The sequence below is a fragment of the Phocoena phocoena genome, chromosome 1 (genome assembly GCF_963924675.1).
Source record: "Phocoena phocoena chromosome 1, mPhoPho1.1, whole genome shotgun sequence".
NCBI lineage: Eukaryota > Metazoa > Chordata > Mammalia > Artiodactyla > Phocoenidae > Phocoena > Phocoena phocoena.
In genome coordinates this window covers 9032647-9172258 of record NC_089219.1, presented here as the reverse complement: position 1 = coordinate 9172258, position 139612 = coordinate 9032647, and the positions used below count along the sequence as shown (strand labels likewise).

Sequence of the window (139612 nt, the reverse complement as noted above, 5' to 3'; positions counted from 1 at the left end):
ATGCTTTGGCCGGGCCTGTAGCGGGTGCCGCATTTCAGCACCGTGGACAGGAGCCGCCCTCGGATCCAGACAGGAGCCGCCCTCGGATCCAGACAGGAGCCACCCTCGGATCCAGACAGGAGCCGCCCTCGGATCCAGACAGGTCCTCATTTTCCACCGCCCCGCGGCCAAGACAGGTGTGCTGTTTCGAGTCAGGGCAGGGGAGGACCCGCTCTCTCCGACACGCTTGGCCCAGCCCAGACAGAAACGAAGGGTCTCCACTGCCTGATGGGGAGGGAGGCAAGGAAGGAAGAACGGAGGGAAGAGGAGGGCGTCAGGGACACCCTAAGGGGAAGCCGAGCCCAGAGCAGGTGAGAGGCTGGAGTCCTTGAGCCTCCAACCTCCCTGGTCCTTCCCAGAGGTGTCCCCCTTTTCAAGCGCAGCCTCGACGAGTTTCCACGCTCTCCCCGGCTTCCACAGGGCTCTGAGCCAGAATATGGACCAGGACAGCCAAGATCCCCCCAGTCAGCCCTCCCGTAGACTTGCTGGCTGCAGATAATTAGATGAAGCCCTCACCCCAGGTGGCCCCTGAATCTGCAGAGTTCAAGTCTCCGGACTGAACCTTGCGCTGCTGGGTGTGAGGGAAGGGGTGGGGGGGCCCTCCTTCCGTAGCTGCCCCTGCGCTTCTCCCAGTCGGGCTTAGACCCTGGGCATCCAGGAGAAGGCGGCTTCCTCCTGCTTCATTGCTTTCTCACTCCCGGCACCCACCCAAGCTCCCGCCTACTAACGCAGCTAACTTCCCATCATCCACAGCGATAGAGTTCCCAAAAACTTCAGGGAACTTACATCATTTTGCCTTGGCTTGGGAGTGCATGCTGTGACTCTGTAGTAGATTTACTTTCCTACTGATATTTGGTTTAGTCATAGATAAAAGAATTCCTCTGCATTTTTCAGAAGATGGCTTGAGAAAGGGAAGGGCTAGTATTAGAAATTTGTTGCTGGTAATCACCCTCAGATCGAGAGAGAATGAGAGCTGATACTGGGATGACCATATGAGTGTTAATTATCTTTAGTTATTTTCACTCTTATAATCCTTAAATCAACCCTATGTGTTTGTCACTATTCTTACCATCCTTACTTTACATCTGAGAAACCGGGGGACTTCCCTGGTGGTGCAGTGGTAAAGAATCTGCCTTTCAATGCAGAGGACATGGGTTCGATCCCTGGTCGGGGAACTAATATCCCACATGCCGCGGGGCAACTAAGGCTGCGTGCCACAACTACTGAGCTTAGGCGCCACAACTAGAGAGAAGCCCATGTGCCGCAACAAAGAGCCCACACGCTGCAATGAAAGATCCTGCATGTTGCGACTAAGACCCAATGTAGCCAAATAAGTAAATATTAACTAACAAACAAACAAACAAACAAATGAGGAAACAGGCACAGAGGGGTGAAAGCCCACAGGTAGTAAGTAGCAGAGCCTGGATTTGAACCCAGGAGACTCTCTCCAGAGTCCATGCCTCTAACCATGACACTACCCTCCCTCAGTCATAATCTAAAGATTCCCATTTATTGAGCTCCTCCCATGGGCTCTACCCACATCCTTTCATTTAATTCTCACGGCTTAATGGGATAACTGTTGTCATCATTAGGGATTTACAGGTGAGGAAATATAACTTGGTCAGGGCCATCACCTTGGATATAGTTCTGGGTCCATGACCCCTGCTGACTCTCATGCGGGACCTTGACTTTCCCATGAATCATTGTCCTCCCTGGAAACTCCTGTAAAATTGTTAGCTCCCCCTCCTTCCACTCCTGGACCCCTGGCCTCATTGAGGTGTCCAGCAGCACATCCCTGGGCATCTCAGTGGGGCTTTCCAACCCCAGTGCCTCCTCTTCATCTCTGGAGCCAGCCAGATGTGGAGGATTCTGGCCACCTGTGCAGTTTCTCCGGTGGCCTTGATGGGGGCTGTCATATTAGACCTGCGTTGGCCAATGGCAGCCATGGACCAGGCCACTGGGGGCTCTGTCCTGCAGGCACGTCCTACGAGCCTTGCTGATCTGCTTCCTCCAAGCAGAGCAGGCCCTCTGCTGCTGGGACGCCCTGGGTGATGCTGAGCCCTGGTCCTGGACAGGTTGATGCTCAGAGGATGGAGGCCCTCTGTCAGGGGGAACTGGACAGGATATGTGCCCACCATGCCTAGTGTGAGGGGAAATCAGGCTTAAGTCTGCAAGCAACACGTGGAGACGGCAGCAGGCACCCCAGCTTGCCCTTGGAGTCAGGTCCCTGAGCCCAGCTTGCTCTTCTCAGGTGCCATCTCTGAGCTGCTTCGGCTCCTGAAAAACTAGAAGGAATTGCTCGCAGCTCTGAAGACCGGCCCTGACTTGGCTGCCGTGGTGGCCCTGACATTCCTCCTCCAGGCCTGGCAGTGACAGCTGCCCCCAAGTCGTGTGGCGCCCTGGTACCACGCTGCCACCCACTTTGTCTATGCTTTGGTAGTTTCTGAGCAACTTCAGGCTTCCTGGAGGGTGGATGTCAACCTATCCCTCCCCTGGTGGATTGCAGGTGGATTCTTAACCACTGCGTCACCAGAGAAGCCCTTGAATACGTTTTTTATCAGGTAGATCACAATATTCTGTGGCTTTACGTCTGCTTTCTGGAGAATTGTCATTTTCTTTTCGTGACATAGAGTTACTGTGCTTATTCATGGTACTTGATGAGTTGTCCCTCTGCTGACACATTTGAAGTAATGAATACCTTTCTTTTTTAAGTAAAGCTTTTTAAAAAAATTCATTCTAACAATTCAATGGATTAGAAATTAGAGGCTTTTCTTTAGTTTTCCAGTAGGTGGCGCTACAGCACACTTTTTTGGGTTCTGTTAGCGGCGCTACCTCTGGTTATATTTGAGGGTCAGCACTTTCCACCCTCCACTGCCTCTGTCGTAGGTGTCACCTAGTGCCATCATTAGTGCTGCTTGTGCCTCTAAGGGTTGTCGGCGCCTTGCTGCTGCTGGTGTCACTGGCATCACCGTCTGGGGCACCAGAATGGTAGGTGCTTAGTCCAGGACCTCCTGAGTTGCAGGCTACACCGCAGTTGAAAGGGGAAGGAGCGGGGAGTCAGGGTTGCATATACCTTGTCCGTCGGGTTCAGGCTTCACCGCGGTGGGTGGGGACAGGGGGTCAGAGACATGGATGCCTCTACAGCCAGAGAGATGGGTTCACAGCCCTCACTGCTGCCCAGTTATCTGTGGCCATGGGAGCTGCTATAGCCAGGAGGCTGGAGTTGTGTGCACCACCTCCCTTCTTGCCACTGGGTTCTCTGGGGCTGCAGAGTCAGCTGCCACAGCTGGGAGTCTGGGACTGCAGGTGTCATTTCCACTGTTCCCCCAGTTCCACCTCCTCTGTGTGTTCCAGTCCACCCGCCGTTAGATGTACAAATGTGTGGAGTTCTCGGGTAGCCTGGTGAGTTGGGCAGAGACACCTGTGTTGAATTGTGGATGTTGTACTGGTTGTAGATTGAACGGGAGAGAAAAAGAGAGCATCTCACACCACCATGATGCTCACGCCACTTCTATCTTGGTCTTACTTTATACACACGAATGAATTACATGAATCATAGCAAGTCCTTCCTATTTCCCCACCTTTGGTCCACTGGTAGGTTTGTCCATTTTTTAGCATGAGCATGGAGTCAAATTTTTTTCCCAAGGGTTAGCTCACTTGGCCCTTGAGAGTAATTGTAGAACCCTTTGGAGAGCCCTGGGTTATTGACAGAATGGTTGCTGAGAATGGCTTTTGTTGCTTTAATTGAGTGGTTAAAGGACTCAATGAACATCTGCTGAATTGAAATGGAACTCTTCTCAGCAGTGGCAGGCACAGCCTTTCTGAAGATCAGAGTACTGAAACTACAGGAAAAGGACCTCAGAAATAAATGGTCCCAACTCTTTAGACAAGAGACGGGGTGAGCTTGGACCAGGAATTACAAACCCACATAGACTGAGAGGCAATGACTACCAACTGGGGTGAGTGGGACCCCTCTGAGGGAAGCATCCGTACTTTCGCTCCAGCTGATCAAGGCTATGCAGAAAGAGAGACCGAGTGTTGTCACTTCTCATTTTCCCAGAGAAGCCATAAATTTAGAATTTTATATAAAATTTCCAGTACTTAAAAAAGCATTGAGAGGGACTTCCCTGGTGGTCCAGTGGTAAAGAATCCGCCTTCCAATGCAGGGGACGCAGGTTGGATCCCTGACCAGGGAACTAAGATCCCACGTGCCGCGGGGCAGGTAAGCCCGAGTGCTACAACTACTGAGCTCGCACGCCACAACTAGAGAGCCTGTGTGCCACAAACAACAGAGCCCATGAGCTCCAGAACCCACGTGCCACAAGTACAGAGCCCATGATCCCTGGAGCCTGCGTGCCACAACTAGGGAAGAGAAAACCTGCACACCACAGCTAGAGAGAAGCCCAGGTGCTGCGACGAAATATCCTGCATGCCTCAATGAAGATCCCGCATGCTGCAACTAAGACCTGACGCAGCCAAAAATAAATAAATAATAATCAAATCTTTAAAAAAACATTGGCGATTAATTCAAAACTAAAAAATAAGACCAGATACATCTGTAGTCTGGATTTAACCAGTGGGCTGTCAGTAGCATAAGCAGTGGCATAACTGACTGAATGATAATAATGTCACTAGCTAACATTTAAGTTCACTTGCTCTAAGGTAGGTGCTGAGAAACGCTTTATGATCCTTTAATCCCCCTGCCAACCCTGTGAGGGAGACGGAGAGATTTTGTTCAATATAATTAATGTCAGACAATATAAAATACTAAAATGACACACCTGAATCTAATCAGGCTCCCAGATCTGATGTCCAGTTTACAAGAAGCTTAGGGGATATAGGAACAAATTAAATTTGGAGGAAGAAGTACCTACCATGAGGGGAGAATCCAGACACATTCACTGTGAGGACATTCCTTAGGACAATTGATCCAGTCCTTCAAAAATCACACACACACACACTCACACACAATCATACACACGGTGTCAGGAAACAAAAGCCGTTGATTAAAAGGGACTAAAAAAATCCATAATTACAAAATGCAATATGAGGGTCCTTTTCGGATCTTGATTTGAACTAACAATGATAAAAAGTCATTTTGGAGATAACTGGGAGGAATTTGACTATAGACTGATGGCTGGCTTCTCATCAGAAACAACAGAAGCTAGAAGACAATGGAATGCCCACATTAAAGTGCTGAAAGAAAAAAAAAAAAAACCTGTGAATGTAAAATTCTGTGTCCAGCTAAGATATTCTTCAAACACAGGAGTGAAATAAAGACTATTTCAGACACACAGGAAAAGAGTTGAGACAATCGGTCTCCAGCAGAACTACATGACAAGATATTCTAAAGCAAGTGCTTCAGGCTGAAAGGAACGATACAGGGTGGAAACTGACATTCATGGAATGGAGAGCACCAGAAACGGTAAACACATGGCTAAATATAAAACTATCTTTAATTTCCTTAATCTCTTTAAAAGACTACTGTTTAAAACAAAAATAGTGATTTTGTATTTGGGAGTTTATAACATAGGTAGAATATAACATTGATAGTGCAAAGGAGGAGGTTAAATGGAATTACACTGTTTTGAAGTCTTTACTTTTCACCTGAAGTGGTAAAATATTTATTCTAGGTACACTCTGGAAAATCAATAATGCATATTATAATCCCTAAAGCAATATAAAAAGGTATAGCTAAAAAACTAGTAAAAGAAATAAGATGGAATGTAAAATTATTCAATTAGCCTAAAAGAAGTCAGGAAAAGAGTAACAAAGAAGAAGTAGAATAAATAGAAAACAAATAGCAAGATGCTAGACTTAAACTCAACCATATCAGTAATCACATTAAATCTAAACGAATGAAATCTTCCAAGTAAAGGCCAGAGGTTATCCAACAGGATAAAAACAGCAAGACTCAGCTTTGTGCTGAGGTAAGTAATACACTTCAAATATGAGGACACAAATAGTTGAAACGAAAAGGATGGAAAATTATGCCTTAGCAAGCATTATAAAGCTTGTGTGGTTGTCGTAATATGAAACAATGTATATTTTAAGACGTGGAATATTACCAGAGATAAGTAGGATACTTTGTAACGATAAAAGGGTCAATTTATTTGGAAGACGTAATCCTAAATGATTATTCACCTAATAACAGAGTTTCAAAGGGCAGTGAAGCAAAAACTGACAGAACTAAAGGAAGAGGACTAAAATCTTACAGAATATGTTGTCTGACCACAAGAGAATTAAATTAGAAATCAAAACAAATAACTTACCTAGAAAAGCCCTAAATATTGGATAATTAAACATTATCTTTCTAAATAACCCATGGTCCAAAGGAGAAATCAAAAGGGAAACTAAGAGCTATTTTGCAATGTCAGTGATAATAAAAACTAACACATCAAAACTTGTGGGATGAAGCTAAAGTGGTCCTTAGAAGGAATTTTGTAGCTTTAAATGAAACATTTTAAAATAAAAATTCTATTTTTCCATCTTAAGAAGCTAGAAAAAGAAGAGCAAATTAACCCTGAAGTGGGGATTAATATAGATCATAAACTTAACTATAAAAAGTATAACCATAACATTTCCAGAAGAAAACATAGAATATCTTCATGACCTTGGCATAGGCAAAACTACTTGTAGAGATAAGCAAAAGCATTAAATAGAAAAGAAAATAGATAGTTCGCATTCCACCAACAGTGAAACTTCTGCTCATTAGGTCAATGAAAATGAAAAGAAAATGAAAAAGCAAGCCGCAGACAGGGTGATAATATTCACAATACATACATCTAGAAAAGGACTTGTATGCAGACTATATAAGGAAATCCCAGAAATCCTTGTATAAAAACAGAACCCAAGAAAAAATGGGCAAAAGACTTGGATGGACACTTCCCCAAAGAGGATATATGAATGCCCAGTAAGCATGTAAAAGGTGCTCAACCTCATCTCTCATCAGGACAGTGAAAATTAAACCACAATGAAATACCACCCTTTAGAATAGCTAAAATTAAAAATATTTACTTCTCCAAATGTTGGTGAGGACTATGGTATTGGCTAAAATAAAGCTGTTTATGTTAAAGTTATTATCACCAACAGATATTAAAATAGTGTGGTATTGGTGCAAAGATGGTAAACTGGAACAAAATAGTAAGTCCAGAAATAGAGCCACCTATATACAGTCATCTGACGTACAGGAGTCACATATATTAGTCAGCTAATGTTATTTTTATTTATTTATTTATTTTGCGGTACGCGGGCCTCTCACTGTTGGGGCCTCTCCCGTTGCGGAGCACAGGCTCTGGACGCACAGACCCAGCGGCCATGGCTCACGGGCCCAGCTGCTCCGCAGCATGTGGGATCTTCCAGGACCGGGGCAAGAACCCACGTCCCCGGAATCGGCAGGCGGACTCTCAACCACTGCGCCACCAGGGAAGCCCTAATGTTATTTTTTAATAGATGGTGCTGTATCAACTGGACATCCAAATGGAGAAAAAGAACCTTGACACCTGTCTTACACTATACACAGAGACCAATTCCAAGTGGACCATACACTTACAAGTCAAGGTAAAACAATAAATCTTCGAAAAGAAAAACTAGGAGAGTATTTCATGACCTTGAAAGATTTCTCAAACAAGAGTCTAAAAACACTTTTGCATAAAGGAAAAGAGCAATAAACTGGACTACATTAAAGTTAAGATCTGCTTAGACATCATTAAGAGAGTTAAAAGGTAAACCAGCACTGGCTTCCCTCATGACGCAGTGGTTAAGAATCTGCCTGCCAATGCAGGGGATGCGGGTTTGAGCCCTGGTCCGGGAAGATCCCACATGTCGCGGAGCAACTTAAGCCCATGCGCCACAGCTACTGAGCCTACGCTCTAGAGCCCGCGAGCCACAACTACTGAAGCCCGTGTGCCACAACTACTGAGCCTGCGCTCTAGAGCCCGCGAGCCACAACTGCTGAGCCCGCGAGCCACAACTACTGAAGCCGGTGTGCCACAACTACTGAGCCTGCGCTCTAGAGCCTACGAGCCACAACTGCTGAGCCCACGTGCCACAACTGCTGAAGCCCGTGCACCTGGAGCCCGTGCTCCACAACAGGAGAAGCCACCAAAATGAGAGGCCCACACACCACAACAAAGAGTAGGCCTAGTTCACCGCGGCTAGAGAAAGCCCGTGCACAGCACTGAAGACCCAACGCAGCCAAAAATAAATAAATAAAATAAATTTATATAAAAGAAAAACTACATGGAAGCATCTAATGAGGCTGGACATGTACATGTTCTATGATCCAGTATTTCTACTCCTAGGTGCATAACCAAAAAAAAGTGTGTGTATACATATGTACCAAAAGGCATGGACAAGAACATCTACCGCAGAATTATAACATAAAACATCCCAAATGGGGGCTTCCCTGGTGGCACAGCGGTTGAGAATCTGCCTGCCAATGAAGGGGACACGGGTTCCAGCCCTGGTCTGGGAAGATCCCACATGCCGCGGAGCAACTAGGCCTGTGAGCCACAACTACTGAGCCTGCGCGTCTGGAGCTTGTGCTCTGCAACAAGAGAGGCCACGACAGTGAGAGGCCCACGCACCTCGATGAAGAGTGGCCCCCGCTCGCTGCAACTAGAGAAAGCCCTCGCACAGAAACGAAGACCCAACACAGCCAAAAATAAATAAATAAATAAAATAAAATTAAAAAATTGGATCATATATTCACCTTTCTCTTTAAAAAAAAAAATCCCAAATGTCCGCGAACATTAGAATGGATAAATTGTGATACATTCATAAATGTAAACACAGTGAGACAGAACCACAGAACACAGGACTACGTGCATGAATCTTTCCAACTTGATGCCGAAAATAAGAAGACAGGCACAAAAGAGTATACACTGGGTGATTCCATTTTTATAAATTCCCCCAATAGGCAACACTAATCAATGATGACAGAAGTCAGAATGGTGATTACCCATGTCTGGGAAGGGCCGTGAGAGGGACTTCAGGGTGGAGGTGGGGTGGCTGGATATGGTCTATATTTTGATCTGATTCACTGAAAAATCCACCAAGATCGCTACTTTATGTATGTTTCCTTCAGTAAGAACGTTTTCTACGTGTAAAATGCTTTAACAATAACAGAAGGATCAGGTGATATATGGCAGAATGATGATGATGGATTTGTGGGCATTCTTATATAGTATGTTCTCCACTTTTATGATGTTTGACCTTTTTATAATAGAAAAATAATGTAACAACCATATGACACAGTCACCAGGCAGAATTGACTCTTGGCTGTGCCAGCTGGGGGATCAGGAGCCCTGGGTACGTGCCGTCACAACCTCTGTATCAGAGACAGGGAAAGTGGGGCTCAGAGAGGTTAAGTAAATTTCTCAGGATCACACTGCTGATTGGTGATGACCAGGACGGGCTGTCTGGCTCTGGTGGCTGCCTGCTTAACACTCCAACCATGCCTCTCCTTTTGTGGCCTGAACAGCGGAAGGTGGTCAGGAGGACTGGGTCCTGGAGACCTCCATCCTAGGCAGAGGGCTGTGGACGTTGATGGTCACGACTCTGGCTACGAGTGTTCCTCCCTCACTGGTCACAGCCATGGTCCATGTGACCCTGTGTGTTGTGTGTGGGCACAGGATTTGACACAGAGGACATGCTTGATAGATGTTAGCTGTGGGGAACAGCCTGGATCTCTTCCTTTCCCTCCCTAGGGCTGAGCTGCCTGCTTCTCCTGGGCTCCTGAGGCCAGTCACCCCAGACATCCCTCAGCGGAAGCTCTGTGGACACTTAGGCTGGGAGAGGGAAGATAGGGGAGGTTTATAGTGGCAGTGGCCACAGGCTCATTAATAGTCATGATTGTTGTGAAAATTTCAGGCTGATCAGAAATAGAGATGACATGAGGCTCCAGCTGGCCTGTCCAATCTTCTCTCTGGACTCAAACAGCCAGGGCATTGTTCAGAAAATTGCCTTGTTTCCTTGATACAACGATTAGCCAACCTTCCTCCTAGCCTGGCCCTCAACAGCTGACACGCCTCCATCTATCATCCATCCATCCATCCATCCACTTATCCTTGCAAGGTCAGGCACCTACCTTGAGCTCCAGGTGCAGCTTTCTGAGGTTCTGGCAGGAGGAATATCCACACCTGTTTATAGGGTCAAGTATAGGACTAATCTCCTGAGAGGCAGCCTGGCCCTGCTCCCTGCCTTCCTTCATATCTCACCCTCAATTCCCTCAAGTGGCCAGGGATGATGACATGCCCTGGGGATGCAGGGTCCGCTGGAGATGCTGCTACAGTATCTCCAGCAGGTGGCGCTGAAAGGCCTCTCTTCACCTGGGTGACACTGCCCGTTCCGCCCTTGCTTCGGGAAGCAGCAGGCGGGCCAGATGTGGGAACCCAGGGCAGTGGCTCAGCCCCAGGCCAGCAGACCAGGCAGGGAAACTCTCATATGAAATTTTTGTCCTTGCGTGGGCATTCCTAGAAAGTGCAGGAGGGCTTGTCTCCCTTCTGGTCTGGGATCAGCTGCGTAGCGCTCAGAGCCAAACTCACCCTGCCTCCCCTGAGAGTCATGCCCGGTGCCCTGAAAAGGCATAGAGATTGCAGTTACACAGACCTCAGTTCAAATCCCAGCTCTGATGGTAAGGGCTGTGTGACTGTGGGCAACTTGCTTCAGCTCTCTGGGCCTCAGTTTAGTCACCAGTCAAATGGGGTAATAATGCTCAGGTTAGCATCAGGATTAAATGCGTCAGCATGTAAAAGCACCAAATCGTTACAGGTGGTCGGCAAGTACTGGTTCTCTCTCCATCTGCAGGCCTCGTGTGGGTGACCCTGCCAGCAGTCAGAGCCCAGCATGGGCCTGCATTTCTTACTACTCTATGCCGTCCCCTGAGCCAGTATAGAACTGAGCTCCTGCTAAGAGAGAATTGAGGGGCCAGACAAGGAAAGTCCCAGAAACTGCTTCCTCAAGCCCACTAATGGCCACACTAGCGTCTGCCTCCACTTTGGGAGACCTGGGTGCATCACCTTGATTTTCCAGTAACTCTTGTTTCTTTCACAACAGGCTGGAGGGAAAATGCTACTTCAAAAATCATTGCTTTCTAGAAAAAGCCTGGCAAGGCAAACATCATAATGTTAACATGTGAAGTTAAAATATAATAAAAGATCAGGGATTTCTTTAAAAAACAACAAAACCCAGTCCTAGAGGTGGGGATTCAGTTTAGTTCCCTTGGAAAAGCTGGGTCGGCCTCACTGGTAAACCCGTGGTTCTTGGGGCATGTTTCCCAGCAGGGAGAGCAGAATGTCAGGGGCCGACTGGAGCCCCCAACGAGGAGAGCAGGAGAGTGACAGGACCCGTGACAGACCCTCGCCCGGGGGACCGGCAGTGAATGATTACCCTGGGGAGGAGTGGGCAGAGAGCCACGAGTCCAGAGCCAGGGAAACAGGTGTTTCTGAAGTGTTTGTGTCTTGGGCGTTCAGAGGCTGGAGCCTCTCGTATTGGTGAGTTGAGCTGGTGGGGTCCCAAGTAGCTTCTCTGGGGTCTCCTTCAGGGCACCAGAAATGCCATCTGGTCTCAAAGACAGGATTCGCAGCAAACGTGTTTGCTCCTGTCTTATGGAATGGATGAGTCCAATGGAAGGCACCTGGGATCTCAGGGCTGTGGGATCCCAAGAGGCAGGCAATACCCAGTGATGTAGGACCCTCTGGAGGGCGAGGAACCAGGGCTGGTCAGACCCAGGAAACCCACGGATGGGGAGGTGGCCCTGGAAGTGAGGCAGATCTCAGCATGGAGCCCCTGGGATTGACACTGGAATCTGCCCATCATGGACGCCCTGTCCATCACCTGACCTTCTCTTCTGCATTCCTCCAGCCAGATGGGGAGGGTGAGGGCCATCTTTGAAGCTGCAGAGATCTTCGTGTCACATGCCCCATCAGCACCTCGACAACCTTATCTCCGCCTTTAGCTCTTCTCGGGGTGCTGAGAGCAGGGAACTGGGGGCTCAGGTAACAGGGTGGGTTCAGCTGTGCAAAAGTGCAGTCACCCCCATTCCCACAGGCAGCTGCACCCCTTCCCTCCCCACACAGCCTGCACCCCTTGGGAACCATAGAGACCTGAGTTTGAGTCCTTCTTCTGCCACTGCCGTGTGACACTTGCCAAGTGCTTCACTCGTGTGGGCCTCAGTTTCCCTAATCTGTCAGATGGACACGGCAGACCTGCCCAGTGACAATCACACAAGACAATGTACTTTGTAAACAAGAAAAGCGTAATCTCACAGCAAATGCTGCCTCCTCAGCCCTCTCCACAGTTGGATATGGCCTGCAGACCTGTTTTGTTAGAAGCTCTCAGCAGTAAAAATAATAATAATAATTTTGGGCCAAGATTAAAAAATCAGGTTTTTACAGAAGATTTTGAATTTACTTCGGCATCTGACAACAGAGGCGCCCCTCTCAAGACAGCGCTCAGGCAGGTTGAGCTGCTCTTTCAGACAAGTTTCTCTGGGTCCCCACAGCCCTGTGACATCCTCAACACCTAGGTCAAAGGTCAGGTCCTATTTGTCGCCTGGCTTGTTTCCCTCCTTACACTACCCAGCTGGCTCCTATAGGTGCTTGATCATTAGTCCCTCTGATCATTTCAAAGCTTGGCCCCGGAGTCTGGGACCCCTGGCCTGGTGGGCGCTAAGCTGCCCTGCTTGAGAAGAGCCCTCTGGGGCAGGCCACCGGGAACAGGCCACCGGGACATGAGTCCCTCCACCGAGACCCATACAAGGCTGTGGGCCTGCACTCACCAGCCCGGATCACGGGGACGCAGGGGGTTCACCTTCTCCAAGGAAGGTGCAGGGACAGGAGGGAAAACAGGGAGCTATTTTGGGAAGGTGTCGAAGGCTGGGACGCTAAAATTAGACCCTTGGTTCCTAAAAAGACATTGGCGCCAACCAAGGCCTTGGAGAGGGGCTCTTCAGCGCGGAATGTGACCCCAGGAAGGGCTCCGCGGGCCTGGGCAGTGAGGTCAGCCCGTGGGACCAATGGCACCGCCCGATGGCCAGTGGTCAGGACACCTCTCCCCCAGCTGCACTGCCTGCAGAATGGAGCTGGTTCCAACCGCTTCCTGTCCGCGCCCGGTGCGCGGGAAGGGAGGGGGCAGAGCCCCCCAGTCCCGGCGCCGTCTGGCCCTCCAGGCTGCATTTTTCCTTTTGTGACTGTCCCTTTGCCTTCTGTGCGTTCTTTCTGCTCCATTCTGGGGGTGTGTGTGTGGGAGGGGGATTGGGGGTTGCTCAGAAGAAGCGACCGTCTTGCAGCTGGGGCTCCCAGGCCTGGGCTGAGAGTGTGAGCCAGTGCGAGGCCTGGGCCTCCAGGTCAGGGAAGCCCACTGCACTGGGCTTTCTTTCCTTGTCTCCTTTGGTTCCTGGGCTTCCTCTCAATCTTCATGGAGGTGGCTGCCAAGGAAGCTGGGGGTGAAGCTTCGTGGGCCTCGGGCTCTGAGACGCCTTTTCTCGCTCCCTCCCCAGCGCCCTGGCCTGGGGTCCAGGACTTCGTCATTTGCCTTTGCTCTTGTCCCAATGCTCTTGTCCCAAGCTGTTTTCTCGGGCAGGGAAGGTGGCAAATTGGATCCTGTCACCATACCTGTCTGGATTCCTTTAACGATTGCTCGCGGCCCTTGGGTCTAAAAGGCCCACGAGGTCCAGCCCTGCCTACCTCTCACCCCACTCCTAGCCACATGGCCTCTGTCCCATTCCCTAGCTTGCCAGGTTCCTTTGATGAGGCCTGCCCACCTCTTCTTGCCCTGCTGAGCTTCGTACTCTCAATTTCAATGTCACTTCCTCAGAAAGGCTTGCCCAGACCTGACCCCAGGTCAAAGCTCCTTTCTCTCTGTGACCCTGGTCCCTGTGCTAATACTCATCAGGCCCATTGCTTGTGGCCCCACTGGGATGGGAGCCCCGTGGAAACTGAGCTACAGAGCTGCTTACTTCTGTGACCCCAGCGCCTGGTACAGAGTAGCTGCTCGAAAACACCTGTAGTCAAGCTGCCATGGAACCCGAGAGGGCAGTGCCCTGGTCTCTCTTGGGCAACAAGGCTCTAGAAGTCAGGGAAGTGGCTGTGTCCTTCTGCAGGCCAGCTGCTTGGGTGAAGGAGGATGGGTGCCCCGAGGGAGGCCTGAAGGGGACGTCGGGGGAGGGCGCAGCTGGAACAGGGGCTGCCGCAGTGTCCACAGGGCTCACCCACGGTGGAGACTTGTCACTTACCGGCCAGCCCAGTTCCCCTCTGAACCCGCACCGTCTCCCCCGGGCGTCTCTCAGATGTGAGGACTGGTGGCTCAGAGACTGGGGGGACCCAGAGCCTGGCTTGAGGTGTGTCCCACCCCCAGGCCTCCTGTCGCCTACTTGGAAATACATGAAGCACTCAGAAATGATGTGTTCATTCACAGATCTCTGTTCAACTTGGTTTTAGCTGGACCTTGCTCACGGCTCCTTCTAAAAGACAGTTGTCCAGGCTGTCCGGTTGACGTCCATCACCTGGTTTAATTCCACCTGTTTCATGTGCAAAAGCATCCTGGTTTGGACCTTAGGTTACATGATTATGCCATTAGGTCTATATATGATCATATAGAATCATCTCTAAGATAATTTGATAATTAGTAATTGTGTAGCTTAATCATTTAAGTAAAAAAGCAGAAAAATGCAAAATGCTAGAGCACAATTAGACACAGACATGTGCGCTCATGTGTGGATGAGATATCCGTGGAAGGCGATGGAAGAAATTGATGAGGGTGTGTCTGGGAGGGGAGTAGAAGTGAGGCATGAAATCGGGAGAGATGCACCCTTTTCAAAGGTTTGATTTCCTTTTTAAAAAAATATTTATTTGAAAAAAATATATTTATTTGTTTACTTATTTATTTTGGCTGCGCTGGGTCTTAGTTGTGGCACTTGTAATCTTTAGTTGCAGCATGTGGGCTTCTTAGTTGCGGCATGCGTGTGGGATCTAGTTCCCAAACCAGGAATCGAACCCAGGCTGTCTGCATTGGGAGCGCGGAGTCTTACCCACTGGACCACCAGGGAAGTCCCTGATTTCCTTTTTATTACTGTGAACATGTGTTACTTTTTCTCAAACAGTAAAATTAAAGAAAACAAAAGGCTGGTCATCTGCTATGACCTCCTCATCCCCACTCTGTCCCCTACCCCAGCTGTGTTCCCAGTTTTTATTCTATGGTGTGGGGACTTCTGCTTGTTTTTTTTCTATCACTTATTTCTGGGTTTTGGCCAGAAACTTCGTTAGATCTGGCCTTTGCATTTAATAACGTAGCAAAGTAAAATAAACAAAAAATGTATTGGTCTTTCTTGACTACAAATTCCTTGAAACTGGGGACATTTTGGGGGTTCCTCTTGCTCAGCAGAGTGTCAGGATCATGGTCAGTGTTAATAGATGTTTGTTGAGTCCCGGGGGTGGGAGAGGACCCAGCCTGTCTCCCAGAAGCAGGAGGCCCCGGAGGATCTCTTAAGGGCACCGGGCATTGACTGTCCTCCCTACCAGGACGGCAAATACAGTCCCTCTGGTAACAGGTTCTGGTGGGAGCAGCCTGGGCCTGGTTGGGACTCTTACTGAGATGTGGGATGGGAGAACGATGTACCATATGGGGACAGGTTATTCTGTGCGGGGGCAAAGCCATCCTGTGTGATGGCAGCCCAGGCTCGCATCAGACTACACACTGCCCTGGGTCCCACGCGGGCTAAAGAATTCCTGGAACGTGGCAGAGCTGCTGACAGCACTTCACGCTCTGTGTGTGATCACCATGTGACTTCCTCTGGGAACCGTGTGAAGAAAAGTGTGCTGGGCGGGCCCCAGCACCTCGATCCTGAATCTCCAAGGTCTTCTTAGGCCCAGCTCTGAGAAACATGGCAGAGCACTGGGAAACAGGGCAGGGGGACCCAGAGATGAAATTCAGTCATGGTCAATAGCCACGTCTCTCGGTCTTCCCGGGACCATACGATAGAGTCGTACTAATAGTAATAATCACGATAACAGCTAGTTACTCAGGGAGTACAATGTCAAGAATTGTGCTGAGCGGTTCACAAGCACGATGTCACTCAATCATCGTGAAAACTCCATAGGGCAGACACTATTTTTACACCCATTTTACAGACTGGGAAAACCGAGGCTGGAAGATCCTGAGAGATTTGCCTAAGAGCATACTGTTGGTGGGTGGTAGAACTGGGATTTGGACCTGCGTGTGTCATTCAGACCTCCAGAGTCCAAGTTCTACTCCCAATGACTCACCTACTAGTGTTCCTACTAATCACATGGTCCTGACGAATTATTCATTACAGTAAAAACCATCCTGCCGCGAGTAGCCTGGGGTGGTGCTTACTTACAGTGATTGTATGTTATTTAGCAGTGCTATGTTAAAAATGTTAATGAGGGAGTTCCCTGGTGGCTGAGCCTGCACTCTAGAGCCCGCGAGCCACAACTACTGAAGCCCGTGTGCCTAGAGCCCATGCTCCGCAGCAAGAGAAGCCACCGCGATGAAAAGCCCGCGCACCTCAACGAAGAGTAGCCCCCATTCGCCGCAACTAGAGAAAGCCTGCGCACAGCAACAAAGACCCAATAAAGCAGAAAAATAAAAAGAAATTAATTTAAAAAAACACAAGAACTTGTTTTTAAAAAAAGGTTAATGAGCAGCAACCCAATGAAACTTCTAGAAACTGAAGCCTTACTTCAAGGGACCTGCTGAATGCTAGGGCACCTGCCCCGGAAGAAATAATGGAAACATGGTCAGAGGCTGCCTGCAGCTGGACAGGTCTGAGCTCCACGGTGGACCCACCCCTAGGAGCTGTGTGACTGTATTAGTCTGCTAAGGGCTGTTGTACAAAGCACCACAAACTGGGTGGCTGAAACAACAGAAGTTTCTTGTCGCACAGTTCTGGAGGCTAGAAGTCCAAGATCACGGTGTCAGCAGGGTTAATGCCTTCTGAGGGCTGCGAGGGAGGGTCTGTCGTGTCTCCCCTGGCTTTTGGTGGTTTCCTGGCAATCTCTGGCATTCCTCGCTTGTAGATGCATCACCCCATCTCTGCCTTTAGGTTTGAATGTGTGCATGTCTCCCCACAAATTTTTCCTTTTTTTGAGGACGGCAATCCTATTGGATTAGGACCCACCCTAAAGACCTCATTTACATTTGATTACCTCTGTAAAGACTTCCAAATAAGGTGATTCTGAGGTCCTGGGGTTTGGGACTTCAACATGACCATGACAGTGACCTTGGGTGAATCAGATATCAGCTCTGAACCTCAGTTTCCTTATGTGTAATATGGGGTTGGTAATAATCCCTCCATCGCAGAGTTGCTGTTTAGAAACGCAGCCCCCAGATCATAGTCGGTGCTCAGGAAAACAGCCACTTATTTCTTGTGTCCTTCCTAGGATGAGATCAGCCAAGGGGCTGCTAGTCAGGCTGTACCTGAATTTGATGCCTGAGGGAAGGGCGGGGCCTGGCGGGCCCTGGGGAGCCAGCCCTGGGGAGATGTTGCAGTAGTTTGTCGGCCTTTCCCTGAGCCATTTGGTACCTGAGGGTAGGATCCCTGCCCTGCTCTGGTCCGGGCTCCCAGGCAGTGCGTCGACTTGGCTTTTGCATCTCTGGGTGAGGCATTTGGAGGTCCAACTTCCAGGCTTGCCCCTGTGTTGTCCAGCTCAGGGCTTCTCAGTCTCGACACTGTTGGGATTTGTGGCCAGACAATTCTTTCTTGTGGGGTGCTTGGCAGCATCCCTGGCCTTCACCCACTAGAAGCAGGTGGTACCCCCTCCCTAGTCATGACAACCAGTAACGTCTTGGACATTGCCAAGTCTTTCTGGGGTCAAGACCACAGCCCTGGTCTAGCTGGCTGCCTTAGGAAGGGCCGGGATGCTTCTGCACCTCCCTGTACAATCAGGATCCCACACAGACCAGTCTGCAAGTAGGGATCTGAACAGCGCTGGGGACAGAATACCTCCAGCACGGAGGACCCACTCCATGTCCTGAGCAAACTGTCCTTCCTGATCCTGCGGCTGCAAGCCTGGCTCCCTGGGGTCATCTCAAGGTGACTGGGGCCTGGCCTAGGCACGGTGGCCAGGGCTTGGCTGTAAACAGGCAGCAGGAAGCCCAGAGCAGGGGTGGACTCGCAGAGGCCGGGCCAGGAGTAGGTGTGGACACAGTGCTGACAGGCCCAACTTATCAGGACTATAAGCCCAGGCTGTGGGCGAGCGGGTCGTGGGGCTTTATCAGCCGTTAGAGTGACAGAGTTTGCAACAGTCCTGCTGGTCGCAGGTGCTGACAGCCAGGAGCCCGGCCCAGCGGGGCGCAGCTCGGCCTCGGGTTCCCACTACAGGGCAGAAGGTGCACATTGCAGGGACAGGACAGGAGAGGAGAGGATGGCAAGGATAAAGAGAGATGAGCAGAGGACTTGTTGTTTCCTGCTTTTCTTGTCTTCAAAGACTTCAACTTGTGTGTACAGTTTCAAAGCTGATGCCTGCTTACTAAAACAAGTTAAATTATTTTAAAAGGGGTGGGACGTGTCGGGGCGCATTAGAGAGAGGCGGGAGGAGGTGAGCGAGAGAAGGGTGGGGAAGATGCCCCAGGACAAAATCCGAACCTCTTCCCCTACCCCGCCGCCTCCCTGATCTGTCCTGCAAAGCTGGGCTCTGCCCACTTCCTCCTCCCATAAGTGAGATGCTTCCCTTTGGCGTGTAGAACTGGTCAGAGCCTGCGGGACGTGCTCAGTGAATGTTAACTAGTTCTTGTTAGTTAAGAAGCGGAAGCGGCAGCTTGCAGTAGCTGGAAGCGAGACCGTAGTTCCCTGACCAGGAGTCCTAACCACTAGACCACAGAGGCCAGCAGCTAGGGCCTAAATCCCCCGTTCTTGCCTGCCTTGTCAAGGAAGAATTCAGGCAAGGAGGCAGAAGGTAAAGAGAAAGGTAAAAATTTATTGGGAAAGCAAAGGACATGCGGAAAGACGCACGGGCAAACTCAGAGAGAGAGTTTGCGCCTTTGGGAAGTTTAAATCCTTTATAAGGGGGCTGTTTTCTGGGCTAAGCCAGGGCATTTCTCTCTCCTCATGTGGCCTCAGGGCTTTTCCAGGTGGGCTTGAGACAGGCTGGGACCTGGGACCTGGGACTGTTCGTTGCAGGGCTTGCACCTGGACAAACATCTCCTTGAGCAACAAAATACAAAGAAACTGTAAGGGACTAAAAATAACCGCGTGCATGCATAGTTGGGGCAAACTATGGACAACAAGATACAAAAAGACCAAAAAATAAATAAATAAATAACCCAACTGCCACTTCTGAAGAGCTGGGAGCAAAAATCGGGTGTCAGGAGCAAAAGCGGGGTACTGCGCGTGCTCCCTGCACACACCACCACCACCACCACCACCAAAGGGGCGGGCAAAACACCTAAGCCACCTCTCCAGCCCCACCCCTGGACACACCCCTACCCTCATGCCATATAAGGAAGCAGCTGGCCCCCACCTCAGGGAGTGAGCAAGGGAAATTGTTACTCGTTTTTTCTCCTCCCTGCTGCAGCAGGGGTCTCAATAAAGCCTTGCCTGAATTTCTTGTCTGGCCTCTTATCAATTTCTATTGATTGGGGAAGGCCAAGAACTCTGGTATCAGGCTAGTCTGAGCTTCCTCACAGCATGGCAGACAGTCGCGGGGTTGTCGGACTCCTTACACAGCCGCTCAGGACTCCAGTGCAAGTGTTCTGCTGGGCAAGCAAAGCAGCAACTCCGTCACCTTTTATGACCCAGCCTGAGAAGTCACAGAGCTTTACTTCTGCCATAGTCACAAGCCTGTCCAGGTTCAGGAAGAGGGAACATGAACCCACTTTTCAATGGGAGGAGAGTCAAAGTCCCATTGTAGGAAGAGCATGGAGGGTGGAGGATCATGTGGTCCTCTTTTGAGATTCAATCTAGTAAGAGGGGGCACTGAAATCTGAATGCTGGCAGGCTGCCTCCTGGACCCTAAACTCTGCCTTGCTGTACTGTGTTGTCCCATTAAAGGCTAAGTCCCCCAGAGACCTAAGGCATAAACCTAAGGACACGGGAGCCCAGACCAAAGACGCTTTGCAAATACAAGATGCCCGTGCCCTTTCTTGGGGCTGCTGCAACAAAGTATCACAAACTGGGTGGCTTAAAACAACAGAAATTCATGCTATCACAGTTCTAGAAACTGGAAGGCAGAGATCAAGGTGTCGGCAGGGCCACGCTCTCTCCAAAGGCTCGAGGCTCTTCCAGCTTCTGGTGTTTGCAGGAAATCGTTGGTGTTCCTTGGTTTGTAGACACATAGCTCCAATCTCTGCCTCTGATTTTACATGGCTTTCTTCCTGCATGTCTGTCTGTATCTGTGTCTCTCCTCTTCTTATGTGGACACCAGTCACATTGGATTTAGGGCCCATTCTAGTCCAGAACGATCTCATCTTAACTAATTACATCTGCAAAGATCCTATTTCCAAATAAGGTCACATTCTGAGGTTCTGGATGGACATGAATTTTAGGGGACACTGTTCAGCCCAGTGCAATGACCCTTTCTGATTTTCCTGTCGTACCCTGGCTGTCTTCCTGGTCTCTCTCATTGCTCTACGCAGCCTTTTAAATGGGGGAGCATGGCTCCAGATCCCGGCCATGTCCAGGAGGATGCAGCTAGCCCGCATGGGGATGGCCACCTTCCCTGGGGAGTAGCATCGGGAGAAGAGCCAGCCAGGGCGACATCAGTGCCCTGCCAGCGCCTCCCTTACTTCCCACAGTGGGGCTGTCACAGGGCCTGCTTCCCGCACACCCAGCCCTGCTCCTGCGTCTGACCCTGCCCAGCACAGGGTGTCCTCTCCCGGAATGGCTCTATTAATATCCCTCATGTGGACGTTCCGGGACGGCCATTCATGAGTTCGTCCTCACGTGTGGGCCCCCCTCCACGCCATTCATGAGTGTGACCCTCCAGGCTGGGCTGGCTCCCTTCTCCTCTCCCGTGCGCTCTCTCGGTTCTCTGCTCCTTCCCTCCCTCCCCTGATCTGTTTCCAGAGCGATCTAAGCCACCGTGTACTTATTCTTGACAATGAGGCCACCGAGTTAGAGGCACTGTGTTTACATCTTATGCTGAATGAACAATGTCTGCCTGTATACGTGCCCTGCGCAGCCCTTCCCAGGGGCTTCAGTGTGAAAGGCGCCCCCTGCAGGTGTGCGAGCCGCAGTGGGAAGCCACTCTTGGCCCTGTGTGCAAGGTCTGCTCTTTCGCAGGTGTCCGTGAGGATCCCCGATCCCATTCTCCTGACCCTCGCGAAGAGGCTGTGAACTGCTGGAGGGCCGGCCACTGGCTGGCATCGAGATCCATGAACAGGCTCTTAGCATCTAACTCAGTGAATCTCATTCTTGGGCGTTTATCTTGAGTAAAATACCTAAGACCGTGGCTCTCGGTAAGGTGCAATTTTGCCCCCAGAGGACATCTGGCAACGGCTGGAGATATTTTTGGTTGTCACAATTTGGGTAAGGGGGTAGAGACCGGGGATGCCGCTAAGTACTCTACAACACATGGACAGCCCCCCCGACCCCAACAAAGGATTATCTGGCTCCAAATATCTATAGAACTGAGGTTGAGGAACCCTAATCTAAAAGGACAAAAAGCCTACATAGTTAAAGACTTTTATAGCAGCATTATTAAAACTAACAAAAAAAAATCTACACGCTATCAAATTAGAAAATAGTTAATTATATTCAGAATATCAAACTCAGAGAACTATAAAACAGCCATTTAAAAAGATAAATAGGACAGCTCTTTGGAAACATAGAGAAGTAACTTAAAATTAGACCTGAATATTATATGTAATTGTATATATGGATTCCTCAAACAGCTAAAGGAGCATTACTGTGTGGCTCACCAGCTCCGCTCCTAGGTATGTAACTGGAGAGGCGGAAACGTATGTCCACATAAAAACTTGTACGTGGAGGTTCATGGCCGTGCTATTCATAGTAGCCTAAGGGGGAGGCAACCCAAATGTTCATCCGTGGACGAGTGAATGAACAAAATAAACAAAACGTGATATGTCCACACGACGGGATATTATTTGACTATAAAAAGGAGTGAAGTACTGATATGTAATGCTGCAACATGGACGAACTTTGAAAACATTACGCTAAGTGAAGGAAACCTACCACAAGGGGTCACATAGCTTATGATTCCATTCGTATGAAATATTCAGAATAGGCAAATCTACGGAGACAGAAGGATTAGTGGTTGCTTAGGGCTAGAGGTGATGACGGGGGGTAGGGGATAATGGCTAAAGGGCATGGGGTTTCTCTGAGGTGATGAAAAAGTTCTAAAATTGTCTGTGATGGTGGTTGCATATGTCTGCGAATATACTTAAAGCTATTGAATGATACACTTTAAATGGATGAATTGTATGGCATGTGAATTACATTCAAATAAAGTTGTTTAAAAAATACAGACACACATGGATTAAAAGATGTAAATGCAAAAAGAAAAGTAAACATATATATGCATCATTCAGTCGTCACGTGTCTGGCGAGGCCCCTTCCATGTGTCCAGCCCTGCACCAGCCATTCGTTATGCATCTGACTCATATCTCGTGCAGCTCCCACCCCAGCGGGGGAATCAGACAAGCCATGGGTAATGAATTATGCTCCAGTGTGAGGAGCCTGTCCATAGAGGTCCATACCGGTCTCTGGGAGGAACAGGGAGGGAGGAAGCAAAGCTAAAGAAAGGTGAGGGGTGGGGTGTGAATGGCCGGGTCAAAGCCAGGGTCATGGTGAACATGACACCAAGCTGAGCAGAGCTCTCCAAGTCGTTGTGAAGGGCCTGGGGACTCAGGGCCTGTCTGTCAGTCAGTTCAACGGAGCAGCTTGTGCTGCAGAGGAGAAAAGTGGAAAGTGAGATGCGCCAAACTGTGGAGGGACTCAGGAGACTGGGGAGGAAGTCCGGGTGAAGGTGAGCAGAGAGCTGGGGGCAATAAGACCAATAGTGGGCAGCGGGGCATGGAGGGTTGTAAAGGGTTGAATGGTGGCCTCCAGAAAGGTATGTCTGTATCCCAGCCCCTGGAACCTGCAAATGTGACCTTACTTGGGAAAAGGGTCTTGAGATGAGATCATTCTGGATATGGGGTAGGCTCTCAAGCCAATGACAGGTGTCCCTATAAAAGAAAAAGAGAAGGTGATTTGAGACTCAGAGACCCAGAGGGGAGAAGGTGATGTGAAGCCAGAGGCAGAGATTGGAGGGATGCTGCCATAAGCCAAGGAATGAACACCTGGAGCCACCAGAAGCTGGAAGAGGCCAGGAAGGATCCTCCCCTAGAAACTTCAGAGGGAGCGAGACCCAGCCAACACCTTGAGTTTGGACTTCTGGTTTCTAAGAATGGTGAGAGAATCGATTTCTGTTGTTTCAAGCTGAGGAATTGGTGGTAATTTATTTTGGCAGCCCTGGGGAACTCATGCTGCAGTGAACACGAGGGAAGGCGTTTTCTCTCTCATCACCTTCAAGTCATCCTCAAAGCTAGAGATCGGGTCTTGTTCGCAGTGGAAGGTCCACCATCGAGGGTACAGCCAGGGGCCAGCTGAAACAGTTGCCACTCCAGTTATTTTAACAGAGAGAATTTAACATATAAAAATGTTAATTAGGCATGAAAACCTGAAAAATTAAGAGAACACTGGGTGTCAAGGAGGGAGACAGTGCAAGAAGAAGCTGTGCCCCCGGACCGGAGTAATGAAGGGTTGAAATGATTAAAACTAGAAGTTTGGAGGAGGGGCCTCATGGGGCTGGGACCCAGACCTCTGAGGAGGATGGAAAAGAAGCAGAAGAGGTCCTTGGGGCCAGCTCTTCGGAACAGGCAGGGCCACACTGAGTGTGAAGTCATGAGTCAGACAGCATCCCTCTTTGGCCTTAAACACCCCATTGGCCCCATCTTACTCGGAATAATTTTAGCCTAAGTCCTAACCAGAAGGCTCTGCTCTGTCCAGCCCTCACCACCTCTCTGAGCTCATTTCCTCTCTCTCTTTTCTCACCCACTCCCCTCCCTAATGCTGGCCTCTTCGTCATTCGTGGACATTCCAACACACTGTAAGGCTGCCCGACCCACTCTTCCTGTAAATATCATTGGGGCACCCTCTTCACCTCCTTCAAGTCTTTGCTCCAATGTCACCTCCCTGATGAGTTCTTCCTGAGCTTCCTGCTAACAACTCAACAACCCCTAACACAGCCGTCCCTCTTCTCTGCTTTATTTTCCTCCTTAGAATTATCACCTTCTAATATACTAAATATTTCAGTTATTTAGTTTTTTTAAATTTTATTTATTTTTATTTTTGGCTGCATGCAGGCTTTCTCTAGTTGTGGCCAGTGGGGGCTACTCTTCCTTGCGGTGCGTGGGCTTCTCATTGCAGTGGCTTCTCTTGTTGTGGAGCACAGGCTCTAAGCGCATGGGCTCAGTAGTTGTGGCTCGCGGGCCCTAGAGCGCAGGCTCATAGTTGTGGCGCCCGGGCTTAGTTGCTCTGCAGCATGTGGGATCTTCCCGGACAAGGGCTCAAACCTGTGCCCCCTGCATTGGCAGGAGGATTTTTAACCACTGTGCCACCAGGGAGGCCCATAGTTATTTGGTTGTTTTGGTCTATCTCCTTCTATTAGAACATAAGCTTCCAGGACTTCTCTGGTGGTCCAGTTGTTAAGACTCTGCGCTTCCAGCGCAGGGGACATGGGTTCAATCCCTGGTCGGGGAAAGATCCTACATGCTGCTTGGAGTGGCCAAGACAAAACAAAACAAACAGACAAAAACTCCCCCAAACCCCATCATCTTCCCAAAGACAAGGCTTTTGTCTCTAGGCTTTTGTCTCTTTTGTTCACTGCTGTATCCTCAGCACCCAGAAGAAAGCAGGCATTCCATGAATGTTTGTTGAGTGAACGAGTGAGTGAGAACTGTGCCCAGTTTAAATGCAGCTGCTATAAAAAGAGAGCGAGTGGCTCCTCACCTCTGAATGGCCCGGCTGCCCGGCCTGCCCTTCCCGCCCCTGTCAGGGAGCCGTCTGCTGGGCTTGCTCTGTCCTGGACAGAACTTGAGACTGGCCTGTCACTCCTGACCTGCGGCCATCTAGTGCCTCCAAGCCCCCACCAGCCCCGTCCAGCAGGAAGAGAGTGGGGTTTCCTGGGAGGTGTCGGCCAGAGCCTGCCAGCCCAGGGAGGAAAGCTTTGTACAGAGTATGTGTGTCACCCATCACCCTCCGAGCCTTCAGGTCCTAGAAACCTTGTGGGAGATGGTGGCTGAGAGTAGGTGACAGGCCAAAGGGCTGCCTTAAAATAAGTTCCTCGCAGGGCCTTGTGACTGTCCTGGCTTCTTCTGTCCCATTTTCGGGCCCGGGGTGTCTTCCTCCCCGTCACATAGAGGACTCAGCTGAACCAGCCCTGACCTGGACAGGCTGTGAGACTTGTCTGAAGAGCAGGTACAGCAGCTGTAACCAGGAGGAACAAGCACCCAAGGTCAAGTGTGTTGATGATGGCGATGAAGATAAAGGGTATCCGTGAGGGTGGTAGCAGAAAGCAGCAGACTTAGAATAATTCCAGGAGGTTTAATAAAGGGGGCTCTTGGGACTTCCCTGGCAGTCCAGTGGTTAAGACTCCACGCTTCCAATGCAGAGGGCGTGGGTTCCATCCCTGGTCAGGAAACTAAGATCTCACATGCCACGTGCCGTGGCCAAAAAAAAAAAAAGGAGGGGCAGCGTATGAAGGTGTGGACACAGAGTATAAAGGCCTGCACACAAGCACTATTTACAATAGCCAAGACATGGAAGCAAACTAAGTGTCCATCCACAGAGGAATGGATAAAGAAGATGTGGTACATATATACAGTGGAATATTAGCCATACAAAAGAATGAAATAATGCCATGCGCAGCAAGATGGATGGGCCCAGAGATGATCATACTAAGTGAAGTAAGTCAGAAACAGAAAGACAAATGCCATATGATATCCCTTATATGTGGAATCTAAAATATGACCCAAATGAATTTATTTACAACACAGAAACAGACTCACAGACACAGAAAACAAACATGGTTACCAAAGGGGAGAGGGAGAGGGATAAATTAGGAGTTGGGGATGAACATATACACACTACTATATATAAAATGGATAACCAACAAGGACCTACTGTATAGCACAGGGAACTCTACTCAATATCTTGTAATAAACTATAATGGAAAAGAATCTATCTATATAAAACTGAATCACTTTGCTATACACCTGAAACTAACACAACATTGTAAATCAACTCTATTTCAATAAAAAAACTTTTAAAAATAATAAATTAAAAAAAAAAAAAAAGGCCTGCACACAGAAAAACCACAGAGAATAGCGTCCAGGGGAAGCAGCAGTGTCTGGACCACCCCACCTAAGCTGGAAGCAGCCTGAGACCAAGAGGGCGGAGGGGGAGGGGGGGTGCCAACCCTAAGAGATGGGGCAGCTGGAGCTGGCAGACAACATACCATGACCTCCCTCTCTAATCTTACTCCCTGGGATATTCTGCTGCCTCCACCACCAGGTAGATCCAACACGAAGCCAGAGGGCACATAAGCCAGTCCATATAAGCCATAAAAGTCGGCCTCCTGGGGCACTGAGCAGAGTGAAGGATGCTGGGAAGCTCCACAGGGGCACAGTGAAGATTTCCAGCACAAAAGACAGCTATTGTTTATCAGGAAAACGTAGCCATCGAATAGATTAACTCAGTTAATACCTCTAAAGTATACTGGCAAGCTTAACAGTGAGCACCTGCCTTCACATCCCTACACACATCCTCTCCTACGTACATAAGGTCTACAAAGAACGCAGATACAACCACACATGACCCACTTCTTCAACATTATTAGGAGACAGAGAACTCAACAAACTGAAACTTACCTGTAAGCCCCAAACACCAAATTCCAGCAGAGCTACTTTGCCCTTGTAAATCTGTGGTTGGGGACAGCAGAGGAGGGAGGCTTAAAAGATACAGTAAAAAGAGGAGGACAGGAAGGGGGAGGACAGCAGAGCTCATAGACAAAATGTAGACAGAGTTGTTCCTAGAAGGAGTAAGTCCAGCTGTGTGTCCAAATACTGATCCTGGGTCTGGGACCTTGTGGTTCACGGCATCAACTACAGGGAAGGGGCTTGAAAGTGAGTAGGTCAAAGGTGGCAGCTTTGGGCTTTCCTGGTGGCACAGTGGTTGAGAGTCCGCCTGCCGATGCAGGGGACACGGGTTCATGCCCCGGTCCGGGAAGATCCCACATGCCGCGGAGCTGCTGGGCCCGTGAGCCATGGCCGCTGAGCCTGCGCGTCCGGAGCCTGTGCTCCGCAACGGGAGAGGCCCCAACAGTGAGAGGCCCCCGTACAGGAAAAAAAAAAAAAAGGTGGCAGCTTTGATAAAGCAGTGCTTTTGGGAGAGAATCCCATTAACAGACGTGGTGGCTTATCTCCAAGATGCTTGCCATCAATTCCTGCCCTTCCTATAGATGCATGCCTCTCTCCCGTTGTATTAGTTTGCTGGGGCTGCTGTAACAAAGTATCACGGATCAGGGGGCTTAAGCAACAGAAGTTCATTGTTTCACAGTTCTGGAGGCTGGAAGTCCAGAATCAAAGTGTTGGCAGGGTGGGTTACCTCTGAGGTCTGTGAGGAAAGGGTCTGCTCCAGGACTCTTCTTGGCTTGTATATAGATGGCTGCAACTCTTCTTGCTGCGACTCTTCACATCCTCTTCCCTCTACACATGTCTCTGTGTCCAAATTTCCCCTTTTTATAAGGACACCTGTCATATTGGATTAGGGCCCCCGCGAATAACTTCATTTTAACTTGATTTTTTTCCTGTAAAGACCCTATTCCCAAATAGGATCACATTCTGAAGTACTGGAGGTTAAATTTTGAGGCGACACAGTTCAATTCATAACCCCCACTGGAAGGTGGAATCCATTTCTCCTTACATCTGAGGGGGTCTGTGACTGTTTTAACCAATAGAAAATGATGGAGGACACACCATCCAGGCCTAGCTTATCAGAAGACTGGCAGCTTCCACCTTGGGGCCACTTGCTGTGGGGAAAACCACTACTGCTGGGAAAGCTCAAGGTGGCCACACGGGGAGGGAGATGGACTCGGCTGGCCTCCTTATTCCAGCCACTCCAGCTCAGGTAACAGCAGTGAATGAAGTCTTCAGACCACTCATCTCAGCCATCATCTTTTTTTTTTTTTTTTTTTGGCCCCGCTGCATGGCTGGCGGAATTTTAGTTACCTGACTAGGGACTGGGGATCGAACCCGCGCCCCCTGCCGTGGAAGCACAGAGTCTTAACCACTGGACCGCCGGGGAATTCCTGTCGCCTCAGCCATCATCTGAGGATAACCCTTTGAGGCACCTCAAGTGAGAGCAAGGAAGCTGAGCCTCACCAACCCCTAGGACCAGGAGACACAATAAAATGATGGTTATTTTAAGCCCCTATATTCTGTGGGGGGGTTGTTATGCAGCAAAAGGTAACAAAACAATAGAGAAACAGCCCTTGGAGACGCCGGCAGTGACTAGAGGGAAGTAAGGGGGTGTTAGGGTTGAACTGTGTCCCCTCAAAGTTCGTATTTTGAAGCCCTAACCCCAAGTACCTCAGAATGTGACTGCATTTGGAGATAGGGTCTTTAAAGGGGTGATTAAACTAAAATGAGGTCATTCAGGTGGGACTAATCGAATAGGACTGGTATCCTTATAAGAAGAGGAAATTAGGACACAGACATGCACAGGCAAAGACCACGTGAAGATGCAGGGAGAAGACGGCCACCTACAAGCCGAAGAGAGAGGACCTCAAAAGTAACCCACCCTGAATGTAACTTGATACAGCCACTATGGAGAACAGTATGGGGGTTCCTTAAAAAACTAAAAATAGAACTACCATATGACCCAGCAATCCCACTACTGGACATATACCCTGAGAAAACCATAATTCAAAAAGAGTCACGTGGGCTTCCCTGGTGGCACAGTGGTTGAGAGTCTGCCTGCCGATGCAGGGGACACGAGTTCGTGCCCCGGTCTGGGAAGATCCCACATGCCGCGGAGCTGCTGGGCCCGTGGGCCATGGCCGCTGAACCTGCGCGTCCGGAGCCTGTGCTCCGCAACGGGAGAGGCCACAACAGTGAGAGGCCCGCATACCAGACAAAAAAAAAAAAAAAAAAAAAAAGAGTCATGTACCACAATGTTCATTGCAGCACTATTTACAATAGCCAGGACGTGGAAGCAACCTAAGTGTCCATCGACAAATGAATAGATAAAGAAGATGTGGCAAGAACCTTCTGTCTAGTCAAGTTGTCCTTCAAGTATAAAGGGTATTGAAGAACAGGTTTGAAATCAACGAATATAGTTAACAGGTGCCCTTTTGGAGAAATCTGCTAGACAGTTAACTTGATCCAACCAAGAGGTAATTGGGAAAACCTAGGTTAAAAAGCTGATGGTGAGCATTTAATATATTTATATGCAGAGCAAAAACTAGAAGAAAGTTTGGGATATGGGTGGAAGAATAGTACCAATCAATAGAGAGGAAGTTTAATATATCAAAAGACACTATTTGTACCTTTCAATGCACATTAATATGAAAACCTAGATGAATAGATCAATTATTAGGGAAATGTGGTTTTCCAAGATTAACTGTGACTGAGATAAAATGAAATTTTAAATAGACCTATTTCTATAGAAGAGGCAGAAAAACTTTTCTACAAACTACCCCTGCAAAAACCCCAAAACACCAAAAAAACAAAACAGAAAACAAACAAAAAACCAGTCCCATGTTGTTTCATGGGAGAAATTCTACCACAACTTTAGAGTCAAGATAGTCCCAAGGCTCCATTCATTGTCTCAGAACACAGAAAATTAAAGGAAATTTTCCATTGTTTTTACTGATATAATTCATATCCAAAAATTTAACCATACATTTAGAATATTCATAAGGATGTGCAACCATCACGACTAGTTCCAGAACATTCGCATCACCCTGGAAAGAAACTCTGCTCCCATTAACAACTATTCCCTGCTCACCCTCTTCTTCCAGTCTCTGGCAACCACTAATCTCCTTCTGTCTCCATGGATTTGCCTATTCGGAACATTTCATATAAATAGAATCACATAATATGCGGTCTCTTGTGTCTGCCTCTTTCATTTAGCATGATATTTTCAAGGTTCATTTATGTTGTAGCAAGTATCAGTACTTTATTCTTTTATGAGTAGATAATATTCCTGTATGGCTCTGCTATGTTTTGTTTATCCATTCGTCTGTTGATGGACATGTGAATTGTTTCCACTTTTTAGCTATGATAAAACTGCCAGCCGCCTAACACAGGGAGATCAGCTCGGTGCTTTGTGACCGCCTTGAAGGGCGGGATAGGGAGGGTGGGAGGGAGATGCAAGCGGGAGGAGATATGGGGATATATGTATATGTATAGCTGATTCACTTTGTTATAAAGCAGAAACTAACACACCATTGTAAAGCAATTATACTCCAATAAAGATGTTAAAATTTTTTTTTCTTTTGTTGATGTTACCTAAAAAAAAAAAAAAAAGCTGCTATAAGCATTTGTATACAAGTTTTTGTATGGACATATTTTCATTTTTCCAGGGTATATGATTAGGAGTAGAATTACTGGGTCATGTGGTAACTCTATGTTAAACCTTTTGGGGAGCCACCATAGTGTTTTCCAAAGGAGCTACATCATTTTCCATTCCCATTAGCCACGTAAGAGGGCTCTGATTTCTGCACAGCGTTGTCAACCCTTGTTATTTTTCTTTTTAAAAAATTATAGGGCTTCCCTAGTAGTGCAGTGGTTAAGAATCCGCCTGCCAATGCAGGGGACACGGGTTTGAGCCCTGGTCCGGGAAGATCCCACATACTGCGGAGCAGCTAAGCCCGTGTGCCACAACTACTGAGCCTGCACTCTATAGAGTCCACGAGCCACAACTACTGAGCCCGCATGCCACAACTACTGAAGCCTGTGTGCCTAGAGCCCGTGCTCCGCAACAAGAGAAGCCACCGCAATGAGAAGCCTTTGCACCACAACGAAGAGTAGTCTCTGCTTGGCCCAACTAGAGAAAAGCCCGCACACAGCAACAAAGACCCAATGCAACCCAAAATAAATAAATAAATAATTTAATTTAAAAAAATTATAGCCATCTTAGTGCATAAAATCTCACTGTGGTTTTGATTTGCATAATATATATATTGTCTTTGGGGAAAAGCTATTCAAAATCCTTTGCCCATTAAAAGAAAATTGGGTTATTTGTGTTTTTATTGTTTTTTTAATTTTTTCTTTTTTAAAAAATGTATTTATTTTATTTATTTATTTTTGGCTGCATTGGGTCTTTGTTGCTGCACATGGCTTTCTCTAGTTGCGGTGAGCAGGAGCTACTCTTCATTGCAGTGCACGGGCTTCTCATTGCAGTGGCTTCTCTTGTTGCCGAGCATGGGCTCTAGGCGCCCTGGCTTCAGTAGTTGTAGCATGCGGGCTCAGTAGTTGTGGCACACAGGCTTAGTTACTCTGCGGCATGTGGGATCTTCCCAGACCAGGGATTGAACCCGTGTCCCCTGCATTGGCAGATGGATTCTTAACCAGTGCACCACCAGGGAAGCCCTGTGTTTTTATTGTTGAATTGTAAGAGTTCTTTATATATTCTGGACATTTAAATATATGATTCACAAATATTTTCACATTTTCTTGATAGTGTCCTTTGATGCATGAAATTTAAAAATTTTGATGAAGTCTAACTTATCTACTTTTTCTTCAGTTGCCTGTGTGTTAGGTGTTATATTTTACCTAATCTGGGAGAGAGAAAATAAATGTGGCAAAATATTAAATACTGGTTTTATCTGAGTAAGGGGTATGTGGGACTTCTCTGAATTATTCTTGGAACTTTTCTTTTAATATATTTTTTTATACAGCAGGCTCTTATTAGTTATCCATTTTTAACATATTACTGTATATATGTCAATCCCAATCTTTCTTATAAGTTGGAAATTAGCTCAAAATAAAAAGCAGCTGGCCTTAGAAAGCCTTCAGTACACTGGGAGTGTGGATGTCACGTGGTGTGATGTGTTTGTGGTATAGACAGGTCCATGCATTCCTATAGCCCCCCTGAATGACAGATACAGGCCTTATGCCCATCTCACAGTTGAATCACTGCCTTCCCGTGTGACCCTGGGTAGGGACCTTTATCTTTCCGGGCCTCTGTTTTCCCATCTGTAAAATGAGGAGAGGAGCCAGAGGCTACGTTTTCCAGGGCAAGCATGGAGATCCACTGGGGAGAGGAAGAAGAAGAGAGCTGGGGAGCAGTGATGGCCAGAGATTCCTTTCAGCAGCAGCAGCTCCTGTTTTTGGGGGGCTGACCTGACCCAGGGTGGGTTTTTTTTTTTTTTACTAAGTTTATTTATTTATTTTTGGCTGTGTTGGGTCTTCGTTGCTGCGCGCCGGCTTTCTCTAGTTGGGGCGAGTGGGGGCTACTCTTTGTTGCAGCGCGGGCATCTCATTGCCGTGGCTTCTCTTGTCGCGTCACAGGCTTTAGGTGCATGGGTTTGAGTAGTTGTGGTGCGCGGGCTCAGTAGTTGTGGCTCGAGGACTCTAGAGCACAGGCTCGGTAGTTGTTGCGCATGGGCTTAGTTGCTCCGCGGCATGTGGGATCTTCCCGGACCAGGGCTGGAACCCGTGTCCCCTGCATTGGCAGGCAGATTCTTAACCACTGCACCACCAGGGAAGTCCCTCTGGGGTGGGTTTAAGGGAGGGATGAACTTAAACTGCATCCTATTCTTTATTCCGCTCCTACCCAAACATTTCCTTTGCCCAGTGGGAGTGGAACCCTGTCCCAGGCAAGAAGGTGATGGTGAACTAAGTGTGCAGGAAAAGCAAACTCCACCCTGAGCTGGTGCTGAGCAGAAAGTTCTGAGAAGACATTAAGCTGTTTGACTACAGAAGTTTTAGAGAATGCTCGCTTGCAAAAGGAGCCCCACAGGACCAAGGGCCAAACATATGCCATATGCAGTTGTTTAATAAATGTTTGATGGTGAAGATGTCAAGTCCTAATGTGAAAGATCTCTAGGGAGAGATTCCCCAGTCTTTCTGGCAAGGACAGGATGGAGGCTCCAAGTGCCCTTATCTAAGATTGAGCCGCGGGAAGCACAGGGCGCAGAGATTAGAAAACAACCAGCAGGACTTCCCTCGTGGCACAGTGTTTAAGAATCCATCTACCAATGCAGGGGTCACTGGTTCGATCCCTGGTCTGGGAAGACCTCACACGCTGCGGAGCAACTAAGCCCGTGCGCCACAACTACTGAGCCTGCGCACTACAGCCCGCGAGCCACAACTACCGAAGCCCGTGTGCCTAGAACCCATGCTCTGCGACAAGAGAAGCCACCGTAATGAGAAGCCTGAGCACCGCAACGAAGAATAGCCCCCCCCCCCTCCACAACTAGAGAAAGGCCGCGTGCAGTAACAAAGACCCAACACAGCCAAAAATAAATAAATTTATGTAAAAAAAAGAGAAAAAAACAACCAGCAGAGCAGACAAAATTTCTTAGAGCTGGTACCTGCGTGGCACTCTCCCAAGCGCTGTATGCGGGTTAATCCCTTTGATCCTCACACAGGACCATATTGTTCCCATTTTACAGAAGGGGAAACAGCGGCACAGAGAGGTTAGTGACTTGCTCGAGGTGGCACAGAGGTATCTCTTAGAGCCGAGGGTGGGTTGGTGCTAAAATCTCACCCATCCCTCAGCCCCACCTCCGCAGGCTGGGTGCGGAGAATGAGGCCCCCGTGGGATGCGGCTTCCACAGAGCCGGAAGCTCAGTGACCAGACAGGACTCGCATCAGGGGTTGGGGTCGTGAGCCTGTGCTCTTTCCTCTGATACAGGGGGAGGGATGGGGTGGGGGGAGCCTGCGGAACGATGATGACCACGAGTAGGGGAGGTGCGTTGCAGCTGCCGCGGCCCCGTAATTAGCCGCTGGGGCTGGGGTTCGGCGCCACTGGGCACGACCCTCTTGACCCTCTGAGCCAAGGGCCGCGCTGTCCCCTCCCCAGGGGGCCGCGAGGTGGTCAAACGTGGGATGTCAGCGCCTTTGAGGGCGAGCTGCGGGGGAACCTCGCAGTGAAGGCAGGCACCGGGTACCCAAGGGCCGCGAGGTGGAACGGGGTGCGGGCGCTAATGAAATTTGGGGAATGCCCCGCTCACTCTGATTCCCACCTCCAGTACCTGCGGACAGAAGAACCCCGTGCAAGGGAGAAGCGCGCAAGCCCCACCCTCCACTCCCCGTCTAGTGCTGCCAGGCTGAGCACGTAAAACTATAGGACGCCCAGTTAAACCTGAATTTCAGACAACTAGGGACTAACCTTTTAGTGTATGTAAGCCCCAGTCTACTGGGCTGAGCTGTGCCAGCAGGGATCCGCTTGTGGGAGAGTCCCAGAGTTGGCACCTGGCCTCAGGTGGATACTCATTAATGCTCTCTCTCCCGGCCAGTCTAGATAGGAGACGTTTAATTAGGGAGTCCCAGGCGTGGGGACAGACTCTCCCAGCTGGGGACAGGGCACAAGCCTGTCCATGGTCAGCTCCTCCCTCTGAGGTCAGCTGCTTTCCCCCAGTCAGCCAGGGTGGGCCATGGAGCATCCCTCCAGGGGCTCCCCGACATGGCTGTTCCCCCTGGAGCCCAAACTAGCCCTTTATTTGGTGACCCTGAGCCACTCAAACCAGACAGGCTGAGTGAAGCCAATGTCCCCATCCCCGCCCTTTGAGGTTAAGAGCGGCATCTCTGGAGGACACTGAATGCAGACCCTGTGTCTCTACTGGATTAGCAGGGTCAGAGAGCAATCTCACACCCATTTCCAGGCTCCTGGCTCTGAGCTGAGGTAGTCCTTTTTCTCTTCTCCTGCAGGAAGGAGGCGAGATTCCTGGATCAGGAGGACCTTGGGAGGGAACCGCCTCAGGAGGCAGAGGGACCACTTTCCCATGGTGTCTCTGGCTCAGCATCATAGGCTGCACAAATGTCTGCTGGTGGGGAGAGGTCAACATACGTGTCCTTAGCCCTGCTTCTTAAGGAGCCCTCTTCAGCCTGCTGAAGGGGGAGGTCTGTCTGCCCATTTAGACTGTAAGCAACTTGAAGCCAGGCTTTGGACCTTCTAATTCCTCCATCTATCCCCACTGTGCCAGGACAGAGCTCCCGTAGGATGTGTATTCTGAGGTGTACCTCTCATCCTTCCTCCTGCATCTCTCCCACCACCTGATCCAGCTCTGACTTTCTAGCCTTTTGGAAAGTTATTGAACATGTTTTCTGTTTTCTGTCTGACTGTGGGGATAAACTCACATGACAAGAGGAGAGATTTACATTAGACGGCGCTCAGCACTTTTGTCTGCAAAGGCTCTAGACCTTGGACTGTTACCAAGGGCTGAGATACTTTGTTCTCAAGATACATTTCTAAAAGAAAGGCATGCCGTTTCTTTTGGGGACTGTGTTGGTTAGGAATCTTTGAGACAGAAGTGACAGAAATCTAACTTAAATTGGTCTAGGCAAAAAAGGGAGGAATATTTATAAGTTCACATAACCAAAGAGGCCAAAGTAGACTGACTTCAAGCATTGCTGAGTCCGGGGGCCCCAATGATGTCACTAGGATGTCAGCTATGGGGACAAATAATGAGTACAATACTTTTTAGAGGTGGTGGGAGGGATAAGGTGACCCTTTCAGAATTCTTTTTTCCTTATGAGGTTGTAGCAATGCGAAGGAGAGAGGAAAGAAAAGAAAGAGAGAGAGAGAGAGAGAGAGAGACTATTACCCTGCAACACATAAGCAACCCCTCCACTCTAGTCAGATGCTTTGAATATTGCTGGCGGGGCTGCACACGAGATGGGAAGAGTTAATAGCTCTTCTGTTTCAGGCTGCCAAACTCAGACCTTCCTCTGTTAAGCGTCAGTCTAGAGATTCACTTCAAGAGCAGAGAAGATCTACACACTCAGACTGGTTTCTAAAGAACCCCGAGCACACACACACCACACACACACACACACACACACACACACACACACGCCTATCATAAGGATCTGATGTCCCTCTGCAGGGTGGTTTCTGGCTTTTGGAGAAAGTCTAAGGGTCACAGAAGACGGAGGTATTACTGGGCGCTGGGAGCTGGCAAGCAGACCTAACCATGAACTAGGGGCAGTTGACTATAAGAACACTTTTGTGGCTGGGAGAATTCCTTGTCTAATTTCTTCTTTCTACACAGGGGAAACAGAGTGCCAGGGCAGAGAAAGGACTTGCATAAAGCCACTCAGTGAGACAGCGGTGGGCAGAGGTTCGCCACCAGCTGACTCCTGGGGCAGTGCTCCTTGCTCCCTCTTTACCCTTTTCCTAGATGCCCAGTGCTCTTATGCTGCCCCATAGCTGCCCAGGGCTGGGCTAGAGATGGGGTGAGAAGGGGAGCTGCAGAGAAGTATCTCAGTACAATTGCAGCTGGGCCATGCTACCTGACAGGCCCAATTGCCCCAAACATTTCCTTCCCTGCATCTCTCTTCTGCCAAGAGCCTAGGTGCTATAGACTGAATGTCTATGTCCTCCACAAAATTCACATGTTGAAACCTAACCCCCAGTGTAATGGTGGACCCCTCATGAATAGGATTAGTGCCCTTATAAATGAGACCCCAGGGAGCTCTCTCACCCCTTCTACCATGTGAGGTTACAGTGAAAAGAAAGCTTATGAACGAGGAAGGGGGCTCTCACCAGACACTGAATCTGCCAGCACCCTAGTCTTACATTTCCCAGTTTCCAGAACTAAAAGAAATAAATTTGTGTTGTTTCATCCAACCAATCTATGCTAGTTATTCTATTACAGCAACCTGAATGGACTAAGACACTGGGGGTGGTAGTTGAGCAGTTAACCAGTCCCCCAGCTCTGCCCAGAACACTCCTCATCTTCCCTCTCATGGCTGATTCATTCTTATCCCTTAAAGCATTAGCCCAGAACCACCTTCTCCAGGAAGCTCTCTCCTCAACTGAGTGTCCGTGCCATGTTCCCAGAGCACCCAGGTCTCCGTGCTGGATCAGTCGCCACGTCACCCTAGGGACCTGTGACTGTGTCTGTTTCTCTCCCTACACCGTATGCTCCTCAAAGGTGGGATTTGTCTTGTCCACTCTGCTTCGCCACCGCCCAGCAGAAAGCTTAGTTTTACCTGCACAGTCCCATTTCATCTTCACAGCAACCCTATGAAGTGGACATGAAAAACCATGAGAGATGAAGGAACTTGCCTGAGTAGCAAAAGACTGAGGTGGGATTGAATCCAGGCAATCTGATCCCAGGGACTGGACTCCAGACCACTGCAAACCCAGACCTTCAATGAAGACTTGCTGAGCGAAGTAAGGGTCTTCCTTCTTCCTTTGTAGCCAGCACGGCCAGCACGGCCAGCACCCCCTACCTAGGGTCTGATGCTGGAGAGAACCAACACTGCCGCCACAGCCACCTTTACGGGGGAGGGTCACTAAGTGCCAAGCGCTGTGCTCAGGGTTTTACATATGTTGTAGTAGTTTCCTATTTGCTGCTGAAGCAAATTACCCCGAACCGAGGGGCTTCAAATAACACAAATTTATTTTCTTACGGTTCTGGAGATCTAAAGTCTAATATGTATTTCATTGGGTTAAAATCAAGGTGCTGGGGCTTCCCTGATGGCGCAGTGGTTGAGAGTCCGCCTGCCGATGCAGGGGACGCGGGTTCGTGCCCCAGTCTGGGAAGATCCCACATGCCGCGGAGCGGCTGGGCCCGTGAGCCATGGCCGCTGAGCCTGCGCGTCCGGAACCTGTGCTCCGCAACGGGAGAGGCCACGACAGTGAGACGCCCGCGTACCGCAAAAAAAAAAAAAAAGTTAAAAATCAATTTAGGTGTAAAAAAGAAAAGAAAGCAGATTAATTTCTCTGAGCTCAGTTTTCTTATCTGAAAAGTGAAGAACTGCAGTCACAATTTTCTCACTCAATACCTGGAAGACGCTATTTTTCAGGCCAGGTTTGCTTAGAGGTCTCAGCTTCTGCTCTTTGCTGCCCCTTTCTCCACTTCCGTCATGACACATTTCCTTTCCTAAACCATGCTGCCCCCTCATCCTGCTGCTTCTCAGCACAAGTTATCTGGTAGGGGTGGTGACATCAGTCATGCACACTTTAGGGGGGATTTAATCTGCTGTGTCTCTTCCCAGGGCCATTTTTCTACGGAGCCCCTTTTGTAATCGCAGACAGGAGGCGCGGACCATCTGCGAATGGGAATGAGATCATGGCCGACCAGGTGAAGGAGGCCTTGTGGAAGGCACTCCTTCACACCCTTAGTGTCCCACCAAATAGATAACCGTCTTCCAGTCATCCTTGCTTTTTCCGTTATGTTGGCTTGGTGGGAGAGAGGAGGTGTTGGCACCTGCGGGAGCTGTGATAGAAGCATTCCTGAATGACTTCATCTCTGGGCCTTGCCTCTCAAAATTCCTGTCAAATCAGCTCTACACTTTAAGGGATGGAAGAAGGGTCAGCATTCCAGAAGTTCCTTGTCATACCCAGACTTTTAATCAGGTGACACTGGAGAATTAGCACCCTAGTGCAGGAGGTTGTGAGAGGGCGGAGAGGGGTCTCAGACGTCTCTTGCCCCTGCCCCACGCTTGTCTTTCTGGCAAGACCCACGTTGAGGAGAGCGAGTCCTCTTGCGTTGTTGGCTCAGAGATATCAGGACCACGGACAGCGGTCAGAGCGCCCGGAAGACCCGCCGCCGAGCAAGGTGCGGAGAGTTACAGGCGGGGAGGGAAGACGCGCTGCGGCACGGGGGTGGCGGCTGGGCCTGTGGTTTCTCTGAGTCACCCCGTGCGCCCGGCAGTTGCGTCGGGCCTCTGATCGCTGGGGTTCCCTCTGCCCTCTCCAGGAATGCGGGGGGGAGGAAAGAGAAAAGAGCCACTCTAAGGCCCCGGGGTTTTTGCAGGAAAGGGGGAAGCGAGAGACAAAGGACCTATAGCGGTGCCTACCCAACCCCGCCAACTCGCCCCCGCCGCGCGCTCCCGTTGTCGGCCAGGCCCATTTCTATACAAGGCCTGCTCTCCCCGGCCTCCACCCCTCCGCGCGGAGAGGTGCATTCCCCCGCCCTGAGCTCAGCGGGCCGGGCCGGAACGCGCCGATAAATCAGAGATAACCCAGAGGGGCAGGGCCGGCCCGGCTCTCAGGACGGGGGATAAAAGGCCGCCGTTGCCCGAGGACCCAGCGGGTGAGACGTGAACCGGGACCCAGCGCAGCGGCAGCGGCGGCAACCTCTCTCCGCCCCTCCAACGACATGGACCCCCAGACGACGCTGCCCCGGGCGCTCATGCTCCTTCTGTTTTTGCACCTGTCGCTGCCACGCTGTCGTTCCTACCCGCTAGGTGGCCCCGGCCCAGCCTCGGAACTGCGCGGGATACAGGTGAGCGCTGCCGAACTGCGTAAACCCGGCTCGCCGGGAGGGCACCGACAGCAGCAATTAACGGGTCCCCACCTACCGCCACCCACAGTCCCAAGAGATCCCCACCCTCCCCTGGGAATTAGTGATAAGAGAGTGAGAAAGCGGCGAGGCTGGGGGCGGGGACCCCCGTCCCCAAGGCGGTCGGTTTGCCTTGGCGCCATCGAGAGCGGCTGGGCCCAGGTGCGGGTTCCTAAGGCTCCGCCTCCCCCACCCATCGCAGGAACTGCTGGGCCGTCTACGAGGCAGGGTGTTGGAGCTGCAGGCCGAGAAGATGGACCTGGACCCCCTTCAGCAGGGCCACATCCTCGCAGAAGCCTGGGAGACCCGGGCGGCCGCCCCCGCGGGGCTCCTCGGGCCCGGCAACAGCGTCCTCCAGGCCCTGTGGGGAATACGCAGCCCCAGGATGAAGCGCGACTCCGGCTGCTTTGGGCGGAGGCTGGACCGGATCGGCTCCCTCAGCGGCCTTGGGCTGCAACGGTGAGCACCCACCCCCCATTCCCACCGCGTGCCGCCTTTCTGGGTTTGAAGTCTCGGGACCAAACTTTGAGCAAAGGACACCTGGATATCACTCTTTCTTGCCGTCAGTCCTCAGGGTCAAGGAGCGCCTTTCTGGAAACATTAAATTTTGACAACATTCATTACCATGCCCGTGAGCTCCCACCCACCTTCTAACCCCCCCTCCTGCCTCTCTTACCAAAAGGGGCAGAATCACCTTAGGATGTAACTCGGTCATCCCATGAATTACATCCGTGTAATTCGGTCAATTGCCTTGGCAGCCCCTTCTTGGCGCAGAAAGAGTATTAAACATTTTCCTCCTGGTTTCCCCTGAACTGTCTAGAGCTGCAAGGGCAGAGGGCAGGATCACCAGGGGGACGGCAATCCCCAGTTTACAACGAGGAAAGCATGGTCCAGGGAGGTAGATTATTCCAAAGCCTCAGACACCCAGATGGACTGAAGAGGGGGGAGGCACAGGTGGCACCTGGTGAGGGGAAGCTCAGGTCCTGCCTGCCTCCCACCCAAATGTAATCCTCACTCTCTCTCTTCCCCCCACAGTGCTGAGGAGGTATTAAGAGAAGGTCCTGGCTGCATCTGGTTCTCCCTCAACCCCCTGCTCCCCTTTGAAGCAACTCCTATTTATTTTTACTTATTTATTTATTTGTTTGTTTTATATGACATGGTTCTTATCTTTGAGCACAAATTTTCCATGATGAAATAAAGTCAATATTATAGCTCTTTTCTTTTGAAATTGATTTGTCTCAGTGTTCTAAAAAGTAATCCGTCATTGAAGAACAGTCAAACCCTGTGTTTTCTTGAAGATCCCAAAGATGTCTTAATGGTGGGGCGGGGGACCCGGCTTCAGGGGCTGGTCAAACAGTTGGGGGGGTGGGGTGGGGGGGTGGCTGCTTTGCTTTAAGGGCTTTTCATGCTCTGAAAGGTCTCTAAGTATCTCAAGCACTTGAGACGCTTCCCAGAAACTACTTTTCCGAGGCCGGCAGTTTCTCCCTGGGAGCTGAATGGGCCCTGATGTATTCCTGTGACATGAGGTGTGTGTCAAGGTATCTGCCCCTTGACAGTAGCCTTCCTTTGCCTGGAATTCTGCCATTAGAGGCCCTCTCCCTGTATTTGTCGTTTCCAGAAGCTCTCAGAGATTGGGGGCGCTTTGTGTGTGTGTGTGTGTGTGTGTGTGTGTGTGTGTGTGTGTGTGTGTGAGAGAGAGAGAGAGAGAGAGAGAGAAAGAGATATGCCAGCTTATTTGCATTCCTGATAGGGGTGAGCCTTCCATCTGCCCCAAACCTCAGGTTCAAGTCTTCAATTCCTGATGTCATCCTGGAAAGGAGGTTTCTAAACCCTGAGTTTAATAGCATTTTCATTTCCTGAGCCCATAAGTTTAGAAGTGCCTGAAAGAGGCCCAGCATTTCAGGGTGCCTTCCTTCGGGGCCCCACGTCTTCACTTCCTCTCTGCCTTAGAGAGAGAAGACCGTTATTCCAAGACAGAAAAGGAGACAAGCACTGGAATCCTGCTGTGTTGCCTTAATCAGCAGGGAGTCCTGGTAGAGGTCACTGCCCTCTCCTCCCAGGGTCCTCCTTCCCCTGCATCTTGGGTTCCAGGCACCCCAGGTCATGCTGCGAGCTCTCTCCTGCTTTCAGGCTCCCAGGCTTCAGCTCATGCAGTTTCCTCTGCCTAGAATGCCTTTTACGATCCCAGCTCTGCAGGAGGACAGGACTATTATTATCCCCTCTTTATGGATGAGAAAACTGAGACCCAGAAAAGGGAAGCATCTTACCTGAAAGCATTCAGCTGCTAAGTGCCAACACTGAGGTTTGAGCAGAGATCCACGTGACTCTCTTATGGCTTTTCTGCTGTTCTCATCTGATGTTTCTCTGAGTGAGAGGGAAAGAGAAGTGGTGGGTCTTCGTGTTATTTCTCATTTTAACCCAGTGTGCATTAGACATATCTAATGAGATTCAGATTTTGAAGGTAAGGTTTTAGGACCAACTTATTTTCCAATAAAACTGTGAGCCATCTTTGCCTAATGTTTTTTTTGTTTTGTTTTGTTTTGTTTTGTTTTGTTTTTGTTTTTTTTGCACTACGCGGGCCTGTCACTGCTGTGGGCTCTCCCGCTGTGGAGCACAGGCTCCGGACGCGCAGGCTCAGCGGCCATGGCTCACGGGCCCAGCCGCTCCGCGGCACGTGGGATCTTCCCGGATCGGGGCACGAACCCGTGTCCCCTGCATCGGCAGGCGGACTCTCAACCACTGCGCCACCAGGGAAGCCCTGCCTAATGTTTTTGACCCAGGACGGTAATGAGTAATTAGCACAGTTAACATTTATAAAGGCCTCACTATGTACCAGGCCCAGTTCCATGAACTCATATTAGTCCTTGCAACAACTATGCAGGAAGAACTCTTATTATCCTTCATTTTACAGATGGGGAAATCGAGGCACAGAGAGGTAATGTGACTTTCTCAGGGTCCCGCAGTTAGTAAGTGGCAGAGCCAGGATTCAAGCCCATGCATACTGGTCCAGCAGCCAGGCTCCTAACCACTGCACAACCCAACCTTTCCCAAGCCAGTGAATTAGGCTTGCTGGTGGGTTGGAAGGTCCCCATCTTAATGGCATCACTCAGTTCCCCATTTGGGGCTGCTGCGTATTGGCAACTTTCTCCCCCTGCTCAGGTGATGAAGACAGACCTCCTCCCCGAATGCCCACTCTACAAACCCAGCCAGCACTTCAGAATTCTTCCAGGTAAGTCCAGCTCTTCCATAAGTAGGGCTCAGGCAGTGGAGTCTGTATGTATGATACAGATATATCCTGTTACTTGAACCTTTTCCCCAAGCAAAAGTCCAGGAGAGAGGACCCCAAAACAAACTGTGAAGGAAGCAAATATGTCTTCTGGAGGATGGGGAGTGGGTGGCCTGACGTACCCAATGAAGTGACATCTCATTGAGCTCCCCCTGTGTTTGGTGTTTGCGGGCAGTGCTGTGGCACGTGCGTCATCTATGGGTGCCCTTTAGAACCAGTCCCCCCTCACCTGTGACCCTGGCCCCTTCAAACACATCCCCATGTAACTATAGCCATGGCCTTAACCTCCCTGACTTTCCTATTATCAACCTCGTCCTCCAAAGAAGCTGCCAGATTATGTATCTCCATGGATGCTTGTCACTGGAATCTACCCAGAAAGACATGTTGGTGGACACAGGCCCAAGGATGCCTAACCCACGGCTTCACAGCTGGAAGGAGCTTCAGTAGAGGGTAGACTGGCTTTGCTGGGTCTCCAGTTTTGAGGTTACTGAAGTCAGGACAGTGTTGGGCCTGAATGCTACATCTCATGTCACTGATGCTGCGTTCCCCTCTCCATCCCTCTCGTGGCAGCTTTGACTTTTTTTTTTTTTTTTTTGCCACACCGCGCGCCTTGTGGGACCTGGGACCTTAGTTCCCCAACCAAAATCGAACCCAGGCCCTCGGCAGTGAGAGCACGGAGTCCTAACCCCTGGACTGCCAAGGGATTCCCAGCTTTGACCCTTCTGAGAATGATTTGTGGCAAGAAAGAAAAGTGCATTCTTTCCTCATGCAGAAGCAGGTGTAAACAAAGTCATGAACTTGGCCATTTGTCTTTGTTCGTGTTGCAGTCCTCAACCTTCTATCCCTGTCTCTGTAGGATTTTTCATGCAATCAGTGCTTTTCTACTAAATGGCCCGTTTCTCCCGTGGGGTCAGGAGCCAGGCTCCATACAGCTGCCTGGGCATCCTGGAACATTTCAGCCATGGGACCTTGGCTCCCACCCTTGTGCCCCCAGTGTCTTGTCTCTGGCACTGCCAAGTATAGCCCCTGCCCTTGCTGCTTCAGTGCACACCAGCCCTAATTTCATCCAGCAGCACTGCACTTTCCTGCCCGAGGACTTTCTCTGGCAGCCAGAGTCCACTTCCTGCGGGCAGGCAGGAAGTGCTGGGGAATTGACACGGACCAGGAACAACCCTCAGCCAACACCTAGGAGAGCCCTCTGTTCACAGGTGGTGTGTATCTTTCACTGGTTACTGGATTTCTCTGCGGCGGGGTTGGGATTAAGCTGCAACTGCCCACAGTGATCCATGCAGCTAAACTCCTCTCCCTGGTCACTTCCCCACTCTCCTGCCAGTATTTCCTGGGATTATCTCCAAAATAAACTACTTTGCTTGAATACTTGTCTCAGATTCAGGAGAACCCAAACTATGACACTCCCGAATGAGTAAACCGTCTCCCAGGGCTCCACCCTCGATGACTTCAGCCCTTGGAATCTTCCTTGACTCCATTCTTTGGCTGGACCACCCAGGCAGGTACCACGTCCACTCCTCCTTCCTTCCCTCACCACTCATATTGGCACACCAGCTTCCTAACTGGCCTCCCTGCCCTGGACTCCTCGACCTGGTTCTTCCTGCATCGGGGGAGAGAGCAGAACCTTCATGCCTTAGCCAGCGGGTGAGGCATGAAGGTTCTGTGAGGCCCCTAGGGAGGGCAAGGTGCAGGGGTGGACCCTCATGTATGTCCTTGGGTGGTATGCTGGAGGGGGTGTTTGTGAATCACGGTCATTGTGGATGTAATTAGTTGAGATGAGGTCATACTTGAGTAGGGTGGGCTCCTATTCCAATATGATTAGTGTCTTTATAAGAAGAAAAGAGAGAAACACAGAGAGGGAAGACGGTCATATGATGACAGAGACAGAGACTAGAGGGATGCATCTACAAGCCAAGGAATGCCAAAGATTGCCGGCAGCTACCAGAAGCTGCAAGAGACGAGGAAGGATCCTTCCTTACAGGTTGTGGAGGGAGCCTGGCCCTGCTGACACCTTGATTTCAGACTCTAGCTTTCAGAACTGTGAGACAATACACTTCTGTTGTTTTAAGATACCCAGTTTATGGTACTTTGTTACAGCAGCCCTAGGGATCTAATGCAGTGCCCTCTCCCTTTTCTCTCCTCATAGACTGTTCGAAGGTGCTGGGTTCCACAAAGCTCTCTGGAGACGTGCAGCATGACCAACAGCCGACCGACCAACCACTAAGCTGTTCTCGCAAAGCTGTGGCCAGCTTGGTAACATATCACTTTATATTTGCTCTTTCTCTTTCCTTACCTGTGGTGGGCAGCCTCTGAGATGGCCCCCATTGATGCTCATCTCCTGGTATTCATCCCTTGGTAATCCCCTCCCTCTGAGTATGGGCTGGACCTTATGGCTCACTTCTAATGAACACAGTACAACAGAAATGATGGGGTACCACATCTAAGATTAGGTTACAAAGAGATGATGGCTTACATGATGTTTCCCTCTCTACCTAAAGGAAGTCAGCGGCATCTCTGTGGAGAAGCCCACGCAGTAAGGAACTGACATCTCCAGCCAACAGTCAGCGTGGACCCGAAGACCTGCCGACAGACACACGAGTGAGCTTGAAAGCAGATCCCCAGCCAAGTCTTGAGATGACCGCAGCCCCGGCCAACATCTTAATTGTAGCCTGTGTGAGCTCTGAACAAGGGGCCCCCAGCTAAAGCAGAACCAGATTCCTGGTCCACAGGAGCTATTAGATAATAGATGTATAGTTGCTAAGGTTTGGGGTAATTTGTCACGCAGCAGTTGTTGACTAATACACTATCTCACTTCCCTTTGCTCCTCACTCTTACTTCCCGTGAACTTCCCGTGAACATAAAGCTTTAGCAAATCACCTTGTCTTGGGCCTTTTTTCCTGGGGAAGCTGCCCCCAAATTCCAGTCTCAGTGACCTCCATGTTGCACCAGAGAAACAGAACATAGTTTTCAAAGTCCAAAGCAATCATTCCTAAATACGCACCAATGTCCTACCAATTTCTCCCAACTGGGGCTTCTGCTTTAGGCTATTTAGGTCTAACAGACTTGTCCCATGAATGTGCTGGGGTTTTCACACCAGTTCTGCCCACATGTGACATTGCTGGGCCCTCATGGCTCCCCGAGGCAGCCCACAGCATCCCCACGGAGAGTCATGAAACCAAACTAGACACTGGAGTTAGCCCATTCTGGATCCTCCCACGCATCTGCAACCTTTGTTCCATCATAGGACTAAGACGACTTCTTTCCAGTGATAAGGAAATAAAGCCTTTTCATTTTTCAGCGAGTGGGAGAGGTGGAGGTGGAGGGTGGGCCTGGTCTTCTGTACCTTTTGCTTTCCTTCTCTCTCACTCCCACAGGCTGGCTTCTAAACATCCCATTAAATATTAACTCCTCCACACATACCCCCGAAGTGGAACAGGGGCACGAAAATGAAGAGAAACTCTACATCAAGGCATTTTCCATTTCAAGGACAAGTCAAAGGCTTTAAGAGGGTTGGGCGGTAAGTGTATTTGGGGATTATCTCTTTGCCCTGGGCCCTGTTAGTGCAGGGGGTGGTGCTGGTCCTATACAAAGTCAGGGCAATAAACCTAAGTATTCTTTTTTTTGCCACCCACCTTCCACAAAAACCCCAAAACAATAGAAGAAACTCAACAAATGACACTCGTGCCCCACTCCAGTTTCACTCTAGAAGACGAAACGTAACTTTAACAAAAGGAGCTGGGAAAATTCTGAAATTCTCCTTCTGGAACCTTGGACGGGATTTCCGCTTTTCCTTGGGCCGCCAACAGACTTCAGAAGTGGCTCAGGACGCAGGAACCGCATCAGCCCCCAGAGGCCAAGCCGTGGCAGAGGCCACCTGCCAAGATGCCCTTCCGGAAGTCTTGCCTGCACCAAAGGTCTGTCTCAAAGGGTATCTCCAGGAGACAGGCTGTGTGACGCACGCAGCACGGAGCATCAGTTCTCCCAGGGTGGCTGCTCACTGAATCCTCTTTGCTAATAATAACACTGCCACCCCAGCTATTAAACTGTGAGCACATTCCAGAGACTCTTCAGGATACAGCGGTTCTTTGTCCCCAGCGCTCCTACTCAGAATTGCGCTCATTTCGGATTTCAAGTTGAGTTTGGCCGACCCAAATCTTTTCTCCTTTAGAATAACCACCGCCCCCCGCAACACCTCTCATGACCCCTGGCCACGTAGTGCCCGGATTTCCTGCCCTTTCACTGCGTAACAGCCTCTCTTTCTGATAAGCCAAGGAGTGAGCACAGTTGGGGGAGGGTCCGGCCAGGACAGAGCTGTCATTCCAACCACATTTCCTGAGCTTCTACGGGGTAGATTGAAACACGTTAGGTGTGTAAATAGGTCATGGGGCTTGGATGTGGTGCTTTCCTGAGATAGTCCGCAGACTTGCCAAGCACGCAAAGCTACAGTCCCAGGGCAGGGGGAAGGCGAGGAGGTGCTCAGAGGCAACCTGAGAGTCTGGGATTAGGGTGGTGTTTAATCAGGAACTGAGACTAAAGGGCTTGTTAAGAAACCTTCGTGCAAAGAAGCAGCGGGATCTGGGAAGTGGGTGGAAAGTACAGGCGTTGGCGTCAGACCTGGGGTCCGAGTCCTGGGTCTGCCGAGTGACATTGGGCAAGTGACAGATGCTCTCAGTCTCAGTTCTGTTCCTCTATGAACGGGGACAATACTACCCACCTTCTGGGGCTGGTGATGAAAAGGAAAGAATCCGTATAAACTCTCAGCGCGGTGCCCGGCACATTCCAACCACCCAGTAAGGACAACCATTGTGAGCATCGTGCAATTATATAGCAATACGTTCACATATTAATAGCTCTTATGAGCCTCACAGATGAGGAGAATAAGGCCCCAAAGATGTGTGCAGTTTGGCTTGTTTGGGGCTGCAATGCAGGGCTCTCATCCCTTCAAGTGTAGTATTTCCCCCGGATACGTTACATTGAAGAGTGTAGAGCGTTAAGTCCAGTGCTTGGTAAGTGGAGGCCACTCACTACATGTGGACAGGCTCCTGCCTGGTACTTCTCTTTTGGGGACCAGGAAAATGGCGGCTTCAGTGGCTCATCCCTTGCCTGGCCTTGGAGAAGGACATGGGAGGCATTAAGGGAAATTCCATGGGCCACAGCTGCATCCCACCTCGCTCCATCAGCCAACTTCGCCACGGGAGCTTTCCCGGCGAGGTGTGAGGCGTTACAAGCTTCAAACCCAGAGTCTGAGAAGCAGCGAGCTTCTATAAATGTAAATGCATGTATCCTTTTAGCGCCAATCTCCCCCAGCGCCTTGGGGGGAGCCGTGCGGTGAAGGGGGGGGAGGTTTGCAGAGGAATGATTGTGCTCCCAAAACTTTTCTTGTGTTTCTATTTGGGAGTGGAGTTCTTGGGACATTTGTCACATTTGGTTCTGACGTAGTATGTAAAAACTAACTCCCTTTTCACCTGACCACTGAGAGTGGCAGCCAGGTGTCAGGACAGCCCTGTGGAGGGAGAGGTCTGCCCTCGCCGCCGATGAGTCAGGTATGAGGCCAGCTCGAGCATTTGGACTAATTTGTCCTGAGCTGAGCTGCCGGCTGCCTGCCATTTCCTCCCCTCCCGCCCTTATTTGGAGTCCCTGACAGCTGAGCCGCAAACCAACGGGGGAGCTGGGCACCGGCCAACCGTCACCCTCTGCTTCCCCGCGTGGGTCCAGCTGCTGATGAGAAAGAAGCCTGAGGCATCGCTGTGAGATAACCAAGGACTCTTTTTTGCTCTTCTCACACCTTTGAAGTGGGAAGCTCTTGAGGCAAATCAACAAGAATGTGGCTCCTGCAGCTGGGGGTCCCGGCTCGTTGGAGCTGCTCAAGGCGGAGGGGCTGTGACGAGCTGGCTGGACTCTGATAACTTTAAAAGGGCATCTTCTGCTGGCTCCTCGCTCAGCTGCTTTATCGCTGCAAGTGACAGAATGGGGAGGGTTCCGTCCCTCTTGTGCTCTCAGAGAGCCAAGGGGCTATAAAAAGAGGAGGCGCAGGGCAGCTGGGAGACGGAGACGGAGGAAGGCCACGGGTGGGAAAGCAGAGAGGAGAGAGAAGAGGCAGCAAGTACCAGACCACCCCTTGACCGACGCCAGCATGGGCTCTGCCACCATCGCCGCGAGCTTCCTCCTCTTTCTGGCGTTTCAGCTCCCAGGGCAAACCGGAGCGAACCCCGTGTATGGCTCTGTGTCCAACGCAGACCTGATGGAATTCAAGGTAGGGCCAGGAAAGGGGCACGGTCTGGGATGAGGGGGCTTTGTGACGCTGCGCCAGGCAGTGAGACTTCTCCCTTTCCCTGTTTTCCTTTCGTAAAGAACTTGCTGGACCATTTGGAGGACAAGATGCCTTTAGAAGATGAGGCTGTGCCCCAACAAGTACTAAGCGATCAGAATGAAGAAGCTGGGGTCCCTCTCAGCCCCCTTTCTGAGGTGCCTCCCTGGACCGGGGAGGTCCACCCAGCCCAGAGAGATGGGGGTGCCCTTGGGCGGGGCCCCTGGGAACCCTCCGATAGATCTGCCCTCCTGAACAGCAAGCTGAGGGCGCTGCTCGCTGCCCCTCGGAGCCTGCGGAGGTCCAGCTGCTTCGGGGGCAGGATGGACAGGATTGGAGCCCAGAGTGGACTGGGCTGCAACAGCTTCCGGGTAAGAGGAACTGCGGATGGAAATGGGGTGGGCGGGAAGGAAATTGTGGTTTTGTTGAGGTTCAAACCTTGTGAAAGAATACCACCAGGGGACACCTTCAGCAGGAAAGGGAACAGCACAGAAGCTTACTCCCTTTGAAATTTCTGTCCCAACTGGGTAGGTGCCCCATGAGTCTCAGAACCATGATACCATCCTCAGCTACAGTCTGCTGAGAAAATGCTAAGAGGAAAAGAAGTTACTGCTAGGAGCACCGGGAACTTAATATGTTCACGGGGCCAAGTCACCTGCGCACTGCTGATTGGCAGTTCATGGCCCTCGAGGAACTGTCAGATCCCGAAGGATCGGAATTTACCAGGATGGGTTTTACTAGCTTCTAATGGGCAATTTGTTTACCAGTTCGTGGAACTCAGAGGGTCGTCAAGCTGGAAGGGGGGTGCTGGTGGGAAGGGAGCACGGTCCTATGAAGCTGACTTTTCCCAGTGGAGGCAGGTCACCAAGCCAAACATGTCTCTGCTCTCTTTGTAGTACCGAAGATAACGGCCAGGGAGGAAAAGGCTGGCCAGGCCCCGGGCAGACTTCAAGAGACCCTCACCCCCTGGGATCTCTCACTCAACTTTGTCCCATCTGGTTGCCATCAGGTTGAGTTGTGACGAGCGTCCTATTCAAGCATCAGCCTCCTGTCAACATTTCTCACATTTTATGCTAAATGTAGATAAAGTGGTTTAGTTGTGGCTTCTCCACTTCTCCCGCCCATGCGTTAAATTTTAATCACCTGTTACTGACATCGGTTTGAAAATGAATAAACTTCAGCACCACGGACAGAAGCTGGAGGCTTGGTGTGATTTCTTTCATTTCCTGGGGAAGGGAGTTCAGCCTGATAGTCCTTGTCATTTTACCTTTTGTCAAAGAGAATAATGCTCAGTTCTTTTCTTCCTCCTTTTTTAAAAAAATAACAAACTTATTTTGGGGAGCAGTTAGAGGTTCACAGCAAAATTGAACAGGAAGTAGAGATTTCCCACATATCCCTGTCCGCCCCACATGTACATCCTCCTCCATTATCAACATCCCTGCCAGAGTGGGACATTTGTTACCATGGACGAACCTGCAATGACACATCATGATCACTTAACGTCCATAGTTCACGTCGAGTTCACTCTTGGTAGTGTACATTCTATGGGTTTGGACAACTTCGGCTTCCTTTCATTTCTCCCTCCGTGAGCACGGTGTATGCGTGTGTGTGTGTGTGTGTGTGTGTGTGTGTGTGTGTGTGTGTGTGTGTGTGTGTAGGGGGTCGGGTCTCAAACCACAGCTTTCAACTTGCTCTCACTCATACTGCAGCCTCGCCATGGATCCTGAAAAAGCCCCTGGAGACCAAAAGGGCATTTATCTTTATATTCAGATTTGCTCACATTCAGGGCACTTATTTATTGAAAAGAAAACTTACAAACATCTGGGCTTTTCTTCTGGTTACATCGAACGTAGCTTGTACTCAATATGACACTTTTTGTACACTTAGTGCTTTTTCGTTACTGTTATTATTTTTTTTTAGAGGCACATATGTAAAATGAGGGCACTAACTCTTCTCTGACACCTTTTGAGAGGTAGTGCGCCAGCTGAGTGAATTGTACTTTTAATCTGAAGAAGAGTAGGCAGGATATTTGGGTTTAAAAGCTGAGCAAAGTGAAGAAAGAAAATGTTTGCTGTGCTGACAAACTTCAAGTTTCTGTGACTTTTGGGCACTAAATTTAAAAATTAGCCATTGGCTTTCCCCAATTCAGGTCCAACGTGTTTGGACTTGTAGGTTTTACTAAGGTGGGAGCCACTGGAGAAGTTTTTTTGTATCTGCTTCTGAAAAGGGTGCTGCCCAAAGCAGAAAGTACCAGGCCCTGAGTTCACCTGCAACATGAAGCAGTGCTCTGACCAATTTTCCCAGCCGTTACCCCCTGACAGCACACTCTCCGAATCAGATTCTACGACACTCCTCCGACAACCCTCCACCTTCGCTTCCCCACACCCTTATTCATGCTGCTCCTTCCACCTAGAATGCCCTCTATCCAGAGCCCTTGAGACCGTTTTGCTCATTTCTCAAGGCTCATTGAGAATGCCACTTCTTCCCTGAAGCCTTCCCTGACACCACATGCCCAGGACAAATCGAGCTCTTCACTGGCAGCGTTTTTATAACTATCGTATAGCTATTATCATAGACCACAATTTGTCTTGGTATGCAACTGAACTGCAAGCTCCTGGAGGGTCAATGCCCCTTCAGCAGCCCGGGCAGCACGTGGCACGTTGGGTGCTCTATAAATGTTGGTCAAATTCTCCTGGTCTGGTACAGAAATTGAGAAAAGAGGAAATAAATTAGCAACGTGCTCCTTGTAGAGGGAAGGGGAGGCCAGGAGTGAATTGATGGTTAGAGAGGGAGGTGGGGAAAGAACAGTAAGGTAACCACTTCTCATAGAGATGTTCCTTACGTGGACTCTGAACGCAGAGGGTGGAAAGCCAAGAACAGAGGACTAACAAGGACCAGGAGGGTGGAGAGCAAGGAAGAAGGGTCTGTCCAAAGCCGGCTCCTGAGGTCCGGCACTGGGGGAGTGGGAGCTGCTGAGAGGAGAGGAGTGGGGACCTGGGCTCACTGCCAAGGTGTCGCAGTGACACAGCGGGTGCTCGCCAATGGAATTCACTGAACGTGCCAAATACCCAAACGCACAAGAGACGCCCCTGAAACTCAGAGGACCCTCAGGGATGGGTGGATGGCGGGGGGGGGGGGGGGCGGGGGGGTAAATGGGCGGAAGGGGGGATGGGCGGAGGGACCTGAGCCGACTGAGACGGTTTGCCACTGTGGAGTGGCAACTCGAGGCAGAACTGGAGACCAAGAAAATCACGTTTCCGGCGAAACAAAATGTGAGCAAAGAGCCATGGCAGGTGGCAGGGACGGAAGCTGGCTGCAACGGCTAAACACCCTCACTCCCAGCACCAGGTCCATTTGTTCTGGTTGGACATCGGGGAGATCTGCCTGTGGGGCAGCCTCCTAAACGCAACACCAACGGGAACCGAATGGCTTCTCCACCGACTGCTGCGGGAAGGAACGGCTGGAAGGACAGGTGGCTTTATAGGAGGAAAGGACCTGTAAACTAGGCCCAACAGCATCGATGTGAAGGGGGAACAGGAGACGGGGAACACCGGTGGTTTTTGCTAAGATCCCCAGGACTAAACTGGTTCTTATACTAAGGTGGTAAGTGGCCCCCTGCGGATGAAGAGTCCTGCTGGGAGAGCTACAGAAAAAGACCTGAGACTATAAACCCCCTCCCCAGCTGTGCAATTTTTACATATTAGAAAGAGAGGGGGTGAAGTGAAAACCAAGTGTGTACCACTCTAAAGAACGTGCACGGCGGAGACAAGAGGAGGCTGGAGATGAAGACATTTTATTCTGACATGTTACAGTTAGTGAGAACTTCCAAGAGTTCAAATAATAAGAGTTTTACAAATTAAAAAAAATACAACTTATATACACAGTAGAACTAGCTAACATTACCATACAAACAAACAGTGCAAACAGAAAGGAAGCTGCTACTGTTGAAATGACCAAGGTCCACGAGCCGTGGGGCAACACTGCACATCAATACTGCAGGCCTGGGAGGGCACTGCTGGCCTTTCCGGAGGCTTTCTCGTCCCCCCAGGGCCGTGTTAGTGCGTGATTTTGCATCAGAAATGTCATATGGTCAGCTGGGTCAAGTATACGAGTGTCCATTCCTGTCCGGAACTGTTAGTTAAACAAGGTCACAAGCAAATCGTCCCCCAGAGCACAAAGGTCCCCCAGTCGGGTGGGGACTCTTGGGCCCCTCCCCCATCACCTCCGCCAGGGAAACAGAAAACCATCTCTAGCCAACCCCAGCCCCAGCCCCCGAGGGTTTCTGTTTATCCAGGTGCCAGGTTCACTGGGAGGTGATCAGGCTGGCAACAGGCAGGACGTTGAGATGCAGATTTCTAACAGAAATCAAAGGAGGGAGGCTTACAGTTATTTTGTTACAAGTGGAGCCCCGCTCGTCTCTGGGCTTGTCTGGAAAGGGCAAGATGCCAGGAGAGGACAGGAAATAACGTGCCTTCCCAGAGGGGCTGGGTTTGGGTCCTCCTTGGTGGCCGTCCAGTCCGTTCTGGGGGATGGAGGCGTTTGCTCTCTGCCGTCTATCCCTGGGCTACACTGAAGGGAACAAAATATCTGGTGACTTAAACACGACGACGTGATGTGCAGGAGGCATAAATCCCGACACCACTCACCCAGGGTGTCCAGGAGGCCAGCAGCCTGCGACCCCGCCCTCTGGAGGTGGGAGATCCTCAAGCAGGACCTCAGTGCTACCAATTTCAGGAGAGGAAAGGAGAGGGAGGAGGAAAGCAGGTTCCTGGTATGGGCGGTCATGCCACTCGCCTGACTTGGGCATCGGTTTGCTTCTCAATGAAAAATAATGTGGTCAAGTTCCGAATGCTGCCTTAAAATACTGGCAGCTGGTTGAACACAATCACATTTAGAAGGGCTTGCCCTTTTGGTCCTTGTGATTTCCCGAACTACTTACTGGGAGTTTCATCTGTGTTTCATAAGTCAAGTGCACTCAAGGAAGTTGAAAATTTTGTAGGTTCAAGTGATCTTGGTCAAAGAGATTAAGAAAATGGAGGAACGGAGGGGCCAGAGTCATTGGCAATGATGCTGACGCAGCCCCCCAGCGTAGGTGGTTGTTCCCTAGAGTGTGTGGAGCGCAAGACCTGAGCCAGCAAAGCCGGGCAGACACCCACTCCCCAGGCTTAAAGGCGGCAACAGAAGTCCGGAGGCTGAGGGGAGAGAACTGCGTTGCTGAGGCCTGGCACTGACGTCCTCAGGCAAATTCCATGATTAAAAAACAAACAAACAAACAAACAACGTAATGCAAATGAATGCCACATTGACCCTCAGAGCACACCTGCCACATGGTTGCACGATGGGCCTAAGATGTTGCTAAACGTGTAGAGAGAGCACAAGAGGAAAGTAAGCGCAAATGCCTTTGGGTGCCTGTTCAGAGAGGACCAACCAGCCCAAAGGGAAACTAAGTCACTGAAAGAGAGAGGGAGGCTTCCTCTGCTTGATGTTAAAACCCCGGGGTACGTGCTGGCAGGAGCCGCCTCCCTCTCCCCGGCTGTTAACCCCTCCTGAAGTTTCCACTACTGAGCCGCTCGGTAGGCTGGGGATGGCCAGCAGGAGGCCAGTGAGAGGTGCTCGCTAAGGGCAGACACCCTCTTCCTCGAGTAAACACCTGCTGTACTGTCACACTCGCTTTTTAAGCCACATCGTATACCTGTGAGTGGACCGGCTCAGGATTCACTCCTTTCCATCTTCTGAACAACTGCACCATTGCCCAGAGTCAAGCAAAGCAGTTTTATCTAGGGGTGCCCTGCTTTTAGGGGTGATGCCAAGATCCTCTGGGCTGGGGTTGCTTCACCAGGAAGATGCAGGTAAAACTTAAGGAAGTTTAGTAATTCCATGGAGAAGAAAAGGACCAGGGTAAAAACGTGGCACTCGGAGACCACGGGTAATTTGGAAAATGGAGAGGAAGCCGAAATGCTCAAACCTAGGGCAGATCAGGAACTATTAGCGGGATTTGAATGCTTTGTGCTTCTAGGGCTCTAGATTCACAGCACAGCAGCGAGACCAGAGCACCAGCTCACACGCAGTAGCAGAACCTCCCTCAAAATGAACTGCTGAAGATGTCAACTTAAGAGTCCCAGTGAAGGCGGGCCTCCCTGAAACAGGCGTAGTTTCCTCAGGGCCCAATTCCTCAATTTAGTAATTGACTGAATTCTGCAACTGGCATTCCACCCAGTGTTTGCCTCCGTCAAGGTACCTCCCATGATGGTTTAAGGCAACAGCTGGGTTCCCTAGGAAAGGAGCAAAGAGGTGGTGGGGAACCTGCTCCGAGCGCCCCCGCCAGTGGGTGAGGCCTGACTTCCCTTCTGGTCCTGGTGCTAGCGGGGAGGAGGGGCTGGGGCCTGTGCCAGCACTGGATCGGGGGGCGCAGGGGGCAGGAAACGGGAAGACACTGGCTGAGGTCACGCAAGTCCAGACCCTGATGGCTCGACACCACCCCCAGGAGCTCTGACGGCAAAGTGTTCGATGACTGTAGGCTTTCCAAGCCAGCGGGCGACTGGGGATCTTCCTAGCCAGCCACGGCGGCGGAGCCCGAGCTGCAGCTCCCGGAGAGGACGGGCTGGCACGCGGTGGCGAGGCCGAGCCGGGCCGTCATAGGCTCTGGTAGTGCTGCCGCAGCCGTGCCTGCAGAAACTCACGTGTCAGGTTGTGCCGTGTGATGACCCCAACGATCTAGGACGAAGCAGAAACAGACCCAAGTCACCTGCAGAGTGAACCCCACTGGGACGAGAACATGAGGGACAGGAGTGGACAGAGCTTGCCCGGCCCGTCTCAATAAACGGCAGGGCCAGAATCAGGTCCTGGAAGGACGGGGACAGGCCTGACAACGTGATCAAGACACTCATTTCAAAGGCCACCTAGGGCTTCCCTGGTGGTGCGGTGGTTGAGAGTCCGCCTGCCAATGCAGGGGACACGGGTTCGAGCCCTGGTCTGGGAAGATCCCACATGCCACGGAGCAGCTAGGCCCGTGAGTCACAACTACTGAGTCTGCGCGTCTGGAGCTTGTGCTCCGCAACGAGAGGCCGCGACAGTGAGAGGCCCCGCGCACCACGATGAAGAGTGGCCCCGGCTTGCTGCAACTACAGAAAGCCCTCTCACAGAAATGAAGACCCAACACACCCAAAAATAAATAAATAAATAAATAAATTTATTTTTTAAAAAAAGGCCACCTAATTTCTAGATGGGAACGAGATCAAGACACAACTCGCGATCGCAAGCTGGAGGCCAGTGGGATGAATTCGGCTCCAAATGGTTTTAGTCGGGCCGGCTAGAATCTGAACGTGAATGTCTTTTTAAACAGGGCCCACGCTATCTAGCGTCTCAGCCACCACACGCAGCCTGCCTGGTGTGCCTGTGCAACACGCAGAGCCCAGGGAAGGCTTCTGAGCGGCGGTGACCCCTGCTCCAGCTCAGAAATACCATCTTGCAGAGCTACCCGAGTCACCGTGATATTGCGATTTATCATAACACATATTTGGACTTTGTCCTAGTTCCTGGCACAGAGCTCTTAAAACCCTTGGCATTTCCTAAGTGATGAGTAATAAGGGTGTCTTATTATTCCTAACAAGCCCCTTTCAACCACCCCAGCGTTTATGTTAATGAAGTAACTTTCAGAAAGCCCTTAAGGATGGAGGCTGGTTTCCCAGGGAACCAAGTGTGTGACTGGAAGATTGGAACTTTCATTCTCACCACCCTGTAGCTGTGGGAGGGGAGGGCTGGAGGTTGAATCGAGCACCAGTGGCCAATGATGTAATCAATCATGCCTATGTCATGAAGCCTCTATTAAAATCCCTGAGCTACAGGGTCTGGAGAACGTCCAGGCTGGTGAACACGTGAGGTGCTAGGCGGTGCCAGAGAGGATGCAGAGTTGGGCACCCCTTCCCCATCCCACATCCCTTGCCCGGTGTACCTCCTCCATCCGGCCATTCCGGGGTTACTAAATTATTGTTTACTATAAAAGGATATAAAGTAACTGTTTTCCGGAGTTCTGTGAGCAGGGGGTCATGGGAACCTCCTATTTACAGCCAGTCAGTCAGGAGCACAGGTGACAACCTGGACTTTCCGTTGATAACTGAAGTGGGGGGGAAGGCGGGTGTGATGAACAGTCTTGTGGGGCTGAGCCCTCAATCCGAGGGACCCGACGCCACCCCCAGCAGACAGCGCCAGGGCTGAGTTGAGTTTAGGACGCCTAGCTGGTACCCAGAGAACCAGAGAACTGCTTTGTGTGGGGAACACCCGGCCTCCTCCGCCAAGCCAGTGACAGAAGCACAGCAGAGCATGAGAGTCCAGAGAACCAGAGTTCTCCCTAAAAGGGTATTTTCCACAGCCATCGCCGTGACTCACAGCTGTCACTGAGGTGGGTGTCCCACACCATAAACTGCGTTAGAACTGTCAGCGTGTTTCAAGGAACACGATTTGACTCCCTGCCACTAAATCCGCGTAAGGACACGCCGTGCCGTCGGAGGGCCTGCTGTGACCCTCACTTTGGAGAGGCGTCACTTCCTGGAGGGCAACGAGGCGACACCCACCGAAAGCCTCAAACAGGTGACCGTTAATGGTGAAATCTGACTAGATATTGCACAACAGAGGAAAACTGAATGAGTGACCGGACTGCCACGCGACGGAATGCTCCCGAGCTGTCAAAGTATCCCAAGTGAACACCTTCTGCTGTGGAAAGTCATTTCCTATAGATTAACTGAAAAATTAAGGTATTAAACGGGATAAATAGTGTTCACATCTTCACTATACCTTGACATATAAAACCTCTATGTCTAGACACAGAGGAAAAAAACAAGATATACTTCGAAAAGTTAACATGGCTGCCTCTACAGAGATCAGGGTTTGGCATTTCTTTTTCCTGCCTATCTATATTTTCATATTTTCCTACAAACACCAATGTTTGTGGAATAAGAAAAACAATGGAGTTCTAAGAAAGAGAAAACAATGGAAAAATCTGTAGCAATAATTACTAGGTATTTTACTTTTCAAAACTCTCCAAGTATTTTGTCTGAAACTCCCTCATTTACTGCTACAAATTCCCATAACAGGGCGGGGAACTGGCCCCCTCCTCAAGGAGGCGTCATCAGGTCAAGGGTGAAGAGGAAGGTTTCAGGACAGAGACAAGGCCCTAAGCGCTTCTGGGCCTCAGAAGGGAAGACCAGTGAGACGCTGGCGACATCTGCCGGCCACACAGGAGACGGTGTAGAAGAAACACCCCGGAGGCAAAGGGAAGGTTCCCGAAGCTACCGCAGTCTCCCCTCCACCCCTGGGCCCCTCACCCCCGTGGGGAGCCACAGAGCAGGTCGGGTCTGAGAAGCCTCCCTGCGGGATTCTGCTGCTCCTTCCTGGGTGAGAGCAGCACTGCCCTTAGAGGGTCCCTTCCAGGAGATGCGGCCGCAGGCACACGCGCCCTTACGCTCACCTCTCCCACCGCGTTCACCACGGGCAAGTGCCGCAGGCCCATCGTTCTGAACAGGTTGAAAACTTGGGAGACGTGGGTGTTGGGGGAAACAGTGAAGGGCGCGGGGTTCATGTACGGGGTGACGTCCTGCAGAGGAGACAACACAGGGGACCTGTGGCCTGTCCTGCCTGGCCAGGATCAGATGCCAACCGTGCAGACGAGCAGCGGTCCACGCAGGACAGGCCCTCGGCCTCCGTGCCTGGCCCCGTCCCCAAGGGAAGCCCGTCTCACCACGATCATGCGCGGGTTCAGCAGGGTCAGGTCCAGGTCGTGGATGTCAGGGTACCGCGGGTAATCCTCGGCCATCTCAGCGTAGGAGAGGCGCGGCTGGCTGGCGCTCTGCAACCCCAACCGAGACAGTCCTCGCACCGAACGCGGCAACTGGCAGGGTCACCTTTAGAGACCCCCTCCCTCTGCGTCTGAGAGCGGGGCAGGGCAGAGCAGGGGCCAGAGCAGGTGCTGCACAGCCAGCTCTCCGCCAATTCCCAGCTGTGTCTCCTGGGCCAGTCCCCTAATCTCTCTGAACTTCCCTTTCATCTGTAAAGCAGACCTGAGCTATTCTAGAGTTTCAACGAGAAAAGTGCTAACTAATAGTAGCTGTGTGGGGTGACTTGTGTCACCCCAAAAGATACGTCCGAGTCCTAACACTTGGTACCTGTGAATGTGGCCTCATTGGAAACAAGGCCTTTGTGGATGGAATCAAGACGAGGTCATATTGGAGTAGGGTGGGCTCTAACCCCAATGACTGCTGTCCTTATGAGAGAGGAGAGGACACACAGAGTGGGTGACGAGGAGGGAGATGTGAGTGGGGAGCCTCCAGTCGAGGCAGGCCGAGGACTGCTGGCACCCACCACAAACGAGGAAGGCGCCTCCAGGGGAAGCACGGCTCTGCCGACACCTGTGTCTTGTCCTGTGGCCTGAGAACTCTGAAAGGATACCCTGCTGTTGTTGGAAGTCACCCAGTTGTGGCGACTGGAAATGGCAGCCACAGGAGACTCACACAGGAGCTTCGCGACTCCTCCTGCATTCTGAGTCTTCTGGACTTTCCCTCAGCTCTCACTGCTGTTGACCGTCAGCGGGCAGCTGGGCCGCCACTACCAGCTCTCGAGCGGGGCACAGGAAGCACAGGTGCTAGTCACTGCCCTGCCCCGCTCTCCTCCCCTTAACTCCCCTCTGCACACAGCCCTCCCCGTCCACCGCTGACTCGGGCCAGCTCTGGCGGCTCCTACGTGCAGGCAAGGCCCTGTGTAGTCTGGCCCACTTCATGCCTCCAAATTCCCTGTCTCCTGTGCTCCGCACGTGACCTTTCCCCCATTCCAGCAGGGCTGGCCCTCCCCACAGGCCACACCCCCAAGCCTGAGCCTCTCGACCCATGGCCTTTTCTGTCCTGCCCATGCGAGCTGCTCTTCTGCAGGCCAGTGAGACCACGAGGGACCTCAGCTGGCTGCCCACAGGCAAGACCCAAAGCAGGAGAGTCAGTTTGGAAACTAGTCCTCTGGGTGACTTTTTCAGGCTCCATCTGAAAGGGTCAAGTGTGTCCCAGGTCGCTATAGGGACCACTTTGAACACAGCCCACCCATGCCTGCTATCTCGACAAAAACCAAAGAGAAAAAAGAAAACTACAGGAGAATCGATGAGAAGAAGGGTATTTCTCTGGATGACACATGTAACAAAGTTCATTCACGGCAGACATTAAAGGCAGAAACTACATTAAGAGCCCACCTGCCAGAAGGACACTCAGCCCCGGGTGAGGAGACTACGGGAAGAGGCGCCGGAGGGCAACTCACAGCCCTGCTCGGGCTCAGCGCAGGGACCCTGCCTGCACCGGGGGCCACGCGGCCACACACCACTGGACGGCAGGTGCACGGACTGTGCTCCTGCCACCCTCACGCCTTCCAGAATCCTGCTGGGGACAAGAAAGGAGACTCACCGACTGGCTTTCAGAATAACAAACTCCTCGGACGAGCAGGGTGACGAGCTGCGAGCGCAGGATCAGGCCGTGGAAGGTCAGTGGGCGGAAGCGCTCCTCCATGGTCCAGTCTTCGCTTGGGGACTGGTCAGGGTATAGGTTGGGGTAGGGAGTGTATCTGTTATACAGAAACCAGACGCTGCCTAGGACACCCTCAGCAGGATCACTTCCCGTCCACGTCCCCGACCCCCTCCCCCAAGCCCCCGGGGACAGCCCCGGCGGGCGGGCAAGGGGCTGATGGCCCCGCAGGCGGCCGCGCTCCCTCACCTCCGCTCGAGCATCTGCTGCAGGAGGTCCTCCTTCTCGCCCGGGTCCTCGGAGGTCACGTGCTCGTCGCACACGTTCCGCAGCTCGCTGGACGGGTAGGACTTCATGGACTGGCTCCGTCTGCGCTGCTCACCGGCGCGGGTGAGGATGCTGCACTTCTGTGGGTGGGAGGGGCGGCGACGACGGCCAGCTAGCGCGGGCGCGCCAGCACCCACGCAGGTGAGGATGTGGGTGACAGTGAGGGTCAAAAGCACAGGCCTATGCCGGAACTGCAAGAAACCTTCGCAGCGGCTCAGGGGCTTGTGATTCAAAGGAGCCTCTTGGAGCCCAAGGTTTTTGCCAGCCCAACACCCCTACTCCTTTGACCTGGGGACAGCATCTCAATGCTCCTACGTCACGTCTTGGCGGTCCTGTCAAATGACGTGCCCCCCAGCCTCCGAAGCCAAGGGTGGGCACGTGACCCAAGCGAGGCAGCGGGACTCTCCCTCAGCGCAGGTGCCTCCTGGTACCTGCAGAGGGGCCACCAGCCACCTGCTCGCCCAGAGTGCACTGCTCCTGGCGCTTCAGCTTTCCTGTCCATCCTGCAGTTTCCAATAGACTTTTTTCTTCCTTAAGTAGGTCACAGTCCACTGTTGGCAACTCAGAACCCTCCCAGATACAACCCGCACCGAATACTCAAGACTGATGTTTAAAACAACAATCTATCCACGTGCTTGCTGCAGTGGGAATGAACACACGTCCTGACGGCCTAACACAGTCCTTACTCACTGCGTCGTCTATACTCACTGTCCAGTCCACACTCACTGTCACGTGCAATGAAAAGAGTGCTGACTTTCACAAGAGCCAACCGGGGCCACCCCATCTACGGGGTGTGACAGGCACGGCATGACTGTGGGCAGCAGGGAACCACTTGTCCATCGCCCACCTCTCCTCCGGGGCCGCCCCCTTTACCTTGTATTTGATGTTGTTGCTGATGAGCTGGTTGCCCTTCATGAACTCCTTCTCATTGCCCCGGTTCTCCGTGACCACCGGGAAGGCGTGGTGGACCGTGGTGCGCAGAATGCTGACCAGAGACTGGATGCGGGTGTGCGGGTACACGTAGGTCAGGTTGGGCTCCATGATGTCGCTGGCTCGCAGTCTGGGGGAAGGAGGGAAGCGGTCGGCGCTCACGACAGAGTCCACGGCACCGGGAGCAAGCCATGACGGAGCTGCGCTGCCTCTCCTGCACTGCCTGGACCACCTGGGCCCCTTTTCTGAACCACCTCTAGCAGTTCCTTGAACACACCCGTTCCTTGGTACTTCCGTCCCCTTCGCACATGCTGTTCCCTGTGCCTGGAATGCCCTTCCTTGCTCTGTCAGACGTGTGGGCCAAGACCCTCAGCTCAATATGAATGTCCCCCCTCCACAAACCTCATCCAGTTGCTCAGGGGTTTGGCCATCGCTCCTCAGTACCCCATGGCACATGCCAGTATCACCACTGAACTGCTAATTATACTGGAATTAAAATATTTGGGCGTCCCTTTAGACCAGGGATGGCAACTGTCACCCACAGGTCCAATCTGGTCACGCGCGCTCGTTTATGTGTTGTCTGTGGCTGCTTCTACACTAAAGCGGCAGGACAGAGAGCACATGGCCTGCAAAGCTGAAAATATTTACTATCTGGCCCTTTCCAGAAGTTGGCTGACCCCTACGTTAGACTTCAAGCGCCTTGCACGATCCCAGACACGGGGGGCCTGAACTATCTGTCGGCTGATGGATAAGCTGGTGATTATGCCCAGAGGAATCACTGCTGATGGGACGACACCTCGCTGGGCACACACGAGGCAGCTAGTTCTCACTCACAGGGCTTGGAGCCTAAATTTAAACACTCAATCATAACCCTTCCTATTTAACCAGAATGCCACAGCGGCCGAACCATCCACGAAGCGGCCCTGCCCGCCCCAGTCCCCAGCTGCACGGGGCCGCTCCACCATCCCGAACACACTTGGGTACAGACGTGCTTGCCGTTGGAAGGACCTTGCTGTTGTTACTTTCCTTCTTCCAACCCAAGAATCTGAATTACCGTTTCCTACCTAATACAAACATTCCTAGGCCCTAAAGTCTGTAAATTCTGGAACTAGGACATGAAGAGAAATCCTGGCCTTACTTGTCCATTTCCACCTCCGTCTCCCATTCTAGGAGCGGCACGCCTCGCAGGCCCACGTGGATGTCATAAATGCCCTTATTGAAAAAGTCCCCTGTCCATTTGGCCACCTGAAACACAAAGCAAAGACTTGAAAAGAGGCTGCCGTGGGGGAACGTGGCCCCGAACCTGAAGGAGGCCTAGACGGGGGGCGTGCTCACCATCAGGGTGACCATAATGGGGAGGCCGTACGTGATCTCGCTGGTGGACTCAATCAGGATGACCGTGAGACTGATGCTCATACGGACGACCCCGCCCAAGAAAGCCGCAGCACCAATCAGGGCAAAGGTTCCCGAATAGATATGGCCCAGTCCAACGTAGCTGGCGAAGAAAGAAACCAAGAACGTGCCTTAGAATCATACTGGGGGCGCGGGAGGGAGTTATGATTTGCACACTTGTGCATACGCACTCAAGGGCACGCACGCACACACGCACACACACGCACACACACACACACACACACACACACACACACACACACGCAGTACCTCTTGAGAACGTTGGCAACTAAACGTCCAAAAGCAGCTCCACATAGCAGGGAAGGCACAAAAAGGCCGCTTGGAACAGAAATGCCGTAAGTCCAACATGCAAGCACGAAATAGAGGACGAAGAACAACGCCAAAGTGATGGGGCTAAAAGTACCTGCAAAGCCAGAACAGACCGACCTGAGTCCCGCTAAGATGCCTGCCAAGGCCCACCAGGCTGCGTTGGCTCCCGCCAGGTCCTTCTGAGCCCTGACCGGTTCACCTCCAGCACCGGAGGCAGACACCCCAATCTTGTCTGGGTTGGCATTACCAATGAAAAGCCCTGTTCTCGCTTAGAATGAAGGGCAAGCCTGGCTCTGTCTCACAGAGGAGTAACCATTTGTTTCCTGCCCCAAACCCCACCCTCCCAGATACTCACTATCCTGGTGGAAAAGCTGAAGGATGCCAGACTCCTGGGAGTTGAAAAAGAGTGTGGCCATGTCATTGTAGGTCTCATTGGGACAGAAAAAGGTCTTGATGCTGGAATTCACTTCTTCTGATGTGACCTAAGAAAAAGGAATCAAAAAGTCAAATAAGGGCCCCTGAGTAGGGCATCTGAGACTTCAAGTGGGATGTCTCCAGCGAGGTCGAAAGAGTCTGGTTTGCAAGCTTTACCCGTAAATTAAACAGGCAGCAGAAAAAAGATCGATCCCCAAGAGCAGCCAACCGTGATACGGTATATTCCTTGCGTTTTGAGAAAGAAAGAATCAGGAGGAGGGCCCTGTCCATGCACATTCATAACAAAAACGTAACTACACTTAGGGTTCACCGTGGTCTGGCTCTGCCTCCTCTCCCAGGGCTAATTTTGTCAGTGGTACTGCGGGAAGCCTGGCCCCAGAGCACCATGGATGGTGGAGGACGAGGCAGGGGACCGACAAGTGGCCGGGAGTGGACAGGCGTCTGCGGAGGAGAGTCCAGGGCACGGCCTGACCTAACGCCCCAACTTTGTCCCAAATGGAAAAAGCCTCCACCCGAGTTTGCTGCAGAAGAAGACCCACGTACACGAGGCCCGATGCAGACACCATGCTCCTGGCTGCCTCTCCCACCTGGCTGAACAAAACCCAAGCTGGGAGAAGAGATTATTTCTCCACATCCCAGCCCTCTCATTCTCTTCATCATTTTGTGTGAGCAGATGAGATCCGGGCACTGCTGGACTCATCATAGGGCGAGGGTATCTGTTTTCTGGTTGGCGATGTATAAGTAGCACAGGGGGCAGACCTCACACCTCTCACTGGGCAAACAATTAGAAAGTGTTTCTTGCAAAGTTAACTAAGCAGACTTTTCCTGGATTCCATTCTATCGATATTAATGACACTGTAAAGATGCCCTTATGTGGACCCTGTAACAATACCAGGTGATGGGTTTGTATAACCCTACCAGGTGGACCTGGCTGGGCAACACGGCCGGATGAAGGCTGCTGTAGGAGACAGGAGAGCGCCCCCTATCGGCAGAACCTGGCAGGGAGGAGCTGGCAAAGGAGACGCGTGTGCGGAACAGTGAAGGGGGGACAAGCTGAGGCGACAGCTTAATCACCAGCACATGCAGTGTTTCCCAAACTATGCCTGGAGGAACCTAGTCCTGAAGGTGCTCTGGAAAGAGTCCTGTGGTCAAACGCATACAGAAGTATCACAGCACTTGCTGGAAATCGGTGTATCTGTGAAAAGCAGAGAACAGGCTCCATGATCAGGTGGATTTGACTCTCACACTGCCACCCTCTAGTGACCTTGGGAAAGGTCTTTAATTTTGTGAAGCTTCCGTTTCCTCATCTATGAAATGGGAATAATACCCACCTCATGCTATATATTACGAGCTGGGTGATCTCAGGCAAGGCCTCAGTTGGCCTCAGTCTTCTCATCCGTAAAATGGGGACAATACTAGCCAACGTGGCAATGGTAAGGAGGTCATGTATGCACAGTGCTTAGTAGAACACCTGGCACACAACAAACATTCCAAACATTCCTAACACTTACTGGAACTTTAAAGGCCCTGAGAAAGCCTGTATGAAAGAAACCTACTCGGCTCTGGTTAACCCATCTGACCACAGAATCCTTTTCCATTTGTTTGCTCTTGAATCACGTGTATCAATGTTCCTTAGAACACACTTTGGAAAATATTGGTCTGGTAAGAGGTGGCCTTGGGGAATAGCCAGTCACAGGGATCAACAAACATTTCCTGTGAAGAGCCAGACAGTTAATATTTTAGGCTGTGCAGGTCACATACAGTCTCTGTCACATGTCCTTCTTTTTTTCTTTTTCCCCCAACGCTTTAAAAATGTAAAAACCATGGACCGCAGTTTGCTGACCTCTGACCTAGTACATTCTAGCCGTTCACTGACTGTTCCCGGGGACAAGGAAGAGGCAGCCACTCAAGCCGAAAGCCCAAAGGGGCTCAGAGGGACTCGAGTGGCTCCCCGGAGGCAACAAGACATGTACTTAAGAGAACCTCCAGCCTCCACCCTAGAGGCCGGCTCTCAGACCCACCGGACTGGACTGAAAAACACAGGGTACAGTAAGCTCCAATGCCTACCTCACTCAACCGGCTCTTTCGGGGAAAGGTGCTAGAAAACATCACATACTCCTAGGAAAGGAAAAGGAGAAATGCAAAGAGGAGGCATGCCAGTAAATGACCTAAACCCAGAAAAACTAGAAGATGCAGGACGAGCCAGGACCACCGTGTGCCCTGAGGCAGGCACTCCTTTCTCCCGTCTGAGGGGTGTCTCTTACATCCCGAGGGTGAGGCTGGCATGCACCTTTCAGGGGTGGGGGGGGTCAAAGAGTAAACTGAGGCTCGGAGGAGAAGCAGTCAGTCAGCATCCTGAACGTCTGTTTCCAATTAGTTTTGTTCAACAAAGAGAGAGAGGGAGGGAAGGAAGGAGGGAGGGGGACGGGGTGGGAGGGGGAGAGGGAGGGAAGGAAGGAGGGAGGGGGATGGGGGGAGAGAGAGGGAGGGAAGGAAGGAGGGAGGGGGATGGGGGGAGAGAGAGGGAGAGGAGTTCCCTCTATGAGAGCCAGGACTGTTCACAAAAGTGAGAAAGAGAAAGTTTGGTGCACATCCTCTCTTAGGTAAAAAGACTACTACAACGCCCGCCCCACCCCGGGCAATCTGAATCAGGTGTGGAACAATGAACCCAACACATCTATTAGCTCTAAACTGAGGCAAGCCATACATTTCCGGATTCTTCTGTTTCACGTGTGTAGGACAAAGGTAGCAGGTGCACCAGGGTTACCTGGAGTGCGAAGGAGTCATTACCAACTTGACTTGCGGAAGACATCTGTCGGCATTCTCCTAACACCATGGAGGCCACAAACACCACCACGGTGGTCACCAGAGACACCAAGAGGCTCTCTAAGACTCTAGGAGGCAAAGTGCAGCTGTTACTGTGGATAAAAAGTCACCTGGTCCTGGGAACTCAAAAACTGCCTACCTCCAACCCTCCTTTCCCCCAAGAGCACGCACAGCAGCCCCTGCTGTTAGCACGTGTGCAGAATTTATCAGTGACTTGCTGCATTCCAGCAATTTCCATGTAAAAAGTGGGTGGCCAGTAACGTGGGCTGCTGCGGCCACATCATCTCTCTCCGAGGAATGAAAGGCCTTCCATTTTAAGTCCTGGGGCGAGAGTCTAGCGAGAGTACACCCCTCGGCGGGGCCAATACTGACTTTGTCATGTGTCCTGGCGGCCAAGTCCAGAGAGGCTGGGAGCGAGCCAGTGGCTCTGATATAAATTAAGCTCAGCCTCAGTCTTTTGGCCCGTCTGACAAACAGATTTCCATTTTCAGTCTTAGACATGACATGAAAGCTGGTGTGGGAAGTGGGGTCCATTCCCCGGGAGAGACGGCCCGGTGCCCACAGGGCCTGGGGGCCGCGGCGGGAGGGGGGTGGCTGCGTGGGTACCTGACGAGCTTAGGTTTCGGGTGCACGTTTCGCACGCGGTACTTTGCAAGCCTCTTGTTCAGACAGTTGAATGTGGCTCCCAGGAGGCCCCCAACGACCCCCATCACGACGAAGAAACCCAAGTCCATAGCTGTCCAGAGATGACATTTTTTATCAGAGTCAGAGCACTGAGAGAAGGGGCAAGGGAGGGAGAGAGAAAAACCAGAGTGCCCATGAGAACAGGAAGGGACAGGAGCAGAAAAAGACAGAGATGAGAAGCGATCCTGCCTTCTCCCTACGAGAGCCAAAGCAGTGCTGGAATCCCGCCCACACTGAGCACAGGGCATGCAGGAGACGACAGGGGCAGGGACGCACCTATCCTTCTGACAGCTTCTCTCTGGTACTTAAGAGCAATTTTCACGGGTCAAGAAAGAAATTTGGGGGGCAAGGACAAAACGTACCTTAAATTCGCCAAAGTTCAGCAACCCAGGGAGCTGGAAGGAACCCCAACTTCCAAACTGAATCCCAGAACGGAAGAAGTTGAGGGTGAAGGTGGCAGACATGGAGCAAAAGAGCTAGGGGACAGGTGAAAAAACAAGAACACTCGATAGCGACAGGTCCTGCCTCCTCCCAGACGTGTCCCCACCAACCTCCTGCTCCGCACAGAGACCGGCCAACTCCAGGTCTGGACACAGGGCCCTGGTGACCATGGCAGTAGATACACCACAAGTGTGAGAAGTTGGAAATCAGGCTATTAGGAGTTTTCATTCAGCCTTTTGTGAAGGATTATTCATTTACAGCCTATTATGCACCAGACCCTGTGCCAAAAAAGGAAGAGTAAACACCAGAGGAAGAAAGTGCTCCCCTGAGGCAGGAGACGGGGGTTCACATCAGGACCACAGCCGGTCTCACCTATCGGGTCGGACGGTTCGTCAGGAGAGAACAGCAGCAGCTTGACTAAGGATGGGAAGGGTGTTAATATGGGAAGTACAGAAAAGTCCACAGTTTGGAGGTTATGGGTGTCTAGAGCAAAGGAGTTTCCAGTAACGTCAACTCTCTTGGTCTCATCAGAAGCACAGGTTAACTAAACCTATCGATTAAATCGAGCCTTTTATCACCGTGAAACGTCCCTCATTCACTTTGGTAATTCCCCTTGTCTCAAAGTCTCCTTTAACGTTAAGAAACTACTACACCAGCCTTATTTTGGTTAGTGTTTGCATGGTATACCTTTTCTGCTCCTGTTATTTCCAGACATTTGTAACTGTATTTAAAGTATGACTCTGGTAAACAGTAAAAGAGGAAAAAAAAAAAAACTACTGGTAAATGTAACGGGTAAGAGGTGTCCAGTTTAAATCTGGGGGGTGTGGTTACGCTCAGGGGAAGGTCTTCCTCACCACTTTCCACGTGAGCCCTTGGTTCCAGAAGGATGAGCCCTCCTCCAGACTGAACAAGGTACCCCCAATGGGGGCCCCGAAAGCTGCAGCGACTCCGGCGGCCGCCCCTGCTGATACAAAATCCCGCTTGTCTCTGAGGACAGAAGAGAGAGATGGTTTATCTGAGAAACAGCCCTCAGGCTGCGAAAGGCAAGCTTTCACTTCCTTATGCACTGACATTTTAACATCTCGAGACCCACGAACAGTCAGGGCTCATGAAGGGCAGGTCTCTGGGGAGACAACTTGGCAGCCAAAGCAGTTCACCTACGAGCCAAACGCTCTCCCCAGAGGAGCTCCGCCAGGTGGGGGGACTCCCTGACGTCCGTTGACTCTCAACATGGATTCTCAGGAGGCAGACTGGAGGGTTCTGGTGTCACCGCCGAGCCACTGGCTCATCAGACCTTCCTTCCAGAAAGCTCAGCACCAGAGAAAATGTACAAGTGTGGCTGCGAGCAGAGGGGCAGGTGACAGCGACGGCAGGAACACCGCGGCGAGAAGGCGGACCGCAACCTGGCCCCAGGCCCCTGACTGCAAGGGCCGTGCCAGGTGTGTGGCTCAGTAACACACGCAAATCCCATGGGCTGAAGAGTGCCCAGAAGCAGCCTTCCAAACCCGAGACGCGGCTGACCAAGCAAACAAACTCCATCCTTGATAATACGCCTGTGGGCTTCCCTGGTCGTATGTTCGATCTTGGACCACATTCTTCGTTGTCTGAGATGCTTCTAGAGGCCCTACGTTACGACAAAATGGAAGCCATGATGCCTCCTTGGCCCTTGTGCTCCTGATCTTCAGAAGAATAATTCAAAGCCCACCTCCTTCCGGACGGTCGGGTTCTGCACGCAGCCCACCCAGCAGGTGAGAGTGTGAGCCCGACTAGAGCAAGTGTAGGGTCTCAGTGGCAGTAAATGAACGGCTTGTTTTTTCCAAAAAAACCCCCAATTTCCAACCTTTCCATACCTGTCACTTCGGAAATAGGGGAAGTTAAACTGGATCTTCCGTAAAGAGAGGCTCTGAAACTAGAACAAGAGAAAACAAAGTCAGAGAGGGGCCCGAAGCTGCAGGCATCCACAGCGCCGGGGAGTCCCTGTAGCCTGAGCGCGCCTGGGCAGGGACTGCGAGAAGGAGTCTGGGGCAGCGGATGGGAAGAGAGGCGGCTTCGGGGAGGAACTGCTTTTCCTGCCCCCCAATTTCTAGGCCCCTCAGAAACTGCATTTTGTACATAGACAGCGAGTCCAAAAGGAAAAGGGGAAATTGCTGAGCGAAGGGTTAGGCGGAACTGAAAGCTGCTGCAGACGTCATGGGGCAGTCACCGAGGAAGGGCCAAGGGGGCCGACTCTTAACCTGCTCGACAAAATCGCAGGCCGCCGCACAGCAACTCCCTCCCCTTAGAACATGAGATGTAAACGTCCGTAAGCGACAGTTCATAGGGAACTGAGACTTCTCCACGTGGACCAGCCCGTGAGCACGGGAGCCTGGGGTCCTGAGCGAGCTCCTTGGCCTCCCTAAGCCTCAGCTCCTCATCTGAGAAGGAAGGTGATAAGGGCAACTCAACCCTTGAGGTGGCTTTAAAGGAGCCAGTATATGAGAGTCTGGCCCGGACAGCACCTAACGCTAATGAACAGCAGCTGCTACTCCCGCGTTGCTTCCAAAGGAATCAGCATAGACCTGCGCCTGAGACCATCTCAGCCAAGGCTTCCAGCCTCTCCCGAGACGCTCCACAAAGCCACCCTGCGTGGACGTGCTCGGCAAAGGCTGTGGGAGCACCGGGTGACTTTCATTTGAACAGACTTTCTCTCTGTCCCATTCCTGCTCCTAGGACTCAGCAGGGCCTCATCAAAGCCTCGAGGTACCAGCTACCTGCTCTCCTGGGAGACAGACCATATCGTTTTCTCGTCAACCCAAAGCGACAGCGGATTCCGAAGCCGTGTTGGAATGCTCCCGATGGATTTTTTCCAAATTCAACCACAGACACGCCCCTGTGCAGGAGGCCCACTCGCAGGGGTAACCCGCCCCCGCAGACCATCAACCCTTACCTGAGGGAGGCCAGCCCCTACCACTGCTCCACTGTGGATCATGGGGCCTTCCTTCCCCACGAAGAGCCCTGGAACAGGTGGAAAAGGGGGAGGCCATCAGTGAGCACAGAACGGTCTGGGTCAGGAGACCTTTGTTACATAGACCTTTCTCTTGACAACTATAAAACAAAGATGATCCTATGACTTTGTAAGAGAAAGGGTGAGTCAAATTCCCAACAAACCGGAGAAAATAATCTTGAAATTCTACATCGGGGGTCAGCAAACCATAGCCTGTGGGCCAAGATGGCCTTGCTGCCTGTTTTTATACAGCCTGAGAGAGCTCAGAATGGTCTTTACATTCTCACATGGATACATTTTAAGCGGTCATGTAAGTTTAAGCACCTACCTAATAGCTTCTTTTCTTGCCTCTTGGCCCACGAAGTATAAAATATTTATTATCTGGCACGAAAACTTGCTGACTTTGCTAAAAGCCAACTCCACAAACCAATTAGACATTCGTTCTACTTCAAGACTCAGTGGTGTGCTGGTCAGATATCTCTGAATGGTAACTAATTCAGAGCATCTGCATTTTAAAAATAACCCATCAACAAACAGTGCAGAAACCTGTTTGAGGCCGGGGCCTTCAAATCCGAACCTACTCTGTACACACACGATGCTTCTTGTCATCTGCGCCCCCTGAACGCTTCAAGGATAAAGGTCAGAAAAGACCCTCCTTACCTCCAGCCACACTGAACAGCACTCCAAAGACTTTGCAGAGCAGGGTCCGGAGACGCACGATTCCGGGCACCTTCACACCATTCAGATAGCATTTGATCTCGGGTATCCCAGAACCCGCTGCCACTGGCTGATGGGGAGAGCAGGTACACCCAGAAAGTCAGACTCCACTGGGTCTACGGTACACCCTGGACAGCCTCACCAAAGAGGGCGAACTGACCCTCTTCACCAGAGCAGCACCCACCCCGCTGCCCCCCATGGGCCTGTGAAACCAGAGGCTGCCCCTGCCCCCCGGGCTTCTGACTCAGTAGGTCTGATGCATTTCCAGCAAGTTCCTCGTGATTCAGCATCAGCTGGGGGGCCTTTCCAAAATCAATGCCAGCCTCCACCACCGGAGAGTCTCACCTCATTCATCTAAGCTGGGTATCGGTCACTTTTAAAGTGATTTTAAAGTCTTTTGAAGTTTAAGGTATTTAAGTTTGAAGTATTTTAAAGTTATTTAAAGTCATTTTTACCGTTCCCCAGGTTATTTCTAACGTGCTACCAAGGTCGAAAACCGACCTTCTCGCCTAGATGGTTCCTCTTTAATCTCACCAGAGGCTGAAACCACTTTCAGAAAACATCTCTAAGTGAACGAGAGACCACTTTTTCTATGGGAATCTATATTCGAAGTCTAAATCAGTTTCCTGACATTTCGAAAATGGAGACGGAGAAAATGAGAGCAAAACCTCATGAGCAAAAAGGCGACACCCCACCACCTCACCTCAATTAGGACAAGAAGGCTCGCGAAGAAGACAAAAGTCAAGTTGAAACCCAAGAGTTCAAGGAGGGACAGGGCGAGGCAGCCTTTCTGGCTGCACTCCTCCACCGCTACAGACATGGGGTTAAGGAAACCGTGCCCGCTAGCTGGGGCGGTCCTACCGTCACTTGAAGTGAGGCAGCTTCTCCTCTTCTGAAGCACGGTGGCTGCTTACTGCACACCCTCCTGTTCTCCGTATATAAACTTAAAAAAAACACAACTGCCTGAGATGTCTCCTACATTAGGAACCATTTTTAAACTATGAAATACTTCAAACATTATGAGAGGTAAGGTACAGACACCTGTACTCCCACAGCCCATGCCTTGACAAATCTCAGTGTTACGCCACATTTGCTCCAGGTTATTTTTTAAAAATGAAAACATTAGATACCATTAAAAACAACGAGGACAACAACAAAACCCTTTCTGCTTCCCTCCCTCTCTCCTGGAAGAAACCACTAAGCTGAAACTCTTGTGCATCCTCCCCTGCAAGTTTCCATGTGCATCCACATTGTTCTAGGTGCTTCTAAAATTGAAACAATGGCATTGCACTTGATGCACATTCTACAGCTGCCTTTTTCCTCTCCCTCGACGCTTTCTGAGAATGAGTCATGCTGATGTAAAAGCTCTGGTTCATTTATTTTGACTTCTACGTAAACCCGTATCATGTGAACATCAATTTTCCCACTCTCCCATTCGGTGTGATTTCAATCCTTCGCCACCACAGAGCTGCAATGGACATCTCTGTGCATGTCTGAGGGCCACATTCAGAACAGAAACTCAGGAGTCAGGAAGGTGCACCTTCCTATGTATTTAATTTTCATTTCCCTGCTGGTGGTGAGGTGAGGTTTATCTACCAGCTAATTTTCCTCCTCTGAGAACTGCCTGTTCACATCCTTTGCTTGCTTTCCTACTGGGCTGTTTGGACTTTTTTCTTACTGAGCTGCAGTTCTCCCTCTATTCTGGATACTAATTATTTGTCTCTTAAATGCACGGGAACAACCTCTCCTAGGCTGTAAACTTGTTTTTCAGTTTAGTTATGGTGTTTTATTGTTGTTTTGGGGTTTTTTTGTGTATTAACAGAATATTTACTTTGATGTGGTCAAGTTTATTGATCTTTTCCCCTTCACTCTGTGCCTCCTGGAGTCCTTAGAAATTATTCTGTACTCTCAACATTACATCGTCTCTTCAAGTTTTGTTTCACCTATTGACATCTTCAGTCCATCTGGAATTAATTTATAGTACAAAGAATCTAATTTTGTATTTCTCCAGGTGGATAACTGACGGCCCGGCATCTTTTTAACTAATCCATCCTTCCTAACTTATAACACTAACTGTCAGCCACCACATCTCAGTATGTGTGGGCGCCAGTTTCTGCTTCTCTATTATTTCCCACTGGTCTAATTGGGTATTCCCGCACCAATATGATACTGTTTCAATGACTGTATCTTAAATTATAATGTCTTGACATTTAGTATGGCTAGCCCCCTGTCTGTTGTTCAAAACTGTCTCAGCTACTTTGGGCTCTTTACTATTCCACACAAATTCAGGAAGAGACTTTTCGAGTTCCAGCAACAATCTACTGGAATTTCCATTGGAACTACAATGAATTCGTAGATCGATCAGGGAAAATAGGCATCTGTGCTTCAGGTCTTACTAACCATGAACATGAGCACCTTTCTATTAAAGTCTTCCTCTCGTGTCCTTCGATGATAATGAAAAACCTCAAACCCAAGTGGCTAATACGTAGCTCTTCAAAGATCACGTCTGCTGTTAAACTCACTTCTAGACGGGAAAGCAGAGTCAGCAGCTGCTGACGTCCGGAAACACCAAGACCCATGAAAAGGATACACGCCTGCACCACTCCGAACTTGAGCTGGGTGAAGAGCCGTACAAAGAAGTCCACGAAGAGACCCACCTGTGAAGAGCACGTGGGCGGTCACCCAGGTCTCCCCGCTGCCACAGGCACTCCCCTTGAGGCACCGCCCCTTCCCCCCACTGCCTGTTCTCGCTGGTCACCTGCACCAATGTTACCAACAGGCCACGCGTGAACAGGCTTTCCTTAGTCACTGTGGCTACAGGAGGGTCCCACCTGAGCCTGGCGCCACGGCCCCTCCAAGCACAAAAGAAAGGGGTTCAGCTAAGTTGTCAGAAGGAGAGTTAAAGCACAGAGGGAAAAGGATGGTAAAAAAGATCGGAGACCAAGGAAGACCACTGGTGCTTGGAGAGGAACAGTACAGAGATGTGTGAGGGCCTGCTCCGCTCTTTCCAAATGCAGTTTCAAAAGGCCTTTGCGTGCTTTAAAGGGCATCAGAGTTGCATGGCAAGAGAAGTATGAAAAAGTGTCAGGATTATGATTTTAAAAAAAGGAGCGGGGGCGGGTAAGGCAGTCTCTGTTATAAAAACAAACAACTTATTCGCCGCTGGAGCTTGCCCTCTGACCCCTCCGCCCCTTGGCCCATCGTCTCCCCACGCCCCGCCTGCTCACCAGCCCTGTGCAGACTCCAATGGCAAACACCATCATCCACTTCACCGCCTCATACCTGCGACCTTTCTGTTCACAAAGGAAAGAAATGATTCCGTTCACTGCAGGCTTATGATGACAGCAGGGAGGGAATACATCTCAGCCAACCAGTTTTAGACTAAATTCCATATGGACAGCAAGCACGGTGATGATGTCTGGGGTGGCAGGTGCTTTACAATGCAAGAATGAAGAACGCTAAGGGCCGGGCCAGGAGCACTGACAGCGGGCACTCTGGTTGGCAGGTTGAACAACTAAGTAATAAATGCAGATATCTCATGAAAAGGGTTAAGAGGCCAAGGGGTAAAGAAATTTACTCGAGTATTTAGAACAGAAAAAGAAGCTGTCCTAAGACCTACTTGGTCCCAAGAGATCAATAAAGGACTCACCTTATTATCCATGGTCTCCAAAACCTCCAGGTAAGGGTCATTGATACAGCGATCATAATCCAAACTCTGAAAGAGGGACGTGTGAGTTAAAAAAAAAAAAAAGTCCCAAGCCAATAGGAAGAATTACCAAAACCTGGAAAGGGATAAAACTCCCGGTTCCTGCCACTCAAAGCACAGGTGGGCACAGCAGCACCCAGGAGGAGCTTGTTCGAAACACACACCCTCAGCCCCCTCAGACCTGCAGTATCGCAATCTGTGCTTTATACACACATTTCAGCAGCACTGTTTTAGGTGTATACTTCACGCTTTAGGAAGTTTTTTGCTTAATTTTTAATTAAGTTAAATTAATCAATTAATTAATTTTGGGCTGTGTTGAGTCTTTGTTGCTGCGCACGGGCTTTCTTTAGTTACGTCGAGTGGGGGCTACTCTTCGTTGCGATGCGCAGGCTTCTCATTGCGGTGGCTTCCTTTGTGCGGCTCACGGGCTCTAGAACTCAGGCTCAGTAGTCGTGGCACACGGGCTTAGCTGCTCCGCAGCATGTGGGATCTTCCCGGACCAGGGCTCAAACCCGTGTCTCCTGCATTGGCAAGCAGATTCTTAACCACTGAGCCACCAGGAAGTCCCAAGAAGTTTTAAACTACATATTTTTAAGTGTCCTGTTTCTGCCAAACATTAAAAGACCTTCAGCTGTCACTACTGTTACCCAACTTACTCTATTAGATGAACAAATACTTCAATTAACCAGAACCAAATTAATTTAGAAAGTCTAATTTTAAGTACCTTCTGCAGTTCGTGTCTGTGAAAAAGAGGTTAGTCACGAGACAAACGTGGAGACTGTTTTCCTTAAACTTCGCAGAACACAGCTGTTCTGCAAACGCTTTGCAGGTGGGCCAGAGTCATTTCAAGAAACAATTCAAAGTAAATAATTTTATTTCTACATCTTGCATGAGAAGCGGCAGTTTGGCACCAAAGGAAAACAGTCTTCTGTGTGCTCTCTCCCCATAACCTGTTGCTACCTACATGTCAGCTAGTGAACAAACTGGACACTGGCCACACTCCCAGACAGGAGTTCAGAGTCAGCCAAACAAACACAGGTGTGACACGTGACAGTTTTTTCCATTTATATGACTACCCAAAGTCCAAATTCCTTTTGTTAAAGGGTCCTGGAGTAACAACAGGCGACTGATTAAATCAGTTATCATCCACCCAGATACAGAAGACTATATAGCCATAAAATAATTCTGACAGGTCTACAAAGACAGATGGGGAAAATGTGCAAAAATTAAGTAAAAAAGGCAAGATGCAAAATAAATAAAGGCAGATGCAGAATAAAATGTATAATATAATCCTATTTTGATTAAATAAAATTAAGATTTGTATGTCAGCATACAATGCAAAACATTTGGGAAAACTGTTAACAGTGGTTATCTCTGGTGTTTTAGGAGGCATTCACATCTGGATATGATTTAAAATTCTCCCAGCAAACATGGTGTACTTTTTATATTAGAAACAAAATTGTTTTCCTGATTACAAAACAAAAAAAACTCAATCTGTATACTATACTTCTGCTGGGAAACTAGACCCATCCATGAATGACTAAATATATATATGTATTTAATGATTTTATATATATATACACATACATATTCTACACATACACGTACATAAAGTAGACACTTGAACAACGTAGGGGTTAGGGGAAGCAACTTCCCACACAGTCGAAAATCCGAATTTTGCTATTTCTGCCTCAAAAACGAAGAAACTGATAAATGACTCACCCAAGGGCAAGAAGCTGAAACAGTTTGGATACTAGCTCTTTTGATTCCACATATTGTGATCTCTAATGGAACACAAAGTTTTCCCCACACTTAGTTAATTTAAATATCTGTAAAATGAAAATACAGACACTGTATTTATTGGAAAAAACCTGCACGTAAGTGGACCTGAGCAGTTTAAACCTGTGTTGTTCAGGGTCAGCTGTATGTATACACACACATATGTTTGTGGATATGTGTGTGTGCATATATACACACATGTATATATTTTTTAATCAATTAAGTGACATCACATTCTAGGAACAAACAGAAAAAAACTGACATGTTGAAAATATGACTATCCTTCATACCAAATATGTATAAAAATCACTGGCAATTAACTATTTGCTTGATGGTTCTAATAACACTGTGACTCCATAAACATTGAAAACGCTCGCAGATGTCCAGAATAGGCAAAGGTATAAAGATAGGAAGTAGATTAGTGGTTGCCTACAGTCAGGGGCAAGAAGAATGGGCAGTGACTGCTAACAGGTGCATGGTTTCTTCCCGGGTGATGAAAATGTTGTGAAATTGCTTCGATGATTGCACAACTCTGTGAATATACTAAAAAAACATTGCACTGTACATTTTAAATGGGTAAATTGTATAGCATGTGAATTATGGCTCAATAAAGCTGTTAAAAGGGACATTTAGAAACAACTGGAACACCAGAACACCAATCTTTTTCTCTTTTTTTAAAATAAATTAGCTGAAAGTTTGACACTTGGTAAACAGGTACCAATGAACTATATGATCTGTTATTATTGTCTGGGCTTCCCTGGTGGTGCAGTGGTTGAGAGTCCGCCTGCCGATGCAGGGGACACGGGTTAGTGCGCCGGTCTGGGAAGATCCCACATGCCGTGGAGCGGCTAGGCCCGTGAGCCATGGCCGCTGACCCTGTGCATCCGTAGCCTGTGCTCCGCAACGGGAGAGGCCATAACAGTGAGAGGCCCGCGTACCGCAAAAAAAAAAAAATTATAAAATAAAAAAAACCTACAAACCTCAATTAAAAAAAAAAAAAGCAACAGGGACTCTAACATCTTATAAAACCCCCAACTTATCAAAGAGTCAAGTATGTGCAATGAACTCTTTCTAAGGCAAGAAAGAACACATCTTAGGAAGAGCTTCAAAAGAAGGGTTTTCTAGTTGATCCCTCATAAATAAAATCTGGGCAGACTTTTCTGATTACGTGCCTAGCTAAATTTGCTCTTACACATAGCAAATGCCCTCAAGAAGCTCATATGCAGAGATGGTTAACTGAGAAATATTAACGACTCACACAAAAGAGCATCAGCCCATAAAATTTACATAAGTATGCATATCAGCTGAAAGTAAATGCGTTACAAATATGAGTGCAATATGGTGAAAGGAGTGAAGGAGCCGGGGATACAGTAGGTCAATGGAGCACAGATGCCGTACCGAGCTCCCAGGAGTAGAATGAAAGCTGAGACAGTGTCAGTCATAGTTAACAGTCAGGATATCACCAGGCTCAGGCTCAATGAGGGAATGCAAGATGACAGCACAATATGGACTGTCTTATACTTATTCCTGCAAGTCTCTCAACTATGTACAAGCAAACAAATATTTAAGAAATATGAGACAAGGGCTTCCCTGGTGGCGCAGTGGTTGAGAATCTGCCCGCGAACGCAGGGGACGCGGGTTCGAGCCCTGGTCTGGGAAGATCCCACATGTCACGGAGCAATTTGGCCCGTGAGCCACAACTGCTGAGCCTGCGCGTCTGGAGCCTGTGCTCCGCAACGGGAGAGGCCGCGATAGTGAGAGGCCCGCGCACCGCGATGAAGAGTGGCCCCTGCCCGCAGCAACTAGAGAAAGCCCTCACACAGAAACGAGGACCCAACACAGCCAAAATAAAAATAAATAAAAATTAAAAAAAAAAAAAAGAAATATGAGACAATACATCAGTGGATACAGTGCTTTTTGATTGATTAAACGCACTCACATCAGAGCAGCCCATTACACTATACCACTGTGGTACAGTTGGCAAGTTCTAGACTCCTAAAATTATTTTAAGTCAATTGCAAGGGGAAAAAAAAAGATGAAGGTGGAATCTACTTCATCTTAAACCTACTTGACTTAAAAGATATATCACACAGGGCTTCCCTGGTGGCGCAGTGGCTGAGAGCCCGCCTGCCGATGCAGGGGACACGGGTTCGTGCCCCGGTCCGGGAAGATCCCACATGCCGCAGAGCGGCTGGGCCCGGGAGCCATGGCCGCTGAGCCTGCACGTCCAGAGCCTGTGCTCCGCAACGGGAGAGGCCACAGCGGTGAGAGGCCCGCATACCGCAAAAAAAAAAAAAGATATATCACACAAATGCAATGTGAGGACCTCATTTGGAACCTGATTCAAACAAACTATTAAAAAGTACATATGAGGGCTTCCCTGGTGGCGCAGTGGTTGAGAGTCCGCCTGCCGATGCAGGGGACACGGGTTCGTGCCCCGGTCTGGGAAGATCCCACATGCCGCGGAGCGGCTGGGCCCGTGAGCCATGGCCGCTGAGCCTGCGCGTCCGGAGCCTGTCCTCCGCAACGGGAGAGGCCACAACAGTGAGAGGCCCGCGTAACGCATAAAAAAAAAAAAAAAAAAAAAAAAAAAAAAAAAAGTACATATGACGTTTATAAGACAACTGGAAAATCTGAACACTGGTTATTTGATATCAAGGAATTATCGTGAATTTCTTAGGTATGAAAATGGTATTGGGTTATGCTAAAAAAAAGTCTTCATATACTAGAGATACGCACCGAATTACTTATGGGTGAAATGATGTGATGTATAGAATTTCCTTCAGAATAATATGGGAAGAGGGAAGTGGATGGGAGCCTACATGAAACAAGGTTAGGCATGAGCTGAGTGACTGCTGAAGCTGTGTGATGAGTACAGGGGGTTTCAATGCGCTATTCTGCCTATTTTTTGTCTATGTTTGAAATTTTCTATAATAAAAGTTTTTTAAAAATTCCATGCGAAGCTATAAATCATAATAGTTACACTAAATTCTACAGCCAGAGTAAGATAAAATATTAGAAAGAAAATTAGTCTGGGTATGTTATTGCTCTAGGATGTTGATTTTTTTAAGTCTACCTGACATTTTCTTTAAAGCATTAAACATAGACATGACTAAGCCCACTTCTTGGAATTGATCCTAAGGAAGCAATTAAGGATGAACAAGAAAGGATGGTCACAACGATGCAGTTCATGATATAGAGAAGTCAGATTAAAGACACTGTGGCACAATGAAATGCTATTCCCCTATTTAGAAAGATATTACAGAAAAGTATCTATTGCTACAAAAATTCTTATCAACTGGGAGGGGAAAACATGTTAAAATAGTGTGTTTAGTAGAGTCTCACTTTGTTACTTAAGAAAAAAACATGGCAAAGGACGTTTAGTAAAGTGAATTATCATCTTTTAACGAGCAGTGTTATGGGTTTTTCCCTAGCTTCTTTTTATAAATCATTTACGAATCCTCTATCACAACCATGGCTTGTTTTTGCCATTTCAAAAATCATAGAAATGTCATCATAAACTGATTAAATGATAAAAGGCACTCCCGCAGCACTGGCCTTACTACACACACACACACACACACACACACACACACACACACACACACACACACTTTAAGAGTCCCATGCTTGAAATCCGGAACTATAACCAAGCACTGACAATTCTGAGAGAAGCTGCTTGGGCAGGAAACAATCATCTGAAAACCCAGTTCTCTTAGAAGAGAAGCAAGGTCTCCTGGCCCACACCTGTTACTAGCAAACACTGTCAGTGGCTTTGACTCTGGGTCTCTACAAGTTGTAAAAAAGCAAATAGTCTAATGGCAAACACATGCTCTATCCAGGTTAAGGTGCCACAGATCTATGAGAGCCTGGAGACACACCCAGACCCTGCTTTGGGGCTGAGGTGAGAAAAGCGCTTCTTAAACAGGCCCCTTCCCACAAAGAAGTTACATCTTACCCACCCACTCCCCGGGAGAGAAGGTCAAAGAGCATCTCTGGTTGGAATCCTAATGCTTCGCTCTGAAGTGAGGTCACTCACTACTTATGTTACCCAAGACAGCAGCTAAGAATCTTACCTCATAGTCTTTCCTTGGAAGGATCTCATCCTCCTCCTCCTGTGTTTCTCCAAGGATGGTCTAGAAAAACAGATCCAGAGAAGGAAGACCTTTTTAATGGTTTTAAAAGTGGAAAGAGGCAGAAGTATTTACTGAAACCAGCTACTAGTTTCTAAATCATCTGGAGCCATTATCATCAAATGGGAACAAGACCTAAAAAAAAAAAAAAACCTTTTGGATGGGGGTGATGTGGTGGGGATCTACAGTCATCAGGTGAGCGCTTCATTCCTACTTATACATTCTCCAAATAACCTCTCATCGTCAGGACACTTCAAAGATGTCACTTGCCAGTTTAAGGGGGAAAGAGTTCAGGTTCCGTCTGATAACATGCCGAGTCTGAAATCAGGAGGGACTTGTCAACTCTGGGGACACAACTCAAGTTTTCCCAGGGTGCTTTGCAGAGGGACGCTGGATTATCAGTGACCCAGAAAGGATGAGGGATAGAGTGATAAAGGGCTGGAAAAACTAAGCCAGCTGCATGATATGCACAAAGTCCAGCGAGGGGGCTCAGTCCGAAAACGCTCGTTTCATTCAAAACTCCATTCTGATGGAAATAAAAAAAAAAAAAAGGATGGGATTAACTGAAGCTGACCTGGGTTCTCCCTCAGATTCCAGGGAGGGGTTCTGAGAAATGACCCAAGACTTGGGCACGTGAAGCCGGGCAGATGCTTCGAGAGCCCAGGCTGCGGTCCCCAGGCACCACCCGCTGCTACCTGCGGGCCCAGCTCGGCCCGGCCCCACCCCCGGCAACGCCTCTCGCCGTCCCTTAGCAACCGCCCCCTCCCCAGCCCGGCTCCACCCGCTTCTTACCAGCTCCTCTGGGGTGCGGGTCTCACGCTCACCGCAGCAGCAGCACCACCTGCAGCAGCAGCACAGGGACCCCCTGCACCCCGCCATCTTCCTCCTTTACTGCCACTCTGGACCCCTCCGCCAGCCCCCTCCCACCCAGGATCCGCGCCTCACGTGACTGGCCTCGGGAGTGTCACGTGGCCCTCTCGAGCTTGGGACGGAGACTGGGAGTGGCTGCAGACGGGTGAGGCGAGGGCTCGCGTCACATGACGGTGGAGGGACGGCTTCCAACGAGACTTCTGGGCGCCGCCATGTTGGGGGCGGGGTTTCCGGGCGCCCGCAAGGGTGGTTTCCACCCTCTGGCCCCGCCTTCCTCAGCAACTTGACACCGGCGCCGCGCCCCCACCCGAGACACGCCGCGTCTGCTGGCGCCTCCTTATCGGCCACGCAGCTGCGACGGGCGCGCGCTCTGAGTCATCCGCGACCAGAGGGTGAGTGACAGCGAGGCTTGTGATCGCCGGGGAGGGAGACCAGGGCCTCGGGAGCCTTGGGGGCCACCTACCCGGGGGCGGGCTCTGGACGGAAGGCGGGGAGCGGTGGTGGCCGGTCGGCCCGCCCCCTCTGCGTGCACGCCCCCCTCGCGATCCTCAACCGTGAAGCGGAGACTTACTTTCGGCCCCCGGCCTGGACTGAAGGACCGCAGGGCTGAGGCGGCCCTGAGCTGGGGGTGGACTTGGGCCTTCGCTTCCGCCCCCGGCCGTGACCTAGTGACCCGGTGACTAGATTCGTGGCCCTCGAGCCCCCGGCGCCAGAGGCATCTCTCCGGCTCCCTGCCGAGCACCTGGAGAAGAGCCGTGGGCCGCTGGCACTGCTGTCCCCGACGCCCACTGCATCGGGCGGCTCACAGGTGCACACCGGGACCCCTCTGGGAGTGGTGGGCTCCGTATTCCCCCACTGCTCGGTGCCTGGCACCGATTAAGTGCTCATCAAATGGCAGAGGGTTGCTTTGAGGACGGGGTGACAGCGCCTGGCCCGTCGGCGCTCAGTGAGTGCTGGCTGTTACCGGGTGCCAGCGCGGAGATACCATAGGCAGAATACCCGGCACTGGTCTCAGGGAACTGGGAAGAGGGAGCGGAGACAAATATGTGAACCCACAGTTGCAACCCAGGGTGCTATGGGATCCTAGCTTAAAATGGGTTAAGTGGTAGCACGTGAAAAATGTTGGAAGAAGGCTAATGCCTGGCACATACTAGGAATGCAGTAAGTCTTAATGAACAGATGAAAGAGCATTTAGTTTGTGGGTGGTTCAGCCTCCTCTCCCCTCTTGGTTTTGTTCCAGCAGACAATTAATGAGGCCCTCTCTGGAATTCGGGAGAAAGACCAGACTAGGCTGACCTTGACACTCTCCCCTTTCTTAGTCGTTCATCCCCACAGAGAAACTGGAATTTTAGGTCAGAATCAAAATGGGCATCCCTGGCGGTGGTCTGGTCTCAACTCTTTGACGTTGGGTGTACCAGGGTGTGTTACGTGCACTTGTGTGTGTTTGAGGGGAGAGGAGCATTGGATCTCATCAGTTTCTCAAGAGTCTAGGACCCCCAAAATGGTTAAGAACACGGGCGTAGCAGTGGACATTCCCTGAAAGGCGTGAACTTGGCCTGGTTGCTCCTCCAATGCTCCAGGTCACCACACCCTGGATTTTCACTACAGTGTGTTTGCATCTTGCTGTGCAAGAGTAGTGTTTTGTTTTAGTTTTTGTCTTATTTTCCCCACCAAACTGCCCAACGGCGCTGTGCCCTCTCGTCAGCCAGCCTGTGGTTGCCATGGTTCAGGGCTTCCACCGTGGTGGCTTTGCAGTCGCTGTAATCGCTTGAACTGACTTCACTGGTGTGTGTAAGGAGAACAGCCTGGAAGGCAGGCACAGACTGTTAAGCCTTTGTTCTGAGTTGGACATAAATTCATGCCCTTACTGAATTTGGGTTTGGCTGTTTTTGGAACCCAGCCAATGTCAAGTTCTAACTGATGACATGGTCTTTTCAGAGAAGCACAAACTCGGGAGAAATCAGGCTGCTTTGTCAAGCCCTCACCCCTTCCAGCTTGCATGCGTACAAACTGTTCCAAGTAACAGGAGATGTTTCCATGGCTGAGCCGTTCCTTCCTTGGCATGTGATCCAGTCACCCTGAACATCTGTTGGCCTCATCACACCCAAACCCTGCAGTCTGCAGCCCCACGTCCCCCTCCTTCCATCCGCCTTCGGCCTCTAGAGCCTCAGCCCTCCCTCTCGCCGGGAAGCCTTGCCCCCGCCCCTTCGCGCCGGCCCCAGCTGCTGCTCTCAGCTCTTCCTTTGTCACAGCTCCGCCCAGTCGGACACACCCGCTGGGGAAGGTTCCTCCATTTCTTCCCCAGTGGTCTGGGGTCTGAGTTTACACTGGCAGAGATGGACCGTCCAAAACCCAGGGTGCTCCCGGCGGGGCACTGCTGCCCCTCCCTGGGAATGCGGGCCTGGGAGGCCGGCAGCGCGAGGTTCTCAGTGCCACCCTCCATCAGGTAGCGGTCACGGAGGATCCACGGGCTGAAGGAGCATGTTTCTGTGCTGGGTGGGGGCTGTCATATGCGGAATCGGGCAGCAGCGGAGGGCAAAGCTTGGAGCGAGGCAGTGCAGACAGTCGTAACTGGCGTGTGGAGCCACGGGGTGGGCGCGTTGTCACCCGTACCCTCACCGGCCTTCCTCGTGCGTGGAAATGCAGCATCTCTCACTTGATCCTGCCTTGCTGGGGCTCGGCTGGCTGCCTGCCTGCCGTCTCACGCCCCCTGCCTCACCCCGTGCAGCAGGAGCTCAGCCATGGTGAACGAACCCAGAGGGCATGGCGGCCCCAGCCCCCGCTGGGAGGGCAGCAGCAGTGGCAGCGAGAGCTCCAAGGATAGTTCAAGGTGTTCCACACCGGTGCTGGACCCCGAACGACACGAGAGGCTCAGGGAGAAGATGAAGCGGAGGGTGGAATCTGGGGACAAGTGGTTCTCCCTAGAATTCTTCCCTCCTCGAACTGCTGAGGGAGCCGTCAATCTCATCTCAAGGTGAGTCAACGCAAGATAAGGAGTAGGGCCAGACTGGGGGATGGGAGCAGGGGGAAGAGATGAACTGTCAGCCCCGAGGCTGGGCCGCACTTTGACCCAGCAGGAAAAGGCAGCCACAGGGGCTGGAAAAAAGCAAAGCCAGGGTAGATCCTTTGATACGCAGCTTCTGTTGTCTGTAAAAGCCCCTCCAAGCACCTGGAATGTTTAGACACTCTCTTCCATGTGCTAAAAATGTTGATTCTCTCAGACTAAATCCTTTGGCGGAACTTGGGGCTGGATCCCTGAGGAGAGTTTAGGAAGTTACAAAACGGCGGCTTGGAGAACATTTTCAGCAAGTTAGGAATTTGGATTATGCATCTTGAAATCTAGAAATGCCAACCAGATTATGTTAGCACTTGATGAATCACAGTTCCTTTTTTAAAGTTCATGCTTTTTATCGCTTGCACTTTTTTTTTTTTAAAAAAGAACAGATTTATTTATTTATTTATTTTTGTTGTGTTGGGTCTTCGTTTCTGTGCGAGGGCTTTCTCCAGTGTGGCAAGCGTGGGCCACTCTAAATCGCGGTGCGCGGGCCTCTCACCATCGCGGCCTCTCCTGTTGCGGAGCACAGGCTCCAGAAGCGCAGGCTCAGCAGCTGTGGCTCATGGGCCCAGTTGCTCCGCGGCATGTGGGATCCCCCCAGACCAGGGCTCGAACCCGTGTCCACTGCATTAGCAGGCAGATTCTCAACCACTGCGCCACCAGGGAAGCCCTCGCTTGCACTTCTTATGTGTCACTCCCAAGGCTGTGAAGTTTGAAGGGACAGAGATGTTTCAATGCACCACGTTATAGCTTGTAACACAGTGCATGTGTGCACGTTTAGCTCTTGATTCTAGTTATGGAAATGAGGCCGCGCTCGGCAGGACCCTTGGCTGCTGCGCCGGAACTGGGGGGCGGCAGGAAAGAGACTTGTGTCTGCTGACCCTCTTTGTGCCTAGAACGAGGCCCTGCTTTTGCCACTCTGAGGGGTCCCCGAACCCTTGACCATTGAAATGTCTTAACTCACCAGAGATAATAAACGTGCAAGCACTTTGAAAGGCCAAAGTGCTGCTCTCACACCAAGTCATATATAATGACTTTCATAGTCATTATATATTATCTCTACAATAAGAGTAATCGTAGTGATAGCACATGGATTGCGTGTTTGCTGTGTGCCCAGCGCTGTTTTAAGAGCCGTGGCGCCATCTGTCATGATATCCTCAGAGTATTATTATGAAGTAGGCACTGTCCTCTGCCACATTATAGAAATCAGGAAACTGAGGCTCAGAGAGATCAAGTAATTCTCCCAAGATCACACAGCCAGTGAGTAGCAAAGCCAGGATATGAGTGCAGGTCGGTCTGATTCCAGCCTGCATGTGATGCTTCTCTAACTCCCAGACCCCATGGGAAGGTGGTGAAGCGTGGTGTACCCACAGGAGCCCCACTTCAGAAAGAAATTCCCCACAGGTTTGACCGGATGGGGGCAGGTGGTCCCCTCTTCATAGATGTGACCTGGCATCCAGCAGGGGACCCTGGCTCAGACAAGGAGACTTCGTCCATGGTGATCGCCAGCACCGCCGTGAACTACTGTGGCCTGGAGACCATCCTGCACATGACCTGCTGCCATCAGAGCCGGGAAGAGATCACGGGCCACCTGCACAAGGCTAAGCGTCTGGGCCTGAAGAACATCCTGGCGCTGAGGGGAGGTGTGGAGTCAGCACTCTGCTCTCTGGGGTCTTGCTTTCCTGAAGACTTCTGTCCCCGGAACGGTCCTTTCCTTTTCTCCAGGTCCCACATTGAGTACACTCAGGGTCCCGCCCCTGCCAGTAGCATCAATAGGCAGTGTGGGTCAGGAGGACATGGGCGACACACAGATGGAGCCGCTTCTTGACCTCGCAGTAGGAGTTCAGCTGGGCCTGTGGCCGGGGCCTGACAGCGCTCTGTCCCGATGTACACGATCAGTTGATCAATTAATCAAGCAATTAATCAATCCCTGGCTGCACCTGGCCATTGGCCCAGTCGAAGAGTTCAGCTCTGGCATGTGTCCTAGGAGCGAGAATAGCTGGTTATGCCTCTGGCACGCACTGTCACTGGGCCACACAAGTGCGGAAAGTGGGAGCCTGATGGGTGGGCACTTGTGGTCTCACGCTCACCACTCGAAAGACCACTTCTCACTTGAGATGAGTGGAAGATTCTCCCGGGAGGCGAGGGTTCCGAGGGAGTGGGAGAACGAGCCGTGGGCTTGGGTGAGGGTGTGTAGACACACCCAGGTATGAGTAGGGAAGGGATCGCCGACACTCCAGGCTGAACGCAGAGCTGCAGCTGCTCCCTGTCTGCTGCTGCCAGCACGGGGCCCTCGGAGTCGGTGCTCAGTGACTGTCTGATGGGTTGGCTGCTGTCTTCCCTCCCACTGTTTACCAAGTGCTACGCTAGAAAGTGGAGACACCAACTTGAGTAACAGGAAGGCTCTGCCTTCGACGTGCTCACGGTCCTGGGCGTGGGGGGAGAAGGAACAGAGAGGCTACCTGGAGGTTTGGTGAGACTCAGCACTGTGACCTCCAACCCTGCAGACCCCACAGGTGACCAGTGGGAAGAGGAGGACGGAGGCTTCAACTACGCCGTAGACTTGGTGAAGCACATCCGAAGCGAGTTTGGTGACTACTTCGATGTCTGTGTGGCAGGTGAGAGGCTGGGGTATCCCAGTGGGTGGGACCGGAGAGGGGAAGGAAGGAGAGGCACAGAGAGCCCCCTCGGCATTCAGGTCAGGACCCGCTAGCTCAGCGCACCGCCGGCCTGCCTGCGCCGGGTGACAGAGGTGCAGGGGTGATCGAACAGCGTCTGCCCTCTCATCATTCTGTTATCCGCTATCCACCCAGGCGTGCCACCGCCCCTTAAGTTTTTGTTCCTCTGCCTTTTCTTTTTATTATTTATTTATTTTTCTTTTCTTTCTTATTTTAGGCTGCGTCCGGTCTTTGTTGCGGCACATGGGCTCTTCATTGTGGTGTGCGGGCTTCTCTCTAGCTGCGGCTTGTGGGTTTTCTCTCTCTAGTTGTGGCGCACAGGCTCCAGGGCGCGTGGCCTCTGTAGTTGCGGCGCGTGGGCTCTGTAGTTGGCGGCACGTGGGCTCTGTAGTTGGCGGCACGCGGGCTCTGGTTGAGGCGTGCGAGCTCAGTAGTTGTGGCTCGCGGGCTTAGTTGCCCCGTGGCGTGTGGGATCTGAGACGTTGCGAGGCATCCGGATTCTTTACCACTGGACCACCAGGGAAGTCCCTTCCTCTGCCTTTTCTTGCTCTTAGCCTGCTTCCCAGCCCTATTCTTCTTTAAACAAAAGAGGTATATTTATTAAGGTTCCGGGGGCAGGGAATCTCAGAACAAGGTCAGGAAATGGCATCAGACCTCATTAAGCGCTGGAGCCAGGAGGCAGGCAGAATCCAAGGCCCTCCCTCATTCTCTCTGCCCCCCCCACCCCCCCGCCACTGCTTCATGCCTCATCCAGTAGACCTGATATGTATGCTTTTTCTGCCTCTGATATGTACGGTACACATGTGACCTGCCGCCTGCTCCTGGCTCGCCCAGACTGATTGACAGGTCTCAGCATCAGTTCCAAATCCTCAGGAGAGAGAACTGCGTCGGCTCAACTCTAGTTTCTTTAGCTACAGCCAGGAGGCAAGGTTCACCTGCTGGAAACAGATGGCGTGGCCTTCCCTCTTGCCCCGACTCATGGGGTCTGGGCCTTCAGCTTCTCAAACGGGGGCTTGGGTGTGGTGGGGCAGTGTGTGCCAGGGACACGGGAAGTCCGGGCATTAATCTGACACGTCACCCTGGCATGACAATTTTTCTCAAATATTTTGGGGAAAATCATATCATTCTTATTAACATGGCTACATTATGGAGTAGCTAATCAAAGTGATCTGAATTTAAAAATACAAGCCACGTGGCTTCAAGGAAATTACTTGTTGTGGGGACTTTGGGCTGCATCCCCAGGCCCCCATGGACACGTCCGCTGTTCTTAGTGTTGAGAAGAGGCCGTTGAGGTGGATGAGTCTAGGAGGCCCCGATGAGGAGGTAGGAATTGAAGTGTCGTTGGTCGTGCAGCCACGAGACAGTCGGTTGATTGGGGAATGTGCCCACACGTGGTGGGCGTTGGACGATCACCAGGGGAAACCAGCAGAGCTGTGAGCACACAGTTGCTGAACGGTTTGGTGCTTTGCTTATGGTAAAGTGATGAAAAAGAGGGCCGGTGGATTAGAAGGCACCCAGCTGGCCGTGACAGAACAAGAGTATAGTAAAACTGAGCAAAATCCAGACGTAAGCAATTGCTGGATTTGTTGGGTGCTGTTGAGATTTCATAGAGTTTCAGCTATTAAAACCTCTGTTTCTGAAATTTCTGCTGGAAAAATAGTATAAAGTATAAAAGCATAGTATAGTATAGTATAAAAGTATAAAGCTCTAGTGTTTAATCCTCCCACGCCCATCCCCAAGACAGTCGTTTTTATATCCAGTTTTGATGACTCAGGGTTTCTTCAGAACGAAACGGCATTATGACAGCAAAGCAGCCCGGCTACCCAACAGTGTGGGTTCAGGCTTGCCCCAGCTTGGGGTCCTGCCCTGGCCTCAGGCTGAGGCCTGTGGCTCTGCTTGCAGTTCATTAAGGCCTGTGGTCTTTCCTGTGCAGGCAGAGCCACTAGTAAGTTCAGTCGTTCAGGGAAGGGAGCACACCGTTCCTGGAGCTAGTCGGGAACCTAGGGGACGTCTGGCCCCGCCTCCCAGGCATCCCGGCACAGGGTCATCGCCCTGCCGCGTTGTTTTCACACACTGGGAGTCCATTCCTTTGTGGGGCTGCCCGTTCCACTGTCAGGCAGCGCTCTGAAACTGATCCTACTTCTGCCATCAGAAGCAGCCCAGAATATGATGAATAAGGAACTCGACTAAGGTGACTCCTTTTTCCCAGTGACAGACTTGCGGGCGTCTAGAAATAGTTACCATATTCTCTGCGTTCTTTTCTTCAAGCAGAACATCTCTACTCTCTTCATTTATTCCTTGTGTAACGTGGTTTCTGACTTTGCACTGTCTGGGACCCCTGAGTAATTTTAACGTGAAATTACAAGCACTGTTGTGATCCAGTACCTAGAGTCACGCCCATTACCCCAAGGCTGGCTGGCTGCTGTGAATGTAGCATTTCCTCTCTTCCGTGGCCACAAAGTGCAGGCCAGATTGGCCTGGCTGATGGCAGGACAGCGTGGGTGTTTGGGGGCAATCCATCCCCACTCTTGGGAGGGTGGCTCTAAGGCAGCGTTCACCGAGGGTCACCTCCAGGGTGAGGGGCGCATCAGACGAGCCCAGCCATCACCGCTTCAGCCTGTCCGTGCCGTGGGGTTGGAAGGTATGGATCCGGAGCTCTCCGTCCCCAGCTCTCCGGTTGCTTCATCACTCCCCTCGAGCAGGTGGAGCCAGTCTCCCTCTACTGTCATCCCTGTTGGCAGGTTACCCCAAAGGCCACCCCGACGCAGAGAGCTTTGAGGCTGGCCTGAAGCACCTGAAGGAGAAGGTGGCCGCGGGAGCCGACTTCGTCATCACCCAGCTCTTCTTTGAGGCCGACACTTTCTTCCGCTTTGTTAGGGCTTGCTCCGAGATAGGCATTACTTGCCCCATCCTCCCTGGAATCTTCCCTATTCAGGTGAGGGTCCCGAGAGGGCTCATGGACTCCCACCGCCCCCGTCCTAGCACAGGCCAGGGCCTTGGTTCAGGCCAAAGTGAACCTGAAGTGCCGAGTTCAGGCCAAAGTTCTTCTTTGACGCTCATTAGATTTTCGTCAGACGGGTGCTCAGTCCTTGCAAAATGTTGTCTTGCCCCCCTCTTTTGATTACCTCTTATGTCTCCCCAAAATAGCAACGGTAACTGTTGGAGGGGCTTATTGATAAGTGTCACTAAAAGGGATTATTACTCTCATTATAAATTTGGGTTAAATCAGTGTTTCCCAAACTTGGCTCACCAGAATCATTTAATAAGCTCTTTTAAAACGTGGATTTCCAGATCCCATGCCTAGAAGTTCTGACGTAATAGATCTGAGGTGGGGCCTGAGAATTTGTACGTTTCTGAAGTTTGGCAGGCGATTCTGGTCATTGGCCAGGCCTGGGAACCACTGGCTTAGGTGACCACCATTTAACAATAGGTACATCTAGGGGCCAGAGGGCCGGCTCAGACCAATGGCAGTAATGCTGTGGGCGGCGGCTGCAGCCTGCAGAGTACAAAAAGTGCTGGTACACGATGGTCTGACTTTCCCAGGTCAGTCTGTGTCGCACTGCAGAGCCAGGAGGCCTGGTGGGGGGATAAGTATTTGGGGTGAGAGACGGGCAGGGAGATGGGACCAACGGCCCCCTGTGTCTTGGGCAGGGCTACCGCTCCCTCCGGCAGCTTGTAAAGCTGTCCAAGCTGGAGGTGCCACAGCAGATCAAGGACGTGATCGAGCCAATCAAAGACAATGACGCCGCCATCCGTAACTACGGCATCGAGCAGGCGCTGAGCCTGTGCCGGGAGCTTCTGGCAAGCGGCTCGGTGCCGGGCCTGCACTTCTACACCCTCAACCGCGAGGTGGCCACCACAGAGGTGCTGAAGCGCTTGGGCATGTGGATCGAGGACCCCAGGTAAGGCCAGTGGCCCCGAATTCAGGCCCTGGAGCCACAGAGGAGAGTCGGGTGGGCAGGGAGGTCAGAGAGAAGTCACAGAATGAGTGCGCCCTAGCTGGCAGTGCTGGCTGCCAAGGGGGCACAGAGGGGATGTCTGTGCCGTGGCTAGTGGCACCCTTAGGGCTCCAGTCTCAGCGGGAATGCCATCTGGCTTGACGTTTACGAGTCAAGATGGAAGAACCCAGGTTCAGTGGTGCCCCCTCCCTCTGGCCAAGCCTTGACCCTCTCTGTCTCCATTCTCACCCAGACGTCCCCTGCCCTGGGCCATCAGTGCCCACCCCAAGCGCCGGGAGGAAGATGTCCGTCCCATCTTCTGGGCCTCCAGACCAAAGAGTTACATTTATCGCACCCAGGAGTGGGATGAGTTCCCCAACGGCCGCTGGTGAGCCATTGCAAATGAACTGTTTCTTGGGAGGAGGGAGACCAATCATGGTGGAGCCCTCGGGATAAGATTCACAGGAATGCCCCCCCCCCGCCCCCCACCCCCAGGGCAGGTGGATGCTACTGTCTGGAGCCCAAGGTCAGGGGTGTGCCTTGACTTCCGGGCACCTCCTCCACCAGGGGCAATTCCTCCTCTCCGGCCTTTGGGGAGCTGAAGGACTACTACCTCTTCTACCTGAAGAGCAAGTCCCCAAAGGAAGAGCTGCTGAAGATGTGGGGGGAGGAGCTGACCAGTGAAGAAAGTGTCTTTGAAGTCTTTGCCCACTACCTCTCGGGAGAGCCGAACCAGAACGGCTATAAAGTGAGTGCTGCTGGGATGGGATCCCTGGGTACCTCCCCTCGCCCCATGGGCCAGACGCGGGCGTGACTGCCCCACCCTGAGCCTCATCGCTGTGCCTGGAGGTGGCACCTCAGCAAAGGGAGAAGGTGAGTTGGGGGGTCCCCACGTGGGGTGCCTGGAAGGGGCTTACGGAAGCAGAGACAGGCTGGGCCTCTGATGGGGACTGTGACAGGGAGGGACCCAGCCTGGCTTACCCTCCCCAGGTGACTTGCCTGCCCTGGAATGATGAGCCCCTGGCGGCCGAGACCAGCCTGATGAAGGAGGAGCTGCTGCGCGTGAACCGGCGGGGCATCCTCACCATCAACTCCCAGCCCAACATCAACGGGAAGCCGTCCTCCGACCCCGTCGTGGGCTGGGGCCCCGGTGGGGGCTATGTCTTCCAGAAGGTATGGCAGGGACGCACAGGGCTACCCTCCCTTGACCTGCCTGCAGGGCTTCCCCAGAGCTGGGGACAGAGGCCTTCATCTCAGGGGCTTTTTGTTCTGAGCGGCCGGGGATCAGAATGGATGCGATCTCAGGCTCGGAGTCAGACAGACCTGGGTAGGCTGGTCACTTGACCACTCTGGGCCTCAGCTTTCCCTTCTGTAAAATGGGGATGTGTCACATCGTGTTCTGGGGATGAAACGTGACAAAGCACATAAAGGGCTTAGCACGTGGGAAGCATCCCTAACTGGGAGCTATTATTACCGTTCCTTGTGGACCCCTTTCTCCTGGGGCTGCTGGAGTTAAAATTCCATTCTCAACTAAAGCCTGAGGGCTCTGGGAAGTGAATTTAAATAAGCCCAGCGTAATCCCTGGTGGCCAGGTGGTGCTGGAGAAGCCCTCCACCCAGCAGACAGGGGGATGGGGTGTGTCAGGCCTCTCTTGCCTTACTTGCCAAACTGGGCCCACTGTATAGCTTCTGGAGCGACTTCTCCATGGAACCTTTCCCAACTGGACAAAGGGCTGGCAGACGTCCCTCAGACCTGTCCAGACCGAGAAACCTCACGTACCTGCTCCCCTCCCTTTGCTTATGGGTTCAACTCCCAACTAGTGGCCACTGCTAGTCCTGACGCCTTAAGTGTCCTCGTGGATGCCTCCCTGGGACGGTCAGGAGGGCAGGCGTCTGGTGTTTCAGAGCACATGACCCACTCAGCAGCGCCCAGCGAAGACATCCAGCAAGGACTAGGGGTTACGTGATGGCATCTGTCTCCCTCCCGCAGGCCTACTTAGAGTTCTTCACTTCCCGAGAGACAGTGGAGGCGCTTTTGCAGGTGCTGAAGAAGTACGAGCTCCGGGTGAATTACCACATCGTGAATGTAAAGGTGGGCCGGCCCCAGGTCAAAGGGCGCTCAGCAGGGCCGGGGTGAGGGCACCACGTTTACTCCACCATTCAGCAGTCACGGAGTGCCCAGTGGGGCCACGCATCGTGCCAGATGCATATGCAGACAGAGCCAGGCCCCTGCCCTCCGAGAGCTCCCAGCCTAGCAAGGGAAGCCATCAGTGAATAATTATGAATGGGTGAAAAGCAGTTGCACTTTATAAGAGTAAAGTTCAGCGTAGGAAGAAGCTGGGGATCCAAGGGAGGGATGTCCAGCTCGAGAGATCGGGGGAGGTGTTTGGAGAGTTCCTGTGTGGCCTGAATCTTTAAGGATGGGGAGTAATAGGGCATCCCAGGGACAGGGCAGAGGGCGTGCAGAGGCATCGCTGCCAAATGGGGTCAGAGTGAGGCTGAAGCGTTGAGCCGGGGCCGGGTCCTCAGGGGTTTCAGTTGTCCTGCTTGGAACTTGGGTTTTACCGTATAGGCAAGAGGGAGCCTTGGCTCCATGTTTTATTTTGGGCAGGTCCCAGGGGACAGCTGTGTGGATAACAGGGCCAGGGGAGACTAGAGTCAGCAGCCCTGGTGGTCTGAGTAGCAAAGAGAGGCCTGGCCAGGCTGGACACGAGGCTGGACACGAGAGGAAGTGAGCAGTACCAGTGGGTGTGGAGCTGATTGGAGCGTAAGAGGAGGAAGGAAAAGCCCAGGGTGACGTCTGGGTTTCAGGCTCGTGGCCGTCACAGAGCTGCAGAGGCGGGGCAGGGGTGGGGCGGTGACGGCGGGAGGAGGGGCGGAGCACACCCCCGGGGAGAGAGGGCTGGAGCTGTCTGCACCCCAAGTCTGGCCCTACTCACTGTGCCACCCCCCCCCCGCCCCGCAGGGTGACAACATCACCAACGCCCCCGAGCTGCAGCCCAACGCCGTCACTTGGGGCATCTTCCCTGGGCGAGAGATCATCCAGCCCACAGTGGTGGACCCAGTCAGCTTCATGTTCTGGAAGGTAAGGGGGGGCCGGGAGCAGGCCTGCCCTGCCCACCTCCACTGGAGCCTTGGGCAGGCGGGCGGGGCGGCTGGGGGCCGCACCCCCAGGGCTGGCAGCGCCCTGACTCTGACTCATGGTGTTTACTTCTGGGCTGGGGAGCAGGGGTGGCACTGGCAGTGGGCCGAGTTCTATTCTTGGAAACGTCTTGTCGGGCAGCAGCAGAGGCCCTTGGGGTGCTGAGTGTGGAGCCCTGGCCCTAGGGCAGCCCTGTTAACCTGGCCGGCGTGTCTGTATGTGGGACCGCGCATATACCTGTGTCTTTCTGTGTGTGCGCCGGTGTCTCCGTGGGTGTGTGCGCGTGCGCGCCTGTGCGTGCGTGCAGGACGAGGCCTTCGCCCTGTGGATCGAGCAGTGGGGCAAGCTGTATGAGGAGGAGTCCCCGTCCCGCACGATCATCCAGTACATCCACGACAGCTACTTCTTGGTCAACCTGGTGGACAACGAGTTCCCGCTGGACAGCTGTCTGTGGCAGGTGGTGGAAGACACGTTTGAGCTTCTCAGCGGGCCCCCCCAGGGCAAGAGGGAGACAGAGGCGCCGTGACCCTGAGCCCTGACAGCCTTAGCTTGAGGCCACTGTGTCCCGCCTTCCTCCTCTCCGTCCTGGTTCTCTGGGAGACCCCCGTTCTCCTTCGCTTCCCCCCACCCCCTGACACGATGATGGCAGCTAGACTGGTGTGAGGATTCCAGGCTCTGGCTGGACCGGAGTCCGCCCCACACCGGAGCCAGGTGTTCCCTGCTTAGCTGAGAGTCTGTGCTCCGGTGGGAAGCAGCCCCATCCCCCAGAGGAGCACGTGGGCAGAACGCATCCTCCCTGAGAAGGGTTGTCATTGACGGAGCCCCTAGGAGCCAGCCTGGGACTGCCAGTGACCTTGCTCTTGGGGCCTATGGAGGACAAGCAAAGCGAACGTGGCAGTGGGCTCTGTGGGACTGCAGAGGAGACATGGCGAGGTCAAGGCGCTGCAGCCAGGCACGACCCACTCGGGAATGAAGGGGCGGCCCACTGCCCTGCCAGGCCCTGGCCCCTGGATGGGCCTTGGACTGAAACCTAATAGTTGTCGCCTCCTAGCCGAGAGCTCAGCTGAGTTTCTCCCTTTTCTACAGCGCGCTGGTTTTTTTTTTTACATCTTTATTGGAGTATAATTGCTTTACAATGGTGTGTTAGTTTCTGCTTTATAACAAAGTGAATCAGTTATACATATACATATGTTCCCATATCCCTTCCCTCTTGCGTCTCCCTCCCTCCCACCCTCCCTATCCCACCCCTCTAGGTGGTCACAAAGCACCGAGCTGATCTCCCTGTGCTATGCGGCTGCTTCCCGCTAGCTATCTACCTTACGTTTGGTAGTGTATATATGTCCATGCCTCTCTCTCGCTTTGTCACAGCTTACCCTCAGTTGTCTCCTCACATGCTCGAGAGAGAAAGTGCCTCTTAAGGGTTAAAGGTGTCTGAACCTTTGTGCGTGGTGGAGCCCTTGGCCTTCCCTTTTCTCCCCTGGCTCTGAGGGGTGAAGGGATGCCCTGCCTGTTACCATTGAGGGCGAAAGTGAGGTTGGCCCGAGCAGGACTGACTTCTTCCTGGCTTATTTTTCGGGCAGGACCTCCTTCTGCCCGCCGCTCCCTCCCCTCCATGCACCCTGTCCTGGAAGCTGTCTGTCTGGCACTGCTCCCCAGGCATCAGCCTTCAGGCCCCACCGCCCAGGGGCTGTGACTGACTCGTGCACGCAGGCTGTTCCCTGTCCCAGCCCCTGCTTGCGGAGCTTCACCGGCTCCGGGGGGCGGTGGGGGATGGAGAGGGGGCCGGTTGTCCACAGGGCGGCCTGACGGCAGAGGAAGCAGGTCAGAGGGGCTGGTTGGCTGGGGCAGGGGGCAGCCTTTAGGAGAGACAGAGAGAAGCAGCCGGGGCTAAGGAGGGCGTTTTATTGTCCTTCAGAGCTCTTGGCCTGAGCGCCTTGTGCCTGAGCCTGTACTCCTCAGGTGGGTGGGGCTCCGATCTGCTTTCCTTTCCAGGGGAACGGGTCACAGCTGCTGCTGGGCCCCCTGCTTCACCCCAAGTCCACCAAGCACAGGGGCTCTGGTGGCTTCCTGCCTGCTCCGAGGCCTCCCACTGCTGCTGGCTCTGCCCCTCAGGCCCCTGGCTGCCAGACGCTGGCCTGGAATCGGGGAGCAGGAAGCTCTTTGGCTCCCTCCTGGGTGTGTGCTGTCAGTGCTGGAGGAACTCCGGGGCCCAGCTCCTTCTGCCCCCGAGGGAAGAGGAGGCCCTTCCCTCTGCCCCGGGCCAGACGCACAGGCCTGCGATCAGGGAAGCTGGGTTCTGAGTGCACATCAGGGGGTGGCGCTCAGCGACCCACACCCAACACAGACGGTGTGAGTGGCAGCTGTGCCACAGGCCAAGCCCGTCCCCGGACCAGCGACGGCCACGACTGTGCTCAGCACGCGGTCACCAGCTGGATTAAGGGCTCTGGAATCCAGGCTGCTCTCTCTAACTGAACTGACCCCTCCCCTGAAAAAGAAGGGGTTCTGGGGCACCAAGCAGGGAGGGCCGCAGCTCAGGAATGCAGGCGTGGCACGGCTAGGAAGGGCCTGCTGGGGGGCAGGGCCACCCCCCTCCCCCAGTACCTGGGAATGGACCCAGCCGTCTTGCTGCTGTAATCGCTGAGACACCTGCAGCCGCAGGGCCCACCGTCGCCAGGCCCGCCTCAGGTGCCACTGCCTGAGCTATGGGGACAGTCACGAGGAGGCCTTGAGCTGGGCCCACCACTGTCCCCGGCCCGGCAGCCCCCAGCCCCTCTGCTGCCTCTCCCTGCCTGCAACTCTGCAGCACCAGGAGGAAGGGGATGTGACGAGGAGGTGTCATCTGAGATGTGTTAACAATGCAGATTCCTGCACCTGTTCCCAAGGTTTCAGCCTTGGTAGGTCCAAAGGCCTGAACTTACTTTCAGAGACTGCGTTTCCAGGGGTTAGGGCTGGGAATGGGACGTGATGGGAGGTCAGCGTGAGGGTGGGGAGGGGCCACCCCACTCGCCAGCGTCGGCGTCAGCTACTCCGTCCCCTGAGCGGCTACCCAGCGCTGCCATGCAGCTGCCCGGGCCTGGCCTGCAGGGAACCCCGGAGCCGGCGAAGCAGTGCCTCAAGGCGCCAGCGCTGCAGGTACTTCCTCCTGAGGGCAGAGGCCCTGGTGTGTGTCCTGACAGCAAAGGGCATCACGACCCCTTCATGGCCAGGAAAGAGGGCAGAGCCACGGGCCTAGGCCTGGTCTGCAGAATCCTGCGGGACGAGCACCGGCCAGAGAGGGCCCAGGTCAGGCAAGCCACTCAGCCCAGCCCACACCCTCAGCCCTCCCTCTCCACCCCTGCTCTCAGCCCTCCCTCTCCACGCACACACTGTGCTCCCACCCCAGACACCTTTGCTCGGCCTCACCTTTGCCCTCGAGGTCTTTGGTCTCAGAGCTGGGTCCCCTTCTGGCCCCGTAGGGCGCTGGCCCTCGCCCCAGCAGCTGGAACTGGGAGGCAGGGCCGAGGGGAGGCTCTCTGTCACCTGGCAAAGGGGCGTCAGAAGAGGTTAACACATCATTCAGGGGAGTAAGCTCTCCCCCTGGTATTTCTGGAAGCTGAGCCCTAGGAAGAGAGTTAACAAGAAATGGTGTTGAGCCTGTGTCCCTGCTGCCACCACCTCTGCCCAAGTCTCCTGCAAAGGCTTGGGCTGTGACCCCAAAGGGTGGGCCAGGAGAAATTGTAATTGTTTTCTCAAAATTGTGAAATATTCCAGAAGAGGAGATGGGTGGGGAAAAACAGTAAATACATAAGACAGATTCGCCAAGAGTTCAAAGCTGATTTCCAGGCCCGTGAGGGCTGGTGACGGTCTCATCCCTGCACTTCAGACATTGTTTATTCCCCGAGGGAGTCCGGGACGTTTCTCTCTGCTTTCTCTGTCCACTGGGGCTGTGGTGCTTGGTTGGGCTGGGCAGGCCAGGCCCTGTGGCCTGTGGCCTACAGCTGCGGGCCTGAGGGAACAAAGAGGAAACCCTGAACCAATGGGCTTGGACGTCTAGGGGCCCAAGTGACCTGGCAGGACTCCTTTCCCAATCAGTAACAGGGCCTCCTATTTGTGTGCACACAAGTGGGACGGATTCTCCCGCGAGCCCTGAGGCTCCCAGAGGAGACAGGAAAGGCCCGAGAGTAGTATGGCCATCAGTACAGGCCACTGCCTCTTTCCCCATACTCCCACATGGCTCGAGACTCAGGAAGGCGAGTGGACCAAAAATGGCTACCAATCAGAGCTTACCTGTGCCAGGTACACCCTGTGAGGTGGGCATTACTCTCCCCACTCAGCCTCATAAAGTCAAATTACTTGTCTGAGGCCTCACCTCTACGGAGTGGTCTGACTCCAGGGCCCGAGCCCCCAGCGACTGCACTATATGGACACCAGGGGCTCTCTAAGGGAGTCTGTGCCACCGTGAGGTGGCATAAAACCCGCCCCCGTCGTTAGGTGAGGACTGCCTGGGTGCGCGTGTGCGTGTGGTAGAAAGGGGGGGGCCTGGAATTCAGCCCCTTAGTTACCATTTACCATTCCTGACATTTACTTTGTTTCTACAAGTCTCAGTTTCTCCATCAGTAAACGGGATCCCTGCCTGCCTTTGCTGACAGAAATGAAATGGAAGTGTTTATAAACATACTCTGAAAATAAAATTCTCTTGAAACACAGATCTAGAAATAAAATACCCTGAGACCCCAGAATCTGCTGTCGCCATAGCCCCACATAGGTAAATATGTGGATTCTGCAAATAACCAAAGCCAGTCCGTTTCAATTCCATTGAAAACAAACCACTTTCATCTTTTTTTCTTAGAAACTTTTCTAGAGTCTATGACATGTTTTGTGGCATCCTGAAACAGGATTCTTGGTGGTACCAGTTCATCTTGAGGAACACTCTGCGGCCTGCCAGTAACTCTGGGGCTATGTGTCCTGCAATGACACGTCCCTAGACCGCCATGCAGCGTCACTCTTTGTGCCCGGGTTTCCTTGTGGCCTCTTCCCTCGTGCTAGGCCACCCAGCTCTTTGTCACCCTTTGCAGGTATCAGAACTAATGCTTCTGGTCTGGCACTTATCTTTGGGTAGAGAGAGTCATGAAAGAATATTTTTTCATTTATATTTTCTGGGTTTTCTATAATGAGCATGTTTCATTTTCTAATAAAAAAAAAAATGACAAAAAATTGCTACTGACCCCAATTACCTCTTTTGATCCTAGACTGTACCATGACTTATAATGAGTTTAGGCGTCTGTCTCCCTAACAGATGCGACCCAGGGTGCTTCTTTGTAGCAGACCAGCACTGGGCTGGCACTCAGTGGGTGCTCAGTAAGTGCTGATGGACCTGTAATTGGCTGACTGCCCGGCCAGGAGGCTGTTGAGAACCCATAGGGGTGGTGTCCACAAGGCCGCTGGGGTCCTGGAAAAGCGTGCAACCACCCTCACCATCGGGGCTGAATCAAGCTGACTCTGAGGCCAGTGGCCCCGAGGGGTTCCCCGGAGCTGGGGACAGAGGCCTTCGTCTCAGGGGTTCTTTGTTCTGAGTGGCCGGGGATCAGAGTGGATGTGATCTCAGGCTCTAAGTCAGATAGACCTGGGTAAGCTGGTCACTTGACCACTCTGGGCCTCAGCTTTCCCTTCTGTAAAATGGGGATATGTCACATCGTGTTCTGGGGATGAAACGTGACAAAGCACATAAAGGGCTTAGCACGTGGGAAGCATCCCCTAACTGGGAGCTATTATTACCGTGCCTTGTGGACCCCTTTCTCGTGGGGCTGCTGGAGTTAAAATTCCATTCTCAACTAAAGCCTGAGGGCTCTGGGAAGTGAATTTAAATAAGCCCAGCTTAATCCCTGGTGGCCAGGATTGATGGGAAACAGTAAATCCAAGGGTGGTGGGCAGCATGGCTCACCCGTCCTGGGGAGGGGTCCCTACCGCCGCTGAAGGGTGTGCTGGTGCCGCCTTGCCGCGCCCCGGGACTGCTGGGCCTGCGCCTGCCAGAGCAGGAGGTGCTGCCCCTGCTGCCGCCGCCCAGCTGCCCACATAAGCTCACCCGGAACGCCTCCAGGAGGGCGGGGGCCCGGGGAAGCCTGGGGAAGGAGGTGTGGAGTCCTGGGTGCCCCGGGCGCTGCCACCCCCGTCCCCCCTCCCCTCCCCTCCCCTTCCCAGCCCTCCCCACCCTCTCCCCCTCACCTGCTCCAGGGAGCTGCGGGGTGTCCTGCGGCCTGGCAGGGCCTCCCCTCCCAGGACGCCGCCCAGAACCGCTGGGGCCAAGGTGGTCCTGGCGCTGCCCGGATCCCGTGCCCTCAGGCGCCAACCCCTCAGGCTGTGACGCAGCGCCCGCTGCTGCACGCCCTCGAAGAAGGAGCTACTGGAGGCGGCAAGTGAGTGCCGGGGCCCCCAGTCACCCCTAGCTGGGGGTGCTGGAAGGGTGCCACCGTGAGTCAAACGCTGGGCCAGAGCTGGGCAACCCCACCTCCCACACGGGCCACCCACTAGGACCACTGGGGGCTCTAAGAAATACCGATGCTCACTGGGGTTCCAGCCCAGGAGATACTGAAGTAATGGTCTGGGTGCGGCTTGGGCTTCCCAACTTTTCCAAAGCCCCCAGGGTGACCCCCCGTGAGCAGCTGAGGCTGAGACCACAGCTCTACTTGCCCTGATCACCTGGTTGATCCTCGCCACACTACCTGGGTGCGTGGGGGCCACACAGTTGATGGGGAGTAGAGCCGAGCCCAGGCCCAGGGACCCAGGACTCAAGAGCCCACACCAGTATTTCTGCCTCCACTCGGTTATAAAGGTAGGGAAACTGAGGCCTGGGGGAAGGTCACTTCCCCAAACTCCAAACAGCAGCAGACCTGGGATCCAAGCACTCATCTCAGGCTACAGGGCAGCCTCAGATATGTTGCAGGGAGATATGGACTGTGACCCGGTACCCAAAGGCCAGAGGATAGACTGGGGGAGGGAGGGCTACACTCTGAAGGATCATGGTGAACTGAGTTTCCTTAGAGTTCCAGGGACGCATTAAAAGAGACTGAGGGTCCAAGTGGACCAAGTGGGTGTGGGGCTGATGGATGCCAGGTGTATAGCTTTTTTTGGTTTGCTTTTATTTTTTTCTTGTTTTGTTCTTTTTTGTTTGTTACTTTGGGTTGTTTGTTTGTTTGTTTACAACCCCTTGTGTCGAGGGCTGACTTTCAATAGATCGCAGTGTGGGAGCTCCTCTGCTAGGTGCATAGCTTTTAAGGACAGAATTCTTAACCCTGCAGCTGCTAGGTTACATTCCCGCTGACATTCTGTCAGTGAAGCTGGCCCCTCCTGACCTCTACTGGCTCTCTCACCCATAACCATCAGCCTGGGCTCTGAGTCCCAGCATCCCATCTTGTATAAAAGCATCACAAGAAGGTCTCACTATAGGGACCTTCTTGCTCCTGATTCAGTGTGATTTAGAGCAAGCTGCTTGACCCCTCTGAGCCTCAGTTTCTCCAGCTGTGTAATAAGGCAAATGGGGGCAGGGGAAAAAGTGGCTCCTTCACTGATTCATTTACGGTATTTGTTCTGTGCCTTCCGCAGCCTGGGCATCTGCAAGACGCTGGGAGACAGCGGTGAGGAGACAGACACGGTTCCCGCCACCAGGGGGCTCCCACTTAGCCAGGAGATGGGTGAGAGGTGGGTCCAGATTCTGGGGAGGGAGACGAGCTTTAAACCAACCTCCCCATCAGGTTCCAGCCACCTTGGCAGGACTCTGTGTCTGTGCCCCGACCACTCCCTGTTCCCCACAGCTCTGTGCTCAATCACTGACTCAGCGTCCCTAGGCTACCACCCCCGGCCCCATGCCTGCTGGGCACCACAGGGTGCCAGGCCCCATGCTGGGGCCACAGAGAGGAGCAGGATGTGGCCCATTCCCTATGGGACACTCCATCCAGTGCTGAGGACTGCTCACCTTCCCACCCCATGTCCTCCAGGCCCAACCCCAGGTCACGAATTCACGGACACCTGCTCCGCCCACTGGCGCTGGGAGAGCTGCGTCCTCCAGAGCAGCAGCGCCCGGTGGAGGGCCAGCTTCCGGCCGGCCTCCTGCAGGGAGCCCCGGCCTTGCTCCTGGGGCAGCGCCTGGGCCTGGGCCACCACCACCAGGCCGTGGGCTGCGGCCCCCCCAGGGGCTGAGCTGAGGAGGGCCATGTTCCCTGAGAAGCAGACAAGAGATGAATCAGTGACCACCCCACCCTCTGCTCAAAGCCATTGGTGGACGCTGCCTCAGGCCCCTTAGGACCTCTCCCCTCGTGGCTACTGCCCCCTCCCACCACCCCCAAACCCTCCCCACGGGGGCACCTGGAAGATCCCATCTTCCTCTGTCACGTTTTGGTCGGTCAGGGGCAGGAGTTGTACATCCCCCTAAGACCAGAAGCTTCCCAGAAGCAGGGGCTACATCTCTTCCAGGTGGAAGATTGAACAGGTCTCTCGCCTAGAGGAGCTCATGAGGGAGGTCAGGATGGGGCCCACCAAAGCCTGCTGCTCCAGGGACCCCTCCGGACCCTCCCAGGCCTGCCAGGCTGCATCCCCGAGAAAACTCCCGATCCCATCACCTCCCACCACGAGCATCCATAAATCAACTGGGCGACTGCAGAAGGAGCTTAAGTGATGCTATTTGCTGGAGTGGGAGAGAGAGGGAGCCCCTTGGCCCACCACTTGCTCACCTGCCTCCCGCCAACAAAGGGGCAGCTGGGTCACCTTCGCCCCATCTGAGGCCTGGAGCTGCTTCGTCTGCACCCACCGCTGCAGGCACATCCTCAGGGTCCCTGCCCGTGGTTGGCCATGGGGTCCCGGTACCGGGTCCCTCTTTGCGCGAACCGCTGCCAGGCCCCAAAGCACCTGGAGAGCCAAGAGAAGGTGCCGGTGCTCATTGTAATGCCTGCAGCTACAGCCTCCTGCCATGTGCCAGACACACCACTGAGGCCTTGGGCAAGCCACTCACCTCTCTGAGCCTCAGCTTTCTTGTCTGTAAAATGGGGCTGCTGTGGGATGGTGCAGCATGCCATCTGCTCAGGCCACACCGTCACTTCTGGGTGCCCGGATGGCCTCAGCAGCCTCCTGCCTGCCCTCCTGCATCCACTGTTGCCCCCGCCCCTCCAGTCAGTGGCTACACAGTAACCAGAGTGGTATTTTTCACATCTCAAATCAAATTATCTTACTCTCTTGCTAAAACACGCCAGCAGCAGTCCCCTTGCTCTGATGATCAAATTTCGACTCCTCCCCACTGACAACAAGGCACTGTCTGCATGGTCTGTCCCCCACCCACCATTACACACCTTTCCAACTTCATCTCAAAGCACCCCAGTCCCCAACCCCATACTAGCAGGGCTCCGACTGGACTGCCGTTCTTTGCATTTTCCATGTTCCTCTCCCTGTCAGAGGTCTTTGCACATGCTGTTCCATTCCCTCTGCCTGGCACTCCTGTCTGCTGTCCCTCCACCAGTCAGCCATGCACCCTTCCCATCTCTGCTGAACCCTGGTTGAGGTCAGCTCCCTTTGTCAAAAGTTCTCATAGAAAACTCTATTGGGGACTTCCCTGGTGGTGCAGTAGTTAAGAATCCGCCTACCAATGCAGAGAACACGGGTTCAATCCCTGGTCCGGGAAGATCCCACATGCCGCGGAGCAACTAAGCCTGCGAGCTGCAACTACTGAGCCCTTGTACCACAACTACTGAAGCCCGCGCGCCTAGAGCCTGCGCTCCGCAGCAAAGAGAAGCCACTGCAATGAGAAGCCCGTGCACCACAACAAAGAGTAGCCCTCACTCGCTGCAGCTAGGGAAAGCCCGCGCGCAGCAACGAAGACCCAACGCAGACAATAAATAAATAAATAAATTTATGAAAAAGAAAACTCTATCGGGGGATGCAATCAGCAAAATGCAGACAGTAGGAAACTCTACCTGACAAGCAGCCTGGTTTCTTCAACAGATAACTTGCAAGGAAACAAAGAAACAAACAAAAACAACAGAGGGGAGTCCCTAGATTAAAAAGAGCTTAAGGACCCCTCAACCAATGACAGCATGTGGGCCTTATTTAGATCCCAATACAAACAAACTATAACAACAGGGACTTCCCTGGTGGTCCAGTGGGTAATACTGCGTGCTCCCAATGCAGGGTGCCTGGGTTCGATCCCTGGTTGGGGAACTAGATCCCGCAACTAAGAGTCTGCATGCCACAACAAAGATCCCACGTGCCGCAACTAACAGCACAGCCAAGATAAATAAATAAATACCCAAACCAAAAACAAAAAACTATAACAACATATTTGCTTGTAAAACAATTGGAAATTTGAATGCTGACCAGATATTTGTTGGTATTAAGGAATTATTCATTTTTTAGGTGTGATCCTGGCATGGTGGTTCTGTTGTTTAAAAGACACTTTATGTTTTAGAGATGCTACAGAAATATTTACAGATGAAATGGTAGGATGCATGGGATTTGCCTCAAAATTATGTAGTGGGGGAAGTAGCCAGGGTACGGATTAAACAAATTTTCTCAGGAGGTGATTTTCATGAAACTGGATGATGGGTACACTGAGGTTGATTATCCTATTTTCCCTACTTTTATGTAAGATTAAAAGTCCCATAATAAAATAGTTAACAAGGAAAAAAACAACTTCATGTAGATCTGTGTTTCTTCCCTTCACAACACTTAACTTTGGTGGTATTCACACACACACACCCTTTGTGATTGTTAATTTCCTGCCTGTCTCCGCACTGGGCCATGGGTTCCATGAGGGCCAGTGACAGCGGGCATTAAGCTTTGCTTATAACTAAATCCCAGCCTCTGGGCAGTGTCTGCCAGGTCTTAGCATCTCAGTAAATGGCACATGTATTCATTTCTTATTTTCATCATTTCAACACTAGGAGTCAAGAATTGACTTAAAGTACATCTCCCAGCTGCATCTCACCCTCTGCCTCAGGGGAGGCGGTCCCCATTTCCACTTCCCCCTACCTGCAGAGCCAGGCCCTCTGGCACTGGGTGTCCAGTGGGGACACCCAGGCCGCATCTGCAGCAGGAGAGCACCATGCCTGGGGGGGGCGTCTCCATCCTCTGAGCCCTCAGCACGGCCCCGGAGGCCTCTCCCTGGACCCCCTTCTCCTGCCTGGCCCATTCCTTCTGATGGCACCACAGGAGGAAGACTACAGGGAACGAAGAGAGGGGGAAGAGAGAGTGAAGGGAGGGGAAGTCAGGGCCAGGAGGGACCACTGACTCCTGGGACCCCAGGCCATGTGGCCTCCGGCCAATCCCTCTCCATCTCTGGGCCTCAGTTTCCCCACGAGTGAGTCATGTCTAAGGACTTGCCAATTCTAACACTCAAGCTTCTGTCCGGCCTGTACCAGCGTCCATGGCACACAAATGCAGGATGCGCGCCTCTCATACTCTGTGTCTTTGAGCTGGTCACTTCATGTCTCTGTGCCTCAGTTCCCCATCAGTAAAATGGGCACAATGCCTTGCTGAGGTCACCACGAGAGAATCAAATGAGATCTTGTCTGGGAAGTTGCCAGAGTAGATACTTGATAAGCACTCATTCACTCACTGAGGACTCCCTGCCCGGCCTGGCTCCGTCTCCCCCGTTTCTCAGCGCCCCACATCTTACCAGCCTGCAGGGTCTGGACTCCCCTGTCTCCTCCTTCTGGCCTCGGCCCAGAACACAACGGAATCGCTGTGCTCCCGCCTCCTCCCTCCGACTCCTTGGACTGAGAGTAAAATTGCCCAGAGAGAAACTGATGCCCAGGCAGAGGGAGGGCACCTAGTCCCAACCCATCCACCCAAGTCCTGCAGTGCCATCTGCCTGCAGGAGCAAAGGTGCACTGAGCCACCCCCTGTTCTGTTCCAGACAGTACGTTCTACTCCTGATTATGTAAGTGATCTGGGGGGAGGGTTCTGCTTTTGCTGAATTCTCGAAAAAACTATTAGGATTTTTTACAGCACACATGCATTAAAATAAATATTACTTAAATAATTATTTTAAACACATTTGTTTCATTTAGAAATAGGAACAAAAACAATACATCACTGGAATGGAAAATGGAGGAAAAGAAAATAACCACCTTTAATCTCACCGCTCCAGAGATGACCACCATTTTAGCATTTTTTTGGGGAGGGGGATGGGAGATGACATTTATTTATTTATTTGTATTTTTAATAGTGGTAAAATACACGTAATATAAAATTTACCATGTTAACCATTTTTTTAAAGGAATACTGATATGATTATTGTGACTTTCTTTTTTTAACTTTTTGAATTTTTTTATACATCTTTATTGGGGTATAATTGCTTTACAATGTTGTGTTAGTTTCTGTTGTACAACAAAGTCAATCAGTTATATGTATACCTATATCCCCATATCCCCTCCCTCTTTTTTTTTTTGCGGTTCGCGGGCCTCTCACTGCTGTGACCTCTCACGTTGCGGAGCACAGGCTCTGGACGCACAGGCTCAGCGGCCATGGCTCACGGGCCCAGTGGCTCCGCGGCATGTGGGATCCTCCCGGACCGGGGCACGAACCCGTGTCCCCTGCATCGGCAGGCAGACTCTCAACCACTGAGCCACCAGGGAAGCCCTCCCCTCCCTCTTGAGCCTCCCTCCCGCCCCTCCAGGTCATCACAAAGCATCAAGCTGCTCTCGCTGTGCTATGCAGCAGCTTCCCACTAGCTATCTGTTCTACATTTGGTAGTGTATATATGGCAGTGCCACGCTCTCACTACATCTCAGCCTCCCCTTCCCCCACTGTGTCAAGTCCGTTCTCTACATATACGTCTTTATTTCTGCCCTGTGACTAGGTCCATCAGTACCATTTTTCTAGATTCCACATATATGCGTTAGCAGACGGTATTTGTTTTTCTCTTTCTGACTTACTTCACTCTGTATGACACACTCTAAATCCATCCACCTCATTACAAATAACTCAGTTTTGTTCCTTTTTGTGGCTAATACTTACTCCATTGTATATATGTGCCACATCTTCTTTATCCATTCATCTGTTAATGGACATTTAGGTTGCTTCCATGTCCTGGCTATTGTAAATAGTGCTGCAATGAACATTGTGGTACATGACTCTTTTTTTTTTTTTTTTAATTTATTTTTGGCTGAGTTGGGTCTTTGTTGGTGCACGCAGGCTTTCTCTGGTTGCAGCGAGCAGGGGCTACTCTGTTGCAGTGTGTGGGCTTCTCATTGCGGTGGCTTCTCTTGTTGTGGAGCATGGGCTCTAGGTGCCTGGGCTTCAGGAGTTGTGGCTCACGGGCTCTGGAGCGCAGGCTCAGTAGTTGTGGCACATGGGCTTAGTTGCTCCGCGACATGTGGGATCTTCCCAGACCAGGGATCGAACCCATGTCCCTTTCATTGGCAGGTGGATTCTTAACCACTCTACCACCATGGAAGCCTCAAATGACTCTTTCTGAATTACGATTTTCTCCGGGTATATGCCCAGTAGTGGGATTGCTGGGTTATATGGTAGTTGTATTTTTAGATTTTTAAGGAACCTCCATACTGTTCTCCATAGTGGCTGTATCAATTTACATTCCCACCAACAGTGCAAGAGGGTTCCCTTTTCTCCACACCCTCTCCAGCATTTGTTGTTTGTAGATTTTCTGAGGATACCCATTCTAACCCATTTTTAAATTAATTAATTTATTTATTTTTGGCTGTGTTGGGTCTTGGTTGCTGCGCACGGGCTTTCTCTAGTTGCAGTGAGCAGGGGCTACTCTTTGCTGAGGTGCGTGGGCTTCTCGTTGTAGTGGCTTCTCTTGCTGAGGGGCACTTGGGCTTCAGCAGTTGTGGCACTCGGGCTCAGTAGTTGTGGCGCACGGGCTTAGTTGCTCCGCAGCATGTGGGATCCTCCTGGACCAGGGCTTGAACCCGTGTCCCCTGCATTGGCAGGCAGACTCCCAGCCACTGCACCACCAGGCAAGTCCCCATCTTAACCATTTTTAAGTGAGCAGTTCAGTGGTATTAAGTAATTCACATTGCTATGCAACATTTTAGTATTTTCGCTTCTGGTTTTCTTTTCTATGCACCGTTTTACGTTCATAGGAAAAAATATTTTAGGTACTATTTTTGTATTCTCTTTTTGTTTTTCATTGAACATTGCCATAACCCTTTTCCTTCTCATTAAAAATTCTATGCAAATACCCATAAACCTACTTCCAAGAAGGGGAATAATATACATAAGGAGGGAGGTGAAACTTTCAAATTGATTGAAATACTTCCATCTATCTCGAATGTTTTTTCAAATCAAACATGCATTACTGTTATGATTAGAAAGAACACCAGTAAAGCTACCGAAACAAAAAATAAAGAAAAAAAGAGTGGGGAGGAATTTAAAACATCTCAGTAAGCATCATATTGAACTGTTGCTAAATGTTAAACTACAATTTTCTCTCTCGCTGTTGGGTATTAGACTATTTCGAAGTTTTCACGAAGTGTAAATAACGCCGTGATGGACATCCTTTTGCACAAATCTTGGTCCACATGTGCTGGTTTTATCCTCATTCTCTTGTGGGTGAGGGGAAATGGGGGACGAGGAGGGAGGGAAGGCCACTGGCACTGCCCAGGTCACACTGACTGACCTGGGGTGTCCCAGACCACCTGCTTCTCCAGGCGGTGTCCACCACCAGCTTCCTTCCTGAGGGGTCTCGGTCCTGGCCTCCCCCAGAGGATGGGGGTCCTGGCCCAGCCTGGATGTGAAGCCACCCTTTTTTCTGCTGCTGAATCAAGTTTCTCCACTGGGACAAGAGAGAAGAGGAAGAGGGACGTTGGCTGTAGCCTCAAGTGTACCCTGAGCAGCGAGGGTGCGGGGGGGGGGGCAGGCACCAGGAAGGGCGGGGACACGAGTCAGACCTTGTGGTTTTAACCATACCATTAGACTCCCCTGCCTCTTTGGGAATGAATGAATGAATGGAGAGATAGAGCCCAAGAGGCAGGGTTTTCCTTGGGAGACAAAACCTAGAGCTGGGCCCTCCTAAAGCACTTTTCCCAAGGAGGGAAGAACATAGAAGTTCCCTCCTAGCCCTGGCTGGCAAACCACTAGTTAAAAATAACAACCGGGACTTCCCTGGCGGTCCAGTGGTTAAGACTCTGCACTTCCACTGCAGGGGGCATGGGTTCGATCCCTGGTTGGGCAACTAGGATCCCGCATGACACACAGTGAAACCAAACAGAAACAAAAAGCAAAACAAACAAAAAGTAGCAACCACTGAAACGGTAGAGTGCTTGCTATGTGCTAGGCAGGGTTCTGAGTCCCTTATGTTTATTAATTTAACCTCACAACAACCCTGAGAGGTATGTACTATTATGATGCCATTTTTTCTTTAATCAACTTATTTATTTATTTATTTTTGGCTGCGTTGGGTCTTCGTTACTGCACGCAGGCTTTCTCTCTAGTTGCCGCCAGCGGGGGCCACTCTTCATCGCGGTGCACGGGCTTCTCATTGCCTTGGTTTCTCTTGTTGTGGAGCCGGGCTCTAGGTGCACGGGCTTTAGTAGTTGTAGCACGCTCATTCAGTACTTGTGGCTCGCAGGTTCTAGAGCGCAGGTTCAGTAGCTGTGGCGCACGGGCCCAGCTGCTCCACGGCATGTGGGATCCTCCCGGACCAGGGCTCGAACCCGTGTCCCCTGCATTGGCAGGCGGACTCCCAACCACTGCGCCACCAGAGGAGTCCCTATGATCCCATTTTAAAGCTAAAGAGACGAAGGCACAGAGAGGTTAAGTAACTTGCCCAAGCTCAGTGAGAAAATGTGGGGAAAAGAAAAGTGGCGGAGACAGGATTTGAATTCAGGCAGAGCTGGGTAATGTCTGGGCTGACACTGCCTCCCCCCTACTGTCAACACTCAGGAGCAACAACCTGCGCCCCAGGAGAGCCTCCTCCCCAGACACACGGCACTTCGTCATCTCCCCACGGTCCAACCTGGAGGCCCCTAACCTTTTGGAAGGTCCGCGCCAGCAGGGCCTGCGTGTGTCGTCCCCACACCGCCTCCAGCTGGGCCTCCCGGAGCCACAGTGTCCACCGCGGCGCCCGTAGGTCCCTGCGCAACAGCTGCCGGCAGCCCAGCGCCACGGCCGCTGCCATCGCCCGCCGCCTCTGCGCCCAGTGCCGACACGCTCTGAAACATCTGGACAGCCACTGCCGGCTGGGGACAGACCAGGCTGACCAGGGGATGGGCCCAGTCCCCAGTCCCAGGGAGAGCTGGGGGCTCAGCAGCACCCACGTCGCCTTTCCAGCACGGAGGGTGATGCTCCACGCTGCGGCAGGAGAGCTGGCTGGACCCCGGGAGAACTTCCCTCTATGGGCTAGCCTTGGAAATCCCAGACAAGAGGGCTCCTGGGGGCAGGGGAATGAATGCAGGACACCCTCACGGGTTTAGGATTCCCGGGAGCGGCAGCCCCCGCATTCCTGTCCTTGGGGCCTTCCCTCCCCCTGAAATTCTGCAAGGATCTGCCATCCAGGCCTTATCTCCATCAGGCCCGAGTCTGCAGGCAAATGGGAGAGGAGGCGCCCCAGGAGCATGGCCCTGGCTCCCACCCCCAGCCCATGACCTCACCGGCCTATCTCAGAGTCCAGGCTCACAGTGTTTCTGGCTGTGTTCTTGGAAAACAAAGGGACACGACACAGCACTCAGGCCAAGAAGCAAGCAGGACTGGACACCCCCTGCTAAGCCTGCCTGCCCACAGCCTCCCTTTCTGAGGGAGGGTGACAGAGGAGTGACACCCAGCTTGGAGCGAGAATTCCTGGGAGGCAGCCCTCCTCCCCCAGCCCTGAGTCCCCCAGTTCCCATCCCAGACCCCTCTGGCCTCTACCTGCAGGGCACTCCTCACGGGGGCCATGTCTGGCAGACCAGAAGCCGGCCTCTCTTCTTCCCTGCCGACCTGCTCCCGCGGGGTCCTGTCCCCTCCTTCCCGCCCAGGGAGGATGGCCTGGGCTGAACTGGACAAGGCTGAAGAGCAGAGTCTGGCCTCCCTGCTGCCTGCCCCTTGAGGGAGCAGGGGGTCCTCCCTCTGTCCCCTGCCGTATGTAGTCCCTGTGGAGCACTTCTCTCCTCGTCTTACAGGGTGGCCAGGAAGGACCCCTTGCTCAGGGTCAAGGGCAACCCCGGGAAGCATCTCCAAAGTAGTCTCCAGTGATGCAGGCTTGCTGCTTGCCTGAGAGTCTGAGAGACCATCCTGGATTCCTGGTGCTTCCGGGAAACCTGCAGTTTCCCTGAAACCTTGGGAATGTTTCCTCCTCTCATCCCAGGAAGCAAGCACAGGCTGGCTGGGCTGGGGGTGAGCAGGGAGTATCTGGCCAGCTCTGGTCCAGGACTCCTGCTGCACAGGGCCTGGGGGTTCCCAGGGTGCCTGGCACCTGAGACGGACTGCCTCACGCTCCAGGCGTTGCACAGAGGCCAGCAGCTGGTGAATGGCAACTTGGGACGGAGCCCTAGTCCGGCTCTGGGCAGGGGCAGCCAGGTCTTCCAGGATGAGGGGTTCCCCCACGAGCCTGGAGGTCCAGCCCCCCAGGCCACACTGGGATCTGGGGTCCAGCCATGTGTGCCCTTCGAGCGGGCCCAGGCCTGCAGCGGGCCCAATGTCTGGGCAGGGACTATTGGTGGACAGCAGCCGGGACCACCTCGGGCGGGAGGCTGGGGAAGCCAGTGGCCCTCGGGGTAGAGGGCTTCCCCCGGGCATGCTGTGCGACCAGAGGCGACGTCCCCACTCAGCCACGCTCGTCTCCCTGATGCTCAGGTCGCTCTGCTGGACGGCAAACGCCTGGGCTCTTCTTTGGGGCCTCCCGGCCAGGGGCGGCAAGTTGCTCGGCTGTCGGAAGCTTGAGTTGGTCAGCTGCCGGGCGTGTCCCTCAGGGCGAGGCCCAGGCTGGGGCTGGTCAGGTTGCTCTGGACGCGGCAGGGCTCCTGGCACAGCGCTGCTCCCGGGGATGGTGTGGTGGCAGCCCCCCTGCTCTCGGCCTGGCCCACGGGCACCCACCGGCCATGTGTACTGGCCAGGCTCTTCCGGAGTCTCCATTGCTCTAAAAAGAGGACACTTATGTCCTGGGGGAGAACTTGGTGGTCAGTGCTGGGGAGGGACAGGGCGCCACACGGGAGGGAGCCCAGGCTCCAGAGGTCTGCGTCAGCTCTGTCATCCCAGGCGGACCAATGGATGCACCCGGGGGGTCTTGAGCCAGAGCAGCGACCTGGTGACAGTGCAGGGACTCAGAGCAGGGACAGGGCAGGGGCAGGGAGGAGGGCAGAGGGAAGCAGGGAGATAGCTGGGAGGCTGCTGAGGGGTCCCAGGCGAGAGACGATGGGGCTGGCATGGGGGCGGCAGGAGGGTGGAGAGAAGGAGACAGATCAGGTCTGCTGAGAAGGCCTAGAAGAGGGTGAAGGAAAGAGAAGTGTCGCTGATGGCTCCCTGGTATCCAGCTTGAGCAAAGAGGTGCTGGGGCGTCCGCAGCTGGGGTGAAAGCAAGACTCAGCATATCAAACAGCTAAACGTGGGCTGCTCTGGCCCCAAGGTGGTGGCGCTCCCTCCCTGCCGGTCTCCCCAGCCCCCAGGCCATTCTGCAGCCGGGAGACAAGGCCTCTTGGGGGCGGGTGAGATGCCTGGGAGGGCCTGGCAGGTAGTGTGGGCCATGAAAGTTTGTAGATAGGAACTAAAGGTCAGAGAAGTTAAGCACCTTGCCCCACGGTCACACAGCTAGAACACAGAGAAACCGGCAAGTAAATAGGAATCTGCATTTGTCTTTGGGCTACTCCCACTCTTGGCTGAACCAGCTCTGTGGCTTCTGGAAGCCCCGGGAACCTGAGCAGGGGGGTTCCCAGCCCACCAGCGCTGCCAGAAGACCAACCTGTGAGGGGCCCCAGGGGGGTGGCCGGCCTGGGGGGCACATTCTCCTTGTGGCTGGTGTCAGGTCTCAGCTCCATGGGCTCCAGGGCAAAGCCAGGGTGGCAGTGACCTTGGTCCACACCGCAGCCGGTCCTGTTTGATTAGGGGGACTCTGAGGGGTGAGGATAGGGTGCCTGCCTCCTACCCAGCCACGCCCAGCCCTGGTCCCCACTCCCACGCTTCCCCAGCATCCCTGGTTTCCCTGAGGTCCAGTCCCAGCTGTACTGTTCAGGGCCCCTTGGGGTCTCCTCTCCCCAACCCCTGTACCACCCCTTTCCCTTGTAATTTTCTCGTGTCTTCCGGCACCCACTCCTAACACTGATGACAGATCCCTGTGGACCCTGCTTCCCGAGCAGCCCTGTCAGGGGAGGGCTCTTTCTCTCAGACCTCTCGGCAGGAGGGGGGGCCCTCTTTGCTTCCAGTTGCCCCTTCCCGACCATTCTCCCTCTCTCCTCTCTAGAATGCTCTGGTTCGAAGTTCCGGGCAGGCCAGGAAGGAGTCCTCGTCATTTACTCCTTGACGATTTCAGCTCCCAGCTCACTGTCACTTTCTGTAGCACACGCCTAACTTCTGGGTGGTTCCACCCTGCACGTGGGCAATCGCTCCAACTCCTGGTCTGCGAGTCCTTGACCTTCTAACCTCCCACCATCCTGTCCTTCACCCAACCTCAGTCACCTGCTCCCAGGGTCCCCCCAGACTTTGTCATCCTCAGAAACTGCACTCGCCCCATAATTTCAGTTTCAGAGCCCACACCCATCTTTCCAGCTCCCTCCCTCTGGTGCCCCATCCTTCCTTCCATGAGACCCGACCCTCTGCCCCTACCACCCTTCGTCCTCTGACCCACCGGACCCACCGTGATGGCTCTCTCCCGCCTCCTGCAGTTTAACCATCCGGCGTTATAACCATCCCCTTTGCACACCCCCTGGCTCCCTCTCTGCCACTCACGCAGCAAAATCACAACATAGGTTAAAGTGACTAAAGGAAACCCTACAACAGCATGTGGTGGCCTGCTCCGAAATTACCACCTTCAACCTCAAGCGACCCCCAAGGCTGCTGGAGAATCAGACTCTAGTCCCCTCCTCCGCACCCTTAGAAGCTATTTCACACTTTCTCTGCTATCCTCAAGCCTCTGTCGCCTCTTCTCCTCTCACCCCCCTGCAGCAGACCTTGTTCCTGTTTCACCCACCAAAGAGGGCCGTCAGAAATCAACAGCCACAAGTGTCCCCGCTCACCAGCTTCGTGTCCACAGCCTCTCCCGCCCCCTCCCCCATCCTGTGCGGTCCCACCCCCAGCCTGACCCTCCTCTGTGCCCTGGGGGCCATCCCATCGCCCCTGCCCAAGGCCAGCACCCAGGGCCACCACCGGCCTCCGAGGTCCCATTCTGTGAATCAGGAAAAGAACCCTCGATCCCCACAGCTGACTCAGCCCCCCACGCCCACCGGGGCACAGAGCGGGGTGGGGGGTGGGTGGGACACAGGCTATGATGTGTCCGGGCCCTGTCCCTGCTCCCAAAGTCACTTCCCCATCGTCAACACTTCCCCTTGCCTGACGGATTCACTCCCATCAGCACTTCAACAAGCGGTTATTTTTTTCCATCTTTAAAAACAAAAAGCGAGGGCTTCCCTGGTGGCGCAGTGGTTGGGAACCCGCCTGCCAATGCAGGGGACACAGGTTCGAGCCCTGGTCCGGGAAGATCCCACGTGCCGCGGAGCAACTAAGCCCGTGCGCCACAACTACTGAGCCTGTGCTCTCTAGAGCCCATGAGCCACGGCTACTGAGCCCACGCGCCACAACTACTGAAGCCCCTGCACCTAGAGCCCGTGCTCCGCAACAAGAGAGGCCACCGCAATGAGACCCCGCACCGCGGTGAAGAGTGACCCCCGCTCGCCGCAACTAGAGAAAGCACAGCAACGAAGACCCAACGCAACCAAAAATAAATAATAAATAAATTAAAAAAAAAAAAAAAAGCAAAACACCAAAAAAAAACCCCACTCCTCTCTTGAGCTTCCAGGAAGGACTCAGGCCATTTCTCCCCTTCTCATCACCCCCAAATCCCAATTCCTCCCCCACCTCCATCTCTGCTGACCTCAGTGCAGTTGGGCTCCCCTCACCCCAAAGCGCTTTTCCTCCAGGTGATCTCCGCAGTGCCAAGCCTCTGGCTAGTTGTCAGCCTTCAGCTTGTTGCAGGATCTTAGTTCCCTGGCCAGGGATCGAACCTGGGTTCTCGGCAGTGAAACGCAGGGTCCTGACCACTGGACCGCTGGGGAAGTCCCAGCCCTCAGTTTTCCTGGGGCAGCAAAGGCGGCAGGACAGTGATCGCTCAGCGTCCTCGGAGCCCCTGCCTCCCTGCCTCCAGGCTGCCACCCCTCAGTATCCCTCCCTCCCTCCTGCCTGCCCGCTCTTTCCAGCCTCTTCTGCTGGTTCCTGTTCTCCGCGCTCATCCCTGGGACCCCCACTTCCCTGATGCTCGCACCCCAGGTGACCTCAGCTTCAGATGGTTCTCACGAAGACTCCCATCCCACTCTTCTGGACATCCTGACTCCTCCCTCCCTCCCATCACGTGCAGTCCGTCAGCTAATCCCATCTGTTCCACCTTCCAGACACCCAGAATCTGCCCCAGCTCACCACCTCATCCTTACCTCCCTGGGTCAAGCCACCCCCTCCTCTTGCCTCCTAACTGGTCTCCTCTCTTCTGCCCTGTCCCCACATCTGACAGCCTCCTCCCAACAGAGGGCAGAGTGGCCCTGTGAACACTGAGGTCAGGGTGTGTCCTGACTCACCTCAAACACCCCCAAAGACTCCCCAGCCCACTCAACCCTCAACCAAGGGTTCGAAGCCCTCTCTCAGGGACCTTATTATTATGTACAAAGTGACGTCAGAACACAGCCTCATCTCTTTGGTTATGCTTGTCTATGGCTGCACACATTTACCCTCTGGCCTTTAAGAAAGTTGGCTGACCCCTGCTCCATGCTATCTGCTCCCCACCCCTACCTAACCCACCCTCCCCCATCTACTCCCTCCCCTTTTGCTCTCTCTGCTCTGAACACACTAGCCTCCTCACCGTTCTTCCAAAATGCTGTGCATGTTCCCACCTCAGGGCCTTTGCACTTGCTGTCCCCTCCGCCCAGAACCCTCTCTCCCTCTCTCCCTCATTCCTTCCAATCCTGCTCAGACTTCACAGGGAGCCCTTCCCTGACCACTCTGCCCACACCCACCCTCAGCACTCCCGCCTCTTTTTACCCTGCATGATTTTTCTCCATGACTTATCACCACCTGACAGGCGGCAGAAATTAGTGTTCGCTGTTCTCTCTGCAGTGAACTGTGAGCCACTGTCTCTTTCTTTCCCTGCTGTATTCACAGCACATAGAATAGATAGGATGCGGCACACAGTAGGGGCTTATACACTGTGCTAAAGGAGTGGCTGGGTCGGGCTAAGCATCGTGAAGCCTTTAGGATGTGTCCTGTCATTTAACCTGCACCGCAGCCCTAAGAAGTAGGCTGCTCGTTTTAGAGATGAGCTTAAAGAGACTACCTGCCCAGCCCAAGGCCTTATAGCCGGTTAGCAGTGGCAGAGGGCTACCCCGGGAGCTAACTCCGCTGCGCATGCTCCTAACCAGGACCGCCCCGAACCCCACCTCTTTCCAAAGGAGACTTGAGACGGCTCAATCCGCAGTATCCCTTCCTACCCCTAATTCCCTTCATCCCACGCCTGGGCTCATCGGCCCATCTATCTGCTCTTCAACCCCCACCCCGTCTGCCCCCCGCCACTCCACCCTCATCCTCGTCCAGTTAAGGTGATAAGAGTCTCTCTTCTCTTCCCACCAGGACTCAGTTTTCTGCCCCCCTGGACCTGCCCTCCCGCGCCTCTATCTTCCTCTGGTCCACCTTCACCCAGTCGAATTTGACCCTGGAGGGGATCTCAGGCGGAAGGCTAACGCTCCAGGCAGGTGGAGGCAGGGGAGCGGGGGCGGAGACATTAAAGATCGCGCCTGCCCAGTGCGGGGCTGCCGCATGGAGGGTGCCCCCTGCGCCTCCACGCGAGCTGAGAACTTGGCGGCGGGGGTCTGTGCGCGTGCGCGCTCGGGGATGCGGGTGGCCATGGGGTGGGTGAGGCTCGCGGTCCTCGGGTTCTGGCCGCACGAGGTGTGCCCGGAGGCAAGGCGGGTGGGCCTCGTGCAAACTTCTCCACGTGCAAGACAGAACTCTGCCTGCCTTCGGCTCCCTCCGAAACGGGCTGGACTCTGCCCTACCCACTCCCCTCCGCGCTGTGTCCTTGGTGCAATCATACTTTTCTCCGGGCATTTTCTACCTGCCAAACCTCTTTGCCCATGCTGTTCCCCACCCAGACCTGCTGTGCTCTTTACTTTACATTTTCTCTTTTCTAAACAGGGAGAGCACTGGGCCTGGAGTCAGAAGACCTGTGATCAAGATCAGTTCCCTTGCCCTGTGACCTCAGGCAAGTCCCTAAATTCTCTGAGCCACAGGCTCCTCCTCTGTAAAAGGGGAGTGGTGACACCTACTGTACTATCTCATGGGTTTGATGGGAGAATCAGACGTTTAATAAATAAATGCCAACGAGCCTTTAAACTCTAAAGCAGTTCTTGAAGGAGGGGATGATTATTACTTCCTCTTAAGTCCTCTTTTATGTCTAGTAATACTTTTTGCCTTAGAGTCAAGTGGAGCTGATATTTATTTAGCTATACCAGCTCTATTTCAGTCCTTATTTGCCTGGCTTAACTTTTTCATTGATATACTTTCAGCCTTCCTGTGTCTGTATATTTTAGGTGTGTCTCTTAAAACACAATGTGGCTGGAAGTTTTTCGGGTATTGTTTTTTGCGGTACGCGGGCCTCTCACTGTTGTGGCCTCTCCCGTTGCGGAGCACAGGCTCCGGACGCGCAGGCTCAGCGGCCATAGCTCACGGGCCCAGCCGCTCCGCGGCATGTGGGATCCTCCCGGACCGGAGCACGAACCCATGTCACCTGCATCGGCAGGCGGACTCTCAACCACTGCACCACCAGGGAAGCTCCTAAGATGTCTTTTGAACAAAGTGTTTGAAATAAAACAGACTTTGCAAGTCACTGGGCTGGGGAGCTCTAAGCTCCCTTCAAGTTCAAATCTGTGATTCTGAATTTAGATCTCTGATATGTTTTATAACAATCTGTTGACCTCTGTCTCCTGACAAATTTTTCAATCTTTTGAAAACTCGTAGAATGCATTCAATAAATGTTATAGAATTAATAATAAACAAATAGATAAATGGTCAGACATGCTACCCCCAAATATGGCACCTTGGCATACTGAATACTTTAAGCTGAAGTTTTTAAAAAACTATTAATTAATTAATTAATTTTTGGCTGACGTGGGTCTTCACGGCTGCACATGTGCTTTCTCTAGTTGCGGCGAGCGGGGGCTACTCTTCGTTGCGGTGTGTGGGCTTCTCACTGCGGTGGCTTCTCTTGTTGCGGAGCACGGGCTCTAGAGCGCAGGCTCAGTACTTGTGGCGCACGGGCTTTGCTGCTCCGCGGCATGTGGGATCTTCCCCGACCAGGGCTCGAACCTGTGTCCCCTGCATTGGCAGGTGGATTCTAAACCATTGCGCCACCAGGGAAGTCCCTGAAGGAGTTTTTGAGAAAGCAGCAGAAGCAGGAAGGTCCCTCTGACCTTCCCCCATCGCCCTGCCCTTCTTCCCTGAAACAGGTCATAAAATTCCCATGTGCAAGGAACACCCCCCCGTATCAGGAGAAAAGAAGACATTCTTATCACCAGAGACAGGGAATTTCTGGCCAAAAAATCTGTAAAAACAGACCTTGTTAAACCCTTATCTTCCTAGTTACTTCTTTACCATTTACAGCCCCAAGCCCAAACACCTTTGTCTTGTCAACTCTTCACAAATTTCTTGTTTTTCTTTGTCTAAAAGCTTCCTGCTCTGGTCACTTCTTTGAGTCTCCATTCTTTGTATACATAAAAATTCAAAAACTTTGTATGCTTTTCTCCTGTTAATCTCTGTCAGTTTAGGGACTTCCCTGGCGGTCCAGTGGTTAGGACTCTGCACTTTCACTGCCAAGAGCGTGGGTCAGGGAACTAAGATCCCGAAAGTGTAGCCAAAAAAAAAAACCAAAAAATAAAAAACTGTCCGTTTAATTTTCAGACCCAGCGGGGACCCTAGGAGGGTTGAGAAAAACTTTTTCCTCCCTACATTGGCCATCCCTCCCTCTGAATAATTAACACAGGCAATGAGATGTACCATTTATTTCACCTAACTGAGGCTCAGTGAAGTTAAGAGACCATCCAGTCACTCACACCGCCAGTCAGAGGCTGCATTTAGGATTAAATCCAAGGCTCGCTGGCTCCAGAGCTGGTTTGGAGAGTTGGAATTTCCAGGCTGATTTGGAGACTCTGAGGACGTGCCTGGCGGGCCCCGGCTCTGGTCCAGTTTTGGCCAAGGGGAAAAGACACTGACCTTCCCGGGGCAACTCCTCTGGCTCCTTCATCTGGAAGGCTCAGTTTTGTGAAGACAAGAGATATAAGACTTGCAGACAAGATAAGTGACTTTAGCCCTGGCCAGCAGGAGACCAGAGACAAGAGGAATTTGCTTCCTGTGGTTGACAGTTTCTAGAATGTGAGAAAACCCTATAGACTAAAATATGGGCTCTTTCCAAATCCCTTTAGAAACTGGCCTTTTAAAGAGAACGTGGGGGAGTTCCCTGGCGGTCCCGTGGTTACGACTCGGCACTTTCACTGCTGTGGGCCCTGGATGGATCCCTGGTTGGGGAACTAAGATCCCGCAAGCCACACGGTGTGGTCAAAAAAATAAATAAATAAATAAAAAGAACACGGTAATGAGAATGTCTGGCTGGAAAGCCCTGTTACCTCAAGTGCGGCCCACTGGAGACTTGAGTTCCTGGCCTCGCCCATGCTGAAAACTCAGCCTCTGTGCACCGGGGCCAAGTCGTATCTCGGAGACAGTTTTGGGCGAAGTAGAAAAGAATAGCTTTATTGCTCTGCCAGGCAAACGGGGCCACACGCATCACTGCCCCACACCTGACCTCCCTGTCTCCTCTTGGTGAGTGGCAGCTCCAGCCTCCAGTTGCTTGAGCCCCAAACCTCGCAATCTTGATCTCTTTTTCTCCTACATCCGGTCCATGAGTGAAGCCTGCTGCTCGGCCTTCAAAACAGATCCGAGAGCTGCCACGTTGGGAGAGGTCATCTCCGTCACATGGCCTTTCCACCCTGCTTGGCCTGGGACACTTCCTCACCAAGAGACAACGAGCCCACACAGCCTTGCCGAGCTCGGCGCCTGGTGTGGGAGCATTTTTCCCTGTTTCAGGCCCAGTGTGTGCTCTTTTGTTCTGCTTAAGCCTGTGTGTCATATGGCACCCGGCCAGCCCCACTGCTCTATCTGTCCTCTTCGGGGAGGGGATGGGGTCCTTCCACTGCGCCATGAGAGGGCCGAGCACAAGCAAAATGCCTGTCAGCTGCCGGGAGGGACCCGCTGGTCCCTGGAAGACCGACGCCACTACTGAAGCCGATCTTGCTGTCTCTTCTCAGCGTGAGTCCAGCGCCGTCCATCAGAGCTTGAGTGTCTGATGTTTTCCTTGACGCCTCCAATACCAAGCTGCCGTGGGCAGAAGTGCCTGGAGGACTCCCCTGGATTGATAACCGGTGCCCCGTGCTCTGCCTGACCTGACCACTCGTCACCACCTCCACCTCTCCATCCAACACTGTCCTTTTAGAATGTTAAGTCAGACCACATCCGACTCTGCCCAAAGCCCTCCAGTGGCTCCCATCTCACACTCAACCAAAGTCCTTGAAATGACCTCTGACCCAACTGCCCCTGCTGCCTCCCTGACCTCATTCCTTCTTCCCATCCTCGGCTGCAGCCACTCTGGCCTCCTGACCGTGCCCCCAAACAGACTGGGCAGGCACACGCCCGCTCAGGCCTTCCTCCGAGCTGTGCCCTGCCTAAAACCTCCCAAGCAAAATGGAATCTCCCAGGTACTAGGGGCTTTTTCCCCTCACTGGGGTATCCCCAGCATCTAGAACACGGCCCAGCTCCCATCAGCTCTTGACTGCTTGCTGAACGAATGTCAGACACTCTCCCTTATGAGACCTGCTGTGTGGAAAGGGGCAGCCACCCTAGTGGCCCTCACTGTTCCCATGTGCCTCTGATGGCCTCTCCTTGCAGGATGGCCCTTGGCTTCCTGGGGCCACCTTGCCCGCACGGGCAGGGAGCCAGAGCAGCCTGAAAGTTTAAGTCACTGTCCCCCAACCCTGGAGTAGCTTTGGCAGATGACCAAGAAAGCCCAGCTCCCCTGTTTTGCAACACATCACACGCTTCCTTTCAGGGTCTGCTCCTGGGGAGGTCCACCTCAGACAGGGGCCTTCCTCTGCCCTCTCCCCAAAGATCCGCTCAACTTGGGGGTCTGGGGCTATAAGGAACTGGGGTCTCTGAATACACTCCCCCTCTGTTTGACACAGCCTCTCCTATCTGTACCCCCCCACCCCGCCTCTTCCTTCCTTGAGAAGTCTGACACACTCAGGATCCAGATGCAGGAGTATATACGCTGCAAGCCTCCCACGTGCCAGGAACTGGTACAAGCAAGAGAACTGGAACTTGAGTGTTAGCCTCCTCTCCCCCACCCAAGGCCACAACCATGCACTTGACACGGGCTCTTCTACCTGATGCTTTTACATCTCACCACATGTACGCCACAAGCAATACAGGGTATTGCTGGGAGGTTTTAAAATTCACACTAACGCTCTCATGTCACGTGTGCCATTCTGCAACCAACGTTCGGGGGGAACCAACACTGATAGAAATAGGCCTGGTTTATTCATTTGAACTGCTGAACTGCATTCCTTAGAATGAACGGACCACGGCTTATCTGTCCGCCCCCGTCTGACTATGAGGCTGTTCCCGGTTTTCCACAGCTTCAGCCACCCAGCATCCCTTGGCCCCAGAGCACAAGCCCCTTCCCCGGAGGCCCATGTTCCTTCTTCCAGGGCTCTCGCCACCTGACAGAGGACTCCTAATGCCTGTTCCCCCGCAAGAGCAGGACCTGAGTTCACCCCTGTAGCTCCAGCATGTGGCAGGCACTCAGCTTCTTTGGATGGACGGATACAGAACAATGGGGGGAGGGGACCGTGCACCAGGCCTTGACCTCTTTGTGCCGGGGACGAGCCAGGATGGCCTGAAAGAGCCCAGGTACCTGGGGTCCAGTGGTCAGTGCCATCCCAGTGGGAGTGGGGTAGGGCCCTGGCCATGGGATCCTTGGAGCTTCTGGACAGGTGTCCCCGTCTGCTCTGAGGCCAAGACACAGGGTCTGCCAGGAGCAGACCGCCCCTGGCCCACTGACCCAACATCATCACGGGCTCAAGGAGCAGCCCCGCCGACAACCTCGCCGTCACGCAGGGAGCCCTCCCGAGGGCCAGGCACCGTACATCTCAGCTGCATCGTCACTGTCTGGGCAGGCATTAGCCCTCCTCCAGCAGACACGGGCGTCTGAGGGGCACACAGTCAGGGGCAGGGCAGGATTCAAACCAATACCTGAGCCATCCGAGTTCAGAGAAATGGACACCGATTTGCCGCAATGGACAGTGCCCTCCTCTGCTGGGGCCTCGGCTGGGCCGGAGCTGAGCACAGAGCAGGCCCAGCTGGTCGTGAGCCCCTGCTTCCTCCTGCCACAAGAGAATGGGCACCTAAGGCCTGGTGCCCTGGGGATTCGCCGGAATCTTCCCAGGAATGGCAAGTCCAGGCTCCAGCCCTGACGGGAGATTAAACGTGGCTCAAAACACACTCAGCTAGAGGATCCCCTGAGCTTTAATGCCACGGCTCTGAGAAGGGCAGCTGGAGGCTGTGGCGGACCTCTGACGCTGCAGACACCATCAGCCTCCAGTGATGGGGTCCTGGGCCCCAAGTGACTAGGCAGTGAGAAGCCGTGGGTCCTCACCCCTGCACTCCTGGGGCTTAGTGTGACCAGAAGCTCTCAGAGCTCCTGCGGGAGGGCTTGGCCAACTTCGGGAGAGGCGCGGGGCAGGGGCATCACTGGCTCTTAGAGGCCTGACCCCGCCAGGCTCAGGCACGGCTCGACCCAGGGCCTGCACGGAGCAGCTAAGGGTGGGAGTGACAAAAGCGACCACAGTTCCCAGCCTGGCGCCAGCGGGATGCCTGGGAGGGAGGAGAGGCCTCGAGGAGTTTGGGACAGGTGTGCCCAGGGGCTCCTGGCCTCTCAGGGCACTTGATTCAGACAACCCCTGAGATGGGGAACCGGAAGGCACATCCCACATTAGTTCTGAGAAAGGTGGGGGGACGGGAGCGCCCCGAGGATGACATCCAAGGCACCAAGGAGGTGATGCAGCCTCCTCCCACCCCTCCCCACAGTTTGTCAAACTGGCCCCCAGGCTGGGGCCAGGTGCAGCAGGGCTGGCTTCAGTATCCTTGCGGGACGTGAGCCCTGCTCTCCAGGTCGGCAGGGGCTTCTGGAGAGTCAATCGTCTGGTAGGCACTGTGATCCTGTGAAGGTCCAAGGAAAGCTAGGGGGCGGGGGAGATGGGGGGAAAGAAAAAATGAAGGGTGAGGACTTAGGACATTCCACAAGGCCAAACCAACATCCCCCTACCCCTCGACCAGAAAGGCCAGAGCTGGGCATCCCAACGGCCCCAGGCATCAAGCCTTTAGCATATATTATTTATTCAATCCTCCTGTAACCCTATAGAGCAGGTTTTTTATTGTCCCCACTTTACAGATGAGGAAACTGAGGGTCACAGAGATAAACTGACTCGCCTGAGATTATAAAGCTTGAAGCAGAGGACACCAGGGTTCAGACCTAAGCAGCGCGACCCCAGAGACGGGGCTCGTAGCCGTTATGCCTCAGTGGTTCTCTGAGCAGCACATGCTCAGGAATCTGGCCAAAGGACGCCCAGCCCTGGGCCCACGGGCTCCTTTCCGGCTCCTCTCCCGGACAGAGCGGATACAGCGTGACTGTTTCCAGAAGGCCCCAGAGCTGGCACAGTTGCAGAGCCCAGAGGGTGCAAGGCAGGCAGTAGGGCTCTCAGTGCCACACCCCTCACTCCCATCTGCACTCTGCACATCTGTCCTGTGCTCCTGAACGGGCCCCAAGGGCCCTGGGCCTCAGTTTCTTCATCTGTCTAATGGAGGAATGTCACTGGCTCCTCCCCGCCCCCGGGCAGGCCTGGGCAGTGCTGAGGTTGCCCAGGGTGGGCGGCCCCGGGCCATTCCTGCCCTTAGCCCAGCAGCTCTCCCAGCAGGTCACGGGCCACTCTGGGCCTCTCTTCTCAGGTGGAAGACCACACCTCTCTCCACCTCTCTCAGAGAGAGAGAAAGGAGGTGAGAATGTGCATCAGAGAGGGCAGGGGAAGGGCCACCATGAGAAGGGGTACAACTCAGAGAGGCCGTGGGAGCGGGCAGCGGGTCTGGGCTAAGGGAAAGCGCCTGCAGTTCAGGGCTGGCTTTGGCCGGGGCCCCCACGGCCTAGGCCTCAGCACCACCCCTCCCTTGGCCACCCAGACCCCGTATGCGGCAGGAGACGGGGGTTCCAGCAATGGGGCTGGAGGGAGCTGAGAGGGGAAGCTGGCCCTGCAGGTGCCTACAAGCCTCGGGCCACAGACTGCCCAGAACTGCCTGGGGCACTGGATCACGCCCAAAGCTGCACCCACGTCTGAGCTGACAGGGGAACCTGGCACTGTAGCCTGGTGCCAGGGAAAGGTCATAACAGGTGGGGGCGGCCAGGGGGACCCCTGGGCTCCTGCAGCAGAGACCAGAAACTTGCACACGGTCCAGCCTGGCTCCCAGAGCCCACGCCAAGCCCCGCCCTGCACCTCGAGCCCTTCTCTCAGGGGGCAAGCTTGGCTCCCTGGGGCCGGGGCTGGGGGGCGGGCAAGGTGGAGACCAGGGAGAGGTGGGGAGATGGCAGCATGCCAGCACCTGGGCCAGCGAGAGGGGAGTCGGGGAGCTGGCGGGAGGCGCTGGCCTCACCAGCGTGGAGGAGGTGCTCACCCCCGCGCTCCCGGTGCATTTGGTAGATGAAGCAGCAGGAGACCGGCTTGAGGAGCGTGCTGACGATGGCCATGCCGGCGCTGAAGCGCTCTGTGTCCGAGAGGCTGGCCCTTGGGTAGAAGATGCTGATGTGGACGATGTCCAGGAAGATGGTGACCACCAAGCCACCCAGAAACTGCAAGACAGGCCGGGCGCAGGGCCCAGGGGCGACCACGTGTCATCCGGGTCTACGAGCCCGCTGCCCCCCGTCCCACCCCCTCACTCTCCCACCATATACACCAGGCCGGAAGCTCCACTTGTGCCCTGCTGTGTCCTTGGGGTTTGCTGGACAACAGTTCAAGCCAGCAGGCAGGACACTGTGGATGAGATGCCCGACTGGGGGCTGTGAGGCCGCGAGCAGTGGTGTGGGGCCAGAGCACCTTCCCCCACCTCCTCTCATCCTGAGGCCGCGACGAGGTACAAGACTTGAGTCCAGAGCCTCTGAGATGGAAGGTCCCTCAGAATTCACTTGCTCCATCTTCACCACCAGAGAAATCCCTTCTCAGCCATCCCGAGAGGCCGGTGCGGGTGCTCACGGCCATCTGGGTCTGAGCGGGTGTCGGGAAGCTCCCCCGTGGGACAGTTCAGCCAGACGGTGTCCACTCTGACCTCACAAGGTGGTGGAGTTCCCTCTTCACAGGCCTCCCGGCCACATCCCTCCCTATTAGGAGGGCCCTAGAGGCGGGTTACTGGCATGTGCTCCACTGCCCTCGGGGAAGGGCCAGTCTGGGACACCGGTGGGAGCCCACGCCATGCCCCTCTTGGGGAAAAAATGAGCAGACTCCGGGCTCTCTGAGCCAGGCAGGCAGGGAAGCAGGCCAGACTAGTGAAGGTGCACATGGGCTGGTAGCCTGGGTGGGCTTACTTAGCAGAAAGTGGAAATGGGGAAAAAAGAAGGGAGAGGAGATTGGACGAGTGAAGGGGAAGACGGAGCCGGGCCCACGATCACCCTCAAGCCAGTTCTCCCCCGGCTCACCATACTTATGGCGTCGATGGAGTCCCGCTGCGCGACAGCCCACACGCCCAAAGCCAGGATGGTGAAGTTGGACCACGCGTAGGCGCCCGGGAACACGATGCAGCCCCTGCGGGAGAAGGAGGCATCTGAGTCAAGTCAGGAGGCGGCCGCCGCACAGGTGCCCACCCCTCCCACAGGTCACCTCCTAAGGCTCTCAGGTCTCAGGGCCCCTACGAGCAGAGGCCACAGTCCATGGCCTTGTTCCTTCCCCCCACGCCCCCGTGCTCCAGAAATGTCAGCACATCCCACCGCTCTGCCTCCCAAACGGAATCTGGCCACGTCCCTCCAGGTCCAAACCACCATCCTCTCCTACTAGCCTCTCCCCACTGGTCTCCGTACTTCCACTCCTGCCCCCTCCTGGCCATTCATAAACAGCAACCAGTTAGGTAAATCAGGGGACGTCACTCCGCTAAAAGTTCTCCAACAGTTCTCTTGGAATAAGGTTCAGATTCTTGACCATGGCCTATGGGGCCCTGTGGGATCTGGTGACACAGCCCAGCCTATACCTCCCATTCATTGCCTTGCCGTCCCCTCTACCCTGAACACTTGGTCCCTTTTTGTCATTTTAGCCTCACCTCAACTGTTAACTCCAAGACTCCTTCTCTGACTGCCCCATTTCAAGTACCACCTCACCGCTTCCTAACACAATGCCCACCCTCTTTTATTTTGTAGGGTATTGCTACTAACTGAATTGTTTACTTGTTTGTCAACTCAAAGAAAATAATAGTTAACCCAGAGCCCTTACTAGTACCTGGCACAGTTATAAGTGCTTTAAATTCGCTCATTTATGTGCATTTGTCTTAACAACCCCAGTAAGGAGGCACTATTGCTATCCTCATTTTACAGATGAGGAGACAGAGGCACAGAGAGGTCAAGTAACTTGCTGAAGGTCACACAGCTGCTAAGTGGCAGAGCTGGGATTTAAACCCAGGCAGTCTGGCTCAAGAGGCTGCGCTCTTATCCACCGTATTCGCTCAGCTTGGATGGCCCCAGCACGCAGTGGGGTGCCTCACAAATTTGAATGGCATTCCCTGAAGTGTACCATACGGAAAACATGTGCAAAGCACTTAAGTGTAGGGCACAACGAGGCTTACTCAGAATAAGTAATCTCATGTTTTGGTTCTGAGAAAGCAGGCCTCACCAGCTCAAAATCTTGGGGAGCGTGACTGAGAAATCTGGATTTTGACTCTGCTCCTCGAGGTCATTAACCATGATTATCACTGTTCCCATTATTCACACCCGTTAACGTGTGCACTGCACTTCCACAACTGCAAAACGCACACGTGAGCTCAATGGTCTCCAGTCTTGGTTTGGCAGAGAAATCTCCCCAGAAACTCAACAGCTAAAGCAGACGGTAATGATGAAGATCCATCCTGAGGTCCTCAGGCCTCCCTTGTGCAGGCCTGGGCAGTGTCCAGTGAGCAGAGCATTGCCATGCTTCTCTCTCACAGCTCCTGAGTGGCGTGCTTCCTTGTACCCATTTTACAGATGGAAACCAAGGTCCCAAGAAGTGGAGTCACTTGGTCAAGGTGACCTGGCTGGAATATAGCAGAGCCAGGACCTGAACAGGGTCAGTCTGAATCCTGAGTCTGCCGTCTCTGGGCAGGGGGTGTGAAGTGAGAGTGAGGGTCCACCTCTAAGCAAGTGACCTCACCCCTGTGTCGGGCGTCTACTTGCTGAGCCGCTGAGCTAACCCCCAGAAGGCGCCCAGCCTGGCAGCTGGCCTCTGGACACCCTCAATGAAGGTTAGCAGTTTTACAGTTTCAGAAGTTACACTTTCACCTTCCGATGACCTTACAGGACAAGTGGGAGGGTCAGTAATGCTCTCACTTTATAGGTGAGAAAATGACTTAGGGGGTTTAAGTGACTCACCCAAGGTCACAGACACACAGAGCTCTACCTGACATCCACCCCAGCACTGTATAAGAGACCGGCCACCAGGCTTCAGCACCTCAGACCCCCCAGATGTGAAGGCCTCGGGGAAGAACTAGAGGGATGACAAGCCCAAAGGGCTCGGGCAGTGTCTGGAGGAAGGTTGAGCGGTTGGTACTGCCCTGGGCTGTTGCCTCCCTGAGGATGAGGGCTCGAAGCTCCTAGGGCAGTGATGGCAAAGGCCTCTGGGTACTGCCTGCCCCTCTGACATCCTTGGAACATGGGGAGCTTGCTGGTGATGTTCTTGACAAAGGTGCTATTTAGTCTTGGGACGGGCTGGGAGACGTGGACAAGGCCCGTGAGACACATGGATGCAGAGCCAGGACACACATGGACAAGACCCCAAGGAGACACGTGGACCCAGATCCTGGGAGACAGGTGGACATAGAACAGGACACTCAGAGAGTCACTCACCAGATCGCCAGCAGCCAGTGAACCAGGAGGATCGCCTGTGACACACACAAAAGAGGGAGTGGGTGGGGAGGAGATCTGTGAATGTGACCACCATGGTGGCAGGGGGGTGGGCAAGAAAGCTTATGGAGCCAAAAAAAAAGAAAGCTTATGGAGCCAGAAAACACCGGAAGCCCCCACCTAGCACCTAAGAGGGCTTCAGCAATGTCTGTTGAAATGAAACACCACCAACAGTGACAGAAGAGAAGGTAGAGAAGGAGGAAGAGCACAGGCCAGGCGACGCTGCCACGTCGCCCTCCCCACTCCCTCGGGGCAGCTGACACCTACAGCCCTTCCTGCTTCCAAAGGCGGGAGGCTCCTTTGGGGAACCTGGGAATCTGCTCTGGAATCAGAGAAGCCTCAGTGGGAAACTGGGGTGGGGGGGAGCTCAAATGAGGCTGATTTCTTAGGACACTGGAGCTGGGGTGCCGTGTGGGGACGGGGAGATGCCGGGTGCGTCCAGGAAATGGGAGAGCAGCCCGGTGGCAGAAGACCAGAGGGGAGAGGTGGGCCTTGAGGGCCTCGGCAAGGAGCATGGATTTCAGCCCAAGTGCACTGAGGGCTTTTCTGCAGGAAGGTAACACGCTATGATTTGTTAAGAAAAGAAATCCCCCTGGCTTTTTTCTAGAGTTCTGCGCTATCTCACCCTTTTTGTTGCCCCATATGTCCTTCAAAGACAGCCCTCTTTACTGGCGCTGGTCTCTATTCCTGGTAATCCAAAGGGCCCTGATTGCAAAGCAAGTAAAGAAGTAAGGAACAGATGCTACAGGGAGGACAGGGCAGCTGCCAGCTAGAGCTTCCAAAGAAGCAGGAAACTCGGAGCTGGTGCTAAAGGGGACGCAGGGACCAGCCAGGCAAAGGAGAGGGAGAGCGGGGTGTCCCAAAGTGGACACCCGGAAGCACAGGCAGGGACGCAGGACCCAGAGCCCCGAGGAGGGGGGGGGGCGCTGAGGCTGCGGGAGGCCAAGAGCCCCAAGTCAGGAGCTTCAGTGGGGCCTGGTGGTCGGTGGGGGCCCTTGAGGGGGTTTGCTCCCGGCACTGAGCAGTCAAGTTGGGAAGGGGAAGCCAAGAGCCTGGGGCGGGGACGGCATGCTGGGCCCAGAGAGCAAGGGCGCACGGCCAGGATTGCAGTGGTTTCTGGTCTGGTGCAAGGGGCTAAGGAGAGGGAGCCACCTGCAACAAGGAGCTCTGGCTGCGTTTCTAGAAGGGTTACTATTTATGGCACACCTGCGATGTGCCAGGCCCTGGGCCCAGCGCCCCACGTGACCTTCTCTGGGCCTCACCACAGCCTCTGGAGCAGATACTAGAATCATTCCCATTTTACAGTCAAGAAAACCAGGCTCAGAGGTAAATTCAGTTGATCGTGATTCCACTGATGGCAAAACTCAAATGCAACTGTAAGTATGACTCCAGAACCAGGGCTCCTCGCCTTCAGGCCGGATGCACGGCCTTCAGCGGAGAGGAGCAATTTGGGCTTGAGACAGACGCAGACGTTTTCCACGTGGGGGGCAGGTGACATCCGGGGCAGACGCCCGGGATACCCCACCTTCACCCCCAGTGCTCAGTGAAGTGAACAAAGCCCAGAGTATGGTCCACAGCGCCCAAAGTATCCCTCTTCCGGCTACAGAGGACTAGATCGATTCTGTAAGGACCAATGCACCTGACCTTACACAGGTCTTGAGACTCCGAAGAAGTTGAGTCCACATGACAGAAGGCTAGCTAGCTCTGGAAGGAATCTTTGCCATCACCTTCCCTCGTTTATTACCGAGTGCCTCCCACGCGTCAGGCAGCATTCTGAGATTTTTGTGCATAGGAACGCATTTCATCCTTACAATCCTCTGAGGTACAATTTTCCCCATTTTACAGTTGAGAAAACTGAGGCTCAGAGGTAAGTAACTTGCCCCAGGTCGCACAGCAGAGCCACGTTTCAAACCTGACTTAGCCAGGTGTTGTCCGACCCAGGGCCTGGGCAGATGTGCCCTCCCGTTACAAAGATGGGGAAACTGAGGCAGAGGAGGCCTAATCTTCTGAGGGTTTCTTTTCCCAGGGGCTGAAGAGGAGGGATCACACAGCGCTAAGTTTCTGAAACATGTACAGTTTAAGCCGGCATCGCTGGCACCTGCTTGGCCTCCACCCTGGGGATTCAAAGGCGAGCTAGGCAGATGTGACACTGGGCTGCCCTCCCAGACCTGACACCTAGGGTGGGCGGTAAACTGTGAACCAGGCCATCACCTGAGGAGTGTGGATTTCCAATGAGACAGCCTGCTGCGAAGGAGGTTACAGCGAAGGAAAAGGAACCTCATTCCGTATCAAGGGTGGCTTAGGAGGCTTCTCTGAGGGACGAAGGGGGTGAGCAGGGGTTAACCAGGGGCAGAGGGGAAAGAAGAGCATTTCAAGCAGAAGGGCCAGCACCTGCAAAGGCTCTGTGGCAGAAGGGAGCATGGAACATTCTGGAAACGGAAAAGAAGCCAGTGTGGCTGGAGTGGAAGAGGAGAGTGGAGAGGAGGGACAGGAAGCTGGGGGTGGGGCAGGGCTGGGCCTGGAGGGTGTGGGGCGAAATTCTGATCTTTATCTTATCTTTATCTGTCCCCCTCTGTCTAACAGGAAACCCTGCCCACAAAGGGGAAGGGACCTGTCAGAGGCCATGACACGTGGCCAGCCACGGTGGTCCTGGTGTCGGGTTTTTAACTAAGACAAGACACCAAGGAAGGAGCCACAGGGGAGGCAGCTCACGTCGCCACTCCGGAAAATCAACACCAAATCCATCCCTCCCTTGACTTCTATTTCAGAAACAGTCTTCATTTCCAAGTGCTCTGGTTCCCACCTCTAGACTGTGCACACTGCGGGTCTTTAATAAAGGGGTGCTCTTGGCCTGCAGAGCCCAGCTTTATCGTGGTAAGAGGAAAGTTTGAGACCCAGGGAGGCCTGTGGGGAAACCATTCTGTTTAACCTGCGGGATAAAGTTTTTCCTGGAGCCAGAAAAGCTTGTAATGTGGAGTGAGCACCTGCTAAGGTCCAAAACTAGGCCCTCTCTTTTGGGCAGAACAGAGTATAATCTGGAAATCCTGCAGACCTTTAGCAGACACACATCCCCTCGGTGTGACATCACTTTTGTTTTCTAAATATTTAGGAAACATAGCATTAGTGGATCACTTCTCTTCAGCCCTGGGAAAAGAAACCCACAAAGACTAAGCCTCCTCTGCCTCAGTTTCCCCACCTTTGTAATGGGAGGGCACACCCACCCAGGCCCAGAGGGGTCTAATGTGCAGGAAAACTCCAACAAGAAACCCAGCCAAGATTCTAAAAAATAGTGGCTATATGTATATGTATAACTGATTCACTTTGCTGTACACCTGAAACTAACACAACACTGTAAATCAACTATATGCCAATAAAAATAAAGAAAAGAAAAAGAAACCCAGCCAAACTGGCTCTGCCCTTCCTGACAGCCCTCATCTCAGCACAGAAGAACTGTCTGCTGGCACTGGGGGAGGTTTCTGGTAACCAAGGGGATACTGGGGATTCCCAGGTACTGCCATAGAGAACGAGGGAGGGAGGGGCCTGAGAATGTGCCTGGGCAGCCTGACCGTTCTGACTGGGCAAGAGGAAACAGGCTTGAGCTCCTGGACTCTTCCTATAGACTCGGCCCAGGGGGGCTGCCCCGCCCTTTCCACCGCAGAGACAGGCATCTGACGGTCACTGGATGCACCTACTTACTAACCGTAAGTACTGCATGGAACAGGCATCCAGAAACAGCGTCAACCACATCAACCCCTGCTACTGCGGAGGATCTGCCTGTCACGTGTCTACACTACCCTGAACACTCGGCCCATGTCTTCCTTACAACCGTCTGGCGTAGAGTTTTAATCCTGTTTTATTTATGAAGAAACTGAAGCTGTGAGAGATTAAGTAAATTGGCCCAAACGGTAATGCTTATAAACAAGAGAGCCCAGATGCAAATCTCAGGTCTATCTGGTCTGAGTTTTCCTGCTAATAAAAATGTGATGAAGGGGCTTCCTTGGTGGCACAGTGGTTGAGAGTCCGCCTGCCGATGCAGGGGACACGGGTTCGTGCCCCGGTTCGGGAAGATCCCACATGCCGTGGAGCGACTGGGCCCGTGAGCCATGGCCGCTGAGCCTGCGCGTCTGGAGCCTGTGCTCCGCAACAGGAGAGGCCACAACAGTGAGAGGCCTGCGTACCACAAAAAAAAAAAAAAAAAAAGTGATGCTACACCACCTCCTGGACCACTAGATCCTCCCCTTATCACCCTAGAAGGTAGGGTCTAATTTTATGCTCTTTTTATGGTGAGGAAACTGATAGAGAGGTTTAGAAATCTGCTCCAGGTCACGCAGCTAGTAAGCAACAGAGTCTGGCTTTGGACAGAAATCTCTCTGGCCCCAAAGCCTGTGCTCTATCCACTGTGCTGGAAGAGCAAGGGAAGGGTGGATGGAAATGAGGAGGTTTGACCTTGAGAAGAGAAGGCTAAGGGGGAAACCGCAGGGTCCTGTGGACCAGGACTTAGACCCTTCGTTTGCCACTAGAGGGCCCACGGGAGTGGGGGTGGGACTTCCCAGGCGGGTGGTAGACAGACCTGAGGTCATCATACAGTTTTGTATTTTTTCAGCTTGCAGGATTGAACCTGTGCCCTCGGCAGTGAAAGCACTGGGTCCTAACCACTGGACCGCCAGGGAATTCCCAGGAAAAACATATTCTCTATATTAATCTGTATGGAGGGAATTCCCTGGCGGTCCAGTGGTTAGGACTCTGCACTTGCACTGCCGAGGGCGCGGGTTCAATCCCTGGTCAGGGAACTAAGATCCCACAAACCGCACGGCACGACCAAAATAAACCATAAACAAACAAAAACAAAAACATCCAGAATATATTTTCCTGGTCCTGTGCAAACACTCGGTGGCCTGTTGCATGAGGCAGCAAGATCCCCGAGGACCCCCGAGGGCTGAGGCTAGGGGACAGCACTCAGGGCTGCTGGAGAGCAGAGGCAGAGGTGGGCAGTGGTTAATGGTGTGGGCATTGCAGCCAAGTATGTGGATTGGACCCCAGCTCTGTGACTTAGAGCTGTGTGACCTTGGGCCGGTCACCTGAGCTCTCAGAACTGCTGCTTGCTCTTCTATACACTGGGACTATAATGTTTCACAGGGGTGTCGTGTGGCTACAGAGAGGTGGAGGGATGTGCAAAACATTCAATGCAATGCCTGCCAGGTAGTCAGCCCCCCAGACGTGGCCATCCTCATTACTACTATACAGTCAGCTTCCAGAGTTCTTAACCCTCACGCTACACTACCCCCTGCACCCTCCTCCAAAGGGCCTTTCTCCCAAGACCTCACGAACCCAAGCCTAGTGCCTTCGAGACTTGTCACAGTGACATTCCTCCAGCTCAGGACTTGCCTCACGGGTGGGGCTGGGCTAGCGACTGCCCAGAGGGCCTGGGGCACTTGCTTCTGCTCACCTGGCACCACTGCCCACTCCAGCTGGGCTGGGCACAAGCAGGCATTGAGCCAATGCCCAAGGAATGTGTGAAATGAGGGTGTAGTGCAGGGCCACAGGGGTGCATTGCCCCAGCTCCCAAGGGGCTCTGGTCTCAGAACACCCCACTCAGACGGCGGTGAACAAGCATCAGCGGCTCTCTCCACAGGGTGGCCAGGTTTAACAGCAAACACACAGAGCACCCAGTTATAATGAATAATTTGCTAGAATGTCCCAAACATTGCCTGGGATATACTTATACTAAAAAATTATTTATTGTTGATATGAAATTCAAATTCAACTGGATGTCCTGTATGTTACCTAGCAACCCTAGCTGCTCAGGCCCTCCCAGCACTTAGTTGTCTCTGATTGGTATCAGTTAAGACCCTCTGAGATATGATGTTTTCTTTCCCAAGTCAAGGGAAGGACCAGACATTTCATTCCGGGCACCCAAAGCCAGCACAGCTCACACCTGGGGTCGTGTGTGGCCTGTCCCACCCATGAAGTTGCTCCAAAAAGAGCCCCAAACAGACTAAGCCCTCCCCGTGGACAGAAAATGTCAAGGCAGAAGTCAGTCCTAACTAATTGGTGGCCAGGAAAGGACACAGCTTTGAAGTCTGACCCTGATGGATTTGAACCCTGACTCTGCCACTAAATCTCTGTGGGACCTTGGCAAGTTACTTACCTGGTCTGAGCTGAAGTTTGCTCATCTGTCAAAATCTCAGAAGGTTGATGTGATTAAATAAATAACCTGGCACACCACAGATGCCCTCCGAATGCGGGCTCCCTCCCCTCTCAATTCCTGTGGCTCTGTCCCTCATTTCATTCCCTCTTAGCAATTATTTTAGGCAAATCTCTAATTAGAGAAAAGGCGGTCAACATTAGCCCCACACAGGCTGGAACAGAGTATGGACACCAACAAACCTTACTTGCCCTCATGTAAATTTCTTCCCAGCTAAACCTTCAATCCAAGTCCATTCCCTTGTTCCAGCCATCTCTCCCCCTAGCCGTTGACTGAAAGCTTCGGGGAGGTTTACTGAAGCAAGTATTAAGGAAAGTATCAAGGGACGTCTTCCCATATGAAGTCACAGCACAGACGGTGTCTAATAATCCAAATATGGATAATGTATTGTTCTGTAGTCATCCATCTCTTAGATTCCTTCAGTACCAGACACCACGGGTGCTAAATTCTTTGTCATGCGTGAGTAAAAGGGCATTCCTGGTAACTACAGTCTCGAAGGAAACTGCACTGAGACCCAAAATGGCAGGTTTGGTCCAAGGTTCATACGTTCCTGACCAAAGTTAAAGGCTTCAGCCTCTCAGTGGCAAACAGAGCCAAGAAGCACTGGGCTGGTGGGGCGGGGAGGAAAAAAAAGAACAGCCGCTGGCATCCTGACAGCTGAGGACACGGCTCAGGAAATGAAGACACCCCAGGAAGCTCCAGTGTTTCCCTAAATGCGCAAAGTTGGCATTCTCTGCTTTTAAGTAACTTCTATTGGTGTCTGTGCTGCTTACGAAATAAAGACGTTGAATTTATAAACTGAAAAACCACTCGTCCGGGATCACAGCTTCGTCTGCCAACAAAGGAGGCTACCAGGTTGGCGTCGGGGGTGCAGGTGAAAGGTTTAGCCCCTCTCTCGGCGGAGGGGAGGTGGGCCGCCTCTAAGTCCCCCTCGGGCTCTCGGTGGGCCCCTCCCCCCCCCCCCCCCCCCCCCGCGCCTTCCTCTTTCCCCAGGGGAATTCTGGGCGCGCAGGCCAAAGCGAGCCTCAGGGGCCCGGCGCTCCCAGCTGAGCCGGTCTGACTCCGGGAAGAGTGGGCCTCTTCCCTCCCTTCCCTCCTCCAGTTTCCTCTCGGTCTTTTCTGCTGGGCTTCTGTATCCCTCTCCTTGCTACGGTCTATCCACCCACCTCCTTCTCACCTGGACTCTGTACGTTCTCTTTCTCCCTACCACCCCTCTTTCCCCAAACGCTCGGTCCTCTCACCTCTAAATTCCTACTTTAAAAGCGCAAACGCCCAACACGCTCGGGGAGACCCGCCCCGCGCCAGCCCGCCAGCCCGCCAGCCCCAGCGGCTGGGCCACCCCCGCCCCGCCCCGCCTATTGCCACCTTCAGGTTCACGGCGGGCAGCTCCATCCCGACCAAGCTGGAGGGAACCTGCGCGACAACCGCGGGGGATCCTGGTCTACAAACTCGGGAAACAAACTTGCCCGGCTCCGCCCCACCCGCGGCCCCGGCTCCAACCCCCCCGGGGGGGAATGGGCACGTGGGTTGGATCACGTGACTGTTGCCCGGTTGCTAGGCGACGGCGTCCGGCTGCTAGCGCCTTAGTCCCGCAACTGCCCAGGTAGTTCCCGGCACCGCTGGAAAACATCCAGATTTGCGTCGCAAAGGGCACAATATCTCGCCAAGTTGAAGTCCCTGCAAGTGGGCTGTTGGGAGAACTTGGGAGAACGTCCAGGTACAAACTGCGGATGCGGCAACAGCTGTGTCTCGTCCCAGAGGGCACCCTCTCTCCTCCCTCCTTCTCCGGTGAAAGTGGACACAGTTGCGGACCTCAGAGGATCCTTGTGAGGATAAATGAACTAATTCATGTTGAAGAAAAAATGATTCTGACACTTGCTAAAATGGTAAGGAAAACTTATTCAAGACTACTGGGGCAGGGGTTCCACAATAGGGAAGGGAGAGATCAAGCCCAACTCGGAGAACCCCAAGGATAAGTGGGGGTTTATAGGCAAGCAGCAGAGTGAAGGGTCAGTGGATGGCAAAGGTATTACTACGAAGAAACATCAAGGATAGGGTGATTCTTGCTAACCTGACCTGACAGGATTCTTGCTAAAGGTAGGCCAAAGACAGACCTCAAAAGTGGGGAATGGGGAACTTGATCAGATATGGAGGGTGATCAGATATCAAGGGTCAGAGGGATTCTTGCTAAAACTGGTCTGTGCAGGATGCAGAAGGCTGGGTTGAGGCCTAGTCAAGAAGAGGGCTCAGAGGAGCCTAACTACAGTTTGGTTAAAGATACAGTCTTTGTCCGGACTTCCCTGGTGGTCCAGTGGGTAAGACCCCGTGCTCCCAGTGCAGGGGGCTGGGGTTTGATCCCATGTCAGGGAACTAGATCCCGCAGGCATGCCGCAACTAAGAAGTACTCATGGCGCAACTAAAAAAAGATCCCGCGTGCCACAACTAAGAGCCGGTGCAAACAAAATAATAAATAGCTCAATAAATATTAAAAAAAAAAAAAAAGATAGAGTCTTTGTGAACATAACGTGCCCAGAACAAATGCCTGGCACTTAGTAAATGGTCAATATACATAAAATATTGTTATTATCAATACATAAGGGGCCTATGGTTGGAGCCTTCTTGAGTTAACATACTTAAAGCTTCAGAAAAATCCACCTGGAAGACCAGCAGAAAACTTATAGTCACACTTGTCTCCAGAAGGAAGAAGGCTCGAGAAGATTCTACCAAGACACTGTCTGCCCCCCAGCTGTGAATGGAAGGGATGGAGGAAAGAAAGGGCTCTCCCACCTGGCATCTCTCTTAAAGACCATCCTCCTCCCCAGCGCATCCTCCACCCATAACCAGAGAACACTTTCATTTGGATAACTTCAGCTTTCATTTAGAGGGTCCGCCTGAGTCTGTCTGAGTGTTTATTCTTATTTCCAGGAGGGGAGAGGCCATGTGGAAACTTGAAAAACTGCCTGGGTGGGTCCTGAGATCATATCAAGACACATACTCTCTCCAGATACAAAGAAGGACTTTTCTAGGTGAGTGTGGGAACTTTTGCAGGGCTGCAGGGTCCGCTGGCCTAATTTAATGCCCCTTTTGGAGACACAGTCATCCAGCCGGGGGGGCAGAACAGCACAACATCTGCCAGAGTAACAGAGAGCTGGTAAGCTTTAGGGACCAGACACTGGGTGGGATTGTTCGGGATTCAGAGCCCAGGGGACGAGCTGGACCAGAGTAGCAAGAGTTTGAGTCCCATCCTTGTCCACTTACTGGTTCAACTTGAGTAAGTCACTTTGCCTCTCTGTGCTTCAGTTTTCTGATCTGTAAAATGGGGATAATAATAGTATCTTCCTCAACGGGTTGTTAGGATTTGTTAATACACAAAAAATGTTTAGAGCATTGCCTGGCAGACAGTAAGCACTCAATCAGGATTTGCTTCTATTTTGTTATTCATTATTAGTTAATTATCATTAATTATTGCTACCGGCATAGTACCTAGAAAAGAGGAATTCCTCAATAACTGGTGGGTATTATAACATTATTATCATATTATTTCCTTCTAAGAGATGTTCCCCATCCACCCCAGATCCTAGAGGTGTTTAATCCAAACCTGCAGGTGTGTAATAAAACCGTGATCACCTCGTAAGGAGAAAATGCAAAACAACTCCTGGGATTAGCGCTGACATTTTTAAAGTACTATTTTGTGGCAGACAGTGTGAAAAGTGCTCATAATAAATGTTCACAACAACCGCTGTGGTGTAGGTGCCATTCTCCTCCTGATTTACAGTAAGATGACCGAGGCTAAGAGGAGTTAAGACACTTGCCCAAAGGCACATCACTAGTTGGTATTAAACTGGGCTGGGGACCAAGGAGGTCTGGTTCCACGGCTGTCACATTCAGCCACTCAGCTCCACAGCCCACATCACAGGAAAATACAGCCCAGGCTGAGATGCAAAGGATGAAGCAAGGCAAGGAGGGGAAGACAGATTGGAGCCAGATAAAGCACAAGGCTGGGGCTGTGGAATGTCCCTGCAGCTCACACAGTGACACTGCATTCACCCTGA

At 52.4% G+C, this 139612-nt stretch overlaps 6 protein-coding genes and 1 non-coding gene across 10 annotated transcripts; 4 read left to right on the top strand and 3 right to left on the bottom strand.

Annotated features, from left to right (window-relative positions):
• The first annotated feature begins 39309 nt into the window (after positions 1 to 39309).
• Positions 39310 to 48039, top strand: NPPB (natriuretic peptide B). The gene is made up of 5 exons (XM_065901352.1): positions 39310 to 39470; positions 39730 to 39986; positions 40563 to 40632; positions 42687 to 42756; positions 47894 to 48039. Exons 1-5 carry the CDS (start codon positions 39345 to 39347, stop codon positions 48037 to 48039), a joined length of 669 nt encoding a protein of 222 aa, XP_065757424.1. The 5' UTR covers positions 39310 to 39344.
• Positions 48040 to 48745: 706 nt separating this feature from the next.
• Positions 48746 to 50326, top strand: NPPA (natriuretic peptide A). The gene is made up of 3 exons (XM_065880031.1): positions 48746 to 49075; positions 49174 to 49500; positions 50026 to 50326. Exons 1-3 carry the CDS (start codon positions 48956 to 48958, stop codon positions 50035 to 50037), a joined length of 459 nt encoding a protein of 152 aa, XP_065736103.1. The 5' UTR covers positions 48746 to 48955; the 3' UTR covers positions 50038 to 50326.
• A 5386-nt stretch (positions 50327 to 55712) lies between these two features.
• On the bottom strand, positions 55713 to 82180 carry CLCN6 (chloride voltage-gated channel 6). 2 transcript variants are annotated; one of them, XM_065873691.1, is made up of 23 exons: positions 82094 to 82180; positions 81245 to 81304; positions 75333 to 75398; positions 74911 to 74976; positions 74274 to 74340; positions 72387 to 72493; positions 71627 to 71753; positions 70910 to 70977; positions 69834 to 69892; positions 68838 to 68970; positions 67905 to 68018; positions 67465 to 67631; positions 66800 to 66926; positions 63953 to 64079; positions 63538 to 63691; positions 63211 to 63370; positions 63014 to 63120; positions 61819 to 62005; positions 60868 to 61025; positions 60562 to 60718; positions 58863 to 58970; positions 58593 to 58718; positions 55713 to 55843 (listed from the first exon to the last, which is right to left on the bottom strand). In XM_065873691.1, exons 1-23 carry the CDS (start codon positions 82178 to 82180, stop codon positions 55763 to 55765), a joined length of 2613 nt encoding a protein of 870 aa, XP_065729763.1. In that variant the 3' UTR covers positions 55713 to 55762. The 2 variants fall into 2 exon arrangements, with proteins under 2 accessions (XP_065729763.1, XP_065729769.1); XM_065873697.1 differs by lacking the exon at positions 75333 to 75398 and having other exon boundaries at positions 55763 to 55843.
• Positions 82181 to 82913: 733 nt separating this feature from the next.
• On the top strand, positions 82914 to 95926 carry MTHFR (methylenetetrahydrofolate reductase). 3 transcript variants are annotated; one of them, XM_065875571.1, is made up of 12 exons: positions 82914 to 83051; positions 84900 to 85145; positions 86631 to 86869; positions 87734 to 87844; positions 90646 to 90839; positions 91556 to 91806; positions 92096 to 92230; positions 92410 to 92590; positions 92833 to 93015; positions 93832 to 93933; positions 94807 to 94926; positions 95291 to 95926. In XM_065875571.1, the coding sequence occupies exons 2-12, from the start codon at positions 84913 to 84915 to the stop codon at positions 95507 to 95509; spliced, it is 1968 nt and encodes a 655-aa protein (XP_065731643.1). In that variant the 5' UTR covers positions 82914 to 83051; positions 84900 to 84912; the 3' UTR covers positions 95510 to 95926. The 3 variants fall into 3 exon arrangements, with proteins under 3 accessions (XP_065731643.1, XP_065731639.1, XP_065731635.1); XM_065875567.1 differs by lacking the exon at positions 82914 to 83051 and adding an exon at positions 84508 to 84617 and having other exon boundaries at positions 84903 to 85145; positions 95291 to 95509; XM_065875563.1 differs by lacking the exon at positions 82914 to 83051 and adding an exon at positions 84508 to 84617 and having other exon boundaries at positions 95291 to 95509.
• Positions 95927 to 96984: 1058 nt separating this feature from the next.
• On the bottom strand, positions 96985 to 113918 carry C1H1orf167 (chromosome 1 C1orf167 homolog). Its single transcript, XM_065900269.1, is given in 18 exon segments — positions 96985 to 97118; positions 97585 to 97683; positions 97991 to 98056; positions 98059 to 98125; positions 98386 to 98502; positions 98959 to 98968; positions 100927 to 101081; positions 101185 to 101359; positions 102989 to 103175; positions 103686 to 103796; positions 103799 to 103860; positions 105973 to 106049; positions 109589 to 109744; positions 110942 to 111149; positions 111561 to 111604; positions 111817 to 112838; positions 112841 to 113188; positions 113843 to 113918. Coding segments are annotated over 18 exon segments (3114 nt in total).
• Positions 113919 to 124311: 10393 nt separating this feature from the next.
• AGTRAP (angiotensin II receptor associated protein) lies at positions 124312 to 136952 on the bottom strand. Its single transcript, XM_065890414.1, has 5 exons — positions 136926 to 136952; positions 129299 to 129333; positions 126914 to 127019; positions 125899 to 126073; positions 124312 to 124415 (listed from the first exon to the last, which is right to left on the bottom strand). The coding sequence occupies exons 1-5, from the start codon at positions 136950 to 136952 to the stop codon at positions 124312 to 124314; spliced, it is 447 nt and encodes a 148-aa protein (XP_065746486.1).
• TRNAA-UGC (transfer RNA alanine (anticodon UGC)) lies at positions 134073 to 134145 on the top strand. Its single transcript has one exon. It is a non-coding gene; the product is annotated as a tRNA-Ala (tRNA).
• Positions 136953 to 139612: the final 2660 nt, after the last annotated feature.

Excerpts from the sequence above, each read along its gene's own strand:
- NPPA (XM_065880031.1), top strand. The coding sequence starts at position 48,956 with ATGGGCTCTGCCACCATCGCCGCGAGCTTCCTCCTCTTTCTGGCGTTT. Across the intron at positions 49,076-49,173 it reads CAGACCTGATGGAATTCAAG|AACTTGCTGGACCATTTGGA; the intron begins GTAGGGCCAGGA and ends CCTTTCGTAAAG.
- NPPB (XM_065901352.1), top strand. The coding sequence starts at position 39,345 with ATGGACCCCCAGACGACGCTGCCCCGGGCGCTCATGCTCCTTCTGTTT. Across the intron at positions 39,987-40,562 it reads AGCGGCCTTGGGCTGCAACG|TGCTGAGGAGGTATTAAGAG; the intron begins GTGAGCACCCAC and ends TTCCCCCCACAG. Across the intron at positions 42,757-47,893 it reads GCACTTCAGAATTCTTCCAG|GAAAATGGCGGCTTCAGTGG; the intron begins GTAAGTCCAGCT and ends TTTGGGGACCAG.
- AGTRAP (XM_065890414.1), bottom strand. The coding sequence starts at position 136,952 with ATGGAGCTGCCCGCCGTGAACCTGAAG. Across the intron at positions 129,334-136,925 it reads TGCCCGCCGTGAACCTGAAG|GCGATCCTCCTGGTTCACTG; the intron begins GTGGCAATAGGC and ends TGTGTGTCACAG. Across the intron at positions 124,416-125,898 it reads AATGCACCGGGAGCGCGGGG|CTTTCCTTGGACCTTCACAG; the intron begins GTGAGCACCTCC and ends CCCGCCCCCTAG.
- MTHFR (XM_065875563.1), top strand. The coding sequence starts at position 84,508 with ATGGACCGTCCAAAACCCAGGGTGCTCCCGGCGGGGCACTGCTGCCCC. Across the intron at positions 90,840-91,555 it reads CTGGAATCTTCCCTATTCAG|GGCTACCGCTCCCTCCGGCA; the intron begins GTGAGGGTCCCG and ends TGTCTTGGGCAG. Across the intron at positions 94,927-95,290 it reads TCAGCTTCATGTTCTGGAAG|GACGAGGCCTTCGCCCTGTG; the intron begins GTAAGGGGGGGC and ends GCGTGCGTGCAG.
- CLCN6 (XM_065873691.1), bottom strand. The coding sequence starts at position 82,180 with ATGGCGGGGTGCAGGGGGTCCCTGTGCTGCTGCTGCAGGTGGTGCTGC. Across the intron at positions 75,399-81,244 it reads TTCCAAGGAAAGACTATGAG|AGTTTGGATTATGATCGCTG; the intron begins GTAAGATTCTTA and ends TCCCTCTTTCAG. Across the intron at positions 58,719-58,862 it reads TGAACCCGCGCATGATCGTG|GACGTCACCCCGTACATGAA; the intron begins GTGAGACGGGCT and ends TCTCCTCTGCAG.